A 141,217-nucleotide genomic window follows, 5' to 3' on the forward strand; every position below is an offset into this window, starting at 1 on the left:
TTTTTCAAGAAAGCCCCCCCCCCCCCCATTTCTCTCTCTCTATCTCTCATAGTTGTTTGTTTTTCAAACATTAGCATGAACACAGGTTCAAATTCAGGCCACAGGGACCAAGCTGATGAGACCACTGTATAGTTGTTATAGTTGTCTGATAACAGAATGTCAGTTGACTTAATCTCCCTTCTTTGTTTTTCCCAGTACACTGCTGCTTAATTGTTCTGTGTTCTCATTCTTAGTCAAATCTTACTAAATACTTCATTTCATTTGTTTGATTTACAATATATATCTTAATGGAAAAGCTAGGCATAGCTTGATTAGTGGTTGAAATCTAAAATGGTATAAGAAAAGCATGGATCTAGAGTGACAAAATTAGTTTTTGTTTGTGATCTTAATGTTTGTTCAGTCACTTCTTCATAGGATTCTCTTAAGATCTTTTCTTTAGTGTTTTTATTACTCATCAAAAAACAAAAACAAAAACAAAAAAGATCTTTTTCTTTAGTGTCTCCTAGAAAAGGTAACCAGAATAACAGAGAACCATTTTTCTTGACAAGTAATTTCAGAGAACTTTTCTCATCCATTTTCCTCAAAAATTCTATTTTATTATAAACCATAATTCAATGTTTCTCAACTTCTTAATGCTCAGGTTTTCTAGTTCTTATTTGGCTCCCCTGAGCAATTATTTACACATGAAGAAACCAGGTGTTTTTTTTAAAGGGGAGGGGGGGGGGGGGGGGGGTTCAGTAAGTAACATAAACCAAGTCCATATCACAAGTCCCCTATTAGTCTGGACAAACAATGAAATATTAACTTAAGAAAGCAAAGGATATACAAAATGTATGTATATGTGTGTGTTCAGACAGGTCTGGGTGTGTCATATATAGATATATATGGTACATACCACGATACAACTGTTTTCTGAAGATGCCAGCTTTTCCATGTCACCAATACGATTTAGAGCTCTATAAAGGTACATCAATAGTGTGTCAACTCCCTCTCTCACTGGCAATGTTAACTCTTTCTCCCGACAAACTTCCAAGTACCTATAGGTAAGAGCAATAGAGTTAAACAACGACAACAACAACATAAAATAAGTATTAAAACAGTCTGATGAGGGAGAAAAAAAGGGGATCATTCTTGTCTAGAATGCTAGCACAATTTAAATTGAAAACTAGATAATCCCATAACTGATCCTGCACCACCCTCCCCCGTTTACTTTACCCCCATAAAAATGGCACTGCAGTGGTTAGGGAGAGAGGCATGCTGCAGAAATTACACACAAAACACACACACACACACACACACACACACACACACATCCAGCCAGGAAATGCAAGCACCTGATAATGTTCTTGATTGCTGACTCCAATAAATCAGCTCTACTTGGTGGATTCAAAAGAAAATCATCATCTATTAAAGTTTCTACACCTGCTTTTCTCAGGAAGGTAGCTCTTTGGATAGCCATCAACCCATCATCTACAACATCTTCAACAGGTTTAGGGGGTGGATGCAAACCCCAATATCGGTTTCTAGGAACCTGAAAGTATGGTATCATCAATTATTAGGCAGATATTGTATTTTTTATTTTACATTTTTGGTTTTTTTGAGTGAGTTCATAGTTAGAATAATCAATGGTATGAGGTAGAAGCAATCTTTGACAACAGAGTACGTACGAGTAGAACAACCATAGACATTAGAAAAGATGTATACCAGCAGTGACCAGCGATTTGGATCTCGCATTATAAATGGAAATACTTCAGAAGGCTGCATTGTCTCTGACTGCAAAAAGTGATTTACTGCTTCCTCAAAATGCAGGTCAAACAGCAATAGAAACCCCACTTGAGCATGAACAAAGGAGAGCATATCCTTTGACAATTCACCATCACACTCAAGCTCCTCCACCAAGGCAATGGCTTCTTTAAAGTTCTTCTTTCTCAAAACGTCTTTGATTTGTTCTTCAGAAGGTAATTTACGATAGCAAATAACCTAGTAACCATTTAAACATGAAACAGAAGAATTTATCAAGACCCCTCAAGAACAGAATTTAAATAATAAAAAAAAAAAAAGCTATTGGTTAAGGCATAATGTGAACATCTAGATACAATACAACTTGTACCCTCCATCAATTGTAAAAATGGGTGAAGCCCCATCAAGCTCGTTTTACATATACCTTGTTGGGTGTTGCAACAGCAACAAGTTTCCCACTCCCAACTTCCTCATCAGCAACAATGCAAGCTCCAACTCCTTCCCCGCCAAAACTTATCGATTGACTACAACGACCCGACTTCTTATGATACACTTCCATCTTCCCATCCCTCACAACAACCACATAGGAAGACATCTCCCCAATAGAATCCGGCCCGCCACGCCTGAACACCAAGCTCCCACCAACTGGCCGGCCGTGTTCATCAACAAGAACACCCACATTGTCCACTAACAACAACACATTCCACTCTTTCCACAACAATTTGAGCCGCGGCGGGGTAGACATGTCCGGCAACGTAAATATAATCCCGCTTTGTCCCGTGACACACGAAAACAAACTATAACCGTTAACCGTACCAACAACTATGGAATCATCAAGCCACACGAGTGTGATAACCCCATCGATGCATTGAATTTCTTTCAAAACCACAAGAGAACCGTATACGCCATTGACATCAACGTCGGTTTTGTTCACTCTATCGCCTAAAACGAGCTCTACAAGCATCAATCTTTTACCAATCACAACTGCGAAAACGAAATGACCAATATTATTAGCTTCACTCGGTTGCTGCTGTTGCTGTTGCTGTTGTTGTTCGGATTCTTTGATTTTCAAACCGTTTGATCTGATTCCACCGCTCAACCTCTGTAAAAGCCGTTGACTCGCGCTTGCGTACTCCGAAGAAGAAGAATAAGAAGAAGAAGAAGCTGTATTGTCGATGAAATCCGCACTCTCGGTTTGATTACCAGTGCTACGAAATCGCCTGGTGATCGCGGAGACTCCTTTGAAGAAAGCGAGCCTCTTGGCGGGCTGTGACAGAAGCGAATCGAGCAAGAACAGAGATCCATCGGAAAGAACGAGAAGCTTTGCGATCTCGGGGAGGACGATAATGCGATCGATCGGGGAACCGTCGGCGACCGTAATGGCTTGCAAAAAGGAGGTGGTTTTGGGAGAGGATTGGAGGAGAATTAGGGTTCCGGCGAGAGTTCCGATGTAGATGAGGGTTTGGGAATCGGAGACGGTGGAGATGGCGAGGGATCGGGTCGGGGATTGTGAGTGGGTGGAGAGGTCAAATTGGGAGAGTGGTTCGAGGACGGTTCGAGCCCTGGGTTCGGGCTCGGCCTTGGCCATGAGGTCCGTTCGAGTTCGACAGTCTCAATTTAGAAAAGAAAGAAACAAAAATTGAAATATTGCTGCTCTTTCCGTCAATCTCAGTGGGCTCTCTGTCTCCAACCAACAAGATCCGCTAACTAATGGATTCGGGTATGGGTCGGTTTTTTCCCCAGGGATTTTTCTTTTATACGATCCCCCAGAATACCGTTATTCCCTCTTTTTTTTATATATATATATATATATAAAACACTGTTGCACAAATCACTGTTGCACAAATCATTACCAAATTTGTGTGTGTATATATATATATATATATATAATTATATATTTAATCATTATTATTATTATTATTATTATCTATATATATTATATAAATAAAGTTGAACTCTCAAAATTTTTCACATCAGCACAATATTTAAACAAAATTATAGTTTTATTTAAATAATATTATTTTTCTTTAGTCCAAACTTAACAAAAAGTAAAACTCTATCAATCTAATAAGTCCAACTTAAACTCAAATTCAAATTCATCATTATTATTATTTTTAAATAAAATTATTTTTATTTAATTTCAAACTAAACATAGCAACCACATCAGCTCGTTCATAATTTTTATCTATTTTACACGAAAAAACCTACTTTTTCTATTTTACACCTCTACTTTTACAAAACACCCACATCAGTTTATTTATTTTACACATTTATTTAATAAAATATTCTTTCTTTTACATTTTTTATTATTTATTTTCCTCCCCACTGGGTCTTCTCCGGCGAGCATCTTCTCCTGCGAGCTTCTTTTCCGTCAGCCTGCGTCTTCTCCGTCGAGTGTCTTCTCCGTCGAGCGTCGCTGCGTCTTCTCCGTCGAGCCTCACCCACACCCAAACCCATTCTTCTCCGGCGGCTAGAGGAAGAAAAAAGGATGAGATGAGAGAGAGAGAGTTGTGATGTGTCTGAGAGAGAGAGAGAGGGAGGTGAGAGTCAGTAGGAGGAGAGAGAAAAAATAATTAAAAAATCAAATACACATGCTACAGTACCCGTGTAAATTTACACGGTACTGTAGCAATTTAAAGGAGAATGTAAAATATAAATAGTTATACACGAGTTGATGTGGGCTGTTTTTGATCAAAAATGTGTAAATTTGAGCATTTTTTTTATTATACACACTTATACACCAACTGATGCAATTGCTCTTAGGAATGTTATTTAAAAAAAAAACAACAACAACATTAGGACTCATAAACAGAGTCACGTTAGGATTTACCTCTTCCTTATAAAAACTCCACGTGAAACTAACAAATGCAACACACTTTAGCTTGAAGCTTTCCTGGAGCCCTTTTACGTGAAGATATCTTGGAGCCTTTTAGTAAGTCTACAATCACCATCTTTATGTGTTTTTAGTTTTAGTCAATTGTCCTGTTGAATTGAATAACAATTATACGAATATGATAAACGACTATATATATATATATATATATATATGACCGAAAATTCTGAAATCCTCACAAGTTTTCACGTAAGTATATTATTTAAATAAAATTATCATTTTATTTAAATAAATTATTTTTGTTTAGTCCAAATATGACAAAGAGTGAAACTCTATCTTTCTAACAAGTCTAAATTAAACTCAAAATCATCATTATCACTTTTTGAAAATAAAATTATTTTTAATTAATTTGAAGTCTCTGAACCTCTCACAATTTTTCATATCGGCACAATATTTAAATAAAATTATTTTTGTTTAGTACAAATTAAAAAAAAAAAAAAAGTGAAACTCTATCACTCTAACAAGTCCAACTTAAACTCAAACTCATCATTATCATTTTTTTAAAACAAAATTATTTTTGTTTAATCCAAACTTAATAAGAAGTGAAATTCTATCTCTCTAACAAGTCTAACTTAAACTCAAACTCAAACGTTGATAATTTATCTCCAAATTTGCGAGGTTAATCATGAATATTATAAAAGTAATGCAAACACCAATTTTTTTTTTTTAAGCTTAGTAGAGGTATGAGATCTTCTTATATTATTTTCTTCTCTTTTACTTTGTTAAAAAAAATTATTATATGTTTTTTCATGTATTTTTTAAAAAGTAATTTGTGTACATGAACCACCAAACTCTCTTTAACCGTTTTTTACAATATAAAAAAGCTTGCAATAATTGAAATTATTCTTTTGAATGTAAGTTATTTTTCTCTTATATTTTTCTATTGTTTAGTCATGTGTGTGTATATATATATATATATTGTTTTAATAATTTCTAAATAGTGAATCATCTGATTCTTTAATATTTTTTGGTTTTCAGAAGTTTTAATATCTGATTTTTTTTTTTTTTTTGCGGTATCTGAAACTGTCTGACAAATTTTTTGTAAGTCATTGCATGCTCAAGTAATGGCTTCTTCATCAAATTGTAACACAAATTGAAGTCATACAAGAGTAAATCATACAATGGTGTAGTTTTTTAATCAATTTAAGATTTTATAAAACTATTTTAGTTTACCTTACAAATAGGTAAATTTTCGTGCATAGCACGGGTTAACGACTAGTTTATCTATATATATAAAACTGAAGCCTCTAAAACTCTTACAATTTTCCACATCAGCACAATATTTAAATAAAATTATCATTTTATTTAAATAAGATTATTTTTGTCTAGTCCAAACTTAACAAAAAGTAAAACTCTATCACTCTAATAAGTCTAACTTAAACTTAAACTCATCATTATTATTATTTTTAAACAAAATTAAATTCCAAACTAAATATATTAGTTTATTATTATAAAACTGAAGCCTCTAAAACTCCCACAATTTTCCACATCATCTTTTTAATTTATAAAAAAAAAATTTAAATAAACAGTGAGAGAGTCCTAAGAGGAGTCTATCTCTTTTTTCCTTAATCCTAAATTTTTTTTTTAATTTTTTTTTTTAAACCGAGACCTCTGAAACTCCCACAATTTTCCACATCATTATTTTAATTTATAAAAAAATTTAATTTTTTTAAACTAAACAGTGAGAGAGTCCTAACAGGAATCTCTCTTTTTTCCTTATCCTAATTTTTTTTTATTTTAAACTAAATAGTGAGAGAGTCTTAACAAGAGTCTCTCTCTTTTTTACGTGAACCTTTCTTCTTTCTTTTTTCTTTTTTTGAAACCTAAAGGAGTCCTTTTTAAAAAAAAGCATTCTAACGTGAGGTCTAATTAAAAAAATTATAATTATTTTTTTAATCCTAATTCTAATGTAAGTATCTAAAAAAGTCAAAAATTTCAATTTTATATTACATATAAATAATAATAATGATGTGGCAAGTTCTAAAAATATTATAATGCAATTTGAAGATCTACTATCAAGATAACATAAATTAGATTGATGGTGGATAGTAGATTTAATTGCAGTTGAGTATTATGTGAAGTCATCACCATAGAATAGCCCACGCAGGAATGTATTATGTGGAACCAATGATATGAAAGAAAAATAATTTTTCTAAACCATTATATTGAACAAAATATTACTTATTTTCATTTATTTTCAAGTTATACATTTTTTAAAGCTAAATCATAAACCTTTAAGCAAAATAAGTACTTTTAATTTTTATATAACTATTCTGTGCATCACACAGGTTAGCAACTAGTATATATCTAAAACCAAAACCTTTGAAACTCTCACAATCTTCCACGTTAGCACAATATTTAAATAAAACTATCATTTTATTTAAATAAAATTATTTTTGTTTAATCAAAACTTAATAAAGAATAAAATTCTATCTCTCTAACAAGTCCAACTTAAATTCAAACTCAAAAGAACAAAAATTATGATAGGACTCAAAAAAAAAAACTAACGTTGAACAAAGAAAGACTCAAGCTAATAATCATGGGTTTGGTTTTTGGGTTGAAATACCGAAACTTCTAAAACTCTCACAAATTTTCACATTAGCACAATATTTAAATAAAATTATTTTTTTGTTTAAATTTAACCAGGAGTGAAACTTAAACTCAAACTCATCATTATCATTTTTTTCAAAATAAAATTACTTTTGTTTAATCAAAACTTAACAAGTTATGAAACTCTATCTCTCTAATAGGTTCAACTTAAACTTAAACTCAAACTCAAACAAACAAAAATTATGATAGGACTCAACAAAAAAAAAATCACGTTGATAATCGTGGGTTTTGTTATTGTGCATGGCAGATAAATTTTTATTTGGTATGTTATATGTAAATTTGTTGAATTTAGTTTGGTTCTGAAGTAGAATTTGGGGATTTTATAAATTTTGAAGTTTTAAGTCTTGAGATTTTTGGTATTTGCTTATCAGTAGGTTGATCTTAATTCTTCACCTTAAATATTTTTGTTGACACCTCATTTTGCAACTCGCATTTAACCTCACATGAAGGGTAAAAGGGTAATTTCGTCTTGAAAATATGCATCTTGATTCTGGTCATAAGATCCTTAATCTCATTTCACCAAAATGATCTTGATGTTGTAACGATCAAATCGACTGGTCATAAGCCCTAATCGAACCATCAGATTGAAAGTTATCATCAAATCAAGTTTTAATAGCCAAGGTGCACTATCACAAATTGAGTTCGATTATATGTGATTATGAACAATTAATTCCAATTGGTTATTATAGGGTCAAATGGGCCTCGGGATATATGTTGGTTTGGTCCAAAGGTATTAGTTAGGCTAAAGGTCCAATCCGAAGACACTGAATAGTCCTAGGATGTGTAAATGCCAGCCCACGAAGCAATGCTAAAAGGTAAAGAAGTGATATTTGGTCAAGCATATGTAAGAGAATGGTCCAAGGAGGAATATGTCTTCGGCTATCTAAAGCCGAGGTAAAAGAAAGGCTGGTAAGTGCCTATATGCAGTAGTACAGTAAAGCAAACAAAAGAAAAATGACAATAATGTATAATACAAATAAATAAATATAGTTAAAATAAAAAATATAAGTGCAACAAAAAATGAAATAAACATTGGGTAATTAGGATTCTTACCATGGTAAGCTCCTTTTTGAATGTCATGAAGACATTCTGATCCCTCGTTTGCCTGAGCTCACTCATGTCCTCGAGCAATAAGAGAGCTTGCTCCAGCGCGTCTGCTACGTAGGCAGCTGTTCTGGCATCAGAATTCCTAATGGATGCATCAGCGGTAACCGCATGATCATCCATGGTCATTAGGGGAGCCCAAATTGGGGCAGACACAGGCGCATGAGTCTCGGTCCTTTTTCCTGACCTCGTTTGCATTGTGCGAGCCTGCTTCCCTCCCTTTTCGGGTTCCACGTCCTTGGGAAAGAGGTCTTTCCCTCCCTCAGTCACATCCTTGCCTTTATGCTGATCTCTCTTCCTCTTGTGATCAGCTTGTTCATCGGATTGGGGTTGGGTAAGCGGAGGAGAAGGGAGCATAGATTGAGTTGCTTTCTCCGTGCCTTTATCTTTTGTCTAGGAAGCTTAGTTTGAGCTGCCTTCTGGAGCTCTTGATTCCCCACCTGGGCTTCCATCATATCTTTAAGGCTCGGCTTGGGCTTGCGTTGGATTCCCATTCCGTCAGAGTTGTGAGTGTCTTCTTGTGGAGGACTTAAGAAGGATGCGCCGAGGTCACCGGTTCGGTCCTCAGAGGAGTGCGGTTGGTTGAAGACTTCAAATTCGTCCTCGAAATTTGACACTTCCACAACTTCTTCTTCTTCCTTTACGCTGGGTTGGGAGGAGGTTGCTTCACCAGCTGTGTGTTGTGTTGGAAGAGGAATTAGAGGAATGCCTTCTGGTATGAACTGTGTGACAGGGGTGCCTTAAGGAATAGGAACTCCCTCAGGTAACAGAAAGCCCTCGGCAGCAACGCTTATCCGGTGTAAGCGTGGGTCCTTCACTCTAATCACGCACTTCAGCCCCTGAAAAGTTTTGGATATAGGATCGTAGCCGAGGATTAAATGAGCTGCTCGAAGTTGGTTGTCTGTGTGCACAAACACTTCAGTCTTCAATATTCTGTCTAATCTTGCGAAATTAACGAGATGGGAATGGCGAACCGCTGCGTGTGTGTCTACAAAATCGTTGAGAAGAAAAACAAGGTTAGAATAAGTAAATGCTTTTATATAAACCCAGGTATAAAAAGAATGGTTACGAATAGTTCAACCAGATCTAAAACTTCACATGGTTCCCCCTCCCTTGTCGGACAGGGAACGTTGTTGTGCCAATCCCCTGATATGATTAGGAAGTCATTTTTCCTACCCTTGTTGGATTCAAGGAGGCATTAGATTAGTCTAACTTCTGGATACCTAGATTTTAGGTAATATCCCTATTTCTTTAGGTGGTGGAGGTTATAAACCTAGTTCATGTCGTGATGGGTGAGTCCTAGGTCCATCTTTTCATTTAGTGCATCTATAGAACCCGAAATCCTAAACATATTTAGGGTGCATTGGGTAGGAGCTAATCTAAAAGCCCTAAAATAATCCCTGGTAACAATCCCCATTGGGATTTTCATCCCTCCTTCTATGAATGCTATTATCGGGATTACTACCTCTCCCGTTTGTCTTTTTTCGTGCCACTCCCCTTCCGTACAATATGTAACAAACACCCCCGGTGGAATTCTATTCTTAGCCTTAAATTGTTATATTTTTTCATCCAAGTCTACTAGGGATGCAAATCTACCCATTTGTGGGAGTAGTGTATGGGTATCGTGGGAGAACTAAGAAGATAGGTGAGCCAAGGAGGAAAAAACACAAGAGAAAGAGAGGAGAAAAAAGATAATGAAAGAAGGAGTCTAGGATAACTTACTTTAAAAATGACAGAGTCACCTCGACCTAATTCTTGATAAATGTGAGGGCACGTGCAAGTCACAAAGGTTGGCAGATACGTTGTATGAGTGTTGTAGTGTGTAAGAGGGTTTGAATTGTTAGTATTTATATCAATGGGAGTCATGAAGCGGGAAATTTCCCGCCTATGACCCAATGCAATCCTCCACTGTTAGATGTGCATCGTGTGCTAAACGTGGGGGATAGGGAGCCATCAAAATTTAATTAAGGGATGCTCCGCATACAGAAATTTTAGGAACATGTGGTGGGCAGTTCAAGGGACGTCATCATTGTCATGGAAAAGGTGTGATGAGTACGAATCAACAAAGACAGATGTCGGGATCCTCTTTCCTCCCGAGATAGCAGAAATGAGAATCTTGAGAGGCTATTGTAGGGTCAATGGGCCTCGGGATATATGTTGGTTTGGTCCAAAGGTATTAATTGGGCTAAAGGCCCAATCCGAGGACACTGAATGGTCCGAAGATGTGTAAATGTCAGCCCACGAAGCAATGCTAAAAGGTAAAGAAGTGATATTTGGTCAAGCATATGGTCTGAGGAGGAATATATCATTGGCTATCTAAAGTCGAGGTAGAAGAAAGGCTGGTTGACCTCCACATACACTATTCTAGAAGATCCTATAGGTAAGGGTAAGCATGGTATACGTAGAAGATAAGAAGAAGGGCAGTGAGATATTTAAAATAAAGCTGCTACCACTGCCACCACATTGAATGCTCTACAACTACATCTCTAGCCGCATTAATGGGGAAGTGAGGCTTGAGCATTAGGGTTCAGCTTTACAGCTGCCTCCAAAGACTTGAAGGGAGGTGGATGGGATAAGTATCTAAATCAAGAATCTGATCCATAGGTGGGAAGTGATATAAAAGGAAGAGGAAGGTGCTCAGAGGGGGGGATGGAAGAATAGAGGGATAACATTGTATACATCACCATCCTTAGTTGTAATCTATCTTTGCAAGAAATAATATAAATCATTCTCGGCTTGTGTCCGAATACAAATTTCTTTCATATAAATAGTTCCTTGTGTGTAATGTTGTGATCGAGCCCATCATTCTAGTTATCTAACATCATTAAAACCTAGATTTCAAACTCACTCTCTACAAATTTCATTGTATTGGATTTTTTGGGTCTATCCTCTTCTCATTGTGGGTTTGGGTGCAAATTGTGTCCTTACAGTTATAATTATAATCAATTTCAAATTAATGATGTGTTATAATTTGATTGGTTAGGACTACATTTTATGGTAAGGTTGCATAAGCCTAATTAATTAGATAGTTAAACATTAATTATTTAATGAGTAATTTGTGCAATTATCTTTTAATTAGAATAAATTTGGAACCAATTAAGTGTCCGTTTGGTTGAGCTTTTAGGACCCAAAACGTAGCTTTTAGGAAAAGCTGGCAGTGGCTGGGCGTTTGGTGAAGCCTAAACGCAAATTTTAGATAAAAGTTGCGTTTTAAGGCAAAGGCAAAAACGCTGAAATCAGAAATGGTGGTCTGAAGGTCCATAACGAAAATGCGCATCAACGTTGGAAGCTATCCGTTGAGCTGAGACCTAAAATTACAGAATCACCCTCTCATCTCATTTCCTGCTTCGCTGAAATTGCTGTGTAATAATTCCTCTCATCTCTTCTCTGCTCTGCCTTCTCCGTGCTGCTACCGATCTCCCTGTGGTAAGCTTCTTCTTCTTCCTCTTCTGCTTTCTTCTTCCTCTTCTTCTTCATCCTCTTCTTCTTCTTCCTCTTCTTCTTCGTCCTCTTCTTCTTCTTCCTCTTCTGCTTTCTTCATTTTCTCTGAAGTGTAATTTTTTTGTTTTAATTTTTTTTTTTCTGATCTGAGACAGGAATCTTGAAGGTACGCATTTGATCAAAAAGGCACCAACCAAGACTGATCTACTACCAAAATCCACCAGGTACCAACAGTGATCCGAATTTTTTTTTTTTTTTTTTTAAGATCTGAAACAGGGTGTATTTGATCTAACAGCTTTGTACCTTTTTGAGTTTTTGAGGGTTTGGAGATTTAATGATGACCCATTTGGTTCTTTAGTTGATTGGGTTTTGAAATTTGTTTGTTGATTGGGTGTATTTGATCTAACTTTGTTTGAAACCATATTATGATTTATTGATTTTTTTTTTTAATGTTTATGAAACTCTGCATGTGTCTGTTAAATGCTAAACACAATGCATTTTGTCCAATAGTTTGCACACCTTAACAAATAGAAGAAAAAAAAGACCAAATAGCTTGAGGGAAATGAAGTTACTATCTTTAGCTAAGACCAATCAGCTGTCTGGGGCATGCCCGGACAGCTCATTCTTCTTCTGCTGGGCATGCCCGGCCAGCCTACATTAGCTGCCGCCGATGGGTCATGCCCAGGCCAGCAGTGATGCCGCATCAGTGCCGGGCATGACCCATCGGCGAGGCAGCATCAGCTTCTTCTGGGGCGTGCCCAAGAAGCTGCTCATCATTCTTCTGTTGGGGCATGCCCAACAAGGAGCAGCTGGCTACTCATCAGCTGCTGCTGATGGGTCATGCATAATATACTTCATATATACTCTAGGAATGCACTGCATAATAAAAAATATGAACTAGTTACTTGAGGAAATTGACACATATTTAATTATTTTCACTCATTTATGTGTAAACTTATTTTTTATGTTATTGATTGTGTGTTTTTTGTATTTTTTTCAATCTTCTATTTTTTGCATTTCTTATGGTTGGTTAACTTTATAGATGGGAAAAAATTCCACTTCCAACCCCGAGGTAAAAAAGGCTAGAGCAGATTGGGATATTAATCCATCGTGGACAACTACTTTTTGTAACCTTTTTGTGGAACAAATTCAAGCCGGGAATAGAACAAAAGGTGCTGCCTTTAGACCCGAAGGTTGGTTCAATTTGGTGACCAAATTTAGTGAAGAGACCGGTCAAAACTATGATAAGGACCAATTAAAAAGTAGGTGGGATGTATTAAAAGGTGATTGGAGAGTGTGGGAAAAATTGAGGAATCTTGACACAGGTTTAGGTTGGGATGCAGTGAAGGGAACGATTGCCGCTCCTGATTGTTGGTGGGACTGAAGTTGAAGGTGAGTTGAGTATTTTATTAAGATGTAGTTAGTTGGAGATAGTTTTTTTTTTTTTTTAGATTATTCTTATATGAGTGAAATTACAATTACATTTTGTAGGAATTACCCAAAGCTAAAAAATTCCGAGAGAAAGGTCCACGAATCTAGAACAACTTGAGATAATGTTTAGGGATGTTGCGGCAATCGGGGTAGCTGCATGGACCCCTTCTTCGGGTACATTACCTCCAACAATGCCAAAAGAGGGTCTTGGTGATTCGGATGGTAGCTCCGAATTTAAGGATAACCAATGTGACATGAGTTTAGACATTGGTAGTTTGCGGCAAGGAAATACTAGTCAATCACGTAGTTCGGGACAAAAGCGAGCTAGTGAATCAATACCCTCACAGAAGAAAAAGAAGAAGATAGGAGGAGCTGCAATGTTGGACAATCATATTAGTGAGTTAATAACTATATGTCAGAATAGGTCTGAAGGTACTTCTCGAGAGTCTCCAAGTTCAGTTGATAATGTAATGGCGATTGTGAAAGCACTTCTGGAGTGGATTTTGCGTTTGTGGTTGAAGCTTCCATTCTCTTTCTAAAAAAGTCACGTAGGGAGATGTTCCTAACTTTTAAGGACCCGAGTCACAGTGAAGTGGCTACAATCAATAATTTATAGGCGGCGAAGTGACTAACCCGATGTGGTATTAACTATGTTGTATTAGCTTTAAACTAAGTTAGCTATGTTGTATGAACTATGTTGTATTTGCTATGTTGTATTAACTTTAAACTAAGTTATGTGATATTTAGTATTAGCTTTGGACTAATATATGTGTAATGCAAACATATTTGAAATTTTCATTACAGTGTTATGTACTTGATGTTGTGAATTGTCTTGGTATGTTGTGAATTGTCTTGATTGAATATTTGTTATTTTGTTGTGTAGCTGAAACCAATATGGATGATTATAATGGTACTCATGAGAGTGGCCATTTTATGGAACTATTAATGGATGGGGATTACAGAAATTATTGTGATGATCATGATGGTAGTGATTATAACAATGTTGACAATAATAATGATGGTGATAACAATGATGGTGATGATGATGATGATGATGATGATGAAAGTAGTGACAGTGATAGTGATTCTGACAGTGATGATAGTAATGACAATTCTAACGAGGAGTTTTACCAGCTTGTGACAGTTACCTGTGAAGCAGTTGTGACATATTTCAATAAGTACATTAGTAAGACTCCTTGTCATGATTCTGAACAAACGGGGTGGGATTGGCTGAGACGCTGTATGGAAGGTAATGAGACTTTGTGTTACAATATGTTTAGAATGAGAAAGGAGGTGTTTCATAATTTGTGTCAAGTTTTACAACGTGACTTTGGACTTCAACATTCAAGGAATATAAGGTTAGAAGAGTTAGTGGCAATCTGTTTACTGATACTTGGTCATGGAACATGTAACCGAATGGTTCAAGAATTATTTCAGCATTCGGGTGAAACCATAAGTAGACATTTTGAGAAGATGATCACTCTGTTAGGTGCTCGCTTTGCAGAAGCATATGTAAAGCCTTCGGATCCAACTTTTAGTGAAGTTCCAACCAAAATACAAGACCATCCAATTTATTGGCCACATTTCAAAGTATGTGTACTATTGTATATTTGAATAAGTGTTATTGTCTATAAGCTAATACAATGCATGTGGAACTGAAAACTATTAATGTTTTTATTAGGATTGCATCGGTGCGATTGATGGCACACATGTGATAGCGATTGTACCTACTGAGAAGTCCATTCCATAATTTGGAAGAAAGGGATATCCAACCCAAAATGTGATGGCTGCATGTGACTTTGATATGTTATTCACATTTTTTTTGCCTGGATGGGAAGGTGCAGCACACGACACCCACATTTTTCTTGATACTATTCGTACACAAAGTAACAACTTTCCGCACCCACCACCAGGTTTGTAATTGGTTAATCAATTGTTCATTATAATGACATATTGTGTGTGTGTGTTTAATACAATTGAATTTCTTTGTTTAGGGAAATATTATGTAGTTGATTCTGGATACCCAATGATGCAAGGCTATTTGGCACCATACAAAGGGATATCATACCATCTTCAGGACTTTCGAAGGAGAGGTGGAGGCCCTAGAACTAGACATGAAAAATTTAATCATGCTCACTCATCTCTTCGATGTGTGATTGAGCGCACTTTTGGTGTGTGGAAGAATAAATGGAGAATTATTAGAAACATGCCATCTTTTCCATTCCATATCCAAATACTTATTGTATCTGCTACTATGGCTCTTCATAATTTTGTTAGACTAAATGATAGGGATGATAAGGAGTTCAACAATACCAATGAAGATTCAATTTCTAGAAGAGAACGTAATAGTGAAGCATGTAGCAGTTATGAGCAAAACTCAGGAACTTTAACAGATCCTGCAATGGTGGTTCTTCGTGATTCCATTGCAAATTCTATTTGGGGAGGTAATAATTAGTAGTTGTATTTTTTTTTTTTTTTTGTATAATATCATGTAGTACAATTTATATTTGGATTATTGGTATGTATTTTATATCTTTTTACATTTTTATATAGCACAATTTAAACTTGGATTATTGGTGTATATTTTATCATCTTTTTACATTTTCATTTTGTGCTTCATGATGATGAAAATTGTTTAGATTTAATTAATATTAATAAGAGGTCATTAATGGTAATAACAAATAATTATGCCACTAAAAAAGAATAATTGCCCAAACATTATTAAAATAATACCAATAATATAAATTTATTATTATTATTATTATTTAGTAAGTATATGAAGTAGTTGAATTATAAGTATGAAATAAACTCCCTTATATATACATTGTCCTTTTTGGTAATTTGTCCCTCAAACTGCAACTTTTATAGTTTTAGCCAAACACTCAGCTTTTTCAAAAAGCACTTTTTAACAGCTTTTACCAAACACTCAGCTTTTTGAAAAATCACTTTTTCATTATGCACTTTTTCAAAACTCAACTTTTTCATTATGCACTTTTTTAAAAAGCCCAACCAAACTCACCCTAAGTCTAAAATGGGAGTGATTTGAGCCATTTAATGTTAATTGGGAGCTAATTTGGGACCTATTTAAGTTAATTGTGCTGAAATCATTTTTTAACAAATGACCTCTATTCACCATTTCATCGATATCTCTTAGAATATTTTGAATCTGTGAATGAAATTAATTTTTCAGAAACTAGACATCCAGGGCTTCAATTTGAGTATAAGAACAAGACCATTCCTATCAGAATTGAATCAAATATGATTTTTCGAAGTTGGCTCTACAGGCTGTTACAGCAACAACGAGAATATTGAATTTTGGCTTGCTCCTTACTCCCATCAATCTCTACATTTAATGCACCAGATTTCCCCCAAGGCTAAAATGAGGTCTAGGTTCATGATTCTTTGTCAACCCTCATTAAATGACTTTTCATTCATATTTCCTCCACCACTACTATACAAACTCCTTCTCTCCTTCATTTCAACACACAAAAACCCCCTCTTTTCTCATTTCTTGAGTTCTAGGAAGTTGAGTAGTCTTGTCATATCGTGGTCTTCTTGAGACTCAAGGTATCGAGTGAGACTCACTCTTCTTCTCCTAACTCTTCTTTTCCTCCACCCTTAGGACCTTCCTCAAGAGTCTCCTCATCCATCATATGGATCTTGCATGAAGATATAATCCATTTCCCTAATTGTTTTTTTGTGTTGCTATGATGAGAGTTTAAGATTAAAGCATGATAATAATCATTTAAATTCCTTTGAATATGTTTGAATGTTCTTAATTGTTCTTATATGTTCTTCACATGTTCTTGGTTGTTCATCACATGTTCATGCATAACACTAGTTTCGATCTTAAATCCACATCAAAAACATGAAAAATATGTTTGTTTAATAATTATTTTAAATTCTTGAATCTAAGATATCGCCATCCACACACATTCACTAGAATTTATTTTTCAATCCAAATGAAATACTTATTAAATTGAATTAGGGTTTATCATATGCACACACTTTAAATTCAATATGCAAATTGATTGATATCATATTGAATGATGTGATATGAATGTTAGCCAGTATAGTCTAGAAGACCGGTTTCACCAGGCAAGGTGGGTGCCTAACACCTTCCCACCTTGTAATATAGCCTCTGAATTTAGATCAAGGGCTGATAAACCAATATTTATCCTTATAATTTTCAATTTTTAGATTGTAACTAGGAAACAAAGTTATGTACTTTATCTTAAATTGTATCTAGGACCAAAGTCATGTAATTTTCCTATAATCAATGTAAATTCAATTGAAAATTAATAAAATGGGGAATTTTTCAATTTTGGTTTTCTTATTTATCCCAATAATTAAATAAGTGGCGACTCTATTGTAAAACCCTTAATCTAAAGGGGAAAATGTAACTAGTTGAACCACCATTTTAAGAGGCAATAACACGACTCCACCCATTCACGTGAGTTTGACCCAACACTCCATAAAAAGGGTCAGGGCGCGATCTCTCATAGCTTTTTATTTAGGTTCATATGATTTTTTGTTTTCTTATTAAAAGCTATATGTTTGGTTGATTAATTATTTATTTAGATTAATTTCAAATTTTTTTTTTCAGAATATCTATTTACTCATTGTTGGATTTTTTTTTTCAGAATCAATAGTTTTTTCGTACATCGCACGGATTAGCAACTAGTGGTAGGGAAATTGGAGGTGAGTTTAGGAAGTGGAAAACTTTGGTTGAGAAAGATAGAAATGTTGTTTGTATAAGTTTACTATTACGTCCCTTTATATTAAATACAAAATTTTCTTTTAAAAAATTACAAATTATAATTATAATAATAAAATATAATATTAAATAAAAGGACACAGCATTGGTGGTTGGGTGTACAACAAAAAAAAAAAAAAAAGTGAGGGTGCATCCAAAATAAATTAATAAAAAAAAAAGAGTTGTAACATATAAAGGCTTAAAATACTTGTGAAGCAGGGGTAGTTAAGTTATTTGACTAAAACTCCCATTCTCCTCCCCATTTTCTCACTAATTTGTAAAGATTACATTTTGGTGGGTTTAGGTGGCAAACAGAAGGACCCTACCAGTTTTCTCTCCCCTTCCTCTCTTAACCATTTTCTCTCTTATTTTCCCCTCACATTTTTTCATTCTCCCCAAATCATCCCAACCAAACATACCATAAGAGGGAAAATGAATAATTGTTTTGGATATAGTTATAGAATATTATAAATTAATACACACACACACACAAAAATATATATATATATATATATATATATATTTTTTTTTTTTCACCTACACAAAATATTTTTAAAGTTAGTCTATGTTCACAAGCTAGGCCAACTCCTCATCCCCATCCAAATTCATGAGCTTGGCCAAGGGTGTAGCCTGGAATTTTTACATGGAGGGGGGAGCTGATTTGAAGTATTGATATAAAAAACATAAATCATAAGTCTATTGAATATGAAATTTCAATTTTGATATATCTTAAACATTAATGAACATACAAAAATTGTCTAGTTCACTATAGACATATACAAAAATTGTCTAGTTCACTATAGACATATACAAAAATATCCACACAAAAAAACATTTCACATCCAAAATCATGTCTGACGACGATTTTTCATGGAATAGAATTCATCCATAATCATTTCCATGGTGAAATTCCCAGCAATTTTCTTTTCTATATAAACTATCATATTATCTGCCAAAAATTCATCCTCCATTCTATTGCAAAGTCTTGTTTTTAATAGTTTCATAACTGAAAAAGCTCGTTCTGTAGTTGCAATAGAAACTGGAAGAGTCAACACAAGACAAATCAGTCTATTAATTAAATTATAGAATTTAGACTTCCCTGAAAGTTCTAATCCCCTACATAGCTCAGATATTGTATCCATATTCTGAAAATCTGGATGCTTTATCACATCAAGCTCATAATATTGCAATTAATGCTTCAAAAGACAAATTTCTCGCTCAGTGAAATCTTGAGGATAATAATTTTCAGCCAAATTGCAAATATCACAAATTTTGAATGATTTAAAAGCATCCATAGGATTTAATGTTGAACTAAAAGTGAGAAGATCTGCTATTAGCTCACAAAATCTACTATTCAATTCTTGCAATTGAAAATCTATTGCAACTATAAATATGTCAAATTCTTAAATGATGTTCTATTGTTGTCAAAGCTTCATCTTGATGACAATATCTACCTCGAGCTTTAGTGTAACGAGCATTTAAATCCGGAATATCAATTTCATATTGTCAACAAAATGATTTAACACTAGTAAGTAAAGGCTCTTATTCATCATCTCTTAACTTTTGAATAAGTGATTTTATAGTTGAAACTAAATGCATGGCATTTAAAAGATCCTGAGAATGTTGTTGCAAAGCTTGACAATGAATATTAGTAATTCCCATAATCTCTTTCATCATATGCAAAATTAAAACAAATTCAAATGATGTTAATACCTAATAAGCTCCATCGGCATCACCACGTTGTTTATAATTAGCCCCTTCCTCAGAGATAGTATTGATAACTTTGCAAGTTGCATCAAACATTTTTATAAAACTACAAATAGATTGAAAATGAGATTCCCAACGTGTATCTCAAGCCCGTTGCAAAGTACCAATTTGGTTTGCTCCTCTTCTAGTCTCAATTTCATTAGAAGCAATCATATTCTCAATTTGTTCCCCTTGAGCATATTGCAATTCATCATTACTCTTACTAGAACCAACGACAATATTGATAATATTAGTCAAATGATCAAAGAATTGATGAACAACTTTTTCTTCTCTAGATGCTATAACTAAAGCCAATTACAACTTATGAGCCATGCAATGTACATAATAAGCATATAGACATTCTTTAAGAAATAGAGCTTGCAATCCATTCCATTCACCACGCATATTACTAGCTCCATCATACCCTTGACCTCGAATATTCTCAATGTAGAGGTTGTAACGAGAAAGGACAGCACATATCTCATTCTTTAGGGTCAACACAGTAATATCTCTAACATGCACAACATGAAAGAAACGCTCTTTAATGAAACCATTTTTATCAACAAATTTCAAAATAATGGTTATTTGCTCTCTCTTCGGCTCATCCCGGGCTTCATTAACGAGAATGCAAAATTTTTCATCCCCAATTTTTTCATGAATAGCATTTCGCACATTACTAGCAATAATATGCAAAATCTCCTTTTGAATTGTGGGTGATGTATAATTGGCATTTCGTGGAGCATTTTCCAGGACAACACTAGCTACTTTGTCATTGAAAGTTGATGTGAATTTTATCAATTCGATAAAATTACCTCTATTTTTTGAATCAAGGCTTTCATAATGATCTCTAAAAGCACAAGCTTGGAATGCTAGCCATCGAGCACACTCTATTGAGGTTTTGAGCCGTAACCGATTATTCTCTAATTCTTTTAACGTTTGTTTCTCAATTAGCTTGTCAATATATCGTGAATAATTCTTTAAATGCTTGCAACATTTCACAACAATTCTATGTGGTGAGTTTGAATCTTTCCCTACATGACGAATTAAAGGACAATTCATTACATCATTCACATTTTTTCAATTATTAAAACCTATTGAAATGAATGCATCTGATCCGGGACGGCCTATTGGTTTCTTACCAAAAAGGTAGCAAGGTAGACAATATATCGCATCCATTGAAGGTGAGTATTCCAACCAACCCTTATGTGATTTAAACCATGAAACTTGAAATTGATGACGATGAGTATCATCGTTGTATGGATAGTCTATATCTTTAGGTTGATATGGACCTTCTTTGAGATAAGCTCGTCAGATTTCATCTTGTTTGTTGAAAGGGAATTCACATATTTGTTTACGTGATCCTGGATCACGATCGATCTCTTCAGATTGAATTCTTGAACATTTGGAGGGGTGTTCATCAGACATTGAAGTATCAACATTTGTTTCTACAGCCACAGGTGTCCTGATTTCTGAATCGCTAACATCTTTTTTCTTGAAGAATGCATCAATTATTTTTCGTTTGCTCATAATTCTTTTAGCTTTAAGAATATGAGTCGAAAATTAACCTGAAAAGAACTTTAAAAAATAAAATTTTAATTAGAAAATTTTACTTAGTTATAATATGGATGTTATTCATACTCAAGAAAAAACAAAATTTCCACTATAATTTAAACAGTCAACCCATCATCATTCCTACTATTAAAATTTTCTTATATTTTAATTTATTTTAATTAAGAATAACCCCTCAAACAAAAGCAAAAATTAAACTAACAAAAACAAAAATTAAACACAAGTACACAACATAAATTAAACAATTTAACAACAATCAACACCCAATGCCACATGATATCTAACTAATCAAAAATAGGTAATAAAAAAAAAAAAAAAAATTTACCTTAGAAACTTTATCTTCACTCCGCCCCTGTTAATCTTCCCTTCAAAACTCATCAGTCATCACAAACAACTTCCTCATGCCCATGCCTTCAACCATATATTTCTCTAAAAATCTATAAAAAATTAAAGAGCGTGTGAATATTTAAATGTAGATAGTTGAGAAAAAAAAACACTAAAAAGAGATGAAGTGGAAACTGAAAACTCACCCTCTGCTACGCTCCCTGCTCCGAATGATTTATTTTAAGAAAGCAAGAAGAAAGAAAATATGGTCAGTTATTTTTTTGGGATCGTGAGGACTGAGTTTGAGAAGAGGGCTGAGCTGAGCTGAGAGTTTTGTTTTATTTAGGGGCTACTGGAACCAATGGAGTGGGCGGTGGCGTTTAGGTTTGGCGTGTACACAGATAAGAAAAGAGTAAAAAGAGAAACAAAATAAAGGGTTAGGAAGTTTCTGATTTTGAGTTGGAGAATGGGTAATAAAGTGATGTTTTGTTGGGTAGTGTTTGGGTATTTAAATATAAGTGGGTTGTGGGCCATGTTTGTTTTATTAGAGGATAAAAATGCCTTGAAACTTGGAGATGGTGCCTAGAGTGAATTGAAGCATAAAAGTATTGATAAGAAATGGGAAGGGGGGGGGGGGGTTGGATTTACTTGATTGGGGGGCCCAATTAAAAATTCATTATAAGCTAGTGGACTTTTTTTTTTCTTTTTGGCAGGGGCCACGGCCCCCCCAAGGGGCAACATGGCTTCGCCCCTGAGCTTGGCTACACCTCCATAAAGAATGACTTTGACTATATATGGATCAATCCAGTTTGGCCAAAACTTCTCTCTAAGATCAAAAACTATAGCTTGCAACTATTTGAGAACCAAATCCCTAACCTTAAGATCTCACAACCGCACCCTCTTATTGAACGATCTTGCCATAAGTCGTTCATATTCTTGAAAGTGATAGAGTGCTCTATGTCATTTCTTATTAGTAATTAATAGCTACTCATCATGACAACCTCTCATCCATTTTCATTTTGGGATATGGGACTCCAAGAGCACTCTTGAATAATTTACCTCTATCTTAACCAGTGTAGTTAAAGGCGCTCCAGGCACTTGCCTATGCACTCAGGCAAGGCGAGGGGCCAGAAAAGTGCCTCAAAGGCATTGAGGCAAGGCCCCTTTTGTGAGGCGCTCGCCTTTAGAGCCTAGGCACTCACCCGGACATAATTTGTTAGGCAAGAGGTGAGCACCTCAGTAAATTTGGTCATTTTAAAGCCACTAATGGCATATTTGTAAATTTAAAGGGGTGCAATATTGGTTTTAAACATGTTATCCTTAGTGGGGATAAATTGTCATGCATTAGTTCAAATAAATTAATAAAAAAATAAGCATAAAACAAAATATTCAAACAGAAATTTCGAGAACCACTCTTCTTTAGCAACTTTCAGAGCAAAGTATTTGTCTTTTTTTTTCTTCTTCTTCTTCTAGGGTTTGGAAGAGAGGGTCCACTAAGAGTGGGCCAATGGTTGCCGGCAATCAACCAACAACAAGTGATTTTTTCCTATTCTTTTATTTTATTTTATTTTTTACACTTTCTCACTGCCTCAGTGCCTCTCGCAACTCTTTCCTCTCAATTTCTTCTCTGCTTTTTTTTTCCTTTACTCTTCTCTCTTGGACTCTCTGTCTCCAGTAAGTCTCTCCTTTCTACTTTTTCTCTATTTTTTTTTTTTTTTTCTATTTACCCTTCTCTCTTGGACTCTAACTATCTCTAGCAACTCTCTCCTCTCTGTTTTTTTCTCTGCTTTTTTTTCCCTTACCCTTCTCTCTTGGACTCTGACTATCTCCAGCAACTCTTCCTTCTCTATTTTTTTTTTCCTTTACCCTTCTCTCTCAGACTCTGACTATCTCACAGCAACTCTCCCTTATCTTTCTCTATTTTCTTTTCCTGTATTTTTCCCTTTTCTCAAACCCATTACTTCACTCAACTTCTAGAGCTTAAACCATAGTAAATGATACATAGCTAGCTTAATATAGAATCCTATTAAATGTATTGTATTGGGTTTTATTTTTTTATATGTAGAATGGCTTCAGATAATGGGAAGAGAAAAGATTCGGGATGGAAATATAATTATTTAATTAATGTTGAAGACAAAAATTCAATGACTTGCCTCTTTTGTAATAAGTCACAAAGGGAGGGATACATTGAGTTAAGCAGTATCATGTGGGGAATTGTAAAAACACTACAAAGTGTTTAAAATGTCCTGATTGTATTAGAGAAGAGCTTGCACATTATATGGCAGAAAAGAAGACTAAGAAGGAGAACTATGACAAGTTGCTTGATTTTGATGATATAGATAATATGATTAAAATTGAGGATGTAGATGATGATGAGGTAGAGGAAGTAGAAGTTATCCAAAAGGGAAAAATCATACTCTAATTAGACGTGGTAGAATTGGTGGTTCGGGTCGTGTCAATAGGGTTTGCGGGTCAATCGGGTCGCGGGTCAAAACGAGTCATTTTTTAACGGGTCAATCGGGTCGCGGGTCAGGTCGAGTCGGATTGGGTTAGATTGACCTTTATTTTTCAAACAAGTTTTTTTTTTTTTTTTTTTTTCATTTACAAAAACAAATCAATGAAAACTGTTTGGAGAGAATTAATAAAATCAATTAAGGAAATGAATTACACTTAATGCCATTTGTTAATATTCTTTCAATTCTAACAGTTTTGAGCATGACAAAAATTATTTATAGTCATAAATTCATGATGGAAAAAGTCTTCAATGTTAATAGTTCACTGTCAAAATGCATATAATTACAAGTTTACAATTTCAAAAAGATATAGATTTAAAAAAAAACAAAACAAGTAAGCCAGTAAACCATCTTAATCAAATTTACTAATGATGCAAAAGTCAATAAAGCCAACTAATTTGAATATCGGCTGTACAACTCATTGTCTTGCACCAGTATATAGAAAAGCCACCCAGTAGTAGTTAGCAGGATCAGCTTAATCAGGTTTAAAGACCACCAAAACAGAATGGGTGTTAGAAGGGGAATCCTGCTAGTAAGCCAGAGTTTGCTTTTACGTTCAGACTCCTTTATCAGAGAAGTATTTGCATACTTAGGTCACAAGACACCACTCCACATAAGGGCAATACTTCTATACATACTAGTGCCACCAGAGAGAGTGCCCATGAATCAAGAAAGAAATAAACATATGTAACCATTATATATGAATCATGGCCAATCCTTATCAATAAGCCTAGCACCAGTACAAAAAGTTTATATTCTTGCTCTGTAAAAATTTAAATACATAATTAGCATGGAAAATCAAGATATTTAAAATAAATGTTTGAGTTTTTTGAAGAAAGTTAAGTAATTTACACACATGATAGCAAACTTATAAACTTGTAAAAAGTATATTTTAAGTTTACATCACTAATAATATCATTCCCACAAAAGAAAAAAGAAAAAAGAAAAAGATGTTATGGACCATATCAAGTTATTGGCTTTCTTAAGTGCACATGTTCCTGTTGCATTTAAGAAAATATTTTCTTCTCAATACCCCATTTGACATATGACAAAAATTCAAGATACTGTTTTTCAATTCCCAATTCTCATCCACATAATGTGCCGTAAGACAAATATATTCCTCACTTGTAACAGAGGTCCATAAATCTGAAGTCAAACATATTCTACCAGGAAATGATTTCAACTTATTTTTAACGTCATCCTTCTCTTTCTTGTAAAGTTTTAGAACATCAGCTTTTAAAGTATTTCTAGAAATATGTTTAACATTTGAATTTAGATAGATTAAAACTTTTCTAATGCCCTCATACTCAACAAAGCTAAATGGTAAATTATGTTTAATAATAGCCTCCGCTAACATCTCACGAAACTCTTCTTGAGTTATCTTATTTTGTGACACCCTACCCTCTTCTTCACCATCTTGTTTTACTTCATTTCGTTTTAAGCATTTGAGAAGATGGCGATGCAAGTTTGATGTTCCATTATGACTATCCACCAAAAAAAATTTCCCACACCATTGACAAATAGCCTTACTTAACCTTTCTTCATCAATAGGCAATTTCACAAATTCAGTCCAAACTGAAGAAGTTTGTTATTTTTCCTGATCTTTTTTTCCCTGAAACTCTTTTTGGTTTCTTAACCTTTGATTTTGAATTAACTCTTAAAGACGATGAAGGATTAGTAGAAGTATCCATAATTACAACATCATCATCACTTTCTAAATTTACAGCCAGAGAAGCCACTGTACTCTAATTATCAAAGCAATATATATAATTAAAATTCTAGTCTATTTAAAACATCTAAAGAAACTGTGAACATAAGACATTCATCTAAATGACAATGAGTCAATGACATTTTCAATTTTTTCAACAATCAAACACACAAACAATTAAATATAATGTTAGCAGAGCAGTATACTATATTACTATTGCTAAATCATAATATTAAAAAAATCAATCCAAAAACTAAAAACAATTAGGGATTTAAGAGAATAATGAAAAGGATTTAACTTACCTTCACCCTAGTTGATGATTTGTGGTTGTTCTCCTCTTAAATGGGTCAACAGGTGGCGAGATCTAGGCTGTGTGGCCTGTGGGTGGCGAGAGACAAAGAAGTGAGAAAGCAGAGTAGTGGAGTGTGGAGCATATATGTCGAGAAAGAGGAAGATTGGTCTGAAGATTTAAGGACTGAAAGAACTAAGAAGAGAAGATAAAAGAAAAGAGTAGAGGCATAGTCGCATAGAGAGAAAAGAGTAAAGGCAGAGAAAAGCTTAAAGGGTAGAGGCGCAAGCTTTGTGTGAAATTGAAAAAGTGGGAAATGTGTGAAAGTGTGAAAATAAGGGCAGAGGCGCAAGAGTAGAGGAACCGAGGAAGCTTTGGCCTTTGTGGTTTGTCATATTTCATGTTTGTGCCTTTGGACTACAGCTAGTCAGCTAGTTAAATTGAATGAGATTTTTTTTTTTAATAATTGTCTTGTCTTGTCTTGTCTCATACTCTCATGTCTGTGAAGCTCTTATTGGTTGTGAAGCTCAAATAGTCAAATTGAATGTGAAGCTCTTAGTGATTGTCTTGTCTTGTCATGTCAGTTGTCTCATGTGAAGTGTGAATATCTATAATCTATTGACTATTGACTATGGTACTTTGTGCTTTATGCACCCAGTATCATGACGTAGTCTAAATATTTTTTTAGCAAAATTTTTTAACGAGTCGGGTTCAGTTGACCCGCAAAAAAATCGGGTCAGGTCACGAGCAAACCCATTTTTGCTTTGGTTCAAAAAATTCGGGTTCGGGTCAGGTATTTTTCAGGTCGGGATGGGTCGGGTCAGGTCGATTCCCAAATTCTGACCCGTTTTACCATGTCTAACTCTAATAGGAAAGGGGTTAGCAGTAGCACCCGAATGAAAACTGCGAAATTAATGTCAAAGTCTAAAAAATTGAAAGGTCCCATGGATTCTTTTGTGACATTAAAGCCAAAAAAAGTGGTTGAGCTTAGAAAACATGGGAAGATGAAGCAAACTAACATCTGTGATAAATTTGACAAAGAGAAAAGGGCACAAGCTTGTCAGTATATTGGCCGGCTATTTTATATAGCTGGTATACCATTCAATGTTGCTTGCTTATATGAATTTAAATGGATAGTTGAAGCTATTGGGCAGTATAGTCCAAATATGAAGCCTCCTAGTTACCATGAATTAAGAGTTTCAATTCTCAAAAAGGAGGTGGCTTACACAAATGAGTTATTGAGTGCTCACAAGGAATCTTGGATGAAACATGGCGGTTCTATTATGTCTGATGAGTGGACTAGTAGAACCAATAGGACCTTGATGAACTTTTTGGTGAATTGCCCATCTGGAACCATGTTTGTGAAGTCAATTGATGCATCATCTTTTATGAAAACTGGGGAAAAGACTTTCGAATTACTTGATTCATTTGTAGATCAGATTGGGAAGGCTAATGTAGTCCAAGTAGTATTAGATAATGGATTTAATTATGTGTTGGTTGGGAAGTTGTTGGAAGTAAAATGGCCAAATTGTATTGGATTCCATGTGCTGCACATTGCATTGACCTTATATTGAAGGACATTGGAAAAATTCTTAGAATTGCAAAAACTTTGGAAAGAGCCATTCAATTAACTGGATATATTTACAACCATGAGGGTGTGTTAAATATGATGAGAGAATACACAAACCAAAGAGAGCTAGTTAGGGTTAGGAAAACTAGGTTTTGCACTTCATATCCTACAATATAATCCATTTATAAGCAAAAGTATAACCTAAGGGTCATGTTTACTTCTGAGGAGTGCGTTCGTAGTAGATGGGCAAAGGAAGCAAATTCTAGACGAGTAGTAGAAGCAATTTTGATGCCTTCTTTTTGGAATACTATAGTTTACATTCTTAAAGTTATGGGCCCTCTTGTTCGGGTTCTTCACCTTGTTGATAATGAAAGAAAACCAGCTATGGGTTACATATATGAGGCAATGGATAGGGCCAAAGAAGCTATTATAAAAGCTTTTAATGAGAATGAAGAAAGGTATTCAAATATTTTTAAAATTATTGATGAGAGATGGGAATGTCAATTACATCCACCTTTGCATGCAACCAGCCATTTCTTGAATCTAGAGTATTTCTATTTTGATCCTAAGATAGAGTAAAATGAAGAATTGTATGCTTGTAAAGAAAGACTAGTTCCAAGAACTAAAATTCAAGACAAGATCATGCTTGAGCTATCCATGTATAAGAAAGCTGAAGGACTCTTAGGCATTCCATTGGTGGAAAGATCAAGAAAGACAAGGCTCGGGGTAAGAAAGCATTTTATATCTAACTTAAAATGACTAGAACAGTGGCACTTTTTACAAATAAAAAAATCTAACTTCAATTTATATCATATATCATTACTCATACTTTTTTTTTAAGATAGCTGAATGGTGGAGTCTATATGGGAGCTTAGCTCCGTTTTTGCAACAGTTAACTATAAAAATCTTGAGCTTGACTTGTAGTGAATGTGGTTGTGAGCATAATTGGAGTGTGTTTGAGCAGGCGAGTTTTTTAAGTATGATAAATAGATTTTATCCTTTGATGAGCTACTATTTCATAGAAAATTTTAATGGTTTAATTATTCACTAATAGTTTAATACTTAGTTTTCATAAATGCTTGTAGATTTAAACAACAAGAAGGAATAGACATGCACAAAAATGACTAAATGATTTAGTCTTTGTGAAGTATAATCAAAAGACGAAGGCACGATATGATAAGCATGATGTTATTGATCCCATCTCCTTAAATGATATAGATGAAAGTAATGAATGGTTGTTGGGGGAAATGTGTGCTGAATCATCTATGAATGTTGAAGATGAGTTGGTTTTTGATGATGACGATGATGGTTTGACATGGGGTGTAGTGGCAAGAGTTGTTGGTGTTGGAGAACCAAGGAAGAATACTAGATTTCAAACAAAATCAAGGGCAAGCTCAAAGGCCTCAACATCACAACCAAATATTGAAAAGGAATATGTTGATTATAATGAGACCGAGGAAGAGAACGTTGATGGTTATAAATTTGGTACAAATGGCTTTGAAAGTAATGGAAACTTGAGTGAAGAGTTTGATGATGACCTTTAGATTAAAACTAACAACCACGTTCAAGCTATTAGCCTATTAGAATGTTCAATCTTCAAATGCTTTTGTTTTGTCATGGATAGTCATGAAGTTCAATGTTTTGTTTAGGAGTTTTCTTCTTTCTAATATGAAGTTATGAACAATATTTTGGTTTAATATTCAGATTTAGTTGATATTTGGATGGAGACTAATTTTTTAATGGTGATTTATGGTTAATATTCAGACTTAGTTGATATTTGATTATTATTCACACTTAGTTGATATTTGGATGGAGACTAATTTTTTAGTTGAGATTCAAACCCTAAAACTAGTTTTATAAACCAGCTCTTATCCATTAGGAACAAAGTCAAATTTGTTTATATAATATTCTTATACATTAAATATATTAGATTGGAACCTTATATATAAAATAACTACATTTAGAATTTGGTGCCTTGCTACACTCGGGCTAATGCCTTTTTGGCTCCTTGTCGCCTCGGGCAATACAAGGTCTTGGCGCCTTAAGGGCGCCTTTTGCCTTTGACTGCCTTGATATTAACAGGTAGAATTGCCTTTGTACGATAGGTTAAAGAATAAGGTGTTCCCATGTAGAAGATTTGATCAATGTCCTATAACCCCACAAAGTAAACAGTAGTTTCTTAGCTTATTTTCTTTGGCCTTTAATCATTTTCTCCAAGATGACTTTGAAGTTGTTATTTGCCGCTTCCATTGCTCCATTGGTTTGAGGTTTGTAAGGAAAAAAACTTATGATGATTTTAAATGTCTGAAGTAACCTTTTGAACATCAAGTGCATGGCATTATTAGTAACTGTATTGTGCAAAATCCTAAACCAACAAATGATATTACTTCAATAAATCAAGCCACATGCTTAGCTTTCAATGTCAAATAAAGACACCGCCTCTACCCATTTGGTAAAGTAGTTTATAATCGGGAAAAATGCTTAAACACCTATTAAACTCCCCTTAAACTTTCAACTACCGGCCAAAAGACCCCCTCAACTTTTTTATTGGCCAATTTACTCCTTAAACTATGCAAAACTGCCAAATCAATGCTTCAGTTAGTCTCACGTTAAAACACTAATGGAATAAGCACGTGAGACTCACGTGACTTCTAAAAACAAGCTTTAATCACCCAAAATCACAAAACCCAGCTGAAAGAAGAGAGAAGAGTAACAGGTCCGGCGGTGAAAGAGCTCAGGCGGTCAGAATCTGCTGGTCGACAAGGACAGGGGGATTCTCAAGATCGCGGATCTTGGACTCGGATGCGCCTTCACCGTTCCTCTGAAGAGCTACACGCACGAGATCGTTACTCTCTGGTACAGGGCTCCTGAGGTTCTCCTCGGATCCGCTCATTACTCCACCACCGTTGATATCTAGTCCGTCGGTTGCATCTTTGCTGAGATGGCAAGGCGCTAGGCTCTCTTTCCTGGTGACTTCGAGTTCCAACAATTGCTTCATATTTTCAGGTTCATTTCATTTTATTTCATTTGCTTTTGTTTTATTAATAGTATAAATTATAAAAAAGGAATATTAGATGATTTGAATTTCAGGTTGCATGGCACTCCCACAAAGAATCAATGGGGTGGAGTTACTACTCTGCGGGATTGGCACGCGTATCCACAGTGGGAACCACAGAACTCGGCACGTGCCTTTCCTTCTTTGGGACCTAATGGTGTTGACCTCCTTTCGATAACGCATCTCTTCCTCTTTTCACCAAATATCAAAAAATAGTGACCGCCTGAGCTCTTTCACTGCCGGACTTGTTACTCTTCCCTCTTCTTTCAACTGGGTTTTGTGATCTTCGGTGATTAAAGTTTGTTTTTAAAAGTCACGTGAGTCTCACGTGCTTATTCCGTTAGTGTTTTAAAGTGAGACTAATTGAAGCATTGATTTGACAGTTTTGAATAGTTTAAGGAGTAAATTGGCCAATAAAAAAGTTGAGGGGGTCTTTTGGCCAGTAGTTGAAAGTTTAGGGGGTGTTTGATCATTTTTCCCTTTATAATCACTAAGATATAATAATGTTCATTAGAAGCCTTAGGGAAATCCTCCTTATGATGTCAATACCCCAAACCGAGCAAGGACATGGAGACGTCATATTGTACAACTCCTCAACAGGGAGATGATTGAGATTCGCATGAACTTGACACTTATCTCATCTACTTGCATAAATTTCTTAATATGTGTTTGTTGTTAAAAAATTTCACTGAACACTCTTAAAACCACATCGTTTTGCAATTTTAAGAATAAAAATTAATTTATTCAATGGAATAAAATGTCAAATTTTAAAATTTCACAAGCTAAAATGACAATTACTCGAAGTATATGGACTGAAAAAAAAAAGAAAAAAAAATGATTAACCCAACCAGTGATTCGTGGAACTGGGTTTTAGCCTTTAGCCCGGCCCAAATCTATAAATGGCGAGTATCTGGGCTGGTGGGCCACTAGGGTTTAGTAATATTGGCTGACCAAAACCCTATAGAGAGAAACACACACAATCTTCTTCGAATCAGCTGCTCCCATGGCCGAAGAAGAAGCAGAGCAAAAGCACACGACGACGACGAAGGTCGTGGATGAAACAAAGAAGAAGAAGCGGAAGAGAAATAGGCCTAACAAGAATTCAGCTGCTGAGGAGGTTGAGCTGCCTCAAAACCATGAAGAAGAAGAAGAAGAAGAAGAAGAAGAAGCTAACAAAGTCGAGGAGGAGAATGAAATGAAGAAACAGAAGAAGAAGAAGAAGAAGGAGAAGAAGATGAAGATTGAAGAAGAGGAGGAAAAGCAAGAGGAAGAGGAAGAGGAAGAGAGAGAGAATGGTGAGGAATCAAAGGAGGAGGAGAAGAAGAAGAAGAAGGTGAAGAGTGGTGGTGGTGGGATTATGAGCTCTGAGTCATTTGAATCTCTGGGTCTCTCTGAACCCACCCGCAATGCTATTAAGGATATAGGATTTCAACATATGACTCAGGTTTCTTTTGCTTTCTCTCACTTTGTTTATTCCCTTATAATTTTGTTTCTTTGTTTCAATTGGAGCTTTAATTGACCATTAACAACTTGCCACTTCGGAAGTTGTAAAATTTTTTGTGAAATTTTTTGGGTGATCATGTAAATGTCTTTTAGCAATGGAAATTCTCTCACTTTGCATAGAGCTATGGAAATAATTTCATGCATATTTGTCTTATGGGTCATTATGTTATGTCTTTTGTGGTAATCAAATATGGTGTCTTTGTTTTAATTTTGTAGAAGAAGACTTATGGTTAGTACTTTTTTTTCACTTCTCTTTCTTTAATAATGCAATGTAGATTCAAGCGAGAGCAATTCCGCCACTCTTGATTGGTAAAGATGTTCTTGGAGCTGCAAGGACAGGTTCTGGGAAAACTCTTGCTTTTCTAATACCGGCTGTTGAGTTGTTACATCACATCCGTTTTGCTCCTCGTAATGGAACCGGAGTCATCATTATTTGCCCAACAAGGGAGCTTGCAATACAAACCCATGCTGTGGCAAAAGACCTTCTTAAGTACCATTCCCAAACTCTTGGTTTGGTTATTGGTGGTTCAGCTAGAAGAACGGAAGCAGAGCGTATTGTCAAGGGAGTGAATTTATTAGTTGCAACTCCTGGTCGACTGCTTGACCATCTTCAAAATACCAAGGGATTCATGTATAAAAGCTTGAAGGTATTGCACACTCCATTATTTAACATTATTAACGTTGTTGTTAATATATTTCTATGTATTATGCGCTATTAGCTGTTTAGGAGAATGTTGCTATGGGTGACTTTCTCCTCGGAACTTGTTTTGTAACTTCAAACTTTTAACAGTATTGCTGTTGTAACCCGTCAGGGTGCATCCTAGTGGTTGGACGCTTGGGATGAGTTGTAGACCTAGACATCCTGGGTTCGATCCTCTACTAGGAATTCCCTGGATTACGTGATACAAGTTTCTGACTGATGGTGGTTTACCCCTACGAATGGGTCCAAACTCCAAAGGGCCCTACTTGTTGAGTTTCCACTTCACCCTAAAAAAAAAGAACAGCATTGGTGTTTTACATTCTAATGTTGTCCTCAAATCATACAATGATATCCATTTTGGTAACTTCAAATTTTTACAGCACTTCCTTAAGAATATTTATAAAACTAGTCAAAGCATTTTGAATGTACACGGATGCTTCTACAAATCATATATCAAACAATATTATAGCAAAAATGCCACAGCTGCTTTATACAGCATTTCTTTCAAGCAGCTTTCACAAAGCTACAACATTATGAAACTAGCCCTTCTTGGATTGCATTATGTGGCTACAACCTACCAACAAAGAAGAGATGATATGGATAGATACTGTTTTAGAATTTTATATTAGATACTATTTCTCAATATTGCATATGAATGATAGTAATGGTCTGTTTTTGAGTGGATTTCGAGTTGAATTTTGACTGGTTTCTTGCTTAGGTTTGAGTTCACTCCTGTGTTTGATTACGTTTGCCTCTAATAAATTTGGGGTGTGACTTATTCATTAGATAGACTCTTTACCTTGTAATGCATATTTAATTAATTTCTTTGGAATGAGGCACATTAATTATTTGATAAATTACAAGCATCAATATAGTTGAAGTCCATTTGTTTCCTTGGGCGAAGTTTTCTTTGAGACTAGGATGGGAATGGGAAGAATTTCAGTTCACAAAAGACTAATATAATGGTAACCCCAATGATAGTACAATTGGCTAGGGACCATGCCTCATGAAGCAGAGATCACTAGGTTGTACTTCCCCTTCCATGGGGCCAAAACTTACTTAACAAAAAGATATTGTGTTCTCTTGTGCTTCTTTTTGATAATTTGATAGTTGGAGGAGGGGGATTTGAACCCTAGATGTGAGGCGATGCCACCAATTGAGTTACACGGCTCATGTTTTTTTATTTATTTGATAATTCAAGTTTTTTATTTTGATAATTCAATAGTTGGGGGGTTGGGAGATTTGAACCCTAGATGTCTCTATTGGAAACACCAGGGGATGCCAATCAGTTGGACTACAAGGCTCTTGACATTCTTTTGTCCTTCATTGAGTCATCATATTGTTTAAATCCCTAACATGTACTGACTTGATTGATTGTGAATTCCACAATGGTGACATTAATCATAGCCTATATATTGCTTGTTTACTCATCCTTATTAAAAAAAAAGGAAAAAGAAAAGAAAAAGCTGGTTTGTTCATCCTTTGTCTCTAGTGATTATATAAAATAGTCAATGCAAGATCCCTATCTTAGTAGGGTTGTATGTTGTGGCCAATTTGTTTAATTTTTAATTTTGTTTTTAAAAAAATGTACTCACATCGTTTGTGCCATTTTGATTCTATTAACCACTTAAAAAATAGTCTTGACCCAAAAAAAGGGACAAGTAAAAGATTTGCAAGGGGCCTCAATTTTAAGCTGTCATGCGAAGATATCTTGAATAATGTTATTTTTTCTGAAGTTAAAGCTAGTTATACCATGCAATTTCTCCATATGCATTCTTATTACTGTTTTCTTTTTAAAACTGAACTTGCAGTGTCTAATGATTGATGAAGCTGACAGGATACTAGAATCAAACTTTGAGGAAGAAATGAAGCAGATTATTAAGCTGCTACCAAAGGTAATCTATATGGTAAACATGTTATGAAAGTTTAATGCTGTCACCTATCAAAAAAAGTTTAATGCTGTGTCAAATTTTCACCAAATGTAACCATAGAACCAGGTTGTGTTTGGTTCTAAGGATAAAAAAAAAGAAAAAAGAAAAAAGAAAGGAGAGGGTAATGGTGTGAAACTGACTTTGGTTCCCTAGCAATTCTAAACTAATTTAGATTTTTTTTTCCTTTCCTCCATTTGGTACTTCCCAAGATCCCAAAGGAGGGAAAGTAAAGTTGTGTGTGATACATATATAAAGTTGTGTGTGAACAAACAAACAAACAAACATACATACATGCATGCATGCATGCATGCATGCATGCATACATACATACATACATTGAGCAGACATACATACATTGAGCAGACATGCATACATACATACATTGAGCAGACATGCATTTTTTAACACAATGTTATCTTTACTGACAGAATCACATTAGTAGAAATAATAAATAGAACATGTCAATTAAGGAAGTAACAGAGAGTACGATTTTAGATAGAGTAGAATGGAGAAAAAGAATACATATAGCTGACCTTAACTAATCTGTCAAGGATCCACAACTGACCCCAAAATTTTGGGACTAAGGCTTTGTATGTTGTTGTTAACTTTACTGACAAATCAAGTTGATAAAATGCCTTACTTCTTGTAGTTGCAATAACTAGTTGTTCAACCTGGGTCTTGGTTGATAACTTTGCTTCCTTGGAATGGATGTACTAATTGAAAGAACCGTCTCACTTATTGGTTTTAATGAGCTTCTACTCCCACAAGAATGATTGGAAGGTGAGGATATATAAACACGCACACACTATGTAAGCTAATTCATAGATTCCAATATTCTACCACTTGGAATTAGGATTGTGGGTCTGAGTTACGAGTAGGACATTGCTGCTAAGGACATAGTTGTTATTTATTAGTCAATTTCTACATATAGCATGCAATTTGATTTTCTGAAAAGCTTCAGCTTTGTTTGGCAATGTATTGATTAGATCTGGAAATATTCTCAGTTCCATTTACTCTCTAAGTTAGTAGTTGAAATCATTTGCTATATCATTTGTGGTAATATCCAAGGTTATTAACTGATTGGTTCATCACTACTCAATGTGCAGAATAGGCAAACAGCTTTATTTTCAGCTACCCAGACTAGGAAGGTTAGTCATTTCCAAACTGCATAGTTGTTAATCTTTTTATGTTTTACATTAAAAATATTTTATGCTATTTATCATTTTAAATTCATTATTTTTTGGTGAAAATAATTTTGTATCAACATACATTTTTTCTTCTTGTGTGTGTGTATAGATTTAATAGTTTGGTTTTGCTTTGGATTCTAATTTTTAAGTAAATTTGTAGGTTGAGGATCTGGCACGCTTATCATTTCAGACAACTCCTATCTATATTGATGTTGATGCTGGGAGAAATAAGGTAGATAAATTTAATTTATATACTACTACTTGACATGCAGTACACAGAAATAGCTTGTGATGTTGAGCGGTCTTCTATCAAATAATTGCTATTTACAGCTTTACTGCTGTCACATGTATTAACATGATGTTTATTGTGCATTTTCACACTAATGTTATTGGATGCCTTTGAGATAAGGCTGTGGCTTTAAAATATGGCCTGGTAATATCGTCTTTTTAAGAGTGAGACCCTCTTTATATGGAAATCTAACAGGTATGGACAATAATGCTGTGGACTGCATGCTTGTCCTCAGTGTGTTGGGAGAAAAAAAAAAGATATATTAAAAATTCCTTTGATTTTAGATATTTTAAAGGTCTTGAATCTCTTGATAGTTTTTACTTATTTTGAAAACTTAAAATATGCCTAAAAATATATATTAATTGATTTAGTAATTAATTATCGTATCTCCACCATGCGGTGTCCTAATTTTTCAAGAATTTCCATGTCCCCATGTCCTGTGTCAGTGTCCGTGTTCATTTAACCACTTAGTATGGATGTCCTGAATTTATGTCATGTTGCTTCTTCTGCAGCCTTACCTTTAAAATCTGACAATGTCTTGGGTGTTATAGGTCACCAATGAAGGGCTGCAGCAAGGCTATTGTGTTGTGCCCAGCGCCAAGAGATTTATTCTTTTGTATTCCTTCTTGAAAAGGAATATGTCAAAGAAAGTAATGGTCTTCTTCTCTTCATGCAACTCGGTCAAATTCCATTCCGAACTACTGAGATACATTCAGGTGGACTGCCTTGATTACCATGGAAAGCAAAAGCAGCTGAAAAGGACAACTACCTTTTTTAACTTCTGCAAGGCAGAGAAGGGGATCTTGCTATGTACTGATGTTGCTGCCCGTGGGCTTGATTTTCCAGATGTGGTATGCTTCTTCTGTTTACTAAGGCTCTGTTTGTTTCAATGTAAAATATTTTACACTGAAAATATTTTACAGAAAATATTTTCATTTTATGGTGTTTAGTTGCGTATCTGAAAATTCATTTACAAGTGTCTGTTTCAAGGTAAAATGAAAAAAAAAAAAAAAAAAATTCCACTAGAAACACAACCATCAATCAAACCACTCAAACTCAAATTAGCTAAAAAAAAAAAAAAAGAGATCTGCAAAAAGCCATAAACACAGATTTACAATCAAACCAAGAAAAAAAAAACCCCCCAAATTTGCAAGGACACCGGTAGAGATCTATAAAATTTTTGTGTGATAGGGCCTAGCAGTGGAGATTTGTACAAAACAAGCCCAAATCTGCAGGACCTAGGAAAAAAGAAAAAGAGAAAAACCTAGATTAGCATCAAACAACAAAACAGCAATACAATTGCTCCATGAAAGTCATGAGTAGCTGTACATGCAGGTAATTACTTCCATCCCTAAGAAGAGTGGGTGGCTTTGTAGGTTGTGCTGCGGGTCCCACTCTACCTATCTGGCTTGGGATAGAGTAGGGAGTGGTTGGCCTGTGAATGTGATCTCTATGCGTAAGAGATTGTAAAATGTAAAATGTTTTACCAAAATTTTAAGCTTAAAATATTTTACTTCTTTTTGCCTTAATTTTACAATTTGACCGGAAAATATTTTACAGTTGACCAGATTTTACAACAAAACAAACATGGTAAAATGTGTAAAATATTTTCCTGAAAATATATTACTTGGAAACAAACGGAGTGACCCAATTATTATGTTTTCAATAAAATTAATTTCTGTCATTATTATTTCTGATATGGTTTTGATTTTTATTATTTTTCCCTTCTCTTCGTTTGTAGGATTGGGTTGTGCAGTATGATCCCCCAGATGATCCCAAGGTAATTACTTCACCATACCCCCACCCTCCACTAACATCTTAGAATTAAGATAATCTCTGTTTTCTATTCTATTCATCTATGTTGAGAATACAGAATTCTGTTGTAATTTAGCTTGGGGTTACTGCTCTCAGGAATACGTTCATAGGGTTGGCCGAACAGCTCGTGGAGAAGGTGCAAAAGGAAATGCTCTGCTTTTTCTGATACCTGAAGAATTGCAATTTCTTCGCTATCTAAAGGTATAGCACCTAATAAGAAAAGGAAAAGCAATCCAACAAAACAAACTGAAGGCCACTGATTTAGACAATCTTTATTTTAAATTAGGTACCTCCATCTATAGTCGGAAGTGAAGAGGCTAGGGTGTTTTTTTTGGTTATTGTAGAACTTAAAGTTTAGAATAAAATGAAGAATGGGGAAGGGGACTTGGGTTTAAGGCCCATTAAGTGCACGTGTAATTTACCTATATTTAAATAAATAAAATAGGAGAAGAAGAAGAAGACTATATTGTTTTGTGGAGGAATGTCCTGTGAAGAAAAATGAGCAGGGATTAAATTAGTGGCCAATAGGTTTTCTCTTATTTCTCATAATAAATTGTTGCTGTATAGTTGCTTGTTTTGCATCTTAAGATGACATGTCTACTTTCAGGCAGAAAAAGTCACCGTTAAAGAGTATGAATTTGATCAAAAGAAGTTGGCAAATGTGCAGTCTCAACTGGTACTTTACTGCTTCCACATTTTATGGTCAATATCTCTTCTATATTAAACTGCAGGATTTAATTTGGAGTAATTGGATTATTGCAGGAGAAGTTGGTGGGCAGTAACTATTACTTGAATCAGTCAGCCAAAGATGCATACAGATCCTACATATTAGCATATAACTCTCACTCTATGAAAGACATCTTTGATGTTCACCACCTTGATCTGCAGGTAAAAGCTTTTCTCCTTGGCAAACGGGAGCTTCTATCATTTTAAATATCCTTGCAGTCATTCAGTGTCAACATATTAGTATGTATTGTTGACAACAATTTCAAGGGTGATAAGAATGTTATAGAAATATAAAAGGCTAAAATATTGTTTTTGTCCATGTAGTTTTCACGAATCTTGTTTATCTCCCCTAAACTATTTGGGGGGGGGGGGGGGGGGGGAGTTGTTAAAAGGTTTAGGAACAAAAAATGATCTCTTTGAAGTTTAGGGATGAAAAGAAAATTTCATTTGAACTTTAGAGACAAAAATAATATTTTGGCCAATACAAAATTTAATGGCCTTTTTTGAATTTACGTGTTTGGAGCAATTAGGTTCCAAATAAGTATCACCTTGCTGGTTAAATTGGTGTTTTGGGTTAGCTTTATATCCACTAAATCTGGGAAAGGATCCTTTCAGTTTAGGTTCATTTGGAGAGGGTCCCATTTTGAAAATTTGTATTTGCTTTGATCCTTGAGGGATGGCCCTAAGCACAATATGAAAAGATGTCACATTTTTATTAAATTTTTTAACACTTATTTTTATAGTATGTTCGTATAGAACAATGGATTTCTAGATGGAGTCTCCATTTGAATCCAAATGGGGGGATTCTAAGCCCTGAGTTTTGGGATTAGGTTCCTCTCCGTATTTGTGAACCTAAAGATGTTATCCAACCAAACATTTGCATGGGAAGATATTTAATCATATATAAAAAAAAGAGAGAAAAGAAAAGAAAAAGTCCAACTGAGCTTGAATGCCTCATCTAAGGGTTACAATAACATCTCATCATTTGTGAACTTTGGATGTCTATTAGGCTGTAACCTCTAGGCATTTGTGGTATGTTCCATGAGGGGATGACAAAAAAGAAATCAGCTCGACTGGTTTCTATATTTGGAGAGGCATTTGCTTCTCATCAGGCTGGAGCTCAGGGCATTTGAAGTATCATTTGGGAGAAAACAACTGAATTTTTTGGTTCAACTAGAACCAGCTATGCCCTAGCTTGCGATTAGCGTGTATTTGGTTCAAAGATGTCAAGGCCAAGAGCCTATAGCTCTATTGGCACTTCTTGCCGTTTCCAACAGAGACATCTAGGTTTAAATCCCTTCATCCCCAATTATCGATTTTTTAAAAAAATGTCACCCCACTTATTTACTTATTAAAAAAAAAAAAAGATATCAAGACTCAGACTGTGCTTATTACTAACCCTGACATTATTATTTATTAGACATCAACTTGATTTGTTTAGGCTGGAGGTGTAGCTGTGTAACCGATTTGGCATACTTGTTGACATAAGTTCAAATGATTCTGATTCTGAGTTTTTTTTTTTTAAAGACAAATTGGGGAATTTCTATTTGTTGTGCCATAATATACAACATATGATATAATGCTCATGTTTTGGGTATTTTGTGCAGGCTGTTGCTGCTTCTTTCTGTTTTTCAAACCCACCAAAGGTGAATCTGAACATAGATAGTGGTGCCTCAAAGTTCAGAAGGAAAATGCGAAAAGTTGAAGGAGGTAAACATGGTTTCAGTGAGAGCAACCCTTATGGAAGACATGGACATGGAGATGATAAACGACAGTTTACAATGCATTAGATAGGCGGGGTCAATAGGGTGCTGTGCCTCTGCAATAGAGGGTTTTATTTATTCATTTTTATAATTAATTAAAATTTATCTAATTTTTTCTTTTTTTATTAAGATAGTTTTTGTGATTCACAATGTACCGATATTGACCCTAGTGGTCTCTCGAGCAAAATTTTGTATGTGATACTTCTACAAGAGTAACAAATGTTACTTATATTCCATGGAAATGCAGGCTTAAATGCCCAAAATTTTTGAAATTAATGTCTTATTTTAACTCATAAAAAAAAAAGGTGTTATTTTAATATGGGCCTAATTGGTTTCCTTTCTATGTTAGGCTTTGTTCAGGTTGAGGTTGTGATGGTTTAGGTGTAGGTCGTTGGTGGCATGGTTGGTATTTCTCTAGACATTTTGGTTTCTTTAGGTACTGGCAATGGGTCTTTGTAATATTTACATAGGAAGAGAGAAAATAGATCAAGGTGATGAGGAGTGTTGACTCTGGTGTCGGCTGAAGATGGATTTGTGGCTATCATACGAACAATTTGGGTTTAAAATAGCTTATGTGAGAGGCATGTGATCTCTCCATTAATGAATGGACAGATTATTGATAGAACTAGAAGGGATCCATTTGGTACAAAAAATTCTATGTCATCGGCGAAACTTCTTTTCTCCAAAAAAATAAGATTAACACGTGCGACTCAAATTAATAAAAAAGAAAAATTAAAAGAAAAGAACATTTCATAGATGATCATGATATACGAACCAACAAGATGCTGTCACAAATGCACATTAGAACTTTAGGTAGCTTTTAACCATCAATTATCAATTATGAAAATTGTGCAAATAATTTTTTGTTAAGAAATAGGAAACTAAATCCAGGTCTATGGGATGTGAACATCAAAACAGAAAGAACAGCAAAAAAAAGATTGATGCGCGCGCACACACACCAGGGGTGATCATGGGTTGGTTAGGCTTTGTCAACTCGTAAACTGACCCAATCACTTTATTTTTGAAAGTATGCGTGTGTGCATCAATTATATGTATTTGTGAGGTGTGGGGGGTAAGAGTTGGAGTTAAATCTCTATGAAAGAGTTTCACACACATACACACTTAGATTAAACTAAAGTATAATTTCTATCTTTTATATATATAAAGTATGTAATCTGCAGTCAACTATGGGCATGTGGGTTGTTGACCAATTCAATAAGATTAAATTGACGGTTGGATTGATTGAATCAACGAGTCATCTCATTGATAGCAGTGTCACACGAAATGGTGGAGATTTGGTTGTAGAGATCATGTCCAAGGGGTTGTTGCAATTTAATTATAACAGATGCATTAGAAGTTATATGGATCATCGTGCGCGCGCACACAGATATATATATATATATATATTGCCATATCACTTGGGTTACACTCATGTGAAATTTCAATCAAAGAATCTGGGCTTCTAAAGTGTACTAAATACCAGAAATTCCCCTAATAATTGTATGGACAGTATTTTGAATCTTGGGTACAACCAACATAATAGATCAAGCTCCAGATACATCCACATCACATTGTGAATAATTGAATATCAAACTATCTTGCAGTTGGGTTATGAGATAAGGTGCCAATAACATTTTGTAAAGTTGTTGACTTACAAGAATAATTTTTGAAAAAATAAAAATCCTAGCTCTGCAGTGGCTGTAAAGTAGCCATTGACTAATAATATTTAGAAAATACTTGGGAAGTGCACCAAATATGTATGTACAATGTATATAATTTATTTTCAATGTACAATTAATTTGATGGATCACATTGTGAATGTACAATGCATATTGTCCAACCCATTCTCATAAACTTGATGATCCCCAAAAAAAAAGCCTTGATAACATAATAAATTTGTATCATTGCAAAGTAATACGCAATGAAAATAATAAAAATATCATCCAGGAAAATCAAACAAGTTGTTATTTTGAAAGGAACCAAGTCAGCAAAAAATTTACAATCCTTCAAAGGTCAAAGCACATATCCAGAGCGCAGCAGCAACACAAGGCAGCAAAACTGTAATAGAGTAGTAACAAATAATTCATTAAAAATTTGGGTTTAAAGATTGTCTTTGAAAAGAACTAGAAAAAAAAATGTTAACAAAATAAAGAGAGAGTGAAAAGGCTTCATTACCATCCCTTCCAAAACCCATCACCCTTGTGCTTAGTTGGTGCATTATAGGCTTGGGGAGGTGGTTGTTGAGGGTAACCTCCAGGACCATAGTTCATGGGGGGGTAACCAACTGGTGGGTAAGCTGTCTGTGGTGGTGGATAAGACAGAGGAGGATCAGCAGCACCAGGAGGAGGCTGATGATGTATTTCACCTTTTGGAGCATATGCGCCACCAGTTGGAGGATAATAATCCACTGCAAAATCAATTACCAAAGGCATCAATTAAATTCTACAGAATGTTGCTAACACCAAACCATCTTGAAAATTAAAACAAAAAGTTATATGGTTCTGGAAGAACAATTAATAGTAATAGTAAAATGCTTAATAATCTGAGAGGTAGGTTCATTATCTTGAGAATCACAATTTTACAGATTTTAAAGCTTGAAAGTGTTACAGATCAACATTATGTAAAGTGGGATGCTCAGCATTGTATGTTTTATAATCCTTAAATTGGACTTGTAGTTTTTTTCTTGAAAAAAAAAAAAATATCTGAGTGATAAAATTTGATCACAGCAATAAACATAGAATCTTGATAAAAACTACCTGGGGCCTGAGGGTGGCTGGAGTGACTCATGAGCAAGAATCAAATAAGACACTGTATGTCAAGGAAAATGGATTACTGAGAATTGATTTGAGAGAGAATGGGAATGGAAGGATCAAGGATTGAGGCTTTAGGAGTGTTTATTTATTATCTGTCACTTAAATATTTTAGCAGGTAGGGTAGTTAAACTTAAATGACTGCATAAACAATTTTTATGTGACACTAGTAAACATAGGCTAAGCAAACAGCATAGCAAAGAGAATAGAAAACCCAAAGGCAAATTATAGAGGGAGGGACCCTTATTTAGTCATGTACCCTAAAACAAAAATATCATAAGGAAGAGATAAGAAGAATTATTCCTTCCTTCAATACTATTCAGAACAACCATCTAGCTACATTATAGATAATGATGATAAAATTAGTTTTCCTAAACGTGTAGCTAGAGATAGAGTTTGAAATTGACTTAGTCTCATGAAAAAAGGGGAAGACTTGTGTGCAGTGAAAAAAATAACGTGTATTAAGGTGTATCTCCTATGATAAACACAGGTTTATAGTTTATAAACTAAGAAGAGCTACGTGCCTACGTTCATAACGTTTCTATAACACTTTCACAATAAATTATAGGTGGTAAGTTGTTATTGGTTTTAATTTGAATAAATAATTGAAATCATTTTTTTGTCTACTAATAACTACCCATAATGACCTGCTATTTAAAATATGTTGTGAAAATATCATGAAAACATTGTGTATGTAAGATTTCTCTTATACCCCTTGTTTAGTGTGTATGTTGTTGCTGCATAATGCATTCTAGTTAATAAAACAGGGAGAAAATCTTGGGTATAAAATAGTATGCTTCTAGATGATTTGCGAGGATGGTTAATAATTTGTTGAGGTCCCGAAATTGAACATGTTGGATGGATCTGAATGATCTACACATCCAAATATAATTCCATCCATATCTCATATCAGATTCAAATGTTCATTAGCCTATCAATTATAGCTCATATAATTTAATATATGTATACTAGCCTCATCAGCCTCATCACACACGCTTTGTGTGTGCGATGAGGGTCTTTTCTTTTTTGGTTTACTTCATTATTATTTTTTTTTTAAATTTGGATAAAATTTGGATAAGTTTGTTTGGAAGATATGGATGAGTAAGAAAGTATCCTATTTTTTAGGTATTTTAAGTGTAGTTTGAGATATTTTTATTGAGTTGTCCTTAAGTTTTTTCCTTTGTTAAAAGCAAGGTTTAGATGTTTTTTTGAACCGCATAAAAGTCCAATCTAAAGAGAGGAGTCTTTTTTTTTTTTTTTCTTTTTTGTGAGAATGATAAAGAGATGAATCTTCTTATAGATAGTATAAATATAGATAAATAGTTCAATATTTTAAATCAAGTTAATATTATCTCTTGTGTTGTGTATCCAAGAGTTAGGTTTTTTTGAATATATAACATTATCAGTTTCTTTAAGACTTTCTCCCATTTCTCCACGTGTGTGTTAAAATACTTAGTGTGTGTTTGACAAAAATTATTTTTACCAACTTATTTTACTATTCAGCTTATTTTTGCTATTATTCATGAGCCCACTGCACTGTTTGGTATTATTCATGGGTCCTACTATACTATTTCAGCTAACTTTTACCTTTATTTACAGTACTTTTAGCAAAAAGTTTTCAATTTTAGCAAAATAAGCGGATCCTAAACAGACCTTTAGTATTGTAAAAAATAATTATTTTTATTTTATGAGTTTAAGTCAATGCTATCTTGATTTCCCTGATTTGTTTCCCTTATATTTTGTGAGAAGGTGAGAAATCTTGCTTCGGATGGTACGCTAGGGCCAATGTGTGTGAGCGGCTTGAAATTATAACTCGCTAGATTGTCACTAATGCATGTAAAACATTCGATATAGTAATGATGAAATAGTTTTATGCAAGTAAGTGAAGTAATAATCTCAATTTTTGTGTTGAGTAATATGAATATGTCACTTCATATCAAAATTAAGAATATTAAATTTGAAAATTAAAGAACAATTAGAAATTAATTTAGATTCAAATTGAATATGGTTTGTGCTTTGACTTTAATATAATATGATTTTCTAATGAAAATGAATGGTATGATCAATATGAAAATAGAATTTAACGTAAACTATCAAATTATAATTATATAACAGTCAAAATAAAACAACCTATTTGAAAAAATGTGCCCATTAGCATGGTACATGCAATAAAAAAAGAAACATAAAATCCAACCAACTGAAAATAAGCAAAAGTAGAATTTGAGTTTCAGCTAATGTAAACTTTTTAATGGTTGAATAAAGAATGTTTGATTCAATTTCTGCATTAACTAAAAATTAATTGATATTTTGCCCTGATAATAAAAACAATCATCTTTAAAGAGTGGACGCATGGTAAATTCAAACCCTCTAAGGAAACAAAAATAGAACAAAACAACGTGAGTTATGTGTGTGACAGAGGATACTTGACTCACTCATCTTCATCTCATACCATTTTACAGACTATGGCTGAGTTTGGATACGGATGAAAAATGAAAGCGTCTGCGTTCAGCGTTTTTTTTTTTTTTTTTTTTTTTTTTTGCCCTTCTGCTTCACGCGTTTCATAGGAGAAGCGGCTACTGTTCATGCTACTGTGCATGAACAGTAGCCAATTTTGTTGACTTTCAGCAAATTTGTGGGTCCCGTGTACTGTTCACGGGACCCACAAACTTCACTTTTCAGAATTTTTAAAATTAAAAATGGGACCCACGGCACTATTTACACATTTAAAAATTATTTTGATACAGTGTTTTCAGTTTTCAGTTTTCAGCAATAAGCTGTATCTAAACGGACCCTATGAATGCGTTTGGATAGGAGGCTGCGTCCACGTCTGGCCAGTTTTTTTTTTTTTTTTTTTTTTTTCCACGCGCATGTGTCACTGTTCATTGGCCATGAACAGTGATTTTAGGCCAATGAACAGTACTTTTTGGGATGAACAGTAATTTTTACACATTAAAAAATTATTTTTATACAGTATTTTCAATTTTCAGTTTTCAGCAATAAGTTCTATCCAAACGGACTCTATAGAGTTTAAGTTTGTGGCATAATAAAGCAGAGCACCCAAAAGCTTGGAACTTGGAATTCAATTTCCATTCAAGTTCAAATTCAAAATGGTCAGGTCCATGGTCTTCTCCACTACCATTCCTCTCAGGTTTTCTCCAATACCCAGATCAGTTCCACCTCAATTTCAACCAAACCAGCGTCTTTTATTGGATTTCACCAACAAAATCCAACGTGGGTTTGGTGGGATTCCATTTTTGAGGGCCAAACCCACAAGAAAACTGTGCACTAAGGCTGTGTTATCTGAAATTCCCAACCAGAAACAATACCCAAAGATTGGTGCCCAATCAACTGGGTCAATTCCACCTAGCCAGCTCATTCAAGTGGTGGAGACTGCTGCTAAGACTGGTGCTGAGGTTTAATCCCTTCCTCTTAATTTGTGATAACATTCTTTTGTTATTAGAAGTGTGTGTGTCTATATATATATATATATATAGTTTAAAATGCAGATTGTTTTATTTTATTTTAATTTTAATTTATTGGAAAAGTGTGCTGTTAATGATCTTTGAATTTATCCATGTGATTATCTAGTTGATTTGGCCATTTGGGGCATGATGTTTAGTATTTATGTCATTGTGAATACTAGTTTCAATAGAGATTTATTTGGGTTAGGTGATGGAAGATTTATTTATTTAATTTTTTATAGAACTTAGCTTCAGTCTGAGAAGTTTACAGCTTACGAAAATTGGTTTTATTCAGTTACCAGTAGAGTGGTCTTGTCTTTCTGTAAAAAGGTCCATATACGTATATTAGGATTCTATGAGTCTAAGTGAGAACTAAATTTCCTAGCCCTATCTTTTTTTTTTTGATGACGTAGGAGAACTTTACTCAAATTAGTTGCACATCGCAGAGCATACTGTACAACAATCCTCACTGTTAATCAAACTCCTACGGGCAATTGACCCCACTCGTCAGAACTAGTTATCGGGTAATCCAGGGGCTTTTTACCCCTGATGGACTAAGCAGTTTATCCTCATGCCTAGGAGGCTCCTAGCCCTATCTAAGTTGGTTATTAGTAGTTAAAAGATGAGTGTTAAGATAGATAAGTGAAAATACAAGGAAATATAGGATTTGAAATTAGAAAGTTCGCTTTGGAGTGGCATGAGGGAGAGTTGCTTGAGAAAATTTGGTCATATTTAGAGAAGAACAATTAATGCGCCAATGAGAAAGAGTGAGTTAATTCAAGTTGAGAGAACAGAAAATGGTAGAGGAAGACAAATAATAGTATTAAGAGAATTATTAAAAAAAATGTCAATTAGAGAAATAACAAAGAGTATCATTTCAGATAGAATTGAAAGGTGAAAAAGAATTCATGTGGCCGACTTTGACTAGTCTGTTGAGGATCTATAGCTGACCCCAGAATTTTGGGACTAAGGCTTGGTTATTGTTTTTGTTGTTGTGTGCTAGTCCTTGCTAATTTTAACAGATTTGAAAACTAAAGTTTATAATTATAGATTCTTCAGGCACATAACCTAAAAAAAAAATAATGAAGAATGCTAGAGGAAAATTGATTTCAAATGGCTATGGAGAATTGATTTTAGATGAAGAAGTATGACTGACTTTGTAGAAGAATGTCTAGAGGAAAACGTCCATCCTGTGTAGTTGCTCCAAATGACGTGGTATTTTACTAGATTACTACTTGTTTCAGTTTATTATAGGGTGATAAGAAATATGTTGCCTATAACTCGACAATTATCTCCCTGCAGTTAATAAGATTGCTCACGCCTGTCTTTTTTTTTTCTTTCCAGGTTGTGATGGAAGCTGTTAATAAGCCTCGAAATATTACATATAAAGGACTTACTGACTTGGTGACTGAGTAAGGACCTTTTTTTGTAACTTATCTTTTTGTTATTTTCTTGCAATTGGTCTATGTTTTTATGTTTCAGATAACTTCTTGTTATACGATTACATAATCTTAAGAAATTTTATCCTCTGCATGAAAACACAGAAAGATTTTTTTTTTAGTCTGTTAAATGTCAATGAAAATACAAAGAACTTGATTGCTTACCATCAGTTTTCTTGATATATTTAAGAGAAAATAATTCTTGCGCTGGTAAGGTTCAAGCATTTGTCCTTACCTTGAGTTTGCTTTTTCACAAATATGTGCACAGCCTTTCAAGGTAGAGAAATGTTTTTGAGAAAAATTCCCTCTGTCAATCTCCTTTGCCTTCTCTTTCCCTTTCTCCCTCCCTCTCTATATATAAATACTTACATTGATTTATTGTTTTAATATTTTGGAATTATATCTTATCTGTTTTCAATTACATAATAAAGATTTAGTTTTGGCAAACAAAATTTCAAATGATTACAAAATTTCAAATGATTACAAAATTTACTTGCAGGACAGATAAAATGAGTGAGGCTGCTGTTTTAGAAGTCGTTAAAAAGAATTTTGACGATCACCTCATTCTTGGGGAGGAGGGAGGGATTATAGGAGATACTTCATCTGATTACCTTTGGTGCATTGATCCTTTAGGTTTGTTCTTTTTTTTTTTTTTTTTTTTATATATACATTTTTCTCGGGAATAATAGTTACACGATACTAAGATTTGTTTTTGGGAAATGTAGGAGTGGCTCCTATAAAGGAAACGATGATAGATAGGCATAAAATGGTTTGGTCTCAGACTAGGGGTTTTACAAATAGAGATTCTATGCTGGTGTTTCGAGTCTTTGTCTTTTTTGTATGTAATTCCTTTGTATTTGTATTTTTATTTTTGTAATTATTTAGTCTACTTTGTGCCTTTTGCATAGGAAGCAGTCTCTTTTTAATAAAATCATTCTTATAAAAAAAATGGAGACCAATTAATGCACCATGAGAAAGAATAATTAAATTTAAGTAGATGGAGTGAAAAGAGGTAAAAGGGGCATAACATAACATAGGTAGAATTGTTTAAGAGCACATGTTAAATAGGGAGTATGATTTTAGAATTGTGGAAAAGAACATATGTAGTTGATCATAAAAGTTGCAGATCAAATTACAATTTAATTGGGTCAAGGCTGAAGTGAGTTAAGTTAATTTTTATAGACCAGTTATAAACTGTAATTTGATCTGCAACTTTTTAGGTTAAAATAAAATAAACTTAGCTGGATTTAGTACTATATATTGGAACATGTTATTTTGTAGATATTGATGGATCAGTTTCTTCTGAAACTAGGTAGATAAGAAAGATTAGGATGGATGTAGCAATCTCTTGCTTATGCAGAACAACGAGCTTGATATTAAAGCTGATGTAGTGGAGATTTTTTCGAAGAAATTTACGGGAAAAACAAAACAGAAAATAAAGCAAACCTAGGAATTAGTTACAAGCCATTCAAAATATTCCAACTAAACTCAAATTCATCATAAACTTGTCTTCATAAGTTCATACAAGTACAATAGCATGCTTATATAGATTATTAAGACTAAACCCTAATCCTAATTGATCTGGGTCAAGCCAAATTATTGAATTACAAAAATATCCTTGACTTGAAAAAAATTAAATAAAGAACTTATAACTTAATTAGACCAACAGTAAAAAGAAAAAGAAAATAAAATTGACTTCTAAAATTAAGCAAAACAAAATTAAAATGACATTGTCTTCTCACTCCTTGCATCACTTGCCTACCCTGCAGCTCAAATTCTGCATTTGATCCAGTTACAATAATAGAGGGCAGTGGGAGCTCCAATGATGTTAAACTATGGCGATAATTATATACCTTGGAACTTAATGACATAAAGTAGGAGCACTAAAGTGCAGAATTTTATGAAACATATGTAAATGAAATCAAAATTAAGCTTTTATTTGAATTGTCGTGGAAGATAGGAGTTACATCTTGGAATGACTTATCTACAGGACAGATTCTGTCTTTATGGACTCTGTCAGATGTACTCCACCTATTCATACGTATTACTTAGTGTCTTACAAGTGCTTGACCTTTAATTTTCTTTATATGTTCAGTTACCATTTACAGAAGTAAGTTGCTTTCACTGTATAGGTTAGCTGATGTCTTATATCCTTATAGATGGAACAACGAACTTTGCACATGGTTATCCTAGCTTTGCAGTTTCTGTTGGAGTTTTGTTTCGAGGGAAACCTGCTGCAGCTGCTGTGGTATTGATCACATAATTCAAATTGTTTTTGATTTGTTATTTGCATGGCTTCATATCAGGTTATTGGCTGCAAATTCATTAACGATTATCTCTGTTTGTTAATGCTATTATCAAAATATGTTTATTCCCCATGGTTTGCAATATCAAGTGAAATTGATAAGTAACAAATGATAATATGATCCAATACATGATCCTAGACTTTTTCTAGTGATACTTCACTGGCCTAAAGGAAATCTATGGTAGAATTTGTTGGGGAATTTTGAGAAGTTAGGGATGAAGATGCATAGAAGCCTATGTCCATTGTATTGCCAGAGTTGGGGGATTTTGGCATTTATGTTTCTGTTCCTCATATCCCAAGATCCATGTTTAAGGCAGCTGGTGAAACACATACAAATGACTTGTATATGATCCCAACAAGCTTCAACTTTACATAATGTAGACTATAAATATGAAAAATGCCAACGGGAAAATTGTTCTGGAGTTCTCGATAATTCTCCCATCAAGAAAATTAAAAATAACAGTAAACTTGATAGCTGGGGAATGGGAACATGGAGATTGACAATGTATTGCTCATTCCTTTTGCTTCTTTTATAAGAATAATATATTTAAAATACATTGATAATTGGGGATGGAGAGATTTGAACCTTGTATCTCTCATTGGAAATACCAAGAAATGCCAACTAGTTGAGCTACAAGGCTCTTTGCAATTTATTAGAATGCAATAAAGTGTCAAAGTTTTATGTTTTAGGAAATAAAGGAGTTTCTCTAAAGTATATTCAGGGTCACAGTTGAAAGCATTGTTATCAAGATTGTTGTTATTTGATTGGTTCCAAGCATGGGGTTTAACTATCAGGACCTTCATTGCTGATTTCTTTGAGTCATTGTACCTCTGTATATAATCTTTTGTAATTTTTTAGACTCCTTTATTTTCATTCCCATGTGCATGAGTAGTCTTCTCCTTGATATAATATCTACTTACTTATACCAAAAAAAAAAAAAAAAAAAACTGTAACTGGTGTAAGAACAAGTGGAGGCATCATGAGTGAGTTTTCAATAGACTTATTTCAGATGAAGTCCCTTGGTATCTCTTGGGCAATCATAATGCAGTCAAACACTAAACTTGCCATTACTAGCAGGTCTTCATCTCATACAACTAGGTCCGCCAACAAAATTAATATGAAAGTATAGCAGTTCCATGAGAGAATTTAGCCCCTCTATCTCCCAGTCCTGAAAATTATGAATAAATCTGAGATTGCAATGATGGAGATGATCATCATTTTTAACGATGAATGATGACCAAATTACAAGCAAAGCAAATTTTTCGTGTTTCATATTATGGCATCTACTGTAGCCACTCAATGGTGGACTAGTTTAATAAAAATAAGATTGCATGAGAAATAGTATGCATCCATACTAGTGAATGTATTTTCATGAGAAATTGAATCATAATTATAAACCACCAGCAGATGAGGAGTGAGGTTTATTCATGAAAGGACCTTCTGTTTACAACTCTTCATTCGTGTAGGATTTACAGGAGGGGGAAAAAAGAGAGGCAATAGTATTAAGCCTTTATTATTTGTAGATGACAAGCTGTAGTATACTTTTTGCTTAATTATTGAAATTAAAGGGAAGGTTAATGTGGGTATTAATTTCAGGTAGAGTTTGTTGGGGGCCCTATGTGTTGGAACACCCGCATATTTTCTGCAACTGCTGGTAAGAAATTCTGACTAATTCTACCGTTTGCTTCTTTTTATTCTCTTAAGTTGGTTATATATCAGTGGTTGGAAAATTGATCTGCATTATGATAGGTGGGGGAGCATTCTGCAATGGTCAAAAAATTCATGTCAGTGAAACTAATCTGGTGAGTGATCATTTATTAATGGATACTAATAAAAAAAAAATTATTAATGGATATCTGTTGTACAATATCTATATGTAATGTTTTTATTTTAGTAGATGGCTATAACAACATACTCTCTGATTTGTGTGATACTGATGTGACACATGATTAAGGTGATGCATTGAACAGTTATTGTCAATGTTATTTCATCCATTTTCTGATGATATCTGGGGTCAAGGGACTTGCTGAGGCATGGGCCTTACATACCTTGACAAAATTTCCCCTTTTAGCAGTGTTCCTATGCCATTTGCCTCTAAAAATTTCATTATGTTGCTTCTGATCTTCTAATGAGATGTTCATGACAGAATTTTTTTGACTCTATGTGGTAAAATTGATTAGTACTGACAAAACACTTAATGATTTTCTTAAGGGTAGTTATGCTCACTTTTGTCCACTTGTTTTAAGGTGGAGCGATCCCTTCTGGTGACTGGATTTGGGTATGAACATGATGATCCATGGGCTACCAACCTGGATTTATTTAAACATTTCACTGATGTCAGCCGGGTACCAGCTTTTATTTATTTATTAATTTAAATTTTATAATCTTTGGCCAAGTGATTTGATTCATGCCTTTGTCTCCTCTGTGTGTGTTTCATTTCACTGAATTTTATGTTTAGGGTGTAAGGAGGCTTGGGGCCGCTGCAGTTGACATGTGCCATGTAGCTTTGGGGATTGCAGAAGCATATTGGGAGTATCGTCTAAAGCCATGGGATATGGCTGCTGGTGCTTTGGTAGTGTATAATTTTCACTATTGGTTTTGATAGATATGCATGATTTACTTTTACTATAAAATTGGTGAAAATAACAAATATTCCTTTTATTAACCATAGACAATGAAATCTTTATTTCAACTTCATTATTTCCCCCCTATGACCTCAACTGATCTTGAGCTATAATTTATACAAGCTTATACTCCTAATATTATTGGGCTTTAAATATTCTTTAGAAATTATACCAGTTGTACCATATTCTTTGTGTGCGCTCTGTTCACACATATGGGTGGCTTGAAACGTGACTATCTATTAAAGGATTAAACACTAACTCTCAGCATATAGGCCTAATATAGTAAGGTAATGATCTGTACCAGTTGATAATTCTGTTAAGCGTGGACTTAGCACTTAGCCATAGAGTTGTCATGTTAATTGACAATGTGATAGACATGGGTACATGAAACACTAGGGGCATTGTTGTGAGCTTTTTTTTTACAGTTGAAACCCTTATTTAGAAATCTATTTTTTCTTGGATAAATGCTACATGATGCTTCTCTTTTTCTAATAATAATCACATAAAACATCCCAGAGTTTGACATTGGTTTCAAATTAAACTTTGAAATTTCAATTGCATTAATCTCAACCTGATGGTTTTAATTGCAATCTGAATACCCTGTAAGTCTCCTTGAACTAAAAATAACAAAACCTCAAGTCAACTGTACTTATTACCTATCTGAACACCTTTCACATGAATCTCAGACTGTATCTTGGCACCAAAAAAGACTACAGAATGATTTAAAAACTCAAACAGAGAAATACATTTTATTGAAGATCTATCGTTTCATGATTTTTTCTTTTATTTTTTTTTGGGGGGGGCACTATGTTTGAGTACTACTATATGATCCATTGACAAGAGATACAATTCCCCGTTTTGACATGCAAACAGGGCATTGGGCATGGCGGCTTGCCAAAATGTAGACACAAATCCGATTATGTATGTGCAATTTTGGAAATTGACCATATTATAGATGCATGCAGAAGTACCTTAGAGAGTAAAGAAAGGATTTGAAGTGCTGCACTTGTACTTCTGCACAGTTTTAATATATATATAGATGCATACCTATGAAAGTGTTTGAATAGATATTAGGGTGATCATGAGTCTGTTGTCAACATGTGCTTGACATACCATCATTGGGTTGAAGATTCTTCAAAATGGACAGGCTGTTCTAGATCAATTCAAACAGGATTTGTCCAACAATTGTTTTATAATTATGTCAAACTTTTAAAGATATCCTTCTAGAGAAGATGCCCCTAGTGGCAACTGAGATCATTTAGATGCTTCATTGGGATTTTCATTTTAAGTCTTCTCCAAAGGTATTATTTCTTTTAAGGAATCAAATTGTTCCAAATTCATCTTTTGCTTAATTAGTGAATTTGTTTCATGCCTTTTACTGCAGATAGTTGAAGAAGCTGGTGGCACAGTTACTCGCATGGACGGTGGAAAGTTCTGTGTGTTTGATAGATCTATTTTAGTATCCAATGGTGCACTGCATGAAAAGGTTAGTTATTGCTGCTTCCCCCACCCCACAATCATTTTGCTAATATCAACATCACTTTGTACATTATCTCAGTGCTGACATGGAATATATCTTAGTGATGCAATCCGTACATGGCTTATAAAACGATTTAAAAAGGGAAATCAAAGAGCTAGTTCAAGTTATTAAATCAGTAAGAGCAACCTAACTCAATCCTGAAGTGAAAAGGAGAGAAAAAGCCACAAACATTTGCTAAAAATTTGGCCTAGCAAAGACACGATTACAACCATCAATTAAGATCTAATCTGATGATTTTAAATCTGTCTTACAGTGGTCACATGACTAATTAAAATGTCATATGATTTATTTGTGGCCAGATCTAAATTGACTTGTAACCTGGAAACTTAATAATGACAACATAAATCCAAATCCATTGCTGTATCCTTGTTTCAAGAAATTGTCTCCTACTTGATTTGATTAACAACTAGGGTTAAATGCAACTAACACCCTAACAAATATTTGAGCACTCTCACTATTTAAGTGCTACATTGTCGGAAAAGGCTCTTCATTTGTGTCAGTTTAATGTAGAGAGAGTTAAATGTGTATTTTTGACGGCAGCAAACTCATGTTAGTATAGGTGATGTTTTATTGTTGTGATCTTCACACATATGGGAGCAAACTGCTAGGACAATTACCTCTTCAGGTGTATTTGATTTTATTGATAATATGATTTTCAGATGTTAAATCTGTAGGGGTGCCCCCCAAGTGTTCCTTTGTATGAGTCCGATGTACTTGGGTTGCTCTGCTTTTATGCTCTTTTTAAAAAAAAATCATTTCTCATTAAAAAAAAAAAAAGAAACCGTATTTTCATATTCTGAGGGGATTCAACGTGAAGAATCTTAAGTATTTGTTTGGATCTGTGTCTGCGCCTACGCGTCTACGTGTTTGCGTTTTCAGTTTTTTTTTTTTTTTTCCCTGCTGCGTGTTTCAGCTTTAGGGGACAAGTCACAGTTCACGCACTGTTTATGCACTGTTCACGCACTTTTCAGCAATTTTTTCATTAAAAATTGAGTCCCATGGTACTATTTACACATTTAAAAATTATTTTAGTACAGTGTTTTCAGTTTTCAGCAATAAGTTCTATCCAAATGGACCTTAAGACTATTTTCCAATTGTGTATCTGGTGTTGCATATCATAATTGACTTGCAACTTCTTGGGAAATAAAATAACTTTAAATGGAAGGGAAGAAAGTGCTAGAGTATTTCACTTGGATCTGCCTAGTTTTCTTAAATTGCTTAGATTTTTTAATCTTCTGAAATGCAGCTTTTGGAGAGAATTGGCCCAGCAACAGAGAAATTGAAGAGCAAAGGAATTGATTTCTCATTGTGGTACAAGCCTGAAAGTTTGCATGCAGATCTTTGAGATGGCCAGATTTCTGTTTACTTATTGCGGACTCTGCTAAAAAAATTGCTGCAGCTCAGGTGCTTTCTCCTTTTGGTTGTACTCAGAATTTTTATTTTTATATTCTCCCAATTATGTGGTTTCATTTTTTTTTTATTTAGTCAATATCTACTGGCTTACTAGCTCACAGATCATGATACATAAGACTTCTCTTGCTACAGATCAACATATCTACCCCCCCAAACAGACAGACGGACACGGGCTAAGCATTTGTTCTTTCTTAATCAAATATTTCTATTGTAAACAACAATTCAAGGAATGAATAGTTCCTTATGGTTTTAACAATTAGTTTTTTTGTATGTCACTGTTACCATTTTTCTATCATTAGTTCAAACAGTGTATACTGTACATGATACCTTCTTATTAATCTATTTAATCATTGACAAGTGATTTGAGTTACTAAATAACAAGGAGAAATAACACCACATTAGGGATTCAAATCATTTGTGTCCTTGCAGCATAGCCGGGTTGCTTTCAGTGCTTTTAATGATATTTTCACTCATCAATCTTCCTAGATTTTATCAATAAAACTATTAAAAGAGAAATAAAAAGGTGTTCAATTTCCCTGATCTTGATATAGAGCCATGGATCTGCAAGCAATCCACAAAAACTTTTTGTTGAATTTTCAAGGACACAGAAGAAAGGATGAAAATGAGACTATGATGCTGTTGACTGTGAAGATTCCATGAAGATGCTGATGATGGAGGAAACAATTATGTTTAGTCTGTCACTTTTTATTGCCCTTGTATTACTTAATGGTATTATGAATCAGCGGTAAGCATGTATTAGTAACTTTTAGACTTTTGTACCTATCATAATGAGTTTGCTTGTGACTGTATGTGTACTATTTTCCGTCATCTATATATAATTAGCATTCTTTTAGCATGATGTTCTGTTTTCTTCAATACTTAAAACATGTTTCCATGATTGCTTGCATATATCGTTCTTGCGCAATACTTCTGCAAATGAAATTTTACTTAGAAATACAAGGATAGTTAATTTATTGTCCCACTGATAATATTTGTTATGGTACTAATATTGGATCACTGGATTGTGCTGCAGTATGATCATGAAACTCCATATTACTTAGTTGAGTTGAGCTGAATATGAAACTCCATTTTGCCTGCCACTCCTCTTCTCATGTAGATATGGGACTCATTATTTCTTCCATGTAGAATTTAATCTTTGAAAACATAGAAGTAAACTCATTTGATCGCAATTTTTGGTCCATTACCAAGTTTACATGTAAATGAAGTTGGTACTTCAAAGTGGTAGAACTTTTTGGATTCTGAAGTCTTCACTTCTAAACAATGGGGTAGGGCGGCTGACAATTAATATCTTTTATGGGAAAGAAAGTTTTGAAATAGTTTGCATCGTCTATGCTGACCAAGTGAGGAATAAAAGTGCAATGAGGATAGCAGGCTGTTAAGTTTGAGTATTATACTGAATGGTGAAGCATTTCTTCCATAAATATCTTTTGGGTTATTCATTATATATTGTAACCTTGTTTCTTGCCTTCAAATTTATTTTTTGTTTTAGCTAATTTCCTGCTTTCACATTGATATCCAGAGAACAGTATCTCCCAACACATACGTTGTTGACCATTCTAGAACCTAATACTTGGGCCGAATGGCAACACCTTTGATGACAAGCCCCCTCTTCCATTTCCCACCTTCATATTCATAAATTGAGAATTCTATCTCTCCAGTATTTTCTGGTGATGTTACAAACTCACCTACGGGGATCTCTATCCATTCCCCTCTTGGCTTTTTCATCAAATTTTCTTTGTGTTCTTGCTTGTTTCCATCTGGTAGTGTAAGTCTAACATTCACTGGAACTTCCCATCCATAAGATGGATTTTTCAACATTATCTCAAATGCTACTTCATATAAGTTTCCTGGTGAGAGCTTCTTTGTCTCAAACTTTCCACCCACTTCTAGCCAACACACATTTAATAGTTCGGCGACATCAATCGACACATCACTGCAGTGTCAAACCGTAAAATGGTTAACAATTGAATTGTGAAATACATTAATGAGTAATTCTATCTTGTACATCTATATTTAGGCACTATTTTCATAATCGGACTGAATTGGGAGGTCGGATCGTGAAAACCGAAAATCGGGATGAAAACTGGTTTTTAAAGCATAAAGAATCAAAATTTTAGTTAATTCTGTGAACCTCTAAAACCGGGATTGGACCGCACGAACCGGTGTCAAGAACCGTGCGGTCCAACCCCTCAGCAATTTTTTTTTATAAAAACAATTTAACACAATTTTATTCTCCTTAATTAAATTATTCATCTCTTACAAGGAATAAAAAAAAATATAATTAAAATCCTTCAAAGATATTCAACTTTACTTCAAAAATTAATCATAAATTTTAATATTTTCATAGTTATTATTTTATTTTATTAACTTTCTTATTTAATTATTAAATATATGCTTGAAAATCATTAAATTTCCCTCACATATATAGATATATTAGTCAATTTGCTAGTTTTATAAATTTAATATCTATATTTTGGCTTTAATTAATTATGATATTATCACGGTTCGACCCCAGTTCAATCTTGGTTCGACCTCAAAAATCTTGAATCTCTCTCTTTTACAGTTCAATGAACGGTTCGAGTTTCAAAACCTTGTATTTAGGACAAAGGTTGCCTTCTAGAGTTTAAGTTAAGCATTGCAGTGAAATGCTCTACATCATCACTTCTAGCAGTTTAATGCATTTTTGGCTTGGATATGGCTTAATATATATATTCTGTTACGGCCAAAAATGTTTTTAGGGAATAAAAGAAATATGACAAGGACTAGAGATTAATACCAGGTACCTCGTTTCTTTAAGAGATGGCCAGTGCCAGTAACGGGTGTCTGCAGACCAAGTGATTGACAGATTCCTTGCGTACAAGAAGAAGACGTTGTTGGATTTCTTGTCAACCCAATGCTTCTGCAACATTAACAATAAAAAATGAGGAAGATGATAAACCTCTACAGCCAAAAGTATCCTATACAACAGATGTATGTAACACTTCTCTTGCACGCATATGAAATCTGCGCGCTTGACTTCTACATGTATGTTAGAGGGGTGCTGACTGCTGCGTACTAGTCATATAAGATATCAATTCACCAATAAATAAATATATAAGAAAAAAAAAACATAACAATCAAAACCAAGAAGTTGATTATGGTTTTAGTTTCACCCATTTATCTTGATTGAAGATTTGATGAAGTTTTCTTGAATTGAAGTAAGCATCATAGTGTTTGAGAGAGACTTGCTGACTAAAGCACTCTATCCAAAACTCGCAGAAACGAGATTCAGTTTTGTACACTGAGTATAACTTTTTCAATAACTTTTCAATCAATTAGAAAACGTTCCATTAAATCTTCTTATGCTGTGATAAATATTGGACTTGCCTTTGTATTTTGGTTTAAGAGTACTCCAGCATAGGGCTGTTCATTCAGCCTCTCCTTGGAGGAGTTGTCAACTGGTGAGCCTGCATCTTTCAATACGGCTTCGCAGTTATGTGGAAGTGCAAGTGGTGCTGCTCCAAGTTTATCCACTGCCTTGGCTTTGTTGGCAGCTGCATCTTTCAATATGGCTGTGAAGTTTTGTGCAATTGCAAGTGGTGCTGCTCCAATATTCTCCACTGCGTTGGCATTGTCGGCAGTGGCACTATGTCTAGGCTGTGTTACTGTTGATTTCTCCTTCACTTCGACTTCTCTGAACTTGTCTTGTTGAATTTGCTCTGAATTTGGAGCCTCATCTCGTGATGGTGCTAAACCCATCTCTTCGTGGTCACATTCTTTGCATGCAAAATACTCCTTATATATATATCATGTTTGGGTCAAATTAGTAATCTGAGTTGGCTATAATTAACATCTTTTATATATTTTTATTAAGGTTAAAATTCAGTTTAGTCTCTTGACTTTTACTTCAATTGTCAAATTATTCTTTAAATTTTGATTTTAGCTAGTTTTTAATAGAGGATCCGAATAAGAACTTTTCAAAGGAGAACATGTCAGAATAAAAGCAAAAATCCACTTGTTAAGGAGTGCGTATTTTTAAGGGGTATTTTGTGTACACTACCTGTGTGCATGAATTATTATCTCATTTCCTAACAAAATTGTATTACTTATCCCTTGAAGAACAAATAGATGTAAATTCATTACTTATATTAGAAAAAAGATACAAGACTTTAATAACATATAATTTTATTAAGAATATACAAACTTTATGTTGAGAATGTGATATAATTGTTAATGAAGTATCACCACTTTCTACTCAAACCTTTCCTCCCAAAGCATCACTTAAGTGGACCGAAGTGGATTGAAATAAATTGTAATAGGCCGAAATAGGCCAAAATAGACTGGATGGACAATAAATTCTATAATTCAGTTTTTAAATATTATTATATATAGACATGGATGAACTTCAAAATAACAAAAAAATAAAATAGAACAAAGATTCTATATTCCATTTCTAAAAAGAGTTTTATTCTAGACAAGCATCATATATATATATATATATATATATATATATATATATATATATTCCTTATGAATTGTTAAGATGAAAGAGGGGTGTTCAAAGGAGGTGATGAGCATCTTGAGTTACTTTGCGCAAGAGGAAGATAAGATGCTTTTGTCCCTTCTAGAATTTAGACGGTCAATTTGAGAGCTATCTATTAACACAATTTTAATAGTGGACCACTGAACTTGCATCTGATACCATTGGGCAGAAGTGAGTGGGCAGAACGAATCACAGTATAATTTTTGGGTATGTATTATTCGATACTCTCTCTCTCTATCTCTTAATGTATTTTTTTTTCCCCAATTTTTTACAATAAAAAATCAGTTAATGCTATTGAACCATAACACTATTGGCAGCAATTCAGGTCCTTAATATAGTTTTGAAGTAATGAAATATTACTTTTAGAAATTCACTGTTGAAGTAACAGATTGTGTACATGAAATCTCTCTATTCTGTCCAACTCATCTATTGTCTATTATATTATATATTATTAATTAATATTATAAAAATTGGATCCCCCAAACTGAAAGATCCCCACAATGATGGCATATATCCATTTCTTCAAACACATTATGATGACGCGTTATCACTTCTTAAAACTTCTTAAAACTAAGAGACTTATAAATAATTTTTATTAAAAAGATTCATTTACTACTAAATCTTTTTTTTTTTTTGGAGAAAAATTTACTACGAAATCCTTTTGTTAACTTTTCTAATTTTTTTTTTTTCATTTTCTTCTAAATCTTATATATATATATATATATATATATATATATATTAATTAATAAAAATTTTCCCCATTACTGTATAATTCTTTGTTAACCTATAATACATAAAATGTAATCACAATTTTAGGTATAATTATGATGTAATGAATTTTAAAATTGTTACAATTTCTCTAGGCATACTACAATGACAAGTATCATCTAATTATCTAATTATCATATTGCATTATATATATAATAGCCCGACACAATGAATTTGTAGATAGTGGGCTTGAAGGTTGGGCTTTCACAGAAGGATCAACGCGCACAGCAGATTAGCGATAATAAAAAAATAAAGAAAATTAGACTGTATGTAAAGAAAATTGCTCCTCGAGCAAAGAGAATAGCTATTGAATATATTCCTTCAAACTTGGCTACAATTTCTGTTTTAAGTTGCCACATTATCTTTTTCCACCATTTCTTCAGATCCCTTCTCCTCTGGAGGGTCTCTCATATTATATAGTTACATTTGGATGATCTTGATCTTCCAGCTGTTGGTCGTCCAGGCTACTATTTGAGTACTTGTCCCATTAGACACCTTCCCAAACCCTTTGTGAGTTGCGGCAATTAAGACATTACTGTTTAGGGGTCTTCTCCACATAAATGCGGTCAGGAGGTTTGGTGGGAAGTATTAAATGGGGTGGCAGCCTCCATCCCTTCACTCAGGGCTAACCATTTCCCTAAAGTTTCTTCCCCTCAGTGTGACCTCCTCTGATAACGTGCCACTGAAGTGGCCTTACCATTCGAGGATGTGATCTCCTCGGAGCTACAGTGATTTCCTCGGCCTTAGGTATGACACGTGACATGTTCTTTTTATTGAATTTCTGTACCCCACATATATAATTTAATCAAAATTTTACATAGAATTCTTATGTAATGAATTTTAAAAATTGTTACAATTTCTCCAAGCATACTACAATGACAAATATTATCTAATTATCATATGAAAATTTTGGCCAATTCTAGATTTTGGCTTTTAAGAAAACCTTAAACTACGTCATTTTATCCCCTACCTTCTAAAAAGATTCTAAGGCTATGTTTTGTTAGAGGGAAGAGAAGAGAAAAATATTTTTTAAAAAAAAAAAGAGAAAGGAAAAAAAAAAAAAAAAAAGAGAGGAAGAAAACACATCTTTGACTGTAAAGGAGAAGAGAAATGAAAGAAATTGAATGCATTTATACTTTTATCATTTTAATCTATAAAGAAATAAGGACATAAATGTAATTTCACACAAAGAGTAAACTTTTTTTAAGATATAAAAAAAATTTGCCAAAATACAAAACTAACCCTCTAAGTTTTTTCAGAATTTATTTTAGTCCTTTAACTTTGTTTTTGTGTATTCCAGTCCTCTAAATTTCAGATTTGCTCAATTAAAGCCTTTCCATCAACCTTATTTAAAATTTTTGATAAAAAAAATTTGGAGAATATTTTTCAAACATTAATTGAATTTTTTCAATTTAAAAAAATTGAAGAAAATTTTAAAAAATTGGATAATTAACCACATATAAATGGAAAACTTTAATTGAATAAACTTGAAAGTTAGAAGACCGAAATGAACAAAAATAAAGTTAGAAAACTGAAATGAATTTTGGTGAAACATAAATGATGCGTTTTCCATTTTACCCAAATAAATTTTTATGAATTTGAATGAAAGTTAAAAATAAAAAATTATCGGGACGAAATATTTTCTCCTCACATTTGATTACCCCCCTTTATTCTCTAAGGGTATGTTTGGTTGGAGTGAAAATAGGGAGGATGAAAAATAAGAAGAGGAAAATAAGGTGGAAAATGACATTTTACACTGTCTGGTTAGAGGGAGAGGGGAAGAGAAAAGTAGTGGGGTTCACAAGTTTTCTTTCCTCCCCCTTCAAAATACAATCTCTCCAAATTAGAGAGAAAATTGAAATAAAAAGTGAGAAAAATATTTGGACAAAACTGCCCATTTTTTTAACTTTTTTTTCTTTGACTTTGCCTTTTATTTTTTCTTTCTCTGTTTACGTGCTTGACTTTTTTTTTTTTTTTTTGTCCATTGATTTTTTTCCTCTGTATACTGACGTGCTTGGCTTTTTTTTTTTTTTTTTTTTCTCTTTCTTTGATTTTGCCTTGACGTGTTAGCTTTCTTCTTCTTCTTCTTCTTTTCTTAATTTTTTGGTGCTCATATGTTTATTTTCTCATTAATTTTGGTTGGTTTTTGTTTTTGTTCCTCTTTTTTTTTAGAAAACAGTTTTGGGTTAATTTTTTATACAATTTTTTTTTTTTTTTACTTTAATGAAGTGTCCATCTATACACAATTATTTTTAAAGTATAATGTGTTACTTTTTGTTCTATTTAATAGGGACATAATGGTAAATATATACAAACTTTATTTTCAATTAAACACAAAAATTTTTCATCCCTCCACTTTTCTACTCTCCCAACCAAACACAAATAAGAGAAACTAAAATATTTTCTATCCTCCCACTTTTCCATTCTTTCAACCAAACGGACCCTAAGGGTTTGTTTGGTTGGAGGAGTGGAAAAGTGGAAGGATGGAAAATTAGGATCCGTTTGGTTGGGAGGATGAAAAAGTAGGAGGATGAAAAATTAGTGGGAGGATAGAAAAAATTTGGTTTTCCTTCATATGTGTTTGGTTGGAGAGATGGAAAAGTGAGAGGGTGGAAAATTTTTTTGTTTGGTTGGAGAGAAAAAGGGGAGGATGGAAAATGTAGTTTATATAAATTGACTATTATATTATTGTTAGATAATATATAAGAAATAGATATATTTACACTCATTAAATAAATAAAAAAACACAAATACATATACATATATATTACTTTTCTTTATTATTATATATAATTTAAAATTTATGGCAACAAAAATTGATTATGCGTTAATTGGGAAGACATTTTCAAAACAAAAAAAAAAAACTTTATCCACATGACCATTTTTTCGTAAACTGGGAAGATATTAAAAAAAAAAAAAAGTATTCACATAGGCGACTGGGCAAACTTGGCAAAATATCCTTCACTTGGCAGCAAACAATTGACATGGCAGCAATTCAACTAGTTTTTAACACATCCTTCACTCAGCAGCAAAACACCATTCAACAAATATTTAAATTTTCTTCACCTGGGCAACAAAACTCACTATTCAATAAATATTTATAAATTCTTTACCTATTTCAAACTAAATTTATTAACACACACAAGCTCGGCGGCGCAAGATCGCGGTGTTAGGGTGCGACGAGATCGGTGCGATCTGGGTGGTGCGATCTGGGAGCGTGGTGCGATCTGGGCTGGTCTCTCTCTCTCTCTCTCTCTCTCTCTCTCTCTCTCTCTCTCTCTCTCTCTCTCTCTCTCTCTCTCTCTCTCTCTGTTTTCAGTCTAGAAATTGTAATTTAAAGGTAAAATAAGAACGGAAATGATTATACGGGTGGGGAGGATTATTTTACAGTCAACGTGGAAAATAATTTCCGTTGACCCAATTTTCTGTGCCTACCAAACACACAACTTGCTGTAAAATAATTTCCTAAAATGCTTTTCAGCCAAAACAAACGCAGCCTTAGTTTTCCTCCAAAATTGGAAGGATTATTTTTCATCCCATTTTCTATCTCTTGTTTTCTCTCTTGAATCAAATAAGAGAAAATTCCATTTTCCACCCTATTTTCCTCTCTTTCTTTTTCATTCTCCCTATTTTCACCCCAACTAAACATACCATAAGGGTGTGTTTGTTTAGAGTTGAAATAGGGTGGATGGAAAACTTTGGAGAGAGAATGGGAAGGAAAAATTTTTTGGAGTGTGTTTAATTGGGTGAGGAAGAAGGAAGATAAATAGTGGGCCTCAGGTGTTTTCTTCTTGGGCCCACCAAAATATTTTCTCCCCAAAATGAAGAAAAAACTGAGTGAGGAAGTATTATTTTCTTGATTGACAAAAATGCCCATGTGCACATGGACTTCATCTAGTTGTTTTTTGTTTTTATTCTTTTGATTTTCTAGGGCCTAGCCTAAGGTGTGGCAAAATTTGCCAAATAGTATAATAATGGGAAAATTTTAGGCGGAGGGCATGCGTTCAAAGTTTATTAGTTAGTTGGACTCTTTTTTGGAAATCGAGTACAGCAAAATCGATTTCCAACCAAAATCTCAGCCAAAATCGAGTTTACTATACTCGACTTTCCTTTTTATCCACCTCAGATCTGATTTTTGGTTGTAAGTCGAGTATATTAAACTCGATTTTGGCTGGAAGTCGATTTTGTTTAACTTGATTTCTAAAAAGGAGTCCACCTAACTAATAAACTTTGAACTCGTACCATTCACTTAAATTTATTTCAGAATTATACTGTTCGGCAAATGTGTGGCTCTTTTTTTTAAATTTTTTTTTTTTCTACTGCCTAAGTGTGATAGTTGTTGTTGTTGTTGTTTTTTTTAACTAGATGTGATATTTTTTAGGACATGATTTTTATTTTTTTTAATAAATTTAGTTGATCGCTCTCTTTTTTGTTGTTATTTGCCACTTTTTTATTTTAATAAGGTATCATTCTTTAACAAAATTATAAGAGTAAATTTATTTAAACTTATTTTTTCTATTTCTCAAATTTTTCACCCGAATTTTTTTTTTATTTTTAAAATCCTCCTGCTCCTTGTCGTGGTTGAGAGGTGAAAAACTGAGTTATCATGGTTGAGAGGTGAAAAACTGAGTTGATAGAAAATATTTTAATTTGAGTCTTCTCACCAAACAAACATAGCCTAATTCTTACACTTCAGTCTGAGCCTCTCGCGCTCTAAGCTCTCTGTCTCTCACAGTCTCACTCTCGTTTTCCTCTCTTCTCTGACGAAGCCGCCGCTGCCTTCCTCAGCCCATTGCTTCGGTTTTCCGCGCATCTCAGGTATCATTCTATTTTTTTTTTTTTTTTTTAAATAATGATTTTTGCAATATGATTTGTGTTTAAGACTTAAGAGTTCAGATATGTGATTTATGGTATCTGAGATTTTGAGTAGTGATTAACTGTTCCTATGGGTTATTTTTATTTTTTATTTAGTGGTATGGTTTGTTTGTTCAGTCATTCAGTGTAGCAAACTTAAATTAAATTTTCGATACTGCATTAGATTGAATTTTATTTCATAATTATTTTGAACCTTGAAACTATTGACAACGACAACAACAATGAACATGGCTTGACTAATTTTCCAATGGGTCTTGGTAGCTCCTGTGGCATTTCTTTCGATGATGAATTTGAATTTTTTTTTTTTGTTGTTGTTGTTGTTGTAAATGATGATGAGGAGGTGTAATATTCTGTGATAGACTTTGTTGGCTTGTTATGTACTTATGTTAATGAGTAATGACTTGTTATAAATCTTTTTGAATTGATAATTTTATGTTGTATAAGAATATATATATATATATATATATATATATATATATTTAATAATATATATTAGGAATCCCAAATGGTACGCCAAAATAGACTGGCACTGAACTATTTCTTTCCATTGGACAAACTGGAACAGATCTAGAATGGTATTCATAACTACTTAACATTGGTTACAATAAAACTAATAATGAGAAAAAAATGCCAGGATTTCAAGAATGTGTAAAAGGGTGGTTGAGGTTTCATAATAATAATAAGGGGCAATTACACTTTATCACCCTAAACTATATTCAAAATTACATTTTGTACCCTAAACTATATCCAAAATTACACTTTGCACCTTAAACTTTCAGAATGCACGGTTAGCACCCTAAACTATAACCCGTGTTACACTTTGTATCTCATTGTTAATGCTGCTGTTATCTTGGTTGGGAAACCAAAGTTTTTTTTTTTTTTGGATATATAAACATGTTTTTTTTTTTTCTTTACTTTGATGGGAAACCAAAGTTTAGGGTGCAAATTGTAATTGGGAGAATATTTTAAGTGTAATTGGGAGTATAGTTTAGGGTGGTAAAGTGTAATTTCTCATTTGTTTTTAAGGGATTGAGAAGAGGGGCAATTTGGTCTTTTCACGTGATGCTATTCAAGATAACTGCAAAAATAACAGTGGAGTGCAAAGTGTAACACAAGTTATAGTTCAGGGTGCTAATCGTGTATTTTGAAAGTTTAGGATGCAAAGTGTAATTTTGGGTATAATTTAGGATAGTAAAGTGTAATTTCCCTATTAATAATAATAACAGTAGAACATTTTTTAGCCCATTTTCTCAAAATTGGAATTTTGATGCTGAGAAAGGTTATCTTTTTTGTTGTACACACAGGTATATATAATTTAAAGCGTTAGGAATTTGCATCTAGAGAGTCAAATTGATCTGTATCCTTTGTTCATATTGGTGGTGCTATCCTCTCTTATTTTATTTATTTAATTAAATAATTACAACTTTTTATCTATTTACTTAATTAATTCAATTTTTATATGAATGATCAGTTATTTTGGTCCAATTTGTATCACTTAACGGAGTTCTGGTCAAAGAACTTCCTGCTGTTTGTGATAGCTTTAGTCGCTCTGTGAGTAAAGGAAAGAGGCTAAGCTCCATGTAGGAATTAGCTTACTCTTAAGGTACATTTTTTTTTTTCATAGATTTTGTTTCTTATTATTTCTTCAAAGTTCTGGGATGGCTTCATTAGGAAGGCAGCATTCGGTTTGTCTTATTTTCTTTTATTCTTCCATAGATGTTTGCAGAATGAGTAGAGCTTCCTTATTCTATATTTTTTACTTGCATTTCAAATTTGATTCATCTAGCTTGATCTAGTTGGTTGGAGGTGATTTCATTATGTTTATCTTGAGGAAGACATATAGCAAACCTAAGCGCTAGTGCAAGATTAGCTGGATCTCTCCCTCAAAGTTCTTGTATATTCTGCCACAATTGTTCCTTCATAGGATCTAAACTGAACTTTAATGTATGGCTAAATGCCACCCTGATAGTTATATTGACTCATTTTTTTAGGCAGCATTATTAGAGCCTTCAGGAAGTCTTATATGGGTCCACCTACGGCATGGTTTTGTTATTTAATCTCATGCCTTTAGATTTACTGCCCCCTTTTTAGGTCTTGGTATGCCTCGAATATTTACAGATCTCTTTCTCCATTAGTATTGGAGCTAGTCTGAAAATTTGTCTTTACAATCATCAAACCTTTGACCGACCGTTGGCCTTACAGCTATCAGAATCTCAGAATGCCTTCTTGAAAGGTCGTCAGATTTTGGATTCTGTCCTTATTGCTTCTGAGTGTTTAGACAGTAGATTGAAGGCAGGGGTTTTGGGGGTGTTGTGCAAGCTGGATATCAAGAAAGCTTACGACCATGTGAATTGGGAGTTTCTCTTGTTTTTGTTGCAACAATGTGGTTTTTCCAACAAGTGGAGAAGGTGGATTAGGTGTTGTATATCAACTGTTAAATTCTCCATTTTGATCAATGGTAGCCCATCTGACTTTTTTTGGGAGTTCTAGAGGTCTGAGGCAAAGTGATCCGCTTTCCCCTTTTCTCTTTGATCTTGTCATGGAGGCGTTGAGCCGTATGTTGGGTGCTGCTATGGCGGCTAGACAGTTTTCGGGCTTCTCAGTGGAATGCAAATGGTTCCTTGATGACGGTGTCTCATTTGTTGTTTGCGGATGATACTCTTGTTTTCTGTGATGCTGACAGTAGTCATATAACAGCTCTGCGTAGGATTCTTTCTAGATTTGAGGAGGTGTTAGGGCTAAAAATTAATCTAGGAAAGTCTGAGTTGGTTCTAGTTGGAGATGTGCCTAATCTGCATGAGCTAGTGGAGATTTTGGGCTGTAAAGAGTCTGCTCTTCTGCTAAAATATTTAGGTCTTCCGTTGGGTGCTACCTTTAAAGATAAGACGGTTTGGAATCCTATTTTGGAGAAGATGAAGCGAAGGCTAGCTGGATGGAAGAGATTGTATTTATCTAAGAGGGGCAAGGTTACCCTTATTAAGAGTACTCTCTCTAGCTTGCCTACTTATTTTCTTTCTCTCCTTCCTATCCTAGTTAAGGTGGCCAAGCGAATGGAGGAATTACAAAGAAATTTTTTTTGGAATGGTATTGGTGATGATTGTAAATTTCATTTAGTAAATTGGTCGAAGGTCTGTAGGCCAGTGAAGAATGGAGGGCTAGGCATTCGGTGCTTGAGAAGGTTTAATTCTGCCCTTTTAGCCAAATGGTTGTGGCGTTATGGTGTGGAGAATGATGCCCTTTGGAGAAGGGTCATTGGGGCGAAGTATGGTAATGACTGGGGTGGTTGGTGTACAAAATTTGTGTCCGGGGCTTATGGTATTTGTATGTGGAAGTCCATTAGAAGTGGTTGGCTGTATTTTTCCAAGTTCCTTTGGTATGATGTGGGTGATGGTACTCGTGTGAAGTTTTGGGTTGATGTGTGGTGTGGGGATAGTCCTCTTAAGGAGGCGTTTTCAGATTTATTCAATATTAGTAGGACAAGGGATGCTTCGGTCTCTAAGGTTATGTGCTATGCAAATGGGAGAATTTTTTGGAACCTACAATTTCGCCGTTTTGTGAATGATCAAGAGTCACACTCATTGGATTCGTCTATGGCTTTGATCTATTCCACAAAGGTGCGGGGTGTAGGTTCTGACAAGCTTTGTTGGAAGCTAGCCAGCTGGCGTGGTTTCGTGTGAGTGGGTATTATCACTCTTTCCCCCCCACTGCCACTCCCTTTCCTTGGAAAATGATATGGCAATCAAAGGTTCCCCCCCGGGTTGCTTTTTTTTCTTGGACTGCTACTCTAGGCAAGATTCTTACTATTGATAATCTTCGAAAAATGCACTTTGTTGTTCTTGAGTGGTGTTATATGTGCAAAAGGTGTGGGGAATTTGTAGATTATCTCCTCCTTCACTGTCCTATAGCTTATGAGATGTAGAGTATGGTCTTTTGCTTGTTTGGTATTTGTTGGGTGACGCCGCAAAGGGTAGTGGATTTGTTGGATTGTTGGGCTTGCAATTTCAGGCGTCATCACAATATAGTGATTTGGAGGATGGTGCCGCATCGTTTGATGTGGTGTATCTGGCGGGAACGGAATTCTAGAAGCTTTGAGGGTCGCGAACGGTCCATTCTTGAATTTAAGTCTTTTTTCTTTTTTACTCTTCTTGAATGGTGTTTAGTTTTACCATCTTTTTCTTGTCTTTCCCTTCTTGTTTTGCTTGATCATTATAATTTGGTTTCCTGATGTTTTTGCCTCTTTAGTACATTTCCTATGTACAGGGCTGTGTTCTTCTCTAATATATATATATATTTTTTCGTTACTTATCAAAAAAAAAAAAAATGCCTCTTTGTTCTTGGTGAATATGAGTTGCTTATTTGCAATGCCTGTGAATATGAGTTGCTTAATCACATGCTTAAGTAGCTTCTAGATAAACACCATTTATATATGCAAAGGATAAGCACTAATGCGATATATATATATATATATATATATATATATATATATATATATATATATATATATGTGTGTCTATCTATCTATCTATCTAGTTCTTTTAATTATACTGTGTTTCACTTTGGAATATTTCCATCGGTATATATTCTTGCTAACTATGCCACTTGGAGATTTGAGTTGTTAGATTTGCATGTGTTAAATCCATTGAAAATGTTGAGAATTAATCATATTAAATGTGCTCAGTTATGCATTTTGACAGTATCATTGTTCTTTATATGCAATTGAATGAGATTTTTTTTTTTTTTTTTTTCAGAATTTTTGTTAGGTCGTGGACTAGTTGCTTGTCAGCAGTACTGGAATTTCATTAGTTTGATAAGCTCATCAAATTTTTGTTTGGGATGCTCAAGGGTAATGCATAGCAGCTTTGCTTGGGATGCTCCTCTATGACATTGAGGCCATTGCAGTGAACGTACTTTGGACTTTTTGAAGAAACTTGGTCTACGAGATCTTGTCATTGGTTCTAACAACTCCCACTATGTTCAATGATAATACGTCGTTTCTTTCACTTCCGCTCTTTCTCTACACTTTCTCCTCTCCAAAAAACCCATCTTTTTCAGTGCAACAAAAGCATCCTAGACCTCTCCAAACTTGGCCGTGTCACCGAGGCACGCCACCTGTTCGATTCAATGCCTCATCGAGACCCTGGTTCTTGGAACTCCATGATTTCTGGGTACACCCAAAATGGTCTCTTACATGAGGCACAAACGCTCTTCAATGCATTTCAAGGCAAGAATGTGAGAACTTGGACTATTTTGTTAACTGGATATTCCAAATTCAGGCTCGTCGATGAGGCCCGAGTGCTCTTTGAGGCAATGCCTGAGCGGAATGTGGTTTCTTGGAACGCTATGATTAGTGCCTATGTGCAGAATAGTGATTTGAGGAGTGCTCGAGAATTGTTTGATGTTATGCCTGAGAGAAATGTTGTGTCATGGAATTCAATGATTACTGGCTATTGCCATTGTGGTATGACAAGGGAGGCATATGAATTGTTTGAGGAAATGGGGGAGAGGAATTCGGTGTCTTATATGGTTATGATATCTGGGTTCATTGAGATAAGTGAGTATGTAGAAGCGTGGGGTGTGTTTTTGATGATGGTGAGAAGTGGAGAGAGACCGGACCAGGCGGTGTTGGTTGTGGCCTTATCAGCGGTAATGAAGTTGAATGATTTAGAGTTGGTTGAAACTTTGAGGACTCTAGCAATCAAGACAGGGTATGAGGGAGATGTGGTTGTGGGGACTGCGATTTTGGATGCTTATACCAGGATTGGTAATTTGGATTATGCTGTTAAGTTTTTTGAGATGATGCCAGAAAGGAATGAGTACTCGTGGACCACAATGATTTCAGCATTTGCACAATGTCATGGTTTGGACAATGCAATTGCATTTTATGAGAGGGATCCAGTAAAGGGTGTTGCTACACGAGCGACTGTTATAACTGCATATGCTCAAAAGGGGATGGTATATGAAGCCAGACATGTATTTGATGAGATTCCTAACCCCAATGTGGTTATGCGGAATGCTATGGTTGCTGCGTATGCACAGAATGGAATGATTGAAGAAGCAAAAGATATATTTTTGCATATCCCTGTGCAAAATGCTGCTTCATGGGCTGCCATGATTTCTGGGCTTGTACAGAATGGACATAGTAGAGAAGCTTTAGAGTTGTTTGCGGAGCTTCATAGATCAGGAAATGTTCCAAGTCATTCAAGTTTTACTAGTGCTCTCTTTGCTTGTTCAAACATCGGAGATGTTGAGGCGGGTAGACAGATACACTCACTTACCATTAAAACAAGGTGTCAATTCAATTCTTTTGTAGGAAATGGACTGATCTCCATGTATGGAAAGTGCAAAAGTATGGGAGACGTTTCACAGGTTTTTAGTACAATGAGAGTGAGGGATATTGTTTCTTGGAACTCACTCATTTCTAGGCTTTCGCAGAATTACATGTTGGATGATGCTCTGAAAGTTTTTGAAAAGATGCCAAAATGGGATGTGGTCTCTTGGACTGCGATTATTTCAGCTTATGAGCAAGCAGGTCAAGGAGATGTTGCCTTTAAATTTTTCCTTGAAATGTTAGCTAGAGGAATGAGTCCAAACCAACTAACAATTACCAGCCTCCTTGGTGCTTGTGCATGCCTTGGTGCAGCCAAGCTTGGGGAACAAATCCATTCCCTAATATACAAACTTGGAATTAATTCTTGTTTGTCTGTTTGTAATGCTCTTATAACAATGTATTTTAAGTGTGGGAGTCTGGATGGTCTTTGTGCCTTTGAAGAGACGCCTGACCGAGACATAGTCACATGGAATGCAGTTTTATGTGGCTGTGCACAGAATGGACTAGGAATAGAGGTGATTGAGATTTTTGAACAAATGAAGGCCTCAGGGATTTTTCCCAATGAAATCAGTTTTCTTGGGGTTCTATGCGCTTGTGGCCATGCAGGGTTTGTGGATAAAGGTTGGGCCTATTTTAATTCCATGAGCAAAGATTATGGAATTACACCTTTGGTTTGTCATTATACTTGTATGGTTGATCTCCTTGGGAGAGCAGGACAAATTTCTGAAGCTGAAGCTCTCATTCAAAACATGCCTGTAAAACCTGATTCAGTGATTTTGGAAGCACTTCTTGGTGCTTGTAGGATCCATCGAAACATGGAAGTTGGCCAGAGAATTGCTGAAAGGCTATTCCAGATTGGGACAGAGGGATCTGGAATGTATGTCCTACCATCAAATATATATGCTTCTCAAGGTACATAAATATAACTCATTAGATTGTAACTCATGCCTAGGTACATAAATATCTCAAGGTACATAAATATAACACATTAGATTGTAGCTTATGCTTAGGTACATAAATATTCAATATAATGCGATGAGATGGTTTTATTTAAGTGAGTGAAGTAAGCATTAAAAAGAGCATCCAAAAGCTTGGAACTTGGAATGCAGTTTCCATTCAAATTCAAATGGTCAGGTGACTCAGGTCCTTGGTCTTCTCCACTAGCATTCCTCTCAGGTTTTCTCCAATACCCAGATCAGTTCCACCACAATTTCAACCAAACCAACATCTTCCATTCCAAGTTGATGCAGGACAACCTAGCTTCCCACCTAGATTAGTCCCACGGTAGACCTTAGGCTTCCCACCTAAGGTGTTTGGATTCACCACCAAACAAATACAATGCAAACTTTGCAAATAATCTGAATAATAATAATAATAATCATAGTCTGAAAATACAAAAGAAATCATCTGGAGTTTTAGGCTGCGTTTGTTTCAACAGTAAAGTAATTCCAGAAAATATTTTCAGGAAAGGAAAATATTTTCGGGAAAGGAAAATATTTTTAGATGTTTGGTGGCATTTTAAAAAATACTTTGGAAAATATTTTCAGGTGTTTGGTTGTCATCTTGAAAATATTATAGAAAATGCATTTTGTATTTGTTGCTCACATTTTCTCACATTTTCTCAGCTTCCAAACAAATATTATTTCGTGATATAGAACAACAAAACCCCAAAAAAAAAAAAAAAAAACTCATAAAATTTTCTCCATTCAAATCAACAAAAGCCAAATCGGTCAGAGAAGAACGAAGACAGAGAGAGAGAGAGAGGCGATTGTCGAAGGCGTGATCGTCGAAGGCGCGATCGGCGAAGGCGCGATCGGCGAAGGCAAAGGCGTGATCTCGCCGGTGCTGGGGTGTGACGAGACCGGTGCGATCTGGGGTTGGAGCCAGTGGTGGGGTGCGACTCGCCGGTGCTTGGCGCTCTCTCTCTCTCTCTCTCTCTCTCTCTCTCTCTGCAAGTCTGTGAGCCCGGAAATCATTTGAAGTGAAAATAAGAACGGAAATGGTTTTACAGGGTTTTGGGGCATGATTTACAGTCAACGGAAATCATTTTCCGTTTGACTGAATTTTCCAAGACAACCAAACACGCCCAGTGGTGTAAAATTATTTCCGGAAACTGTTTACTGCCGAAACAAACGCAGCCTTATATACAGCTTGCAGGAATCACAATGATAAGGATAAACTCTCCTAAACAAATCCTAAACAATCTTAAATACTAATCTGATAATCCTAAACAATCTTAAATACTAATCCAATACTAAAGATAAACGCAAGTAAAGACAACATAAATGATAGAGATAATCTCCACAAATGTGCTATAATGTGGTGTCTGCACTAGGATTTCACCAAAAAATTCCAACATGGGTTGGGTGGGACTCGATTTTTGAGGATCAACCCCACAAGAGAAGTACACTAAGGCTGTGTTATCTGAAATTCCCAACCAGAAACAGTACCCCAAAGATTGGTGCCCAATCAGCTGGACCAATTCCACCTAGCCAGCTCATTCAAGTGGTGGAGGTTGCTGCTAAGATTGGTGCTGACGTTTAATCTCTTCCTCTTAGTTTGTGCTCACATTCCTTTGTTATAAGAAGTACCTAGACGGTAATTTAATTTTTCTCCCCCTTCCCTGTTTTAAAATGCAGATTGTTTTATTTTATTTTAATTTATTGGAAAAGTGTGCCATTAATGATCTTTGAATTTATCCATGTGATTATCTAGTTGATTTGGCCATTTGGGGCATGATGTTTGGTATTTGATCTCATTGTGAATGCTAGTTTCAATAGAGATTTATGTTGGTTAGGTGATGGAAGATTTTTTACTTGTTTCAGTCTATAAGAAGCTTAAAGCTTACAAAATTTGGCTTTATTCAGCTACCATTTGCGGTTGAGTGGGCTTGTCTTTCTGTAAAAGGGTCCATGCAAATATAGTAGTATTCTATGAGTCTAAATGAGAACTAAATTTCCTAGCCCTATCTAAGTTGGTTAGAAGTAGCTGAGAGGAGAATGTTAAGATGGATAAGTGAAAATATTAGGAAAGATAGGATTTGAAATTAGGAAATTTGCATAGGAGTGGCCCTATTGATAAAAAGACAGTCGCTCGAGAAAGTTTGATTATGTTTAGAGGTGAGTGATTAATGTGCCAATGAGAAAGAGTGAGTTAATTCGAATTTAGAGAATGGAAAAGGTAGAGGAAGACAAAAAATAGAATTAACAGAAGTAGTTAAAAAAAAAAAAGTCAATTAAGGAAATAACAAAGAGTATCACTTTGGATAGAATAGAAAGGTGAAAAAGAATTCATGTGGCCGACCTTGACTAGTCTATTAAGGATCCGTAGCTGACCCTAGACTTTGGGATTATGGCTTGGTTGTTGTTGTTTTGTGCTAGTCCTTACTAATTTTAACAGATCTGAAAACTAAAGTTTATAATTATAGATACTTCAGGCACATAACCTAAAAAAAAAAACATGAAGAATGCTAGAGTTAAATTGATTTCAAATGGCCATGGAGAACTGATTTTAGATGAAGAAGTATGACCGACTTTGTAGAAGAATGTCTAGAGGAAAACGTCCATCCCGTTTAGTTTGCTCCAAATGACGTGGTATTTTACTAGATTACTAGTTGTTTCAGTTTATTATAGGGTTATAACAAGTATGTGGTCTATAACTCATCAATTATCTCACTGTGGTTGCTCACGTCTGTCTTTTCTTTTCTTTTCTTTCCAGGTTGTGATTGAAGCTGTTAATAAGCCTCGAAATATTACATATATAGGACTTACTGACTTGGTGACTGAGTAAGGACCTTTTTTGTAACTTATCTTTTTGTAATTTTCTTGCAATTGGTCTGTTTTTATGTTTCAGATAACTTCTCATTATACGATCACATAATCTTAAGATAATTATTCTTTGCATGAAAACACAGAAAGATTTATTTTTAAGCCTGTTAAATGTCAATGAAAAATACAAAGAACTTGATTGCTTTCCGTCAGTTTTCTTGAGAGAAGAATTCTTGCTGGGGTAAGATACAAGTATTTGTCCTTACCTTGAGTTTGCTTTTTCACAAATATATTCACATCCTTTCAAGGTATAGAGATGTTTTTGAGAAAATTTCCTTCTGTTAATCTCCTTTTCCTTCTCTCTGCCTCCCTCCCTCCCTCTCTGTGATACACAAACGTTCATTGATAAGTTAAAGATGTCAGTTTTTAATGTTCCATATATGTTATTTGAGATATTAGAAGTTTTTGACCATTCTGACTCAATGCTCTATATATAACTACTTACATCGATTTATTGTTTTAAGATTTTGGAATTACATCTGCTCGGTTTTCCTTTACATAATAGAGGATTAATTTTGGCCAACAAAATTTCACATGATTACAAAATTTACTTGCTGGACAGATAAAATGAGTGAGGCTGATATTTTAGAAGTTGTTATAAAGAATTTTGATGATCGCTTCATTCTTGGGGAGGAGGGAGGAATTATAGGAGATACTTCATCTATTTACCTTTGGTGCATTGATCCTTTAGGTTTGTCTTTTTTTATACACTTTTCTTGGGAATAATAGTTACATGGTGCGTGAGATTTTTTCTTCTTCTTCTGTGTGGAAAATGTAGGGGTGGGTCCTATTGAGGAAATGATGATAGATAGGCATAAAACGGTTTGGGCTTGAGCTAGGGGTTTTACGAAGCTGGTGTTTCGAGTCTTTGTCTTGTATGTCCTTTGCATTTTTTTTTTTTTTTTTTGTTGTTGTAATTATTTAGTCTACTTTGTGCCTTTTGTGCATGAAGCAGTCTCTTTTTAATAAAACCATTTTTATAAAAAAAATGGCGACCGATTAATGCACCATGAAAAACATAAGAAAGAGTGATTTAATTGAAGTAGATGGAGTGAAAAGAGGTAAAAGGGGTCTAATATAACATAGGTAGAAGTGCTTAAGAGCACATGTTACATAGGGAGGTGATAAAGAGTATGATTTCAGAATGACTGAAAAGAAGATATGTAGTTGATCCTAAAAAGTTGCAGATCAAATTACAATTTAATTGGGGTCAAGGCTAAAGTGAGTTAAGCTAATTTTTATTGACCAGTTATTAAATGTTAATTTGATCTGCAACTTTTTAGGTTAAAATAAAATAAACTTTGCAGGATTTGGTTCTATATATTGGAACATGTTATTTTGTAGATATATATGGACCACTTTCTTGAATTTTGAATCTGTATCTTCTGAAACTAGATTGATAAGAAAGAATAGGATGGATATAGCAATCTCTTGCTGATGCCGAACAACGAGCTTGATACCAAACCTGATGTAGTGCAATTTTATTTTTTGAAGAAATTTACAGAAAAAACAAAACAGAAAATAAAATAAACCTAGGAATTAGCTACAAGCCATTCGAAAAATTCCAATTAAACTAAAATTCATCATTAACCTATCTTCATAAATTCATACAAGTACAATGGCATGCTTATCTAAACCCTAATCCTAATTGTCCTAGGTCAAGCCAAATTATTGAATCACAAAAATATCCTTGACTCAAAGAAATTAAATACAGTACTTATAACTTAACTAAACCAATAGTAAAAAAAAAAAAAAAAAATTGACTTCTGAAATTAAACAAAACAAAGTTAAAATGACATTGTCTTCTCACTCGTTGCATCACTTGCTACCCTGCAGCTCAAATTCTGCATTAGATCCAGTTAAATTAATAGAGGGCAGTGGGAGCTCCAATGATGTTAAACTTTGTGGATAGCACTATGGACTCTCTGGGCTTAATTACATAAAATAGGAGCACCAAAGTGCAGAATTTTATTAAACATATGTAAATGAAAGCAAATTGGAGCTTTTATTTGACTTGTTTTTTATTTAATTATATGAGTAAAGTGGAAGGTAGGAGTTACATCTTGAAATGACTTATCTGCAGGACTGATTCTGTCATTATGGACTCTGTCATATGTACTCCACCTATTCATATGTATTACTTAGTGTCTTATATGTGCTTGACCTTTAGTTTTCTTTATATGTTCAGTTACCGTTTGCAGAAGTAAGCTGCTTTCACTATATAGGTTAGCTGATGTCTTATATCCTTATAGATGGAACAACAAACTTTGCACATGGTTATCCTATCTTTGCAGTTTATGTTGGAGTTTTGTTTCGAGGGAATCCTGCTGCAGCTGCTGTGGCATTGATCGCATAATTTAAATTGTTTATGATTTGTTATTTGCATGACTTCATATCAGATTATTGGCTGCAAATTCATTAACGAGTATCTCTGTTTGCTGATGCTATTAGAATAAAATGTTTATTCCCCAAGGCTTGCAATATCAAGTGAAATTGATAAGTAATACATGATAGGGAATAATTAATGGATGCCGCCCCCCATGGGATTGTTTAAGATATATTTTAAGAAAATTTTTATGGGAAAAGAAAAAGTAATTAATTTTTTTGACGGCTTTTTATATTTCCTATACAAATGATGTTGGTTTATTAACAATTGTCTTAAAGGCATCCCTTGGTTTGTGTTCATAACTTTCGGCCTGGCTTGGGTGATGCCTAGATCGATTCCAGACTTGCTTTTTGGATGGTGGAATTGGCTGGGGAAGCATTCGTCTCAGATCTGGAATTTAGTCCCGTTGTGCATCCTTTGGTGTATTTGGAAGGAGTGGAATCGGAGGACTTTTGAGGATTTGGATTGCTCTAGTGATCAGTTGCTTGCTTCTTTTAGTGGATCTCTTTTTGATTGGTCTCGGGCGTGGGGACTCACGTCTAGTGATTCCCTCCCTTCTTTTCTCTGCTCCCTTTTCCTTTTGTAATTTCTTTGTTGTTTGGTTTACTCTCTTGTTTCTCTTTGTTTTTTCTTCTTGTATTTTCTGGATTGCTCTCTGTTTTTCAGGCATAGAGTAGCCGTTCGTATATATATAATTCTTACTTATCAAAAAAAAAAAAACAGGATCCCACATGATAGAATGATCCTAGACTTTTCCTAGTGATACTTCACTGGCCTAAAGGAAATCTTTGGTAGAGTTTGCCAGGGAATTTTGAGAAGTTAGGGATGAAGATGCATAGAAGCCTGTTGGGGATGTGGAGATTTGAACCCTAGATCTGTTACAAACCCATGGGTAGAACTCACCCTTGAAAACTGGCTTACAAGGAAAGGGTGCCTAAGAGCTTATAAATACATTGTAAGCTTAACCAATGTGGGACACTAGGATCATAACATACCACCACGCTCCACAGTCGTCGTCCGCGACGGCTCACTCTAGCGACACTGACCCGTTGGTAGCCCTTTCTCTTTTTGGTGGCTCCACTCAACTATCGGTAATTCTAATCCAGCCTCTAGGTCGCCCCTTTCGGGATTCGACCACAAAGCCGTAACTCATTTGATCGCATACTTAATTAGCTACACCCGATTAATCGGGGTGATGGTTGGTTCTGATATCAAATGTTACAAACCCATGGGTAGAACTCACCCTTAAAAACCGGTTTACAAGGAGAGGGTGTCCAAGAGCTTATAAACACATGGTAAACTTAACCAATGTGGGACACTAAGATCATAACAAGATCTCTTGTTAGAAATACCAAGAAATGTCAACTAGTCAAGTTACAAGGCTCTTTGCAATTTGTTAGAATAATATCATGCAATAAAGTGTCAAAGTTATATGTTATAGAAAATAAAGGAGTTTCTCTAAAGTATATTCAGGGTCACAGTTGAAAGCATTGTTATCAAGTAGTCTTCTCCTCAATAAAATCTTTATTTACATATCAAAAAAAAAAAAAACTGTAACTGGTGTAAGAACAAGTGGAGGCATCACAAGTGAGTTTCTTATCACAATTCGTTTACATCAAGGATTAACATTGAGTCCATATCTATTTGTGTTGGTTATGGATGAGCTTTCAGATTAATTGAGGATGAAGTCCCTTGGTATCTCTTGGTCATTCATAATACAGTCAAACACTAAACTTGCCATTACTAGTTCTCCATCTCATACGACCTGGTCCACCAACAAAATTAATATGAAAGTATAGCAGTTTCATGAGAGAATTTAGTCCCTCTATCTCCCAGTCCTAAAAATTATGAATAAAGCTGAGATTGCAATGAAAGTGGTGATCATCATTTTAACGATGAACAGTGACCAGATTACAAGCAAAGCAAATTTCTCTTGTTTCGTATTATGGCATCTACTGTAGCGAATCAATGGTGGACTAGTTTAATAAAAATTAAGATTGCATGAGAAATAGTATGCATCCATACTAGTGAATGTATTTTCATGAGAAATTGAATCATAGTTATAAAGCACCAGCAGATGAGGAAGGTTTAATCATGAAAGGACCTTCTGTCTTCAAAATCTTCATTTGCGTAGGATTTACAGGAGGGGGAAAAAAGAGAGGCAATAGTATTAAGCCTTTATTATTTGTAGAAGACAAGCTGCAATATACTTTTTGCTTAATTATTGAAATGAAAGGGAAGGTTAATGTGGGTATTAATTTCAGGTAGAGTTTGTTGGGGGCCCCATGTGTTGGCACATCCGCATATTTTCTGCAACTGCTGGTAAGAAACTCTGACATTCTACATTTTGCTTCTTTTTATTCTCTTAAGTCAATTATATATCAGTGGTTGGAAAATTGATCTGCATTATGATAGGTGGGGGAGCATTTTGTAATGGCCAAAAAATTCAATCTATTGAAACTAATCTGGTGAGTGATCATTTATTAATGGATACTTATATATATATATATATATATAAAGTTTATTAATGGATATCTATGGTAATATATCTACGTGTAATTTTTTGATTTAAGTAGATGGCTATAGCCACATAAGCACATACTCTCTGATTTGCATGATACTGGTGTGACACAGGATAAAAGTGATGCATTGAATAGTTATTGTTAATTTTATGTCAGCCATTTTCTGGTGACATCCGGGATCAAGGGACTTGCTGAGGCATGGGCCTTACATTCCTTGACAATTTTTCTCTTTTTAGCAGTGCTCCTATGCCATTTGCCTCTACAATTTTCATTATGTTGCTTCTGATCTTATAATGAGATGTTAATGACAGAATTTGTTTGACTTCATGTGGTAAAATTGATTAGTACTGACAAAACACTTAATGATTTTCTTAAGGGTAGTTATGCTCACTTTTGTCCACATGTTTTAAGGTGGAGCGATTCCTTCTGGTGACTGGGTTTGGGTATGAACGTAATGATCCATGGGCTACCAACCTAGATTTATTTAAACAATTCACTGATGTCAGCCGGGTACCATCTTTTTTTATTTATTTATTAATTTAATTTTTATAATCTTTTTTCCAAGTGATTTGATTCATGCCTTTGTCTACTCTGTGTGTGTTTCATTTTGCTGAATTTTATGTTTAGGGTGTAAGGAGGCTCGGGCCGCTGCAGTTGACATGTGCCATGTAGCTTTGGGGATTGCAGAATTGTATTGGGAGTCTCGTCTAAAGCCATGGGATATGGCTGCTGCTGCTTTGGTAGTGTATAATTTTCACTATACGTTTTGATAGATATGCATGATCTACCTTACTATAAAATTGGTGAAACAACAAATAATATCCTTTTACCTTTTTGGTTGGTGATTTAACCATAGACAATGAAATCTTTATTTCAACTTCATTTTTTCTTTGTAAGACACTGGCGGCTCCACGTTAGAGTTAGGGTGGTCACAAGACCACCCTGGCCTGGAAAAAAAATCATTATTATATATAAAATTTAAAATATTTATGATTTTTTTACCTTAAAAAAAATGTGTGAGCACCCTAAGTTTTGTTAGGTCCAATATAATTAAACTTTGGACAAAGTTTAACAACAAATTTGGTTGTAGATTAAGGCGACAACTCCACTTAATATTTTTTTATTGGATATGAATTTCAACAATTCCATAATTAGATTACATTTTTTTTTCCCTTATATCCTCCATACTTGCAAAACTTCAAGAAGATTAAAGATAAATAGCTTATGTCATCAATCAAATACTTAATTTTCAAGTTTTTGTAGTTTAAAATTATACGCAAAAAATAAGTTTATGGATCAAATAGTAAATAACATTCGATTGACATGAAACTTGACATGTGTTTTAAGAACATAAAAAAAATACAGTTCAATGGTAAGATTTTTAAAATATGTGGTCATGTTTATTTGTTTAGTAAAAGTTGCAGTCTTAGGCTACAATAAGTTTGTAGTCAAACTTTGATCCTCTTAACAATATATTGAGCCTTTACAAATAAAAAGAAAAATCCAAAATTTTTTTTTAACTAAAATTTTGAAAGAGATATAGCTTGCGATATTGATAATGAGATATAACTATCTTTTTTATTAAATATTGTATAATTTAAGTTTTTTAATGACTACTCTGGAAAAAATTTCTAGAGCCGCCACTGCTCTAAGACTTCAACTGATCTTGAGCTATAATTTATACAAAGCTTAGACTCCTTATATAATTGGGCTTTAAATATTCTTTAGAAATTATACCAGTTCTACCATATTCTCTGTGTGCTCGTTTGCGCACTGTTTGAGTACTACTATATGATCCTTGACAAGAGATACAATTTCCCATTTCAACATGCAAACAGGGTGTCGGGCAAGGCGGCTTTACCAAAATGTAGACGCAAATCGATTATGTATGCTTCATCGGGATTTTCATTCTAGGTCTTCTCCAAAGGTATTATTTGTTTGAAGGAATCAAATTGTTCCAAATTCATCTTTTGCTTATTTGGTGAATTTGTTTCATGCCTTTTATTGCAGATAGTTGAAGAAGCTGGTGGCACAGTTACTCACATGAATGGTGGAAAGTTCTGTGTTTGATAGATCTATTTTAGTATCCAATGGTGCACTGCATGAAAAGGTTAGTATTGCTGCCTTTTTCCCCCACAACCATCTAGTGAATATCAACATCTTTTTGTTAGTTATCTCAGTGCTGACATGGAATAAGTTTTATTAATGCAATTCGTATATGACTTAAAGAATAAAATGATTTAAGAAGGGAAATCTAAGAGCTAGTTCAAGTTTTTAAATCAGTAAGAGCAAATAAACTCAATCCTGAAGTGAAATGGAGAGAAAAAGCCACAAACATTTGCTAAAATTTTGGCCTAGCAAAGACATGATTACAACCATCAATTATGATCTAATCTGATGATTTTAAATCTGTCTTGCAGTGATCACATGACTAATTAAACAGTCATATGATTTATTTATGGCCAGATCTAAAGTGACTTGTAACCTAGAAACTTAATAATGACAAGTGACAACATAAAACCAAATCCATTGTTGTTGCTCGTTTCAAGAAATTGTCTCTTACTTGATTTGACTAACAACTAGGGTTAAATGCACTTAACACCCTAATAACTATTTGAGCACTCTCACTATTTAAGAGCTAAATTGTTGGAAAAGGCTCTTTGGAAAAAAGGTCCAGTTCAAAATCTGGAGGGCTATTCATTTGTCTCAGTTCAATGTAGAGTATTTGGAGAGAAAGTAACGTGTATTTTTGATGGCCGCGAACTCATGATAATATAGGTGAAGTTTTATTCTTGTGATCTTTACACATATGGGAGCAAACTGCTAGGACAATTACCTCTTCAGGTTTATTTGATTTATAATATGAATTTTCGATGTTAAATTTGTAGGGTTCTCTCCCCCCACCCCCCAGTGTTCATTTGTATGACTCCCATGTCCTTGGGTTGCTCTCTTTTTAAAGAATTCATTTTACTCATTTAAAAAAAAAAAAAAAAACCTTTTTATCGTATTTTGAGGGGATTCAACGTGAAGAATCTAAGACTATTTTTTAGTTGCGTATCTAATGTTGCATATCATAATTGACTTGCAACTTTCACTTGGGTCTGCCTAGTATTCTTAAATTGCTTAGATTTTTTAATCTTCTGAAATGCAGCTTTTGGAGAGAATTGGCCCTGCAACAGAGAAATTGAAGAGCAAAGGAATTGATTTCTCATTGTGGTATAAGCCTGAAAGTTTGCCTGCTAAATTAGATTGAGATGGTTGTTGCTGTCCTATCTTTGGGTGCTAAATTAAGAAAGCTGGTGTGACTGTTTGTGATTGGAAGGGAAAACTTATTAAAGCTTGGGTCAAGCAAATCACTTCATGCCCTGTTGCTACTGAATAAGCCTTTGTTGTATGCTTAGGAGTGCAATGTAGTTAGGAAAGATGGTAGTGGAAGGAACCCTCACAATGTTAATAAAATTTTGGCTAGTTTATTTACTGGCTTTTGGTCCAGCTTCAAAGTTCAGAGGATTTCTTTTTAATAGGAAGATTAACTGTGTCACTATGATATAAGGAAAAGATAGGCTTCCATCAATTAGGCTACCATATCTTGAGTTGGCCCATATTTTGGGTTTCCTCTAGCCACTTATTTATTATGTTAATATGTAAGTAAATTGGAATGAGAGGTTCATAAAGTTAATATATATTTAATAATAAAAAAAGGTTTATGTATGTGTGTGTATTATAGCTGCGCGATTGATGTGTTGTGATCAATACTTCAAACCACCAATTACAACAAATATTGGAACACGGAAATCTGAGAAAATAAAAATTCTAATTATAGCTGATATTAGAAAATGGAGAAATTTCATGTAGAATAGATCTATTGACTTACAAATTTACCCCCATTATAATAGTTGTACACTCTCATACTTCAATATAACTTCAAAGTTTCCTTTAATTTTATTTTTTTATTTTTATACAAGATAGAATTTTTACTCTAGTTTAATTTAAGTGTTTATATGTGTAAAACTCCCTCCTGAAGACTTGAACTCCGATCTTTACTTTCCACACCCCATAAGCATTTATACTTGTAGAGTGACTATCGCACGAAGGGAGAGTGGTGGTCCTCTAATTTCTTTAATGTTATTAATGATGTTATTCTAGAAAATGGTTTAATGTCAATTTTTAAATTTATTCACGTTTTGATTTATTTTTGTATATTTAGATTAGGTATTGGATTACAAGACATTATAATACTAATGTAGTCGATACCGTACTGGTATATATAGCGGTATCGAAATACTCACGTTTTTACCGGTTTAAATACAGACCGTACCGGCCATACCGGCTGATTTTGGGCAATACCGGCTAGTACTAGGCGTACTGGCCGGTACATAAAAAAAAGTTTTTTTTTTTTTTTTTAGTTTTGTAATTTTTGAATTTTTGTAAGGGCAAAATAATAACTTACTTGCATTAACTTATTAGTATTATTTTTTTTTCCTTAGTATGCAACGAACAATTAAGCTTTCTATTTTTTATATTATGTTTTTTTTTTTCTTTTAATTGATGCTAAAATTTAAAATCATGAATAATTTGTTTTGAATTGAAGTAATGTTTTATGGCAAACTTTTATATTTATTATAATATATATATATATATATATATATTTATAAATATAAAAAATAACGGTAAACACAAAACGGTATACCGGTATTGACTAGTACCAAAATATATCGTTCCACTGGTCAAACCGGTACAACATCCGGTATGAGATTGACTCCCTTGTATAATACTGAATTAAAAGTATTTTTGTATGATTGGGAGATATTAAATTATGTCGTGTTTTTGATAGTTGTAATTTTAAATGGATTAAGGGAAATGCCACCGATATGAAAATGGGCTATAATAAACAATTTTGCACTACCATTTTCTCATTATTTGTATTTGATTTGAATAATGTGCATATGTAGCATGAACATATATTTGTTTGATGAATTACATAGAAATTGTGTAAGCACACATATATCTAACAATGATCACTAAGAAATTGCATGTATTTTTACAACACTTTATTATTATTATTATTATTTTTTAAATGAAAGAAATCTCTCCTCTGTTCTGTTATGCATATCCCCTCCATCCTGTTATGCATATCGTATTGCACCCGTGCCAAACCCTAGCTAGGGTGGATAAAATGCGAGAGAATACTTAATACAAACAAACATTAATTAGCAATATTTTCTCCTACCATTGTCTTTGGTACACCATGAAGTCATCCATAACACTATGTATAATGGCACAACCAAAGAAACACACTTTCTTCTTTACTACCCTAATCCTAATACCCTTTCATTAAAACCATTTGATTTATATTATTTGGTCAGAACAAAAGGCAAAACTGTATATTTAATTGACTTCCTCTAGTCAATTCAAACATTACAGGATATGCAAACCAATCTTTGTGGTGCATGATTTCAATTTTGTTTGAAGTACTAGTGAATATCGTAGTAGATTCAAATTGTTGCTAATATTGCCAAATTCCACCTTTATGTATTACACTATTAGAATAATGACTAAATTCACCGTTTAATAGTTTATTTGAAACATACATGCTTAAAAGTAGTGGGGTCAAATATTTAACATACTTGAGAGATGAACCGAATGGCTAGGCGAATAAAATACAAGTTACTTCTTTTGCAAACAAACATTTGATTTATTTTCTCCTAGTACATTTTCTAATACAATATAACTAAAGCATGCGTTTACCTATGTATAAATATTAAACGATGGAACATAACAAAACTTATACAAAGTCTTAACCTCAAAACCCCACAACAAATTAAGGCCTTCTGCCCTTCTTAATGATTTACTTTTGGCTTAATTTTGATTCCTGCAAGAACCATGCCTCCTTTCCACCAGTCACTCTCAACTTCAAACATACCAAACTCCACATTCCCAGCAGAACTCTCCTTGACAACTGAGAATTCGCCGCCGGGAATCTCATGCCACACGTCATTTTTCTCCCGGTAAGACTCGAGGTTCATGCTCTTCACAGTCTCTTCTCCATTGATTCTCACCTTGAATTTGATTGGAACAGAATGCCACCCAAAAGCATCCACCTTGAACTTTACAATATAGTATATTTCATACTTTGAAGCCGGAGCTTCCTTGGAGAAATTGGAAGAAGGTACTTTCCCTGTGACCTCAATCCAGTTCACTTGGAGGAGCACTGCACCATCTTTGAACCCTGTCAACCTGGGAATCCAAGGTACCATTAAAAGAGAACAAAGATAAAGAAATACAGAAAGAAAATTTTACAATGAAACAAGTTTCATTAAAAAATGTTCATTATGGTGTAATTAAAGACATAAATAAAAGATTATCAACTCATTATTTTTGAGCAGATTACATAATTTGGTTGTTTTTTAACATTTTTTGAATTAGACTTGACTCTAATACAATTCTAATGATACAACTTGAATCTGATATGTTTTGACACTAGGATCTGCCAATGCATCTATATATCAAAACCTATATAACAAATACCATAAATAGCGAAGTTGGATCCATTAAAAACCATTATTTCAAAACAATGAACAAGTATTCAAAGAATTATATTGAATTTCTTACTGAGTTTCCTCTTCTGAAAGACTAATCAGTTGCCAAAAACGGGGATCATTTCCCCATATGATGTTTAGAGCATTGATAGGGACTTTAAACGATCCTTGATGTTTTGGGTAGACTTCTACACGAGAGGATTCCTGTGGAAAAATAATTAATTAACTGTATCCTCCTTCAAATCCAAGTTAAAAAAAAAAAAAAAACATAATTAATGACATTACTATACAAAAATCTAAGAATTGAGAGCGCAAATGTAATATAAACCAATTAGAGTTCCTAATGTATTGTTTGAAGATGATCATGAATATATATAAGAATCTAAGAGAGTGTTCGTATATATACTCACAGCTTTTCGGTGCGGGTTAGAGTGACCATCTCTATGTTCATGAGAGTACTCCATCTTAACTTTAGCTGTAAGCTATATATATTTGGGTTTCACAAATAGATTCAGATTGTTATCAACTATATATATATATGAAGAAGAAACTGAATGTACATATATAAAAATGCATGCAATATTGTGAAGCCATTAATGGCGTAAATTGGTACTTCACTACTACGTATCCACTATCCTCAATGTGTCACAGTTACGTGTAATGATTTACAATAAGCATTCAATGAAAGCAACGTAAATATTCCTTGAGCTTTCTTCTTCTTTTAAACTTTTCCTCTTATATATACTACACGTTTCAATCTTTTCTCAAAAGCTAGGCAAGAATATTGGAATCGTAAAGGACTGTCTATCTCTAAAGTGAATATTTTTTAACACCAAGTACACGAAACAAAAACAATAATTATATTATTATTATTTTTTTTTATAAGAATTATATTATTATTATTATAGGGAATCTTGAGTATAAGAAAATTATTCGTTTATATTTATTAATATAGGATTTACATGGTAGAATAAACAAATGTGTATAATGTTACACTTAATTTTATGTAAATATGTGTACAATATTGTACATTTTTTTACAAATTTATATAATATTGTACACATTTGTTTAGTCTATAATGTAAATTTTATATTGATAGCACAATATAGACTAATAATTGTCCCTAGTATATATTGTCTTTTGTCCTAGCTAGCTTAGCAGAGGCAGACGGTATACAATAAAATGTACACGAAGAAATGGATATATTTATGTAATTAATTATGTTTAATGAATGTCATCAACTTTTTTTTCTCTTCTAATTAATTACTCAAAAAATAATCAAAAGGAGGTAGAGGTTCATTATTTTTATACTTAGGCAAGCTATTAGCTATATATTAATTAATTTACGTTTCTATAAGGATTTGTTTTTGCTAGTGATCTCCAAAACTCTTTTGAACAGTTGTGCTTTGCATGAGCATTATGAGCTCTTTCCAAATGTTAGTTAGCTAGATCTGACATAAACATGGTTCATGTAGAAAGTAGTATAAGGGTTTAGGAAGTAGATAAGATAGTAGGATATATACTATTCTTACCTTCTCCGACACTATCAATGTATATCTATATTATCATGTGACTGGTACGATATTGCTGGGAATAATTGTTTCTTTCGTACTTTAAAAAAGAAGTGTAAAGCGAAGTAGCAAACACACCCGATCGAATATTACTGAGAGTTGTGTCCTACCCAAATTTCTCTTTCCTTAGCAACGTGATTCTTGTTCACAGTCTAAAACGTGTGTCACGTAGACCCTAAGCCCTTTTTTTTTTTTCTTTTTTTGGGATAGAACATGTAGGATCTAAGCTACCATATTTGACTGTGCAGGTATGTCTCATAAAGCAATGATTAGTTCAAATCTCTTATTTTCTAGCTCTCTCTTTTTATCCAAAACAAACTTATATAGAAAGCTCTTATGCCATTTTTTACTTGAACTCATCCAATATATATACTTGGATAGATCAAGATTTGTTTGTCGTATAGGTATTCCAAGCCATCACAACTGATTTTTTTTGGCAAGTTTATTATGATCGGGTTTCACGTAATAATATTGATAAATGGGCCTTACTAATTAATTAGTAAGAGGAATAAATTTATAACTTTCTTTCTCACATACATACACACACTACAGCTTCATTTGGATTGCGTGTACATTTTCACGCAGATGCGTTTTTGGCTTTTTTATTTTTATTTTTTATTCTAGTGTCTGGTGCACTGTTCATGGGACATGAACAGTACATCAAGGCAAATGCACAGTATTTTCATTGATGAATAGTAATTGAAAAAAATATATTTTTTATTTTTAGTTTTCAGTAAAATAAGCAGTGTCAGTGCACAATTTGTACACGGACCCAACCGCGTGATGGGTTCAGGCCCAAAAAGCCTTATACAATCAAATTTGTAGAGCTAGCGTGGACTTAAAACCTAGGTTATATGGATATTGGACCACAAATATGGTGGGCTAGATTACCACTATTTATACAATTAATAGAAAAAATAACAGAAATTCTCCTTGGACGTAAGCCGAGGATAACTTGTATTGCATTTCCTTCTCCAAACAATAAATTAAAATTGAAGATGATGTGTACAGTACTTTCTTTCTTCCTTCTTTTTTTTAGAATCTCTCTCTCTTCCCTTTATATCATCCTCATTCTTTCCTCCATCTTTCACGTATGGATCAAATCAATGATCCAAATACTTGTCCCATCTGCCACCCTCTGGAAGTTTTCAAACAACAGCTGTAAGGCTGATCTATACTGTTCAGATGTCATTTCCCCATTAATGCGACCAGAAGGGTAGGTGCAGAGTCTTTAATGCGGTGGTAGCAGTTTTTCCCAGATATTTCTCATTTGTTCTCCCTCTCTATAGCTGTATAGAACATATCTTCACCTAGCAGACCTTCCAAAATTCTCTTCCAATCACCATGACGTGTCGTACGATCTTCACTTGACTTGGCCGAAGAGATGCCCCTCCTTGGACAACCCCATCAACCTTTCTAACAAGAGCTTGTTCGTGAACTTTAAGGCTCTGCTCGGACAGATTAATACCTCTAAATTAGGCCCAAGGTCCAAAAGCGTATTTTGACCATTATGCCCCCACAAGCAGTATCCAAACGCATACTACATGAGTCAATATATTGGGAAAATAAAAGGCCAACCATTGTGAATATTATTATGTGATATTTTAATACAGAAACACCTAAAAAAGGAGATAACATATTGGTTATATTGTGTTTACGTATTACCTTTTTTTACAAATGATGAAAATGTGTTTTCCAAGTTCTTTTTAATGTGTTTAGAATTTTACTTAAGATTCAGAAGGATTTTTGGTAGCTAGACAGAACCCAAGTAAAACTTACATAATTTATGTTATTTTGGTTAATATATATTTGTAAAATGTTCAAATTTTAATAATAACTTTAAAACTACATCAAGAACATCTTTGCACTTTGACATTTTAAAATATAATTTAAAATTAATATCAAAAGATAGAATTTGTGTATGTAATCGTCCCATAATTTATTTATTTACACAAACTATTATGAAGAAGAATTAATTATTAAGTAATAAAATTTGGCATCTATATATGATCAATTTTTTTATCACTCCTGAAAGAAAATAGTGCTACATTTTTTTTATAATAAATTAATACTCTTTCTTCCTTCTTCTTTTATTTTATTATTTATTATTTATTTTATTTTAATTTTTTTTGAAAATCATACTCTTACATCCTTATTTTTCTTTCTTCTCCCATTCTTATTTTCTATTTATAGATCTTGAAGCATAAAATAGGAAAAAAAATTTCCTTCTGTTTTTTATTTTCTATGAAGTTTGAAGTGTGAGATGTATAATAATTGATTACTACTTATAATATTAAAAAAAATACATAAAGGAAATCAATTATAAATGTATAATTCATTCTCAAAAAAACATTATAAATATATAATTCGATAGTTACAAAACGGGGAGGGAGGATTTAAATTTTAGATATTTCATTCACAAACTCTCAAAAGTATTAACCAATTAAGTTATAAAGCTCTTGATATATTATTGTGCTTCTTTGTGCTCATTATGTAACATAGCCAATCTAGAATTATGTAAAGGGAAGACTCCCTTAATTATACATAAACGCTGAAGTTCAGAAATATTGATTTATATATGTTCTGCTCCAAAATTACAAATCATTCATTTATTTCATAAAGCACAAATGCATGTACGTGTACACATATTAATAGCAATCTTATTGGATTATTTCCCACATAATATTGTAGGAACTGTCTATGATTGGGGCTTAAATACTGATTATCACTCTTTATTTAATTTCGAAACTCATTCGTGCTTTACTTACTCTAATAAGTGAAATACAAACCACAAACGATAAATAGAGTCTATATGTTTTATCAGCTTTAAGAAGTTGCAGAGGGAGTTGCAGCAGTAATTTCTTTGATGACTGCGTTGTAAATTTTGAGACCTCCTTTCCATTTCCCACTCCAGACTTCATACATACCGAAATAGATCTTGTTGTCAGTATTATTGGGATTATCATCAACTTTGATACTAAGAGTTTCAAGAGGAATCTGAAAGTTCCCTGACTTGGGATTCTCCAATGATGATCTTTTCCAAGAGTATTTTCCCCTTTTTCCTACCTTGGCCATCACGTAAACATGGCATCCATTCCATCCAAATGCATCAGGTGTCAATGATACTTCAAACCCTATTTCATACGTCTTGCCTTTTCCTCCTTCGTATGTACCAGTTACCTCCAGCCAAGACACTTGTATCAATTCTGCAGGTCTACCATTAAGTCTACAAAACAAAACAATACCAGAAAAGATATATTAATTAATTAAATGCATTGATATAACTGTCATACTTCTTATTATGCATGGGGATTGAATTGGATAACCATATATTTTGTATGTGTACACATGCACCAAATTATACATCAGATGTTTACTAGATTGATCAAACTAATTAAGAACAAGAACATATAAACAGTCATAAGAAACCCTAATTGTATTTCGACTTGGAATTTCCTAGGTTGTGACTCGTGACAATAATAAATAATGTTAAAGCAAAAGCACGAGCTTTCTTTTACTTTGTTCTACCTTTTCTTATAAGCACTATATTTAGATTTGAACCCAAGTGCTTAACTTCAAAACAAAAGCCTCATTCTTATGTGTGTACAAATATTGACACTAAACTAAACATGAGTGCTGTTAGTAAGGAAAGGGGAAAAAAAAAATGATACATGCATGCGTATAAAATTTTAAATCTTACTCTGTTGGTAAGCGCCAGTATCGACTGTCATTGCCCCATATGATATTGAGTTTTTTTGGAGGATATCTCGTCACAATGGCATTTTCTTCGGTCTGTATGTGTAAAAACACTGTCTTAGTAAAACATATAAATTAAAATCTTGAACATTTAAAAGCATACATGTACAAAAATACAAACATATATATCATGTTGTACAGTTGTTGTAAACATTTAACAAAGGCCATAAATATAATAGCTTGGGTTAATCAGGATACAAATTCTTAAATATGTAAAACGAAAAAGAGCAAAAGGACTGTCTACATACATAAAGAAAACAGGAGAAGGTATTTATTTAATTCAACCACAACATGTAGAGCACATTTATTATATGATTTGTTATCAAGTATTAAAGGCACAAATATAAGTGTTTGTGAGATGTGGGGGGTAAAAATCAAGGTTCAAATCTTCAGGAAGGAGGTTTTACACACATATACATTTAAGATTAGGCTAGAGTATAATTTCTATCTTGTAAAAAAAATGCACAATTGTCTTTAAATAAAGGAGTAAAAGAAAAGGAAGCTTGCAATTGTGATCAAATAGCCCCACCCTGTCAATTATATATATATAAAGAAGGTAAACAAGTTTTAAATTTCACTTAAATTAGGGAAGTAAAGTCATGTATATTTACTTATATTTATATGGTGAAGTATTTCGTAAGAAAGATGTTACGTCTACAACATTTTTACAATATTTTCACAACAAATCACAGGTGGTTAGTTGTTATTGGTTCGAATTTAAACCTAACACTAAGATTACTTTTTAGTCCTAACAATAACAACCTGCTATTTAAGATTTGCTGTAAAAATGTTGTGAAAATATTATGGACATATCATTTCTCATTTCGTAAATGGAGGAAAAGGTAATATTTATTATGTTGTAATTAATATAAACATTGATTTACCATTTGCATTCAGTATTTATCATATTAAAAAGAAATTTAACATCATGGCTAAATTTTATATTAATTTGATATGATTTACTATCCAATCTATAAAATGGCATATTTTTATATAATTTTGGAAAGAAAAAAAAACTTTAAATTCAAACATAGATAAGATTGTTTAAATTCTTTAATTATCTTGATGTATTGTAAACATAAGAGTACGAAGAGACAATATAATCTAATGATGAATTTTTTTGAATACTCATCCAACAATAAGTTATTGAATTGCAAAAAATCATAAAAAGTTATAATAAATATAAGTACGTAACAAGAATATTCTAACACGCACATGCACACATATTTGATTAATAGGTAAAATTTATTAAGTGCAATACATTATATTCCTTAATTAAAATCAAACACAGTTACATTGAATTTATTTGTTCTAAGAAAGGACAATAATATAGTTTATACATTTAAATTTAATTGAAAAACTTAATGTTACTGCACTTAAAAAACTATACCCAAATTTTATCCTTGTTAAATAATCTTATAATTACAATAGTAGGTTAATCTATACGAGTGTTAAGTATGTGAAAGTTTATAACATAAAAAATAATACTTGCCTTTGTTTCTGCTTGCACGGTGGCAGCCGAATCCCAATGAGGTTTGTTTGTACTTGCAGCCATTTGGATATATATCAAGTAGTAACTAATGTGAGTTTCTTTGTGCTTTTTCTTCTTTTCTTCTTCTTCTTCTTATAGTTTTGTCTAGCGAATGGAGGTTGAGGAGTTATGAAACCCCTAGTGAGCTTTTTATATAATAAGGAAGACGAAGAATATGCCTGCTGAAGTAATAAAGATTACCCTATTGCCTTCCACAAGTAAAGTGAATGGGAAAACATTTGAAAAGTAAAGGAATCGAGTGAATGTGATTACATGAAGGTGCCTTAGCTGCATAAAAAGAGCATATGTTCAGATTATTAGCACAAGTCATTCCAACCATAAGAAATAAGCTAGGAAGGAGAGAGAAAGAATAAAAAAGTACTTCAAAAGTGAATATATATGTATATATGTGTGTGTATATATATATAAATAAAGAAGTTTTACATTTAAGTTATATGATTTAAAATTTTAGAGTTTATTATTTAATATATTATGAATTTTTATGGATTGAATAATAAGCAATTCGATCTAAATGATTAGCATAAAAAATAGCTAAAAAATTGGATTGAATTAAATAAAGTTAATTTAATATAAAATTATTAGATTGTGTAACTTCCATATTTAGTATAACTTGAGTCAAGCACATAAGTACTTTTTATGGATTTTTAAGTTATTTAAAATAAGGTAGATAGTGGGTGAGGGAGATATAAGATTCAAACCGCAAAACATGAAATATTACAAACGATGTTATTATCATTGAGCAATTACAGGAGATAGCGCCCTATTTGAAGCCCTATAATTTTTTTTCTCCCCTAAAATAAAATTTTGAACACTTTGACCTAATTTTTTTTAAGTCTAACTATAATAAGCTTGAATATGATTCCTTAGCATAGGGCTGTCCAGACCCGCTCGCCGCCCGACAACCTGGCCAAACCGCCCGACGTTGACCCAATTCCGACCTGAACCGAAGGTCCAGTGGTCGGCAGCGGGTTACCGTTCTCAAAAACCAACGAAGGCGGGTCGAGTGGCGGGTTTGCATCTCCAAAACCCGAGCAACCCGACTCGACCGAAGCTATAAAAAAATCCTGCCAAATCCAGCAAAAACAAGCCAGATCCGGCGAGATCTCGACCAGATACGGCTAGATCTGGTGGGATTTAGCTAGATCTGGCCAAATTTCAACAATTTCTAGTGAAAAAAATGCAGATTTCAGGAAAAAAATCCAGTTTTCGGCAATGTTCTCCAGGTTCCAGCGATATTTTTCCAATTCTTGGCAAGTTTTTTGAAGTTTCCGGCGGGATTTTCCAGTTTTTGGCGAAAATTTCAGATTTTGGCAACGATTTTTTTGCAGATTTCGACTCCTTTTTAATTTTGGCAACCGATTCGACCCGATCGACATTCACCATCACCCGAAACCGAACCGACCGATTTTTCCGGCAATCAGTTTCAGGTTACTCCGCCCTCCACTTGCCGCCGGCGGGTCGAGTCTGGGTTGGGTTGGAAACCGACCCGACCCGTGGACAGCCCTACCTTAGCAATATCTTGGCCTTTATAAACCCGCACAAAAAGGAAGGAAAAAAAAAAAAAAAAACCCAACAACAAACTAATTTGATCTAAATTTTGGGATATAATAATAATTATAATAAGTCCAACAACAAAAGTAAATATTAATTTGCTAATCTTAAACCTTAGAAAAAAATTCATTTAAATCATAACAAATTCAAAATAAATCAATCATGTGGAAGATCAGTGGATGAATAATTGATTGATTGATTGATTGTGTTCATTGAAAGAGATTAGCTCATATAAATGATAATAAAGATATCAAGCAACAATTTTAGAATATGAAATCTCGTAAAAAGCAATTGTAAAACTTCATGTATTCGAATATTTTTTAATTTTTTTTAAGTGATGTTGATATATTCAAGTTCTCTTCTGTTTAGAATTTTTTAAAATTATATTTCTTAATTCTTATTAACCCCTCTAAAAATGATTCTAGAGCCGCAGGTGGCTATTACTCAAATCCTTTTATGAACGAGTTTTTTAACGAATAAAAAAATTGAAATATTTAAACAAATAAGTTTTCCTTGGTGGGGTGTAATCTTCAGGCAATTGTGCTAGGTCATGGAATAAAAGTGGGTAAATATTAGAACAAGTAAAGAACTAGTTCTTCGTCGTTGGTTTCCACTTAAGTTGCATTGTGGAATCCAATCTCCTTTCACTTTTTTTTTTTTTTTTTCCAGAATAAAAGAAAAATACTTTTCCTCTTTTCATCTTTGTGTGCGATGCCTTCTTCATTTGGTCGCGATAAAGCAAATAAGACAGCCACCCTTGTCTTGTTACGGAATATATAGATCTACAAGTTGTCTTCAACAATGTTCCCTAAAAATAAAAATAAAAAAAGGTGGTGGAGAAGTAAAATACTCTATTATCTAAAGAAAAAGAGAATAATTACTTTGCTGGTTATTGACCTTTCGTAAAGGAAGGAAATATGCCGTACACTTGTGTGACAAACATGTTTTTCGTGCCCATTCAAATTACGATTTCTGGTAATATTATTAAATAATTCCGAAATATATTGTGCTACGATTAGATAGAATAAATACTTATTTATTTATAAATCTTTAGGTTAGGTATTTTATTGTGAATTTCAGTTAGCTCAACTGATAAAGTCTCTGATAGTTGAGTAAAACATCTGAAGTTCAATCCCCGTTTACACTAAAAACCGATTATGTAAATTATTGTAAATCAATCACAAATTAAACACTTAAGCAAGTTATAGAATTATGTGTGGATTTGGGTGTGAGTTTAATATATCATCTTTACGACACTGTCACCATTGTCACTGCCACCACCCACTGATGTCACACACTTTCAAAATTTTAAAATTAAATTCCATTCTTTCAAGAGCTTTCTAATTCAAATCATATAATTTTTTTTTGAGTAAATATTAATATTGGTATTTTAAATTGAATTTATAACACAATACATAACCAGAGTATAACTACAAAATGACCCAACTTTTGAAGTTGTAGACTGGAGTTATAAATAGCGGACACTAAACACACACAACCAATGTGGGATAAACATCTCAAATCATATAAAGTCATTAACCAAAAATGCGATGTGGCTTAGAGCAACGTAATGTTTGTATATAATAAACACACACACACACACACACATATATACTAGCCTCATTGGGTGTAGCCTTTTAATTTTCTATTTGAGATTTAATTGTATGTTTAATCATATTATGCATTTGAGGTGATTTTTTTTTAAATTAAATGTAGTGAGAATAGAGAGCAAGGGAAATCGAAAATTAAAAAGAAAAGGGTAAGTCTTGATAAAGCGCAAAAAAAAAAAAAAAAAAAAAAGTGAGTGATTGAAGGAATATAGGAGAGTTGGAGCGATTCAATTTTCTGAATATTGAGTTCGAAAACTAATGGGGAGTTGTCCTATTTTGTAGGCTATGTTTTAGGTAGGAGCTAGAATTTAGGAGTTTTTAAATTAACAATTTTACATATATAACCTTATTATTTAAGCTTTACGAAATGGTAAATTTGAGTATATTTTGATCATCAAAATTGAGGATCTCAAACAGGAGAAGCCTCTTAAATAGTTGTAATAGTGTCTGTGTGTGTATATATATGTTAAAATAATTTAGAGTTTATCCCCCTATTTTTGACAAGGATATCTTAAACCCTACAAAACCCATTACCTAGAAGATGATCTCAAATTCAAATCCAGTGTACCTTAATATGAATAACACCAATTAACTGACATACGTCACATACCTAAATTTAAACTTCTTTTTCCCTTTTACAAGAATTTTAAACCTTATCTTAAAGTTAGGCACTTCAGGTCAATCCAACTAGCCACTACTTTGCACCCATGGACGGCCTAAAAGCTGTATGGAAACGGTTTTATTCCTATTCCTCTCTATCTCTTTCGGCCAAGCATACTAGAGATTCAGCAGCTCAGACAATTAAGTGTGGAATCTAATTTTATGTCACTACCTTCATATTCTCCTTTATCCCCACCCTGTTATGTTTATTTTGGGATGTACTAATTAATGATGAGTTGAAGAATAAAAGGAAAAACAAAAACAAAAACAAATTTTTTTAAGAATAATGCTTATAGATCACTAAAGTCGAGGGAAAGTGAGTCCAGACTCCAGACAAAGAAATATTGCAAACTTGCAAAGAATTTAAACCAAAGAACACATTTCTATGAGCTATGAACATTTGAATTACCAAAGGGAAATGAAAAACGAAAAGAACAGAACAGTAGGTCAAACACCTATTAGATTCAAAACCAATTCCAAATTCGAATATGTAAAAAGCTTTTATAGAACCAAAAAAATTAAAATATTCATATGTCCTGTGAAAAAAATGAATGAGCTATCAAAATTCAAAGCCAAACACGTATTCAATTTCTACACCACTTGAAGCATTTCCACCCACTTTTTGTGTGATTGATTCGTGCTGCACCACCTGCAAAATCAGTCTGGGACCAAAAACCACCTCCCCCGCACACAGCCTGCTATCGATCCAACCAATTTGCTTTTCAAAAACCCATCTTCTGGGTCCACTATAAGACAGTATAAACAAAAGTGACATGCATGGGTTTAAATTTTACAAGTTGGGATTCAAATGGCAAGGTCCCTTCCCATTTGGATGGTCATATGAACGATATAATTGTTCACCATGCATGCATATGGAGTATGGACCATCCCCTGATGTGAAATCTAACTCAAACGCACAAATGATCTCATAGGACCCTTTTTGTTGTTCTCTCACTTAAGGATAATCCAAAGCCATTCAAAATTTGTAGCAAATCAATAGCACATAGCCAAGTACTTGGAAGTAAATGTTTAACATTTGTTTTCTTGCCAACCATTTAATTAGGACCAAGCCTTGAACCAGCTGTATAATGAACTCGCTGTATAAATGGTGAAATTCCAGGAATGTCAAGCAGCAATTTCTACATATGGTGGAAGTATAGAGAAAGCTACACTGCTACAATGCATAACCAAAATTAACTGGAAAAGTTAACTTTTGGATTAATGAATGAATGAACAAAATTTTTCAGAGACAGTCAAGGAAGAGGAAATTGAACATTTACGTTCAGTTCTCAAGCAAACAAAAATGCTTTCCACTTATGAGAAGCATACAAATATACATACACATCAACTCCAAGGTTCAAGCACTTGACACAATTTGATGTCTTCCCTCCATGTCTCAAGCACCCCCGAATCAAGTGTAACTGATAAAGTATACATATCCAAGTCTTTATAAGGTTCAAGCACCTAACACAAAATATGATGTCTTCCCCTCATGTCTCAAGCCCCAAAATCAAGTTTCACTATGAAAGAACTTCAAACAACAATAATAATTATGCAGGAGCCAACCCTGACATTTTTTCTCAATATGTTTGGAGGTAGAGGCATCACCAATCAACTTGCTGGAAAGAGGAAACAATACAATGAGGACTATCCCAAGATTGATAACCTGAATCCCGATGGAAGCCTACAGGCTTTAAGTTAGTAGAAGGCGATCATCACTTAAAACCTTGATTTTTATAAAGGACAAAGCAAATTCTTAGTGCTGGGAATACAATCCTATGTCCTTCCTGTAGTGTTTGACTGACAGAGGCCCATTTGAAGGTCCAACATCCATGCTATTTTGCATGTATGAGATCAAGGTTGAGGTACTCCAAGTAAAATTTTGCCAGCTCTTTGAAAGCCAGTTAATCAGCCCAAGTTTGGACTGGACCAGTGGACCTATATTTTCTTTTGAAATTTCGCACTAAGAACAACTTCTACCATCTATTATTGATTAAAAAGATATTTGGGTGCATCTCAAATGGTTATATAGTTTCTTTTCATAGAAAGTGAAGACAAGGCTTAGCTTGATCCTATTAGAAGTTTTTTTTTTTAACATACTGTTGGGTGTGAGTCTTTAGATCTTTGGAAGAATCATTTAAATCTTTTAGGCAGAATGGCAAATCAGAAAGTCACCAGTCATAAACTCACAGGCCCTATCCAGAGAGGAGAAAGTAGAGGGGAGGTTTGAGAAAAATTTTGCTACAGGCACATATTTTGGAGCATCAAATTATTTTTTTCTTGAAAACTGCAAAATCTTTTATGGAGAAAATGCTAGTGAAAGACTTAATTGGGGCTTTCTTTTGGAATGAAAACGATGAGCTATAAGTCCTATACCAATCGGAAACTTGTTAGATTGAGACCTATGAAGATAAACACAGCAAATTTACTTCATGCACGAACACATAGACATCTCAATACACATTGAGCAGGTATATGGATAGACAATAGACAGATATTGACAGAGAGAGGCAGATAGATTTATAGAGATGAGTAATTACTTAATTTCAATAGAAGAAACTGCTTTAGAATAAGTATTACACAAACAGTGGCTGAAGATGACAAAACACTCCCTGCAATTATCGTTCAATCCATTTTCTTCAGAGCCATAGATGCAGAAACCAAATCTTCAGCAGTCACTGGCTTGTGCAGCTGCATTCATGCACAAAATTTTAAGTAAGGTGGCTGGAAGAGCCTGTGAAACCCTTTTACTCGATTAATGTCAACTAAAGCTAATGGTATTAACTATTAACCACAAAATAATCACAGAAGGTAGGAGAAGATTAATAAGATTCATGGGATTATTAATTTAAGAGATTGCCGAATTGTATCTTATACACAGACATCTGCATAAATTCCTAGTTAAGAACATTTGGGAATTCAATCACCTGCAGACAAAATAATTCCAGCTTGATATGAGACAGATGTCACAAAAAAATATTTCCCAAACACCCATCTTATGTGAATGTAACTGAGATAACCCTGACCTATTTCCAACCTAAACTAACAGCAAAAATAATGAATATGATTTAGCTGATGACCTCAACTTGACAGAAATAATAACCAGGCCCTTACTACCATTCTCTAACTAGGAACAAAATTAACATATCACTCAAATAAATCCAATTAACTTGTCAGTTCACAACTTATTTAGCACAGCTCAAAATTTTATAGTGAGATTAAGATGGCAGTTAAAATTGACCCAAGTATCATATTTGTTCCCACAGATATAAACTTCAACCTTGTTTAGTTAGCATATATGAAGAATTTTTGTTCATAAGCACAACTGTTTTCTGTGTCAAATATATGTCTCAGTTTTCATACAACACTCAAGTAACAATACACGACACACGGAATTATTTTTGCAACAAGTCTAGGGACAACATTTTCCACAACTATTGACATTGTCTATTGTGATTGGTGCATGACAAAAGTGATATCAATGGTGGACCCATGTGAAGGTGGTGTTACTTCAATCACAACACACCACCTTAACAATTTGTGAAAAAAAATTGTGTCCTTGGCATTGCTCTTGTTTGTGTACCAAGTTTTGTGTTTCTGAACAACAGTGATGAAGCAGCAACTTACCGCTTCGGCAACAGAGAGCCAGTGAAAAGAACGGGAAAAAGCATCATCATTTGAAGGGAGGGTGTCATGATTCCAATATGTCAGATTTTGAAATTTTGCCTTCACCTCCCAGCAGCTTGAGTTTTTCTCTTCAGACATATCAGAAGCTTTTCTCTTGACAAAACTCTTCTTTCCTATGACAAAGCCTGCAGAAGACTAACTAATTAGACAAGAGGAACAATGTTATAAAGAACAATGTAAAATCCAATATAAGTTAGGAGGGCCATTAAAGACAGCAAAAACAAGTACAGGAATTAGAGCAAACCAGGTGAAATTAATCATATAAATCAAGCCAAGCAAAACAAATCTTATAAAACTGATGTAAATTTCACGTAATCTACTTCGGAGCTACACCAAGGGTAAGAAGCTTAGTGAGGCAAGAGCTTAGACTAGGCTAGGGTGTGAAGAGACGATACAATACAAGCTACCATGTAGGATAGATTGATGGGAGTATAGCAATAACTAATTGTAAATTTTATTGAGAGTCTAGCTTTATAACTATGTTATTAAATTGTAATTCTCCATATTGGCGAGTCATCATCAGAATTTCTTTTACCCTCGTTCTACTTAATATAACCGTATAATGCAAAGCCTAAATGTAACAGCTAAGCAGCTTATCCTCTAAAATGTTGAGTGAAAATGAGTAAACAGCATGTCAGTGTCAAGGGTGCAATGAAATGAACCGATGTCCCTAGAAAGGTCCAAACTGTTTATCTTGTGCAATATGGAGTGGGGCAATCATAGAAGAGAAGAGGGTGTCAACACTGAACAGTGTAGGCATTAGTTCGAGACAAGATGGCAAATGGCAAATGCTTTTTTTTTTTTTTTTGAGGTATATGATATTCTAGTATTAGTCACAGTTATAGAGTTTTTCAAATGAAAAGGCCTCTTTAAAGATATCAATGCCCTAATCCTAGTCAAATCCCAAGTCCAATCTTACTTGGTGCGCAAGTAAAGAAATCCTAATATTATTTGTATCACAAGTCTGAGAATGGGTTTTGGGGCGAGGTGGGGGAGATGGATTAGGGCCTGTATTTCTATAGTTAGATTCTCAGTACTGGTGAATGGATCTCCTGTGGGTTTTTTTGGTAGTTCTCATGGTATTGGTCAAAGGGATCCCCTATCTCCATTGTTATTTCTCTTGATTAAGGAGGTGTTGAGCAAGTTGTTGAAGAGAATGGAAGATGGTGTTTTTTTTTTTTTTTTTGGTGGTTTTTAGGCAGGGTCTCATAGACAAGGAGGTTTGAAAATTTCTCATCTTTTTTTTGCTGATGACACTATTTTGTTTTGTGATGCTTCTAGAGAATAGTTATTATACATTTGGATGGTATTGATTTTTTTTTTTTAAGCTATTACGGGCTTGAGAGTCAATGGTGGTAAGAGTGAGATTGTGACGGGGGTGATGCTGGGAATTTGAATGTCTTGGTCCATGTTTTATGCTGCAAGGTGGCTAGCTTGCCCATGACTTATTTGGGCATGCCGCTTGGGGCTCATTATAAGGACTCATTGATATGGAACCCTATTATAGAAAAGATGGAGAGGCGACTCTCTGGCTAGAAATGACTATGGCAGGCTTACTTTATTAAAGAGTACCCTCTCTAGTCTTCCCACCTATTTTTTATCCTTGTTTACTATTTCCCAAGTGGTGGCAGATAGACTAGAAAGGATTCAGAGGAATTTCCTTTGGGGAGCCTCTGAGGATGTTTTTAATTATCATTGGTTGCTTGGGAGAATGTTTGTTTGCCTGTGGAGGATGGTGGTTAGGGGATCTAGAGGGTTGGGCTGTTTAACCAAGCTTTGCTTGGTAAGTGGTTATAGCGTTTTGGCCCTTTTGGGAAGGAAAGTAACAGGTTATAGCGTCAAGTTATTGCAACCAAGTATGGTGAGGCTAGAGAAGGCTGGTGCACTAGAATTGTAAGAGCATTAGAGAAGGAGCAGAGAAGTTCTTTGGACAGGTAGTGTATAATATGGGGGAGGGTCATCGTATCAGTTTTTGGCATGATCCTTGGTGTGGGATTACTCCTTTAAAGGACCTTTTTCCTGATCCGTTTACCTGTTCTCAGTCTATAGAGGCTTGGATTTCTGACCTCATTGTATCTGCCTCAAAAGGGAGAAGTAGGAGCTGAAATTTTCAATTCCGTCGAGCTCTAGAGGATTGGGAGCAGGAAAATGTTTTTTCTTTCATTGAGTTTTTGTATTCCTCTATGCCGAGGGGTGAGAGGATGATACTTTGACTTGGAAGTTGACTAAGAACGGGGTGTTTGATGTGCGCTCTTACTACAAGTTGTCTGGTCCTCTCAATGAGGTTTTTCCTTGGGAGTGTATTTGGTGTGCAAAGGTGCCTAAACAAGTGTCTTTCTTTTATGGACAACAGCTAGGGATGAGATACTGACTATTGATAATTTAATTAAAAGAGGTCAATCCTTGGTTAACACGTGTTGCTTATGTTCTTGCGATGGGAAACCTGTGGATCATCTTTTACTCCACTGTAAGTTTTCTCATGCATTATGGAGTGCAATTTTCGAGGTATTCAGGATCCATTGGGTATTTCCAAAGACAGTTAGCTCTCTCCTCTTTGCTTGGAGAAATTGGTTTGGAAAGCATCTGTCAACCATATGAAATATGGTCCTATCATGTTTAATGTGGCTGGTTTGGACGGAATGTAAGACACGCATCTTTGAAGACAATGAGAGAACCTTAGATCTTTTAAAAGCTCTTCTCTTTGGTACCTTGTTTCAGTGGGTGCGTATTTGGGGTTTTACGAATTGTATTTTCATTTCTGAATTCTTACTCTCTACTAGATTAAGTTTTTAAACCTGCTGTATTTTTTCTTGATCAGAATGTTCACCGTCGTGAACATGATGCGCAGCATTTTTGAATAAAAAGTTTTATTACCTATCAAAAAAAAAAAAGGATTTAGCCTAATATAAATACCCATTAATGGATTCATTGTAATACACAAAGCTTAATAGTAAAGACGTAGGATGAACATGTCCATTCCCATCTTTACATTAATTGATTTTCTTCAATTTCTATTTTCAAATGGTATTAGTAGGCCCAAATTAGAGGCTTACTGTGGGTGGAGTCATTGATGATGATGATGATGATGATGACTGAGGCATTATTTCCACAAGGAATTAAGGAAACATGGATGATGAGATGAGTGTAATTTATAAAGTCTATAAACTAAACTAAACAAAACAAATTGGGCACACAAGTCATTAGAAAAAGACAAAGGTTTTTATGTAAAAAATTTATAAGATTATTCACACGTATTATAATATTTAAACAATTTACGTGATTCAATAACAATAAAAAAAAGGTCACTCCCGACCTGAGTCCTGACTAAAAGTAGACCTGAATGGTCTTTTTAACCCAACACGTAATGGGTCAAACTGGTTTGGAGTTAAAATGTTGTATATATTAAAAAATTATTATTAAAAAAGAAAAAGAAAAAGAAAAAGGGGGAGTACTAACCAGAATAGGGGTGTGGAATTGGAAGAGTAGTTCCGAGCAAGTTTCTTCCTCGGAAAAAGGAGTGTTGAATGCCGGTGGTGGGTGTGGGCTTTGGTTTGAAATAATGGGAAACGGAGGAAGGCCCATTGTACTTGACGGAGCAAGGGAGTTGATGGACCTTACCGCTCACATCTTCTTCTTCCTCTTTCACACTCAGATTGATCTCCGTTTCCAAAATTTCCATTTCCATTTTGCCTCTGCTCTTTCTCTTTCACTTTCACTTTTCTTCTTCTGCCCTTTCCTTGTTTTCCCGCGCTATTCCATTCTTTACTTGAGTCAGTCAGGGTCGGCTGCCTCTCACCCTACCTATCTTCTCTCCAAAATAAGCTTCTAATTAAACAATAGTGTTATTTAACATTGACTCAAGTATTTAGGTGCTTTCTTTTTAGTTTTTCATTTAAGATTTTATTACGTGGATCATTTTTTTACGGGGGAAGAATTATATTTTTTAGTTAAATAATTACGTGATTAAATTTTAAGAAAAAAAAATTTTAAGGACAGTACCTAAATTGTAACTCAATTTTGTCCTTGTAAGGAACTAATCTAACACAAAATTTAATTCAAAGCAAAAAGATAAATGATTTTTTTTTTCTAGAAAACATAAGAACCAAATTTGACTTTTTAGAATTTAATTTTTTTTTTTTGAGTAATTATACTTTACTCCCTTTAAGTTTTAGAAAATAATACTCCACTCCAAACTTGGAAGGAAAAAAAAATATTTTTTCTCCCTTCATATCCTTTTGATCAAACTCTATTAAATTGATGTTAAAAATGTTGCATGTTAACTTATTCTTTGCTTATGGGCAAGTTTTCAAAATCATCACTTTTAAATTTAATTATAAAGAATAATAAAATATTTAGTATTGACTTTTTTTTTTTAATAGTTTTTCAATGAGTTGCAAAGAGATTTGTCATTGCAAGTATTTTGGTGCTTTGATAAACTTTGTTTTATTATTCTAAATTTTTCGGTCATGTTTTTACTAATCATTGTTAAATTTTGGTAAAAATAATTTTATAGAAATTTAGAATATTTTATTACTAATATAAACAAAAATGGGGAGAATGTTATTTTCTTCGAACCTCAAGAGAGGAGTATTTTTTTCCCTTGAGGGATGTGAATGTAATTACCATTCTAATTTTAAATTATGGCATCCTCTATCTCACAATCCTTTCACATTTTTTCTCTTTTTAAATAAAGAAATAATGTGTGTATTGGGTAGATACATGTGGTTGAATTTAATTGACCCAAAAAAAAAATTCTTGGCAGTCCCTCAAACTAAGGTTGCGTTTGGTATTGGCTTAAAAGGTCAACTTTTGTTACTATTTAGCTTATTTTTTGCGACTATTCATAAGTCTCATTGCACTATTTGATATTGTTTATTAGTCTCACTGTACTATTTCAGCTACATTTTAACATTATCTACAATACTTTCAAAAAAAAGTTTTTTTTTTGGCTTATATCAAATGGACTCTAAATCAACCAAATTACCCGTTCCCATCTACATCCAGCCTCACCCGCATCTTTTTAGATTTTGTTGGCATATTCAGTAGCTTCACCAAAAATATATGAAAGATGATTTAAAGAAAGAGAGAAATGCATAATCCTACTTTTATATAACATTTTGAGATTATCAATGATTAATATATGATAGATGTAAATATGACCAAATGCAATATTAATGAACATATTTCCTACAACACTTTGGGAGTATATTGTAACCCAAACCAGGGTGTCAAAATCTTGATCTAGAAAGATCCATCTTCTGACATGTATGAATCTGAAGCCTTCTTAAAGATCACTGTTTGGAGTGAAGTTCACAGCTCATTACTTGACTCCACACTTTCTTTTTGCCCGAAGGACAAGAGAAACTCTCAGTTCTCAGGATCAGTGAACATAGGGCTATCAAGTTCACCCATACTGGCAGAAGCAAAAGACTCAAAAGATTCCACCGTTGAGAGGGAAGAAGCAGAGTAATCCGAATCTGTGACAACTTCGTCAGGCAGCATAATGTGGTCTTCATCAACTTCATATGTTTCTGACTCAGATTCAGCTGATAGTAGTTTATTTATTGCCAACTTCGCAGTTTCAACAAACCATTCATCCTCAGGGAGTTCACTGGTGAGACATGCAGTTTTTAGGTTCTAGTGAAATAAGGGTGGTAAAAGGAAAGGGAAATTGGAAAGAGAGGGCATGCATTACCTTTGCGGATCTATGCCTCTAGCAGAAAAGGTCCTGATTGCACGAGCAATAATGGCTGATGCAATCTGGTGCACATGCCGAGATGGGTATCCAGCAAAACGTGCAATTTCAACAGTGAAGTGCATATCAAGAATTAACTGCCAAGACAAATTCAACTCAGACCTAGAGAGAGAGAGAGAGAGAGAGAGAGAGAGAGGTGTAATAACAGAGCTAATTCTAGAAGATATATATTAACAATATAATGAATCAATGGGCCTGTAGACATTTCCTGGAGCACCAGAAACATTGATAGAAAATATTCATACTACATCATCCAAAGATTGCCAGACCTCCCTTGAATAAGAATAATTGAAAACTACAGAACTTAGAACTAAAACAAAAACTTAAGTAGGAGGCTTTTGGATGAGATTCTAACTGGAGAGAACATTTAATTTCTACTTTTAATGTATATATTTTGACTGGAAACAAGTACAGTTTGGATGGAAACAAGTACCTGCAGCAACCCAACTGGCTGAATAGGGATTGAATCATCCTCAAACACCCCCCAAAATTCTTGTTCATCAGACAACCACATTACAACTGTCTCTGTTAGCCTAGCTAGCAAAATTTTCTGTAGTTTGTCTTTCCCAAGTAACACATCTCCAGCCACAGTAGCCAACTGCTGTAGCTTAACAAATAATGCCTGCGATAGTAACACATATCTCAGCATTACCTCCACACAAGATATTTGGTGGTAAGAAATGTGTGCAACGCTCCAACATTGTGATTTCAAAGTAAGAGAAATTCAAGTCTTAAAGAAACTTGTTGGGCATCCATACTATATAATTAACACTCAATAAATCATCATTAAATAATGATGATACCTTGAAGAAAAGTTATTTGTAAGGAATTTTTTTTATTTTTCTTTGCTTAGTTTTGTAATTTGCTTTGTTCTGAAATTGAACTTTCACGCTTCTCTACAAGATTTAGGTAATCCTTTCATTAAATATTTATTGCAAATCTCCACTGATTTATATAGATTACATGTCTGAGTAGAAAGAATTGTAGTATTGAGGGCTGAAATTTTGCATGATATAGGTTTTATTTTTTATTTATTGTATGTTATGACAATAGTAAAGCTTTGGTGATTGTTTATTGGGAACTAGAATCAGTGACACAGCTTCAAATTTCATTAAAAGGTATGTAACTTTTCTTTAAGGTATCATCATTATATTAAGCCCTAAACGTGTAGGTGTAAGGAATTTTTTTTTTTTTGTATCGGTAATGAATGACTTTAATAAGATACATGCCACATCTCATGTACACAGGTAGTGTACTAGGAAGGCCAAGAGAATCAATAGAAAGTGCAGACCAAAAAAAAACCCTACAAGCAAAGAAAAAGACAATGTATAAAACTAAGAGGAAAACAACATTATCAAATGTTCAAATGGAAGCATTGGACACGCAGTGTAGCATCCAAGGACCACAGAAAAACACTCCAACATAAGAGACAGAAGGATGACCTGAAATGGAAGCGAAGGCAGAGAATCAGAGTCCCAATACAGATCATTTCCATCCTCACTCAAGTAAATCCTTGCATTTAATCGTGTTTTTCCTTCTCTTGAATAGATGAAACTCAAAACATACTGCCGACAGAAGTGATCTTTAAGCTTGTCGAATGAGGGCTGAAGATGGCGCCTCCAATCTTTTAAATCTGTTGTAGTGTTTGGGCTAGGCACTTCTTCAGTGGGCCCACTTTTTTGTTCATTGCTTTCATTCTGTCGCTTCCAAATAATCATTAAAGCATTTGGTAATAGTTCGTCTAAAATGGTAAATGCTATTCCCAATATTGCAAGCTGTTCCGAATCTGTTTCAGCTCTAAAGGGTATGACTTCTTTCAGCTCTGTAAGATTGTCATCATCAGAGGGACTTGGCAGGGCTTTGATCAAAGCATCCATGTATGTATCAAAGAGCTGTGAGACCCTACTTAAAATGTTTCCTCCAAAATGTGTAATGGCCAAGGGGGTTAGCTGTTCCAATATATCCTGTATGGAATTTTTGAAGTCCAATATCAAGTTATAAATTGATTATCAAGTCACCATAAACTATCTGAGCAGTTTCCAGAAAATCTCTTGATATTCACACTGCACAAAGACTTCTTATGCAACTATGCACTAGCACATGTGCATGTACAACACGCAGAGAGAAAGAAAGAGAGGCACCAACATGACCTTCAAGTGCAACCTTCAAATTCAAAACGTACCACCATGTGTACTAATTATAATTCAGTTCTCAAGCACACACATATTAGAGACACTGACATAGATACCCAAGATTTAATGAACATTTACAAATAGAAGGGCATGTCCTTATAAGTCTAAACGTATACATGTGAAATGAATGCATGTGAATTGAATTGACTTAACCAATTATTATGCATCAAAGCTTCATAACAGAAGCTGAGTTTTGCAAGCACCAGTATGAAATACAGCGGAGAAGTAACTGCCTTAGAAAATTTAATAAACCCCAATTGAGACATAGTAATACAAAACCCTACTGTGTCAATACCCAACTATTGGTATCATAATATGATCAAATAACTATGGACCACAGGACCAAATTACCTTAAGACTTCAGTGAATCATCTTAAGATGACTTATATTTCCTCTAGAATTTCCTTTCCCCCCTTTTTTTTTATTTAAAAAAGAAAAAGGGAAACTTTTTCTAAAGTGAGTTAAAATTACATGGTCCAAAACCATCTAATGATCTAAATCTTTTAGGTGGTACAATATAAGTAAAAATTGTCAATACCATGCATAAATAAACATCTAAATCAATAATGTGCTTATGGTATTAGTACAAAGACAAAATTGATTGCTCTAGTGATAGCCAAATCATAATGAAGCAGGCCAACTTACTTCGACAATGCACATAAATCTCATGCCGCTATCAGCAAGAATGCTTTCTGATGAGGTTCCAAAAGCAGACAATGAAGATACAAAGTGAGGTGAGACTAGCAAGCTCTCATCAAGTTCCACCAAATCAAAAAGTAGTCTTCTAGCCCGTCTAAAATTTAACTCTAGAACTTCTTCAATGTAAGGTCGCAAAAGCACCAAAAGTAATTTTGACAGTTTCAGGCCCTGTGATTCCAACATTGAGCAGTAGTTAAGACTAGCCTGCACACAAATGCTAGCAGCTCGTAAAGCAGAAACTGTCTCAGAAGAGGGTGCATTCTCTTTCACCAACCGTACAAAATATTCGATTTCCCACTCAGCCCATTGAACGATTCTGTTTGTATAAATGGGATTGTCGCCAAATATTGAAGCAGACTCCTTTGTTGTCAGTGAAATTATAGAAAATACTAGCTTAGATAATGTAGCTGAAAAAGTTTTTGGACAGAAATAACATGAAGGAAGAAGAACCTCAATGCTCCTTTGGAGGCGCAACTTATTAGATTTTAGTAGTAAATGATGTGCCAAAGGACCTTTTCCAAGTTTTATCAAAGCAGATAAGGTTGCCTTCATCTCCTTAACACTAACAGATGGTTGTTCAATAATCTGAACTAGCTGATCCTCAAGCATTGCTTTTCTTTTCAAAAAAGCACATTTGTACTGTGACACTTCACCTAGTGATGTATCTCCTGAGCCTTTCAGATCAGGAGAATTTCTCTCTTCAGCATCTAATGCCTCTAATGCTTCTTCAACTTTATGTTCAGCCAAAAGAACATCAATATGCTCCAAAAATATCATCTTCTCATCATCTCTTTCACTAGGTAAGGGATCTTGAAGTTCAGAAATTTCAGGGTCTTGTTGTGGTTCATGGTTGTCTCCATTAGATTGTTTCCACTCTTCCAATTCACGGCATAAACCAGTCATCAAATCCTGCACAAGGATCCCTTGAGATGAAATATGCTTTTGCAGCTCAATCAATTCATGTTCCATTTCCACGGCCTCTTCAGATATCCTACAATTTATTGTTTAGATCAATTCACATGTATGTAAATCTGACATAATGTTAACAAACCAAATGATAAAATAAACTACGTATTCTCTGTTAAAGCTTCCAGGCTTGAAATTGCTGAAACCTCCTAACATTTTCCTGACCATTGAACCTAAGAATAAACTCCAGTTGCCAAGGCAAAAGCCAGAACCATTTTCTATGGCCTGACAAGAGGACTTCATCTCACACCATCGACAGGATTACTATGGTATCAGCCATGAAGTTCTCATAAAGACTTCAAAATCCAGTACCCATAAAATCTCTCACAAACACATGGACTAAAACATAAGTATTTTAATATATTAGCCAAGGTCAAACTTCCAAGTTCCAACATTGCCGCTTTCAGTTTATTATCAAATATCTAGTTTAGTTAGGAATGTATCATATGAATTTCTCCATTATTTTATCAGTTGCCTTGTCTTCAGAAATACTTTTTGCTTGTTTTAGAATAATAAATTAGACACTCATTACATCACCTCAATGGTTGGTCAGAATTAGTAAGGAGTAACTATGGGTAACACTTGCTTCTATCTAGCATAAATAACAAGAGTCATTTTTGATGGGATGACTATGACGTTCTTTCCAATTTCCTGATATGCAGTGAAGGGAGATGTGCTTTTAAAGAACTTCATAAGCCCAAAATATAGAAAAGATCTTCAAATGCTTCTTCTATATCATTGGCTAGGAAGCATGGACACTTCATTTGAGGTATTGTACCCGTGTCGGACAGGGGACACGTCTGGAACACTTCTGCACATGTGTCCCAGTCATGTCTTTTTTTTTTTTTTGAAAAGTTTGCTGGACACGGGAGGGACACTTATCTTTTATTTCTTTTTAGTTTCAATTGTGAACACGTATCTAGTTATCTTTTATTTACCCTTTTAAATCTTATTCTTGGTTTGAATTCTAATTTCTAAATATCATTTTGTTAGTCATGAATTTACTTTACTATCTATTATTGCTCTTAAATTGATATATGTTTAACAGTGATATACTTGCTCATACTGAGGAGTAACAATGTAGAAACCATCATTTCTATTACCTCAAGAAAGCTAAGTACTTTGTTTGCATATTGCCACATAAGTTCTCTACTGCATCCTTTAAATCCAAGAGCTCACAACAAAGCTTTCTTATTCCCTGCACAGATTGACATGTTTAGCTTGTAGAATTACAAAATAAAATTAGTCATTACATCAGAAGAGATAATATTAAAACAATAAAATTAGGCATACTTCTTACACTTATTTCAAAATTGGGTAAAGGCATCAGAAGATAGCCCATTAGAAAAATATAAATGCTGTGGTATCTGGACAACACAACTTACCTCAAAATACAGAAGACCCAGATAAAAGAAAGTAGCTTTAGATCCAAAAATTATGCAAGGCAAGACCAAGGTAGAATAGTGGTAACTTTCAAACAATTGAATTGAGAAATAGGAAATTTCTAGTGTAAGATTTGATAGAAAAAGTTAACCTTGGAGTAACACCAAATACAAAAGAATCTCCAATGCTTACATTGCACTTTAATCATGAACTGGAATCACTGTAGTGTAAACCAGTATTGAAAGGAAAGTCCAATCTATTCACTTTATGCACAGTACTAACTCAAAAATAGAATATACCCAGATAGCAAAAACTGATTTTTCCCACATATAAACTTCAAAAAATGAAAACCCACATCAAAAGAAAGAAGTTTGTTGAAGCACATAGGAAAATAAACAATTTTATTCAACACATAAATTGGAAATGAGAAATTAGAATGGAGCTAAAAAATGAGATCAGAAACATGATTGATAAAATGGGAGTTGGGAGGTGGTAAAAGGAAAGAAGAAAAACCTTTTCAGTGTGGGATTGGTAGAGGGAGTCGACCTTCGACTGTGGGATGATTCTTTCAATTGATGGGAAGTCATCATCTTCTTCACTGCTCTCCATTTTACACTATTTTATTTTCTACCCTCCTCCTCCTTCTTCTTCTTCTTCTTCTTTTTCAATTTTCAGTCACTGATTTGAGATGTTAGAGAGAGAGAGCAAAGGGGACCATTTATGTCAAGCGTCAAGTAGCTAGTAGCTAACGGGTTTGCTGTGAGTTTGGTAATTGGCCCTTAGGAAACATTGCTTTTTTCTAAGAAGCCACACAAGCACTATGACCTTATTGGTTTGTGAAGCCGCCAAACCTGTCTAAATGTAATATCACTAATATGTAATGTGGATGTCTATGTCTACTTCTTGGAAACAGGTTGAGTTTTGGCCGACTTTTTTTTTTTTTTTTTAAAAAGGTAATTACAAGCTAATCCTGCAACTTTGACTCTCCTTCCCCGAAACTCCAAGTACTCTTGTGCATAAAGAAGTGTTAATTTAATTAAAAGGCCTTTGACGAGTTTTGGCAGCCTTGGATTGTCAAAGTTTAAACTCAAATAAATAACTTGGATAGAAAAATAAATAAAAAACTTGAGTAGAAATATATTTGTACTTAAAAAAAAAAAAAAAAAACTTTTGTAAGGATGTAATTATGATGGAGATGCAAAATAATTGAATAAGCAAGAAACAAAAAATTGACATACCAGAACTAAGTTTTATTTTTTATTTTTTATTTTAATGGGAAACCAGCACTAAGTAATATTATGCTAATCATTATATATATATATATATATATATATATATATATATATATATATATATATATATATAAAATTCAAGTTTTCCAATAATTCGGAGAGTAGAACTTTTGAAACATTGATTCTCCTTATTAAAAAAAATGCAATATTATTAAACTACAAGACAATCAATAAAATTATTGTGTTGATCATTTAATATTTTAATTCTTTTAAATCCTACAATTTAATGAATATTTGGCTTGGTAATTTCATGTGCATATTTTTAACTTTTTTTCATATTTTATTGAAAGGTAGAGAGTTACGATAATTCACTAATAAAATTATTGTCAATTATCAATCATTTATAACTTAATAACTCAATACGTTACGATAAAACGTGTATAAGTAAACTTACTCAACATCTAAGACTCACCTTTATTTTTAAATAAAATAGATCCAAATTATATTATAATTACTTGAATTATGTACCAATTTTCATTTCAATTTGATTTCACATACGAGATTTTGGGTCAAGTGTTCATCTCATTCAAAATTCTCTTTGTTTTGGTTGAAACTTCAATGAAAGAATGAGTTGTCTTTTGTCTCCTCGATGTGGTGAAAAGAAGGGTTTTGTCTTTTTCTTATGAGTTGGCAACGTGAAGCTGAAGCAAGGAAAGTAAAATTTGAATTTTTGTACACATGTCCTTTCCTGTTTTCCCTTCATCATCTCCTCTCTTTTTTTTTTAATATTGCAGTGTAACTTCTTTATCTCTAGTTAGTAGTTAGTATAGTCTTCTTTTGGTTCGCTCTTTTTAAATCAAAAGTTTGGACTTGTAGTAGTGTGGACACTGTAAGTTTGTAACTCAATGACCCAAATGGACCATTTAGTCATTTGTGTTAGATTTTTGCCTTTCATGGCCCAATTTGTGTAGACAAGGACTTGGGTTTTGATGAAGAGTGCATTGTGCTTTCAGCCCAATTCTAAAGACGAGGAAAACCTGGGCTCTTAAGCAGTAGAGAGGTGTGGCCTTTTATGCCCGTCTCATGACTCTCATCTAATGATGAATTGGACTTTTGAGTCCATTACGTGAGGTGATGAGTTTTTAGCTTTTGAGTCCATCCTGTATTGTGGAGAAGGTCTGGACCCAATTTCTCAAGAAACGTGAAGACCTTGGGGCAAAAGCCCAACTCGTGTAGCCTTAGGAAAAAAAAATTGCTTTCTTTGGGCCTTGGGCCTTAAGCTAATTTGACCCATTATTCAATATTTTTTTGAATTTTCTACACATAACTTTTACCATAACTTGCTTGCTTAAATTCAACACAAATTTTTAATGGAATTAGACAGAATATTTAAATTTGATAAATTTAAAACTTATAATACTCAATTGAAAAAAGTAAAATTAGAGGATTAAATGAATTCAATCAAATTTAGAATATGCAATTTGCATTTTAGCCTTATTTATTTGTTATGTACATACTAGCGGGATGTAATTGTTCAATAAAATCATATCAAGCGGCTTAAGGCAGGTAAAAAAAATTCCCCAAGGTAAACTTATAAAGTATAATTTGTAATTTAATTTAATGAGATGTGCTACATTTACAATAATTTCACAATAAATCATAGTGGTTTGTTGTTATTGGTTCTAATTTGAACCTACTACTGAAATTACATTTTTACTCCACCAATAATAACTTACCAATTAAGAGTTATGAAAGTGTCGTTGACATAGTATTTCTCTAATTTAATACAATGATAAAAGTAGGCAAACCCAATGCATGGATTTGGAAGATAGAGGTTAGAACGTTGCATTTCTAAAGCAAAAAAGCCGTCTTAGCTCAGTCGGTAGAGCGCGTGGCTTTTAACCACGTGGTTGTGGGTTCGATTCCCACAGACGGCGGTTGTCTAAATAATATATATTTTGTTAATGTTGATTACGTTGCAATCCTCTGTCGTGCATATCACAGGCAAAAGATCCCTCTGTCATGTTTATATCCAAGACATGGGCAGATGAAGCAAGGCTAGACTGTACACTTAGTAACATTAATTTTGATCAGAAGTAGGTGGTACCAAGAACCATCAAAAGGGGTGGCTTGGTTTTGTTTTAGAAAAATTCAGTAAACTTGACTGTAGTAGACTCCCACAGATACTACATTGGTGCTATTATAAATAAAAATGGTAGAGACGAGTGGAGGTTCACAGGCTTTTATGGTGAACCCGATACATCAAAAAGGAATGAAGCTTGGGCTAAGCTCAGAAGTCTGAGCCGTAATTAGAACATTCCTTGGTTGTGTGTTGGTGATTACAATGAAATAACCAGACAAGAAGAAAAAATTGGTGGAGCTTTAAGAAGTTAATAACTCAATACATTGCGATAAAATGTGTATATGTAAACTTACTCAACATCTAAGACTCACCTTTATTTTTAAATAAAGTAGATCCAAATTATATTATAATTACTTGAATTATGTACAATAAAAAAAAATAGTAGAAATGTCAACTCAAAAACCAAACCCACGAAAACAATGTCAATATAAATATGAAGATTAACCCAAATACTCAAAAGAAAATCAATTCTAAACATAACAAAAGAATAAGATAGAAAGAAAATCTTAGATATAAAAAAATATCCATATATGTTGAATTGAAATTTTATTAATAATAACAATATAAAAAAAAATCGACATAAAATTCATTAATTAAAGAAGAAAGTTGATTAGATTGCTTGCATTTTTTTTTAATGCTAGTCTTTATTTTTTGCTTCAGTTATATATATATTATCAACGTTTGAGTTTGAGTTTAAGTCGAGCTTATTAAAAGAATAGAATTTCACTTCTTGTTAAGTTTGGATTAAACAAAAATATATATATTTTAAAAATGATAATGATGAATTTGAGTTTAAATTGGACTTGTTTGAGATAGAGTATTACTCCTTGTTAAATTTGGATTAAACAAAAATAATTTTATTTAAATAAAATAATAATTTTATTTAAATATTGTGCTGATGTGAAAAATTGTGAGAGTTTCAGAGGTTTCAGTTATATATATATATATATATATATATATATATAGATGAGCCAATCCCCTAATTCCCCCGCGAGAGTTGATTTCCTTGATTTTAAGCCTGTCTATCATATAAATATCATCAAAGATAAATAATCCAGATTATATCCTTAGTTACGGCTCTAGAGGAGCCGTATGAAAAACTGAAAGAGTACTCTAGGGAGAAGATAAATAATCCAGATTATATCACTAGTGAACAAAATATTTTTATCATTAAAATTTGAAATTTCTAACGTTATCTTAATGCAGTTTTTCAGCTCTAGGGAGAAGATAAAGCTGTTTAATAAAAATTCTCAAAAACGGTGTAAAAATCTTAAACTTGAAGCTCTTCTAGATTTTAAAATGAGAAAGTGTAAGAACATTACAAAATGCCATGACATTTACAAAACACTTTTATTTTTAGTTACAGTGGGTATTAATATAATATTATAATATTTTATTATTTTATCTATTTTTATTTTGACCTATGGTAGGCAACCTTTCAACTATTATAAAAATATTATGATATTTCGTTATCACGTTAAAACAATTCAGAATAGGCCGTTAGTAAATAGTAATATTAATCAATATAGGTCTAAGCCCCTATCTTAAAGAGGCAACTTTCATTGGATCCAGGGCCCCAGGCCCATCATCATTCTCTCATTTGTAAGCCCAATTCCCTTTCCTTAATCCTTTTGCTCCCCATGGGTCAACCCGACGTCCCTTTTTTTGGGCCTTTTATCATGATTTTTTTTTTAGGCAAAACATGTGCAAGACTAATTGAAAGCCTTCAAAAGTTCCTTAAATTGATGCCATGCATAACTGATTTGGAGTTTAAGGGTTATCCATATATTTGTTGCAATCAGAGAGCAGAAAAAGATAACATTTGAGAAAAGATTGGATAGGGCCTTGGCAACTAAAGAGTGGGAAGATATGCATAGATACGCTTCCTTAGCTCACCTTGGCAACTAGTAGCATTGATATCTGATCATGTAGATCATAGGTACTCCTTATAAAACAGATGGAAGAAGCAGTGAGAGAAGGAGGAAGGCCTTCAGAGTTGAAGAAATGTAATAATAACATCCCAACTGTGAATCAGTTATAAGCAATAGTGTGATAATCATACAAGCTTAGAGGAAGTAGTATGTACAAAATCACAGAGAAGATAAAAGCTTGCAAGAAAAAACCTACAACTATGGTATAGAAGGGCATAAAGTACAAAGAAATATCAGGGAAAATAAAGAGCAAGCTAACATTAGAAGTGTGGTCGAATGCGCATGATCTCAGACTAGCTAAGGAATTCAGTAAGCAAATAAATAATCTACTAGAATCAGAAGCCAGAAGAAATTATGTGGAGACATTGATTGCAGATTTCTTGACTATGAGTTGTCTTGTTTCTGAAGCTGATTAGCCTTCTTGCGATAGAAACTGTACTCTCCATGAAAGTAATCACCTACCCTCAGTTTGAATTTTTTTTTTCTTGGATGAAGGGTTCGAACAAGACTTAGCTGCCAGTGTGGTTACAACAACATGGCGTCATTCTTTCAAAACCCGAATGGTAGATCAATTCATGTAAGAGATCCAATAGTGATAAATAGCTTAGTCCAAGGCTCCCTAACAAGAAATTTAAGCAATAAGTATCAAACAAATCTCTGACGGTTCTTCATCTTTGATAAATAAAAATTGAAAATTAAAGTTAAAAAAAAAAAAAAAAAACATAGCAAAGATTCATTAAACATGAAAAAGCTTGAAGGGTGGCAAATAAAATCAAGGAGTGGAGATTAGGGAAAAAGACAAAGACATGAGAATTATCTAACGACTAAAGAAGAGTGAAAGTGAAAGATGAAGGGGATGGGAGGTGGCCATTGTTGATCGGGAATTCCTTGAACCGTGTGTACATAAATATGATTTAGTAGAATATTAAATATAGAGTAACTTTTATATTTCTTTAAAAAAAAGATTAACTTGTTTATTGATTTATTTATTAGGTAATTTAATCTCTCTCTCTCTCTCTCTCTCTCTCTCTATATATATATATATATTTTTTTTTTTTATAAACAATTTTTTTTTTGGTAAACTGGATATATTAAGATAGCTACTAAAGATTATGGCACTCCTACGGTAGTGCCTACAATAATAAAAAGTACCTAACCCATCAGGTCTAAGTTGATCAATAATACAACCCAAGGAAAAGGTAAAAACAACAATCTACATCTATATAGGAATACTAAAAGCTGAAGCTTAACATTCATTGTTATCATGATTTTATTGAGCCACATTAGTATAGCATTTCGTTCAATTTTGATCCAGTTCGGTCTATTTTGGTCTATTCAGTCCAGTTTAGTCCATTTTAGTCAACTTTCATTTATTGGTCCATTTCGGTCCGTTCAGTCCAATTTAATCCATTTGTTCTACTTCGATTATGCTTTGGGAGGAGAGAATTGTTCTTCATCAAAATTCTCAACGTAATGTTGGTATATTTTTTATAAATATTTTTCTTATGTTATTATCTAATTGCTGAAACTAAATCTTCAAGTTGGTACTTGGAGTTATTAGCAAGATGTTCACATGCAACAATCATGTATAGAATAGTCTATGGATTTGGAGTTTTGTTTAGTAAGCACGGTAAATACTACTGGTTGTAGCAAACTAAAATAAGGTTATTCCATTTATAAAAACATCAATTTTATATAGTGATGATGCTGAAAATCGTTAGTAAACTGAACAGTCCTCACGTGCTCGAAACAACACCTGCACAACACCAAAAAGAAAAAAAGAAAAAACTCAAGAGAGTACCAGTGTGGTATCGGCCCAATACCTTCCGAAGGTTAAATCAGAGAGATTATCACAACTCTATAGTGTCAGAGCTAGGATGAATTATGCATATTTCGTTTTCTAAAGGTTTTAGCATTTTTATAGTAGTGGAGAACCGACCTTGGTGCCTTGGGTGAAAGGAATATTTTCTTGTAGAGAAGATTTTCATAAATGCACGTGATTTAAGGGACCCTTTCCATGTAAGGGTTCTATTGACTAGGGTTAATCGTGGATCACAAGTTACTATTATTCGAAATTTCCTTGGGGGTTTCTCAAAAAAAAAAAATTTCCTTGGGGGCCAAGTAAGCCATGTCATTGCCACGTGGCGTATTTGGCTCCATCGAACTCAGTGTCCTTCCGGAGGGCTATCCGTCCACTTTAGGCCAACCGTTCTCCTTGGATCATTGGTACACTGAAGGTGACCCGTCCCCACAGATTATCCGTCCACCTTTAAAGGGTTTTGTTATTTCATGCTTTTATCCGTCGTGCTAGTGATGCTACCTATCACAGATCTTTGTAAATTCTAACCATCTACTTTAATTTTACCCTCTTCATATAGTGATCTGTTTTGCTTTTGGAATTGATAATAAAACCATTGTAGTGATTTTTATTTTGAATAGCTCTCTATCAATTTTCCCCATGTCCCCATATTGCGTTCCCTTTCTATTCTGCATTTATTTATTCTACAAATATTATTTGTGTAATATCTTAAACCAAGACCAACTATATAATTGGACTAATTAACACTAGGCTTAAAATTGGTTTGTGGGTTTGGTTAAATAGTGCTCTAAGGGTGTTTGCTAATAGATCATTTTAAGAAAGCTTTGATACCACTTTCATGGAAAATACAAAAAATAATCAAAAAATCAGATATTTTTTTCCATAAAAAATTTCTAAGAATAGTTTCTAAATTAATACCTTAAGACATCCGTTAACTTTTCCCTTGGTTTATTAGTAAAACCGGGATGAACTTAGTCTAAATAATATAACATAGGTAACAAAATAAGAATGAAAACAACCAACACGAGAAGCAACAAAGGCAAGAAGTCATAGCACTCTACGCAGTTGCACCAATGTGTAGTTGGCTTCCTTCCACATTTATAGCAAAACTTAGTACCGCATCTGCATCCAGAATCATAGAACCTACATTATGAAAAATAATTCTATATGTCTTAACTGTGAAGAAAATACTGATCGAGTAATGAGGAAAAGAAAACAGGAACATAAAAATGATACTGTATAAGTAAAATGAAATCTTTTGCGTAGGTTATATCAAGTAAAATGCTTTATAGCCAAAGTGATAGAAAAGAAATCTAGCCTTTTAAATTTCTTTTTTTCTAACAGGGTATGTCACGTATCTCATTATACATTGAATTTTTTTTTTTTTTTTGGAAAACATACTGTATAAAAGATTGCCAAAAGTTTTTAGATTGGGTTTGCTATCAATGCATATCGTACAAAAATACAATTCTCTTGCTTTTCTTTTTCTTCCCATTTTTGGTCTGGCCCAACCCATATTATAAATCTGTTAAAAGTAATTTCCATGCACCTTTCACAATTATCAAACAATTAGCCATAGGCCAAATGGAAATTGCTCTCTAATGGTAAAGTTGAAATTAATTTGGGGAATGTTTGGTTTTTGTTCTCTCTTTTTTTTAAAATTTTTTTATTTATTTAAGTGAAATGAAAAGAATAGGAATATTTGCGTCAGCCAGTTCATGCTAAATTAGATATGAAGGAGTCATACTGCGGAATCAATAAGAATATGTTGGCACTTTTGAGAAGAAGAAAAAAAAAACTAAAAAACATTTCGGCAGAATCCCACAGAAATCTATAATGGAGTGGATTAAATTATTTGTTGGATTTTAACCAAAAACCTTAAATCATAAAAAATTCAATAGCAGCCAAAAATAAAATTTTACAAATGTATCTCAGGTAGCAAACAAATGTTATTTAACGAAACTCAACTCTTTACAATGCATTGTTATGTGATATTAATACAATGCCTTTAATATATATGTAGAGTGGCAATGCTTGATGGGATCGAATGATGGGAATGCAATTGTGTATCCGAAGGTAAAACAAAATTTCTTAGTATATATTTCTCTAAAAACAGTATATATATACATATGTACATACTATGGTATGATGGATAAAGTAGGAACCTCAACACTCAGTATAGTAGGAAAGAAAACTTTATGCTCGTGAATATGTTATAAAATATTATAAGTTGATTCAGGATGCATTTGGAAGGTTTTGGGTGTTTGATATAGTGACTACTCTAGAGTATTGCATTCTTATTTGGCACCTGAAACATGAAGAAAACACTTGCTTGGCATATGCACATCTCCATGACTAGACACATGGAAAATATGGCCTGTAAAGCATAAAAAACAATAGCTCTCATTATCAATTTGATCCATGTATTGCTGAACTTGATTGGATTGAAAGTTTTGAGTAGATTTTGTTATTCTCTCTATGTTTTAATGAAGGGTAAATTTCCTATACAACTTACTACACTACTCTTGTTAACAAATAGTTGAACTATAGCTAGCCTTCCTCTCATGTTACTAAGTTGATGAAAACAACATAAATGATATGGGGCAAAGATTGATTCGTATTACTATATTTTCGTTGTATTTTAGTTTTAATCAAAATAAGTTCTTCCTATTTCTAAATAATTTGTTTCCCTTTCCATTTTGCCATTTCAAAAGCGAAATCACTTTACTTTAACTCAATAATGTCAAATTATGTCTCTCTCCGTCAACACATTGTTCTGCCAAATTGCTCCATGATCATGCCTTTTGATACAAATGTTTGAATTTGAACTAATGTTTACAGTATTAAGTATTGCAAGCAAACATTTGGCAAGTTTAACTTGACAAACAATAATTTGTGCAGTTTTGCCATGAAGTGGATAAGAAAGCGTATGTCAAAATGGAGCCAGATGCCACTGAGGATACTCTTGAGGCCTCACAACATGTTGTCTATCTTTTGTTGTAAACTTTTTTGTGAATAGACGCAGCTACAAACGTTTCTATATATATTTTTGTTAATAGTCGGTTTGGCTATTTGTGATGTTGTTGGCTGTGGCTTTTTGTGATGTTGGGAACTGGTTTATTTTGGTAATTTTTGTGTTGTCCACTTGTTTATGGAACTTGTGTTGGGAAGTTGTGATAGCAGGGAACTTGTGTTGTATTGTGATAGCAGGGAACTTGTTTCTTTTCATAAGTTGTATTGTGTTGGAAACTTGTGATAGCAAGGAACTTGTGTTGTGTTGGCAACTTTTGTGATAAGTTGTGTTGGAAACTTGTGTATGGAGGAAACTTGTTTATTTTGATAAGTTGTGTCCATGATTTGGAAACTTGTGATAATTATAAGTTGTGTTGGAAACTTGTGTATGGAGGAAACTTATAAGTTGTGTTGGAAACTTGTGATAAGTTTTGTTTGAAACTTGTGTTGTGTTGTTGGAAACTTGTGTTGGAAACTTGTGTTGGCAGATCATGTTAGCAGGTATCAATGAAACTGTGATAACAGGGAAAAGAAAGAAAAAAAAAGGGAAGAGGAAAAAAAAAAAAAAGAGAAGCTATAGCCGCGTTTTTTATAAACGCAGCTATAGTTCTAAGCTGACAGAGGGCTATAGCCGCGTTTTTTATAAACGCGGCTATAGTTCCTACCTTGTCCGCTGACAGAGGGCTATAGCCGCGTTTTTAAAAAACGCGGCTATAGCCCTATGCCTTTTACCGCGTTAATAAGCGCGGCTCAAGCGGGTCTACAGCCGCGTTTTTAAAAAACGCGGCTATAGACCGAGACCTATAGCCGCGTTTTTCTGAAACGCGGCTATAGACCCGAAGCCTATAGCCGTGGTTCAAAAACGTGGCTTCAGGCTTGGGCTTTAGCCGCGGTTGAAAAAACGCGGCTACAGACCCGCAGGGTCTGTTGCTGCGCCGTTTAGGCGTGGGTTGTAAACGCGGCCATAGAAAACGCGGCTATAGGTTATAGCCGCGTTTTCGGGGCCTATAGCCGCGTTTTTTAAACGCGGCTATAGACCCCGTTTTTTGTAGTGAAATGTGCTGAATCAAAGATCAAAATTTAAAGGCTGCCAAAAACAGTTGTTTTCTTCTTGAACTTGAGGCAGGTCCTCTAATATATTTAAGATTTGAAAATCATATAGCCTTCCCTTCTCCCCCCCCCCCCCCAAAAAAAAATCATACAATAAGGAATCGAAAATACAAGGTAAAAAAATCCTGAAATTTTTAATTAGTCTGTGTTTTAAATTTTCAATCAAATGCTTTAGTAGTGTTGAGAATTAGAACTCACTAATCAGGTCACTTTTAAGATGAATTTCCTAAATGATTTGTTAATATGACAAAACTACACTTAAAAATATTTGTTAATATATATGGGCAATGGGGGGAAACAAGAAAAAGCAATAGAAACTTTTAAGCTTTGGAGTTCCTTGAAGATCATAGTAAAAAAATGTCAAAAAAAGAAAAGAAAAGAAAAAATATATATATATATACACACACACACACACATAAAAGCCGATCAAACCTGCATGACATATGTCTGCTGCCACTAATACGCTCCACATGATAGTCACAGGTAGGGCATTTGACCCATTTCTTTGACACTGCGTGCTCCTTAAAAATTTGATCATTTTCTTCTATTCTTTCGCAGTTGTTGCACTCTGGCCATTGCAAATTGCATTGAAAACAATACAGCTGCTTGCATTTGGGACACTCTGATCTCTTAACAATTCCTCCACATTCATTAATCACCAACTCCAAACACTTCTTATTAGGACAATAACTTTTTTTATTGGGTTGAATAGCCAAATTGCAAAGAACATCACACCATTTCACAAAAAGAGATTTGGGTATGATTTGCTGGCAGGTGTGAGGGTCTAAAATCTGCTTACAAGTGAACCAATAAGGGCATCTTATCTCGGCAACATTGTCTTCAACCCTTGCAATGATGTGCTTGACAATACAGTCTGTGCATATAGAATGAGCACATCTATCCTTGTTCACGAACATATCTTTTGATGACTTGAACTCTATGCAAATCTCACATCTTTTCCGGTTGCTAGACTTCAACTTCATCCTCCACCAATCAGCGATTTAATCAATCGCACTTAAAATTTCAAAGAGTAACTTTCTCTCGAACAAAACTCTCTTTGCTACCTAATTTTCTATCTTAATTTTTCTTTATTCTTCTCTTCTTTTGCATCTCAAATCCATGGAATCATTCTAATCAATTTTAAGGTCAAGGTTAAAATTCTAAAACAATAGGTCTAGTTTGTTAGCTGGAATTCCACTAGATGATGAGAGCCCTAAAGTTGGTGCGAACTTCAAGCCTAACTATCTAACAGAGTTTTTTAATCTTCAATTTTCTTTTGAATAATTCTATTACCACACACTTTTAAACATATTTTTCAACATTTGTCCTACACACTTTTGTATAATTGTCTTACGATTACCGACTGTGATTAACTATTTATCACTATAACATATATGGTCCGTTCAATGTATTTTGGAGTCTAAGATGAAAATGTTAAAGGAGTCTTTTCTTATATTTAAATATTAATTAAATAATATTTATTTGCTTTTTATATCATTTTATTTCAAATCTATTTTTAATATGGGAGAGTTGAAAATTGTACACTCTTAAATTGTCGATAGAGTGTATATGTGTGTGTGTGTAATTTGAAAACTAGAGTGTACAATATACAAAGAGTGTGTAATTTTTTTTAACTTTTATTAAATAATTTTTTTTGGAATAGTACATCAATTCTAGGGGCCTTAATTTATTTTATGGAAACAAAAAAGAAAACCTTAATTATATTATATTGGGTAATATAGGGTGCCTTAGGCCATTATCTTAGGGACCTATAGTATTACCTTGATAACATGGATGCGTTATTTTTTTTTCACAACTCACAGTCTGCCGTGTGGCTACTCTTAAAAATATTTGTTAATATAGGGGAAGCAAGAAACAGAAAACATATATTTAGAGTTCTTTAAGATTTGTAAATATCTTTTAAATCCATTTTGAGCTATTTTTAGTTGTGGTGGTGGGTCTTGATATCCTATCTTATTATCTTATTTACTTTTATTTTGATTTATAGTGGACTGACATCTCAATTGTATGAATTTTTTTTTTTTGGGTCCGTAAAACAACTCACAGCTTTTTAAGAGTTTCCTTACAAGGACGGAGCCAAACCAAGATAGTCGATACTATACCGGTACCGGTACATACACCGGTATCGAAACACCAACGTTTCGTACCAGTTTAAATATCAGCCGTACTGGCCATAGCGGCCAATTTTGGGCAATACTGGCCGTTACATAAAAAAGTTTTTTTTTTTAGTTTAGTAATTTTTGAATTTTTGTAAGGACATAATGATAACTTACTTGCATTAATTTATTAGTATTATTTGTTTTCTTAGTGTGCAATGAACAATTAAACTTTCTATTTTTTATATTATGTTTTTTTTTCTTTTAATTGATACTAAAGTCTAAAATCATGAATAATTTGTTCTGAATTGAGGTAATGTTTTATCGTAAACTTTTATATTTATTATAATATACACACACACACACACATATATACAGTGGCGGCTTCAAGAATTTTGTTTAGGGGGGTCATTAAAAAACTTAAATGAAAAAAAATTAATAAAAAGAGAATTTGAATATATCGAGTTATTGACAAATTTTTTTTTTGAATTTTTACAATTTCCTTTTATAAGTTTTCAAATTTTAAATTGTTAAATGATAGTTCATTATGAGTGTTTATTGCCATTGTGGGTAGCTATGACCATTTTATTTTGTTAAGTTTGTCTAACAAATTTTTTTTTTTATGTACTTGTTATTATCTATTTGTCTTTGTTTTTATAAAAATATTTTAAACTAAATGAATATATAAACTCAACTCATTGGTTTTGTATTAATTATTGATTCATACAATCACACTCATTCATACATAAACAATACACTACGTGTCTACTTCACCAATCAAATACTTGAACAATCGCTAACTTTACAATTTTTTTCTTGAATTTTTCTGACTTTATAACAAAAAATTATTATAACATGATAACAATACACACACATGCAGCAAACCCTCTCTATTTCCTAATTACTAAATTATATAGAGCAATTTTTATATTTCTTATGAAAGTTGTGTCAAAACATTTCCCTTATATTTATACTTTACACGCAAACTTCCAACACACATCATTATTTACACAAATAACATTATAACAAAAAGTAATACACACAATCAATATTAGATATACTCACACACATATAATATAAAGAATAATGCTAGAGATACAAACTATTTTACAAAAAATTTTACAAACTGCTGATGTGGTAAGTAATTATTGGTAAATGAAAAAGTGATATTAATGGTGGGTCTATATGAAAATCAATAAGAGGTTGGCCACATAAACATTTTGTAAAAATGTTGTAAAATAGTTTGTGGTTGTAACATTAGTCTAATATAAATTTATGATAAAGACTGACGCTTACAATTTACAAACACTTATTTTTACTCTTAGAGTTGAAAATATTTGTAATAAAGGTGTATAAAATTTAAGTCAGGGTGTGCAAAAATAACATTTTTAAGAATAAATTAAAATATTAAACTAAAATATTATATATATATATATATATATATAAAATTGAATTCAGGGGTTCATTTGAACCCCCTGAACGAAGTGTACCACCGCCCCTGCATATATATATATATATGTGTGTGTGTGTGTAAAATAACAGTAAATCCGAAACGGTACACTAATATTAACCGGTACCGAAATATATCGTTTTACTGATCAAACCAGTACAGCCTCTAGTACGAGATTGACTCCCTTGAACCAAACAGGCTCATTACTCGTTAGTAATATTAATCAATGGAGGTCTAATTAAGCTCCTATCTTAAAGAGGCAGTTTCATTAATATAGTACTGCACAAAAATGAGAGGCAAAACATGCGCAAGAGTACTAATTGAAAGCCTTCAAAAGTTCCTTAACTTGTTACCACAGCTGAGTTGGGGTTTAAGTTTTATTCGCATATACATGGTACAATCGGAGAACAGACAAAGATAACATTTGAGAGAAGATTGGATAGATCCTTGGCAATTGAAGAGTCGGAAGATATGAATAAAAACACTTACTTAACTCGAACAGTAGCAATAAGTTTCCACAATATATCAAAGCAGATCTCTGACTCCAATCCATCTTTGATAAACAAAAATAAAAATAAAAATTAGAGTTAAAATTCATTTAACATGAAAAAGGGATGCTAATTATGATGTTAATTTTGCCCAAAGTTTTATCGTTTTTATTTTGTGTGGTTCGGAATTGGCTTAGTTAAGAGAATTTGACAAACAATAATAACAAAGATAAGAAAAACAAGTAAGGAATTTCGCATAAAAAGTGATAAGTCTGTAATATTTTTACAATACTCACAATAAATAAATAGTAAATTGTTCCTTCTAAAAAAAATAAAAATAAATTGTTACTAATTTTAATTTGAATCCACCACTTAAATTATTTTTTTACTATTTGTAACAGTGTATAACAACTTACCACTTAAAATTTATTATGAAAATATTATGAATTTAATAGCCAGTTCACATTAAATGTAAGTATTGGAAACAAAGAGGAAATGTTAAATTGGTTTTGTACTCTAGTGAAATAAAGTGTATTGAAGACTTTTCAACCTTGTCTTCTTAGTATTTATATGTTGCTACTGATGATTTATTCGTCATAATGTGAATGCATCAAGCATCAATCCTTTGGTTTTATCCAAAAATTAAAAGACTCATTCTGTCCTTCACCGTCAAACCAAAGATAGTGCACCAATTGTGGCAGCACTTTACAGTTTTTTTTTTTTATAAATTTTTTTTATTAAAGCTCTTACACGTGTCAATCTTAAAATCTTGCCGACATGGAAATTTTAATTTTGGTGTAAATAGGTAATGCCCAAATGCCAATAATGCTAATATCCATTATATCATATATGGCTGAAACAAATATGCTCTTTATTTGCAAAAATTCATTTTATATTTAAGATTTTATTTTCTGGATTTAACCGTCCGACTAATGTCATTAATCACATGACAATCTTTGCACCTCAAATGGAGAAAAGACTCATTTTCTAATTTTGCTAAAGCTCCTTTTCTAATCAAACCCGTTTTTCTTTTTCATAACTTGTATATGCATGAATGATCGATGAATGTAATATTGGAATTTCACACTTATCAAAAAAAAGAAAAGTAAGGAATTTCACCACTTGTGGCTGCAGTTTGCCGATCAACATGGTCAACATTGCTTCAACTGATGCCAAGTCAATATAGTTTCTATGATATGTAGATGGAGACGCACCTTATCCAATATATATATTAAAGAGTTAGATTTCTTCAAAATTGGCCGCTTACCGTTAAAGAAATTCTAAAATTTTGAGTTTTGTTTGGCATATATTCCTGTATTAGCCTTAAGAGGAAGAAGTTCTTACTTCTTAGAGCTTTTACTTTAAGATTGTTTTGTTTTTTTTATCATACACATTTGTGGATCCCACACGTGTGTAACAAGTTTTTCCCTTTCAAAAATCGTCCGGGCTGCTTTTATTATTATTATTTTTTGAATCTTTACAGGGTCTTCTGTTTGGGCTCAAAATTAGATTATACATATGCTAAACCCTTTTGAAGAAATATTACATTGAGTGCAATTGAACTATAAGACCTGGATAACTTTTTTTTTTTTTAAATAAAAGGAGAGGTGGTGGTGACTGGCTTACTCCCAGGGCGTGACTTAATAGGGACACTCCTGCTAGGAAATGTTAGATTGAGCCATAGCTACTGTGATCGGAATGCCACAGACCTCACCCTAGCACCTCAAGAGAGCCAGCAGATGAGACGCAATGCATACTAAAAACTCACCCCTACATGATATCCATCATGGCTCAAATAAGAGACCTCATGTATGCACGTGGGATCTCACACCATTGGGCCACCCCTCCTGGGCAAGACCTGGATAACTTGAACCTTTTAATCACTTGACCAATATATAAATGCCTCAGAGTTCACAAAGGAGGACAAAGTCAGCTTAAATATTTGCGCTTCAATCATTTCCAAGTTTAAATATGCTATCATATTCGTGGTACGTAAGGTTTAATTAGTATTTGATCTTTTCAAAAAAAAAAAAAACTAAAAATGCACATGATAATTGGTCAAAGAAACATTAATTGCCCTGAACAATGACAATGAACTGCTCCAATAATTGGTTTTTTATGATGGGCCAGTAGTGGTGGTTAAGGAATGGTTCTCGCATAAACTATAATACAAAACATCACCGTTAAACTTAAAACTACCTTGTGACTTGTGTCCACTTGCGAGGAGATACATAGACTTATTCAGTGACTCCACTCTATAAATAGATATGTTCTAATATGCAATATTATTCACACCTCAACTAAGCATTCAGCAAAAACAAACAAGCAAACAGCCTCAAATATGACGAACCTTTTTACTTGCCTTCTAGCTGTGGCCCTATTGGCTTTGGCATCCTCTCTTGCCTCTGCTCATGACCCTAGTTCTTTGCAGGACTTTTGTGTTGCAGTCAATAATTCCAACTCTGCTGGTATGTACCTACTCTATTATGGTTTTCTTGGAGTCGTTTCAAGCAATTTGGATTTAGTTTTCTCGATCGGTTATGATTTCACATATTAATGAAAATTTCATGATATTGGGAATCTACATATTAATGGAATTATCCTTGGAGGTGATATTATATACATGAGATTTTTTTTTTTTTTTTTAAACGTACATGCATGACATGTTTCAACAATTATTATTGAAGCCTCACATTCGTGATATTAACAATCTTTTGTTTTGCAGTATTTGTGAATGGAAAGTTTTGCAAGGATCCGAAGCTTACTACAGCCGATGACTTTTTCTTACCTGGGCTTGACGTTCCCAGAAGCACCTCAAATCAAGTTGGGTCAAATGTAACTCTTATAAATGTGGACATATTTCCTAGCCTCAACACTTTAGGGATAGCCTTGGCTCGTGTTGACTATGCACCATATGGCCTAAATCCTCCTCACATTCACCCTCGTGCAACTGAGATTCAAACAGTCATAGAGGGTACTCTTTTAGTTGGCTTTGTTACATCCAATCCAGATAACCGATTTATCACCAAAGTTCTAAACAAGGGAGATGTCTTTGTATTTCCAATGGGTCTCATTCACTTCCAGTTCAATATAGGAGAGACCAATGCCCTTGCATTCTCTAGTCTCAGTAGCCAAAATCCTGGGGTTATCACCATAGCAAATGCAACCTTTGGATCTAATCCTCCTATCAATCTTGATGTTCTTGCTAAGGCATTCCAACTCGACAAAAGTGTGGTTAATTATCTTCAACAAAAATTCTAGTGCAATGATGAACCGTTAGACGGTTCCAATAAAGTTTGGCATTTTCGATTGTTGTAATGTGAAAAGTAACATTTAATTTTTTTATTTATTTTTATAGAAGTGATATGATTTGAATTTATGATGTCTGTTTTATAATTATTATTCCTTATTATCAAGTCAAGATACCAAATAGTGTTTAGTGAATAAATACACAACTAAACCTCAATTAGATCTTCTTGTGACTGTTAGTACTATATCACATATGTAGCATATTTTTCATTTGTTCCACATTGTATGTATTTTACACAAGTTTCATATTGTTCTTAATTACTGATCGATGGAATATAGGAAAATCATTTCCTATTGATGGTTGCTACGGAATAAAGCGATATCTTGAGAAAATTTACATCACAAACTTTCCAATGACATTTTATACTAACCCATACCTAGCAAGACGTCTCCATGATCTGATAGAGAGAGAACTAACAAATCAAAATCTTAGATTATATGATTTTCTGAAACAAATGGAAAGTAAAAACCTGTCTAAAAGTAATATGTAATGTGAATGTCTATGTTTACTTCTTTGAATCAGGTTGAGTTTTGACAGTTTTTATTTTTTATTTTTTTTAGAGATAATTACAATTGCTGCTAACCTTGCAACTCAAATCCTTTCTCCCCCAAACCCTAAGCACTTTGTGTATGAGGAGTTCCCAATTTAGCTATAAGGCCTTTGACGAGTTTTGTTAGTCTTGGATTGTCAAAGTCTATACTCAAATAAATAACTTGGATAGAAAAATAAATAAATAACTTGGATAGAAATATATTTGTACTTAAAAAAAAAAGCTTTTATAAGGATGTAATTATGATGGAGATGCAAAATAATTGAATAAGCAAGAAACAAAAAATTGACATACCAGAACTAAGTATTTTTTAAAATGGGAAACTAGCACTAAGTAATATGATGCTAATCATTATATATATATATATATATATATATATATATATATATATATATATATATATATTGTGGGGATAAAAGGCCTAAGATATGTTTTTGGGCCATGGGCTTGGTCCGAGACGCTTTCCAAGGACGGATTGATGGTAATAATGATATCTAACTTATAATCCCAAAAGCAAATGTGGCAGATGAAGTGAATGTGAATAATCCGAGGAGGAGGACCTCCTCGACTAAGTGCAGTGAGGATCAGGTGGTAAGTTATGTTGACTATAATGATATTTTTGAAGGTCTTAGGGATGGAGATATGTTTTATAAGGGCATAGAGAGCAAGGGAAGTTGGAAAATATCTAAAAGAAAACTGGTACCACCGCATTAAATACTCTGTATCTAAGTCTCTAGCAGCATTTATGAGGAAGTGATACCTGAACGGTGATTGTCAGCCTTACAGCTATTACCTAAGGACTTCGAGAAGAGGCTGATGGGACAAGTATCAAAGGGAGCAGTCTGAATCTATACGTGGAGAGTAAGAATGGAGGGGAGGAAAAAATATAAGAAGGAAGAAGACCTTGTAGAAAGGGGGGATCGAGAGAGAGAAGGAAAAACATTGGAGACTGGATATTTGTAATTAATCTTTAAGTGAGGAGAAATATAAGCACTTGGTCCTCGACTTGAGTCTGAGGATAAGTTTCATCTTATAAATTCATTCATCCTTGTTGTTTTGTAATCTTGGGTCATTGTTGTTACCAGTTTAAGCTCATTAAAAACAAGATTTCTGACCCACACTCTATAAATTTATTATATTGGGCTCTTTGGGCCTATCCCTCCTTCTTATTGGGTCTAGGCACGAATTGCGACCTTACATATATAATTCAAGTTTTCCAATGAAAAAATGCAATATTATTAAACTACAAGACTATCAATAAAATTATTGTGTTGATCATTTAATATTTTAATTCTTTTAAATTGTACAATTTAATGAATATTTGGCTTCGTAATTTCATGCGCATATTTTTAACTTTTTTTCATATTTTATTAAAAATCAAAATTATTAATCATTTATAACTTAATAACTCAATACATTACGATAAAACGTGTATATGTAAACTTCCTCAACATCTAAGACTCACCTTTATTTTTAAATAAAATAGATCCAAATTATATTATAATTACTTGAATTATGTACCGATTTTCATTTCAATTTGATTTCACATACGAAATTTTGGGTCAAGTGTTCACCTCATTCAGAATTCTCTATGTTTTGGTTGAAACTTCACTGAAAGAATGAGTTGTCTTTTGTCTCCTCGATGTGGTGAAAAGAAAGGTTTTGTCTTTTTCTTATGAGTTGGCACGTGACGTGAGGTTGAAGCAAGGAAAGTAAAATTTGAACTTTGGTACACATGTCATGTCCTGTTTTCCCTTCATCATCTACTCTTTCTTTTTTCTTTTTTCTTTTTTTCTTTTTTTTTAATATTGCAGTGTAACTTAATTGTCTCTAGTTAAGTTTGTAACTCAATAATCCAAATGGACTATTTAGGGGTGTTTGGTTTGTATTTTCAAACAATCATTTTTAGTTTTTAAATAACATTACATGTATTTTTACACATTTTTTTACTTACACGTATTTTTACAAATATTTTCAAATAACAACTTTTAATTTTTATACTCATATACCAAACGAGTCCTTAGTCATTTGCATTAGATTTTTGCCATTCATGGCCCAATTTGTGTAGACAAGGACTTGGGCTTTGATGAAGAGTGCATTGTGCTTTCAGCCCAATTCTTAGGACGAGGAAAACCTGGGCTCTTAAGCAGTAGAGAGGTGTGGCCTTTTATGACTCTCATCTAATGATGAATTGGACTTTTGAGTCCATTACGTGAGGTGATGAGTTTTTAGCTTTTGAGTCCATCCTGTATTGTGGAGAAGGTCTGGACCCAATTTCTCAAGAAATGTGAAGACCTTGGGGCAAAAGCCCAACTCGTGTAGCCTTAAGAAAATTTTTTTGCTTTCTTTGGGCCTTAAGTTAATTTGACCCATTATTCAATATTTTCTTGAGTTTTTTACGCACAACTTTTATCATAACTTGCTTGCTTAAACTCAACACAAATTTTTAATAGAATTAGATAAAATATTTAAATTTGATAAATTTGAAACTTATAATACTCAATTGAATGAAATTAAAATTAAAGGGTTAAATGAATTTCAATTAAATTTAGAATATGCAATTTACATTTTAGCCCTATTTCTTTGTTATGTACATGGGATGTGGTTGTTCAATAAAATCATGTCGAGTGGCTTAAGGTAGGTAAAAAAGATTCCCCAAGGTAAAATTAGAAAGTATAATTTGTAATTTAATTTAATGAGATGTGCTACATTTACAATATTTTCATAACAGATCATAGTGGTTTGTTGTTATTGGTTCTAATTTGAACCTACTTCTGAAACTACTTTTTACTCCACCAATAACAACTTATAAATGAAGAGTTATGAAAGTGTTGTTGACATAGTATTTCTCTAATTTAATACAAAGGTAAAAGTAGGCAAACCCAATGCATGTCTTTGGAAGTTAGATATTAGAACGTTGCATTTTAAGGCAACAAAGCCGTCTTAGCTCAGCCGGTAGAGCGCGTGGCTTTTAACCACGTGGTCGTGGGTTCGATTCCCACAGACGGCGGTTGTCTAAATATAAATCTTTTGTTAATCTTTTTTTTTATTACGTTGCAGTCCTCACAGCCACACTTCATTCGTCTTCTTCAACAAAACATGGTGATGATGATGATGATGATGTTTCAGCTCAGACCACATATTCATATTCTTCAATACCATCCCACCACTACTCCAAAATCAGCATATAATAACAACATCATCATCTCAAAATGTAGAAGAAGAGAAGCAGCACTATCTCTTTCTCTATCACTACTACTATTCTCGTCCTCCTCCTCCTCCTCTTCTTCTTCTTCTGCTGTTGCTTCAACTTCAGCTTCAAAATCATCATCATCATCCGAGTTATTGTTTTTGGACATCCCCAATTCAGGTGGTGTTAAGGTTTTGGACCTTCGTGTTGGTTCTGGAGATGTCCCACTCCATGGCAACCAGGTGACCTCTCTCTCCCTCCATTCCAATATTGCATTTATGTCATTTTTCTCTTCTTTCTTTCTTTATGATAATAATTTCTTAGCATGACATAACAATATATTTATTATATAGAGTCACGATTTTAAGTTAAAAACAACACAGAACAGATACAATTACAAGCAGTTAATGGGCTGTGGACACAACATCATAGCAACACAAAGACCAACTCCTGCTATTCCTAAAACACCACTCAAAAAGGTACAGCTCAACGCTCTACTTTTAAGGACAGAGAAGGGAATGACCCATTTGCAACATACAACTCGTTTTAAAATTGAATTTCTATATGATCCTTTAAACGACATTGGATCCTTCACTTCCCATTTACAACTTGAATTATATATGTTATCATCAGATTTTATCAGCTAGAGTGAATTCTGCCATTTCTATGAAGCTCAGATATGATACACGGTTGCTTCCCAACTGAAATTTGCGCTGAATTTATCTGAAATTCTTGCCTTTCAAATTCTACAACCCCTAAGTTACAATATCATCCAAGCAACATTTAGGACTATTGATAAGGCAGCAACTCATAAACTCCTTCCTGATTCTACAACTGAAGGAACATACAAAGAACAAGTGATTCCTATTTTCCGAGAAGACCCAGCAGAACATACAAATGTATCCCCTTTGTAGCCTCATTACAGGAGCCTATCATTTCATGAGTGACCAACCTATTCTTTGAATGCAAAGCAGTCATTGAATTATGAATTCATGCTTTGGAATAGTTAAGGGAAACCAAACCAGCTTCCACCAACTGATCACGGGATGCTTTGATCTAATCTCATTCCAAGTTTCTGCACAGTTGAATCTTTTATTACACCCAAATGGGCTAGTCCTCATCACCTAGCTCCACCAAAAACAGAGAGTGCTCTGGATAGACATTAACTCCTTTGACCTCGCAGGCTTCCATCTCCATTCTTATTACTTTAGAACATGAGCCACTCTTGCATCCATGCTACTAGCAGCATCATGTAAACTCTGTAACCATATTTCTCATACAAAGCCCTTTTTGGATGCCCCCAGTGATGTCAAAGAACAACGTGCCCACCATCCCCTACTGCATATTTATGGTGCCTGGCCAAGCTCCTAAAATCTTCCTCCATCCCCAGTTACTATCAGAGGAAAATTTGCAACCCAAAAGCTCTTCCCTTTTAAATTTTAAGCGTTATTCAATTTTCACTGTTGGTCTTGAATTTTGCATTCATTATGGTCTTATTCTTGATTTTTCCACGCCTAACCTCTCTAAAGATAAATGTGGACCTTATGAGAGGGCTTAAAAGTACCCTTCTTTTCTATTTTAATAATTTGATAGTTACAACAACGGGGAGGGGAATTCGAACCCTGGTTATCCTAATAAAGGTAAACAAGCTATGCCACTGAGCTACAAGCTTAACACATGATATCAACCAAATAGCTACTTATTTCTGTAATTATTTCAATTTACATTATATACAGTTACAAAGTCTTGATTTGTTGTTAATATTTTCTTCAAGTATTGGGTTAGAACTTAGAAGTTAAAACCATAATGGAATGTATTTTCTGACTACTTATAATTGCTGCTTCTGAACAAAGCAAATTCTGGACAATGAAAATCCTGAGCATTTTTCGGCAAGTATTCCATGAAACAAGGAATATAGTACATTGTTTACATTTATACCTTTCAATATATTTTCTGTGCGTTTTAGAATTAGAAAATGTAGGAACATTTGACAGAAAGAATTCTAAGAACCTTTAGCATTTGTCAGCACCCAGTAATCCATCTTTTTTTGAGTTTGAATGTGAAGGTTGCAATACATTACTATGGAAGGTTGGCAGCAAAGCAAGGATGGCGCTTTGATTCAACATATGATCACAAAGATGAAAATGGAGAATCAGTGCCATTTTTGTTTGTTCTTGGGTCTGGGAAAGTAAGTCTTGATATCAGTATTCAAATTCTTTATCATTTAAAGAGACTTCTATGTTCATAATTGCATGATACAAGCATAGCAGTCTAGACAAAGTGGTTGCATGTGGCTGCTGCATTGAATTTCTTTTTGGCCTTAACATTTGTCTATATATATGGAAATTGCTCACCCCTTTTATTTTTGTTAAATTTCTACATTAAACACTAGGAATGTGATTCAATCTTCACAATAAGACTTCTTGTAAAATTTTGTCTGCTGTTTTGCAATCATACTATTTGATCTCTCTGAATGCTTAAATGAAGCATTTATCTTCTCTGTAAATTAGCTGATATGTAGGGGCATGAACTAATATCCCTTGATTGAAATATCGAGAAAGATGTTTTGTGCTTCTGAGCTGGCCAGTATTGCCTTAATTTGAAAGGAACTTCTGACCTTTTTTAGGGTAGATGACACTATTATAGAGGTTAAAGGTATCAGGAATTGGTATTATACTATTGTTTCGTGGCATTAGTGAAAGCAACTGGAAAACCGTTCATACAATCATACCTTCCAAAATTTTATTTCTTGTTTTCCCGGGGCTGCATTCCTGCTCTGTTTGTGTGTGTATCAAGTCTAAAGTGACATGGCATTCAAGGTTGTCAAGACCGACAGTAAGGTCCTTCCCTCGATCAAGTCTTTCAGAATATCTTTTTTGATTTATTGAGCAAGTGGAAAGCTCTTTATGTTGACATATCAAATCTATGCAGGTGATTTCTGGGATAGAAGCAGCTGTGAAATCAATGAAAGTAGGTGGTATTCGAAGAGTCATCATCCCTCCATCCCAAGGATACCAGAACACATCACAAGAACCCATACCACCCAATGTATCTACTCTATTCTCTTCCAAATTCTTTCTGTTACTACTTTTTTTTTTGTTGCTCATTTGTTCTTGGAATGGATGTTTTTTCTTGTCCTATGCTTGAGCAGAAATAGCTCAAAATTTTTCTTCTAGATGAATACTTACTCTGCTAATATGCTTGTCATAATATTCATGGATTATCTAAATTGTCACCCCCAAACTTTATGCATCCCTTTTCCAGAAAAAGTAAAATTTAAAAGAGATTATGTAGTTGATCTTTAAAGGTTGTTTTAGCCTTTAGGACATAAATGTATAGAGGGATCAGGGATGGTATTGAAAATGAAATTAAGGTTCAGCTGTTCAAAGAGTGCACAGTATTAGAGGTATAACCTATAAGCAAGGATGATTAATAATTATTGGACTAATGGCCTGTTTGAATGGAGGGGGGAAAGAGGGAGAGTGGAGGGGAGTAGAGTAGAATAGAGTTAGCTAAAAATAAGCTAATTTTGTGCTAAATCTACTCTACTCTACCCTACTTCCCCTCTCTCCTCCTCAATCCAGACGGACCAAAAATGGTAAAAGGGTGTCTCTCTGGCACCAATTCATGTGACTTATGTCCTAATATTGAACTGAAAAAGTAAAACTCACATAAGAGAGACTTTATGCTTTGCTTTGATGTGAATTGTCGTGTTGGTTATTCCTTTATGAGTTCCAATTCATTAAGTATGCTTTGAAAGTATGACTGGGTTACAGTAGTTAGAAAATTACAGAATAAAAGCAAATATATAACTTTTTCATTGAGTATGGTTGTTTTTCCCCCCCAGTTTTTTGACAGGCAGAGGCTATTTACTACCATTTTCAATCCAACTCGTCTTGCCAATGGAGAAGGGTCAACATTGGGAACTCTCATTTTTGATATTGAGTTGGTCAGTGTCAGGCATCAGTAACCTACTTAGAATACTATTGAGTCTGAAAATGGTTTATAGCAGGATCCATCTATATATGAATATCAATGTGTCCCAGCTTGGGACTGATTGATAATGCCTAAATATGAAGATGATTTCTGAAATGGATTGTGTGCTGAATACACTTCAGTGATGACAAATTTCTGTTTTAATTGTGATTTTCACTTTTCAATAGTGAAGAAAGGAAAGGGCAGAGAAACAGAATTGTTTTCAGTGATATTAGCTAGGGTGCAAAATATGCATTTCTGTACTAATTCTTTTTTCTTTTCTTTTCTCAGCAATAAATACTTTGGATTTTGTTTTAGAATTTAACAATAAGTAATGTTAAGTTATCTCTTTTTAAGTAAAATAAATAAATAAATAAATGAGTTTGGATTCATTAATAAATATATGTGAAACAAATTTGAGATTAAATTGTTAAAATTTAATCTAACTAGTAAGTTTCCCGTGCGATGCACGGATAATGTTATAATGTTTTATGTAAATTTGTTTTTGGAAAATATTATACATATATTATAGCATATTTATTATAAAACTTTTTTAATAATGAGTTTATCATAAAAAGTAACAATTATAAATTACACACATATATCTATTATAATTATTTTGTTCAAGTAATGAGCAATAATGAAAACAACTTAGAGTAATATTGTATAAAAGTTGATAAAAGCATATTAATCTATTCTATATTATTGATTTTTATTATGTGATGTAATAAAAAACTTCATTACGATTTTTTTTCTTCAATGCGTTGTTATTATGGTATGGTGGCGCTTGTTGTCATCATCAGTTTCTCCATCTTCAACATTTGAAATTTAGTCTGTCCATATTTGTTCAATTTTTGAGCTTTCATCATTTTTTTCCTTTTGTTGCATCATTTGTGTTAATTACTAATGAATTGGCACTGAGAGATTCTTGATTAGATTTTACAAAGTTTGGACTTTGTTGCTAAGATTTTTCATAGGTATTTGCATTTATATTTAATTTTAATGACGTGACAGTTTTTTGTAACTTTTTTATTTTTGTTAATTTTGGAATAGTGCAGCAAAAAGAATTAACATAGCATGTTGAATTGTGTTTTTTTTTTCTTCCATACCTTTTTTATCATTTGAATGCGCATAAAAAATCTTAGCAACTATGTAATTTTCAAAACCATCTTTTAAATTGAATTCATTCAAATGAAGCAGAGAAATCCATTTTTTTCAAATCACGTGGGATTCCTTCTCCAATATCAATATTTTTACAATAATTTAAATAAGTTGGACCTTAATTTATTTTTTAGTAAGATCTCTGTAAGTGCACAATTTGTACCTGGACCTAAACGAGTAATGAGCTCAAGCCCAAAGAGCCTTATACAATGAAATGTGTAGAGTATGAGTTTGAAACCTAGGTTAAGGATATTGGAAAGTTTATAAACAGGCTAAAATGCCACAATCTATGCAAGTAATAGA

General features: G+C 33.8%; 14 protein-coding genes, 1 long non-coding RNA gene and 2 other non-coding genes across 24 annotated transcripts in view; 9 read left to right on the plus strand and 8 right to left on the minus strand.

Moving 5' to 3' along the window:
- Positions 1–3,479, minus strand: part of LOC142643182 (vacuolar sorting protein 3) — a 14,204-nt gene extending 10,725 nt beyond the window's left edge. Inside the window, exons 1-4 of the mRNA XM_075817726.1 lie at positions 2,165–3,479; positions 1,705–1,980; positions 1,335–1,531; positions 896–1,037 (exon numbers count right to left, since the gene is read on the minus strand). Coding sequence (XP_075673841.1) covers positions 896–1,037; positions 1,335–1,531; positions 1,705–1,980; positions 2,165–3,328 — 1,779 coding nt within the window. The 5' untranslated portion in view covers positions 3,329–3,479. The remainder of the gene's footprint in view (positions 1–895; positions 1,038–1,334; positions 1,532–1,704; positions 1,981–2,164) is intronic.
- Positions 3,480–18,823: 15,344 nt separating this feature from the next.
- On the minus strand, positions 18,824–21,248 carry LOC142644019 (uncharacterized). Its single transcript, XM_075818709.1, has 4 exons — positions 21,077–21,248; positions 20,041–20,752; positions 19,847–19,944; positions 18,824–19,014 (listed from the first exon to the last, which is right to left on the minus strand). Exons 1-4 carry the CDS (start codon positions 21,246–21,248, stop codon positions 18,824–18,826), a joined length of 1,173 nt encoding a protein of 390 aa, XP_075674824.1.
- Positions 21,249–26,978: 5,730 nt separating this feature from the next.
- On the plus strand, positions 26,979–29,238 carry LOC142644020 (uncharacterized). The gene is made up of 5 exons (XM_075818710.1): positions 26,979–27,654; positions 28,008–28,152; positions 28,303–28,420; positions 28,536–28,658; positions 28,843–29,238. Exons 1-5 carry the CDS (start codon positions 26,979–26,981, stop codon positions 29,236–29,238), a joined length of 1,458 nt encoding a protein of 485 aa, XP_075674825.1.
- A 2,445-nt stretch (positions 29,239–31,683) lies between these two features.
- On the plus strand, positions 31,684–40,939 carry LOC142643500 (ATP-dependent RNA helicase HAS1-like). The gene is made up of 11 exons (XM_075818154.1): positions 31,684–32,193; positions 32,528–32,899; positions 34,764–34,847; positions 35,990–36,031; positions 36,231–36,302; positions 36,911–37,210; positions 38,101–38,139; positions 38,271–38,375; positions 38,782–38,850; positions 38,937–39,062; positions 40,508–40,939. Exons 1-11 carry the CDS (start codon positions 31,753–31,755, stop codon positions 40,688–40,690), a joined length of 1,833 nt encoding a protein of 610 aa, XP_075674269.1. The 5' UTR covers positions 31,684–31,752; the 3' UTR covers positions 40,691–40,939.
- A 1,670-nt stretch (positions 40,940–42,609) lies between these two features.
- On the minus strand, positions 42,610–43,534 carry LOC142643502 (uncharacterized). The gene is made up of 3 exons (XM_075818155.1): positions 43,420–43,534; positions 42,839–43,070; positions 42,610–42,721 (listed from the first exon to the last, which is right to left on the minus strand). Exons 1-3 carry the CDS (start codon positions 43,448–43,450, stop codon positions 42,670–42,672), a joined length of 315 nt encoding a protein of 104 aa, XP_075674270.1. The 5' UTR covers positions 43,451–43,534; the 3' UTR covers positions 42,610–42,669.
- A 2,956-nt stretch (positions 43,535–46,490) lies between these two features.
- Positions 46,491–57,112, plus strand: LOC142643296 (phosphatase IMPL1, chloroplastic). 3 transcript variants are annotated; one of them, XM_075817850.1, is made up of 11 exons: positions 46,491–46,886; positions 48,279–48,346; positions 48,873–49,006; positions 50,533–50,621; positions 52,276–52,333; positions 52,429–52,481; positions 52,926–53,024; positions 53,138–53,251; positions 54,688–54,789; positions 56,090–56,247; positions 56,351–56,526. In XM_075817850.1, exons 1-10 carry the CDS (start codon positions 46,581–46,583, stop codon positions 56,186–56,188), a joined length of 1,122 nt encoding a protein of 373 aa, XP_075673965.1. In that variant the 5' UTR covers positions 46,491–46,580; the 3' UTR covers positions 56,189–56,247; positions 56,351–56,526. The 3 variants fall into 3 exon arrangements, with proteins under 3 accessions (XP_075673965.1, XP_075673964.1, XP_075673963.1); XM_075817849.1 differs by lacking the exon at positions 56,351–56,526 and adding an exon at positions 56,808–57,112 and having other exon boundaries at positions 46,492–46,886; XM_075817848.1 differs by having other exon boundaries at positions 46,492–46,886; positions 56,389–56,613.
- A 573-nt stretch (positions 57,113–57,685) lies between these two features.
- Positions 57,686–60,025, minus strand: LOC142643297 (lectin-like). Its single transcript, XM_075817853.1, has 3 exons — positions 59,644–60,025; positions 59,061–59,176; positions 57,686–58,210 (listed from the first exon to the last, which is right to left on the minus strand). Exons 1-3 carry the CDS (start codon positions 60,013–60,015, stop codon positions 57,841–57,843), a joined length of 858 nt encoding a protein of 285 aa, XP_075673968.1. The 5' UTR covers positions 60,016–60,025; the 3' UTR covers positions 57,686–57,840.
- Positions 60,026–66,173: 6,148 nt separating this feature from the next.
- LOC142643425 (uncharacterized) lies at positions 66,174–82,245 on the plus strand. Of its 4 annotated transcripts, XM_075818044.1 has the most exons (7): positions 66,176–66,385; positions 71,191–73,682; positions 76,488–76,555; positions 81,248–81,305; positions 81,399–81,451; positions 81,917–82,015; positions 82,133–82,245. In XM_075818044.1, the coding sequence occupies exons 2-3, from the start codon at positions 71,420–71,422 to the stop codon at positions 76,496–76,498; spliced, it is 2,274 nt and encodes a 757-aa protein (XP_075674159.1). In that variant the 5' UTR covers positions 66,176–66,385; positions 71,191–71,419; the 3' UTR covers positions 76,499–76,555; positions 81,248–81,305; positions 81,399–81,451; positions 81,917–82,015; positions 82,133–82,245. The 4 variants fall into 4 exon arrangements, with proteins under 4 accessions (XP_075674156.1, XP_075674161.1, XP_075674160.1 ...); XM_075818041.1 differs by lacking the exon at positions 76,488–76,555 and having other exon boundaries at positions 66,174–66,385; positions 82,133–82,218; XM_075818046.1 differs by lacking the exons at positions 81,248–81,305; positions 81,399–81,451; positions 81,917–82,015; positions 82,133–82,245 and adding an exon at positions 79,314–81,241 and having other exon boundaries at positions 66,175–66,385.
- Positions 82,246–83,383: 1,138 nt separating this feature from the next.
- On the plus strand, positions 83,384–84,980 carry LOC142643427 (uncharacterized). The gene is made up of 3 exons (XR_012845853.1): positions 83,384–83,432; positions 83,520–83,615; positions 84,657–84,980. It is a non-coding gene; the product is annotated as an uncharacterized LOC142643427 (long non-coding RNA).
- A 2,160-nt stretch (positions 84,981–87,140) lies between these two features.
- On the minus strand, positions 87,141–88,755 carry LOC142643685 (uncharacterized protein PHLOEM PROTEIN 2-LIKE A4-like). The gene is made up of 3 exons (XM_075818392.1): positions 88,455–88,755; positions 88,118–88,248; positions 87,141–87,742 (listed from the first exon to the last, which is right to left on the minus strand). The coding sequence occupies exons 1-3, from the start codon at positions 88,506–88,508 to the stop codon at positions 87,346–87,348; spliced, it is 582 nt and encodes a 193-aa protein (XP_075674507.1). The 5' UTR covers positions 88,509–88,755; the 3' UTR covers positions 87,141–87,345.
- A 3,417-nt stretch (positions 88,756–92,172) lies between these two features.
- On the minus strand, positions 92,173–95,031 carry LOC142641967 (protein PHLOEM PROTEIN 2-LIKE A9-like). Its single transcript, XM_075816293.1, has 3 exons — positions 94,864–95,031; positions 93,316–93,407; positions 92,173–92,841 (listed from the first exon to the last, which is right to left on the minus strand). Exons 1-3 carry the CDS (start codon positions 94,924–94,926, stop codon positions 92,442–92,444), a joined length of 555 nt encoding a protein of 184 aa, XP_075672408.1. The 5' UTR covers positions 94,927–95,031; the 3' UTR covers positions 92,173–92,441.
- Positions 95,032–101,263: 6,232 nt separating this feature from the next.
- Positions 101,264–106,268, minus strand: LOC142643736 (uncharacterized). The gene is made up of 3 exons (XM_075818447.1): positions 105,888–106,268; positions 102,372–102,556; positions 101,264–101,435 (listed from the first exon to the last, which is right to left on the minus strand). Exons 1-3 carry the CDS (start codon positions 106,114–106,116, stop codon positions 101,370–101,372), a joined length of 480 nt encoding a protein of 159 aa, XP_075674562.1. The 5' UTR covers positions 106,117–106,268; the 3' UTR covers positions 101,264–101,369.
- Positions 106,269–107,534: 1,266 nt separating this feature from the next.
- On the minus strand, positions 107,535–114,153 carry LOC142643411 (exocyst complex component EXO84C). The gene is made up of 7 exons (XM_075818026.1): positions 113,940–114,153; positions 113,147–113,241; positions 111,024–112,068; positions 109,629–110,150; positions 108,620–108,808; positions 108,127–108,263; positions 107,535–108,042 (listed from the first exon to the last, which is right to left on the minus strand). The coding sequence occupies exons 1-7, from the start codon at positions 114,033–114,035 to the stop codon at positions 107,799–107,801; spliced, it is 2,328 nt and encodes a 775-aa protein (XP_075674141.1). The 5' UTR covers positions 114,036–114,153; the 3' UTR covers positions 107,535–107,798.
- A 2,369-nt stretch (positions 114,154–116,522) lies between these two features.
- On the plus strand, positions 116,523–116,595 carry TRNAK-UUU (transfer RNA lysine (anticodon UUU)). The gene has a single exon. It is a non-coding gene; the product is annotated as a tRNA-Lys (tRNA).
- Positions 116,596–131,032: 14,437 nt separating this feature from the next.
- Positions 131,033–132,130, plus strand: LOC142644642 (germin-like protein subfamily 1 member 10). The gene is made up of 2 exons (XM_075819216.1): positions 131,033–131,196; positions 131,454–132,130. The coding sequence occupies exons 1-2, from the start codon at positions 131,070–131,072 to the stop codon at positions 131,987–131,989; spliced, it is 663 nt and encodes a 220-aa protein (XP_075675331.1). The 5' UTR covers positions 131,033–131,069; the 3' UTR covers positions 131,990–132,130.
- Positions 132,131–135,525: 3,395 nt separating this feature from the next.
- On the plus strand, positions 135,526–135,598 carry TRNAK-UUU (transfer RNA lysine (anticodon UUU)). The gene has a single exon. It is a non-coding gene; the product is annotated as a tRNA-Lys (tRNA).
- Positions 135,599–135,645: 47 nt separating this feature from the next.
- LOC142642671 (peptidyl-prolyl cis-trans isomerase FKBP17-1, chloroplastic) lies at positions 135,646–140,071 on the plus strand. Of its 3 annotated transcripts, none has more exons than XM_075817072.1 (5): positions 135,646–136,020; positions 136,132–136,257; positions 137,844–137,966; positions 138,710–138,826; positions 139,626–140,071. In XM_075817072.1, the coding sequence occupies exons 1-5, from the start codon at positions 135,688–135,690 to the stop codon at positions 139,746–139,748; spliced, it is 822 nt and encodes a 273-aa protein (XP_075673187.1). In that variant the 5' UTR covers positions 135,646–135,687; the 3' UTR covers positions 139,749–140,071. The 3 variants fall into 3 exon arrangements, with proteins under 3 accessions (XP_075673187.1, XP_075673188.1, XP_075673190.1); XM_075817073.1 differs by having other exon boundaries at positions 136,162–136,257; XM_075817075.1 differs by lacking the exon at positions 136,132–136,257.
- The last annotated feature ends 1,146 nt before the right edge of the window (positions 140,072–141,217 follow it).

Source organism: Castanea sativa, chromosome 7, assembly GCF_040712315.1.
Source record: "Castanea sativa cultivar Marrone di Chiusa Pesio chromosome 7, ASM4071231v1".
Lineage (NCBI taxonomy): Eukaryota > Viridiplantae > Streptophyta > Magnoliopsida > Fagales > Fagaceae > Castanea > Castanea sativa.

What these genes read in the sequence shown, in the direction of transcription:
- LOC142643500 (XM_075818154.1), top strand. Translation starts at nt 31,753, where the DNA reads ATGGCCGAAGAAGAAGCAGAGCAAAAGCACACGACGACGACGAAGGTC. An exon ending in GGCTTGATTTTCCAGATGTG is followed by an intron (nt 37,211 to 38,100) that starts GTATGCTTCTTC and finishes CTTCGTTTGTAG; the next exon opens with GATTGGGTTGTGCAGTATGA. An exon ending in TTCACCACCTTGATCTGCAG is followed by an intron (nt 39,063 to 40,507) that starts GTAAAAGCTTTT and finishes TATTTTGTGCAG; the next exon opens with GCTGTTGCTGCTTCTTTCTG.
- LOC142643502 (XM_075818155.1), bottom strand. Translation starts at nt 43,450, where the DNA reads ATGAGTCACTCCAGCCACCCTCAGGCCCCAG. An exon ending in CAGCCACCCTCAGGCCCCAG is followed by an intron (nt 43,071 to 43,419) that starts GTAGTTTTTATC and finishes TTGATTTTGCAG; the next exon opens with TGGATTATTATCCTCCAACT. An exon ending in GATGGGTTTTGGAAGGGATG is followed by an intron (nt 42,722 to 42,838) that starts GTAATGAAGCCT and finishes ACTCTATTACAG; the next exon opens with TTTTGCTGCCTTGTGTTGCT.
- LOC142643736 (XM_075818447.1), bottom strand. Translation starts at nt 106,116, where the DNA reads ATGGAAATGGAAATTTTGGAAACGGAGATCAATCTGAGTGTGAAAGAG. An exon ending in AATTCCACACCCCTATTCTG is followed by an intron (nt 102,557 to 105,887) that starts GTTAGTACTCCC and finishes AGTCTTCTGCAG; the next exon opens with GCTTTGTCATAGGAAAGAAG. An exon ending in GGCTCTCTGTTGCCGAAGCG is followed by an intron (nt 101,436 to 102,371) that starts GTAAGTTGCTGC and finishes GCATGAATGCAG; the next exon opens with CTGCACAAGCCAGTGACTGC.
- LOC142644020 (XM_075818710.1), top strand. Translation starts at nt 26,979, where the DNA reads ATGTCTAACTCTAATAGGAAAGGGGTTAGCAGTAGCACCCGAATGAAA. An exon ending in TTTAATGAGAATGAAGAAAG is followed by an intron (nt 28,153 to 28,302) that starts GTATTCAAATAT and finishes TTGTAAAGAAAG; the next exon opens with ACTAGTTCCAAGAACTAAAA. An exon ending in ATTGGAGTGTGTTTGAGCAG is followed by an intron (nt 28,659 to 28,842) that starts GCGAGTTTTTTA and finishes GTCTTTGTGAAG; the next exon opens with TATAATCAAAAGACGAAGGC.
- LOC142643297 (XM_075817853.1), bottom strand. Translation starts at nt 60,015, where the DNA reads ATGGGTTTAGCACCATCACGAGATGAGGCTCCAAATTCAGAGCAAATT. An exon ending in TCTTAAACCAAAATACAAAG is followed by an intron (nt 59,177 to 59,643) that starts GCAAGTCCAATA and finishes TTAATGTTGCAG; the next exon opens with AAGCATTGGGTTGACAAGAA. An exon ending in CCATCTCTTAAAGAAACGAG is followed by an intron (nt 58,211 to 59,060) that starts GTACCTGGTATT and finishes TTGACACTGCAG; the next exon opens with TGATGTGTCGATTGATGTCG.
- LOC142643685 (XM_075818392.1), bottom strand. Translation starts at nt 88,508, where the DNA reads ATGGAGTACTCTCATGAACATAGAGATGGTCACTCTAACCCGCACCGA. An exon ending in CTAACCCGCACCGAAAAGCT is followed by an intron (nt 88,249 to 88,454) that starts GTGAGTATATAT and finishes ATTTTTCCACAG; the next exon opens with GAATCCTCTCGTGTAGAAGT. An exon ending in CTTTCAGAAGAGGAAACTCA is followed by an intron (nt 87,743 to 88,117) that starts GTAAGAAATTCA and finishes TTGGATTCCCAG; the next exon opens with GTTGACAGGGTTCAAAGATG.
- LOC142644019 (XM_075818709.1), bottom strand. Translation starts at nt 21,248, where the DNA reads ATGAGCAAACGAAAAATAATTGATGCATTCTTCAAGAAAAAAGATGTT. An exon ending in CATTGCATGGCTCATAAGTT is followed by an intron (nt 19,945 to 20,040) that starts GTAATTGGCTTT and finishes CGTTGGTTCTAG; the next exon opens with TAAGAGTAATGATGAATTGC. An exon ending in AAGAGGAGCAAACCAAATTG is followed by an intron (nt 19,015 to 19,846) that starts GTACTTTGCAAC and finishes TGACTCTTCCAG; the next exon opens with TTTCTATTGCAACTACAGAA.
- LOC142641967 (XM_075816293.1), bottom strand. Translation starts at nt 94,926, where the DNA reads ATGGCTGCAAGTACAAACAAACCTCATTGGGATTCGGCTGCCACCGTG. An exon ending in CCGTGCAAGCAGAAACAAAG is followed by an intron (nt 93,408 to 94,863) that starts GCAAGTATTATT and finishes TTACACATACAG; the next exon opens with ACCGAAGAAAATGCCATTGT. An exon ending in TACTGGCGCTTACCAACAGA is followed by an intron (nt 92,842 to 93,315) that starts GTAAGATTTAAA and finishes TTTGTTTTGTAG; the next exon opens with ACTTAATGGTAGACCTGCAG.
- LOC142642671 (XM_075817072.1), top strand. Translation starts at nt 135,688, where the DNA reads ATGGTGATGATGATGATGATGATGTTTCAGCTCAGACCACATATTCAT. An exon ending in CTAAAACACCACTCAAAAAG is followed by an intron (nt 136,258 to 137,843) that starts GTACAGCTCAAC and finishes TTGAATGTGAAG; the next exon opens with GTTGCAATACATTACTATGG. An exon ending in TTGTTCTTGGGTCTGGGAAA is followed by an intron (nt 137,967 to 138,709) that starts GTAAGTCTTGAT and finishes AAATCTATGCAG; the next exon opens with GTGATTTCTGGGATAGAAGC.
- LOC142643411 (XM_075818026.1), bottom strand. Translation starts at nt 114,035, where the DNA reads ATGGAGAGCAGTGAAGAAGATGATGACTTCCCATCAATTGAAAGAATC. An exon ending in GATTTATGTGCATTGTCGAA is followed by an intron (nt 110,151 to 111,023) that starts GTAAGTTGGCCT and finishes AATTCCATACAG; the next exon opens with GATATATTGGAACAGCTAAC. An exon ending in AGCCAGTTGGGTTGCTGCAG is followed by an intron (nt 108,264 to 108,619) that starts GTACTTGTTTCC and finishes TTGTCTTGGCAG; the next exon opens with TTAATTCTTGATATGCACTT.
- LOC142644642 (XM_075819216.1), top strand. Translation starts at nt 131,070, where the DNA reads ATGACGAACCTTTTTACTTGCCTTCTAGCTGTGGCCCTATTGGCTTTG. An exon ending in CAATAATTCCAACTCTGCTG is followed by an intron (nt 131,197 to 131,453) that starts GTATGTACCTAC and finishes TTTGTTTTGCAG; the next exon opens with TATTTGTGAATGGAAAGTTT.
- LOC142643425 (XM_075818041.1), top strand. Translation starts at nt 71,420, where the DNA reads ATGATAATACGTCGTTTCTTTCACTTCCGCTCTTTCTCTACACTTTCT. An exon ending in AAATATATATGCTTCTCAAG is followed by an intron (nt 73,683 to 81,247) that starts GTACATAAATAT and finishes TATTAATTTCAG; the next exon opens with GTAGAGTTTGTTGGGGGCCC.
- LOC142643296 (XM_075817850.1), top strand. Translation starts at nt 46,581, where the DNA reads ATGGTCAGGTCCATGGTCTTCTCCACTACCATTCCTCTCAGGTTTTCT. An exon ending in ATGTCAGTGAAACTAATCTG is followed by an intron (nt 52,482 to 52,925) that starts GTGAGTGATCAT and finishes ACTTGTTTTAAG; the next exon opens with GTGGAGCGATCCCTTCTGGT. An exon ending in ATGGTGCACTGCATGAAAAG is followed by an intron (nt 54,790 to 56,089) that starts GTTAGTTATTGC and finishes TCTGAAATGCAG; the next exon opens with CTTTTGGAGAGAATTGGCCC.